The 121,411-nt window shown below is 38.3% G+C and overlaps 6 protein-coding genes and 2 pseudogenes across 13 annotated transcripts; 3 read left to right on the forward strand and 5 right to left on the reverse strand.

Annotated features, from left to right (window-relative positions):
• Positions 1 to 221: 221 nt before the first annotated feature.
• On the reverse strand, positions 222 to 3,864 carry LOC102218571 (natterin-3-like). 2 transcript variants are annotated; one of them, XM_023343083.1, is made up of 4 exons: positions 3,790 to 3,864; positions 3,563 to 3,615; positions 1,804 to 1,885; positions 222 to 1,622 (listed from the first exon to the last, which is right to left on the reverse strand). In XM_023343083.1, the coding sequence occupies exons 2-4, from the start codon at positions 3,563 to 3,565 to the stop codon at positions 478 to 480; spliced, it is 1,230 nt and encodes a 409-aa protein (XP_023198851.1). In that variant the 5' UTR covers positions 3,566 to 3,615; positions 3,790 to 3,864; the 3' UTR covers positions 222 to 477. The 2 variants fall into 2 exon arrangements, with proteins under 2 accessions (XP_023198851.1, XP_023198850.1); XM_023343082.1 differs by lacking the exons at positions 3,563 to 3,615; positions 3,790 to 3,864 and having other exon boundaries at positions 1,804 to 1,971.
• Positions 3,865 to 8,230: 4,366 nt separating this feature from the next.
• ptrh1 (peptidyl-tRNA hydrolase 1 homolog) lies at positions 8,231 to 13,410 on the forward strand. Its single transcript, XM_023343084.1, has 5 exons — positions 8,231 to 8,652; positions 10,301 to 10,520; positions 10,859 to 10,958; positions 12,124 to 12,169; positions 12,900 to 13,410. The coding sequence occupies exons 1-5, from the start codon at positions 8,464 to 8,466 to the stop codon at positions 13,140 to 13,142; spliced, it is 798 nt and encodes a 265-aa protein (XP_023198852.1). The 5' UTR covers positions 8,231 to 8,463; the 3' UTR covers positions 13,143 to 13,410.
• Positions 13,411 to 27,174: 13,764 nt separating this feature from the next.
• tor2a (torsin family 2 member A) lies at positions 27,175 to 57,030 on the reverse strand. Of its 2 annotated transcripts, none has more exons than XM_023343363.1 (6): positions 56,601 to 57,030; positions 33,733 to 33,862; positions 32,355 to 32,620; positions 32,019 to 32,194; positions 30,993 to 31,120; positions 27,175 to 29,909 (listed from the first exon to the last, which is right to left on the reverse strand). In XM_023343363.1, exons 2-6 carry the CDS (start codon positions 33,860 to 33,862, stop codon positions 29,665 to 29,667), a joined length of 945 nt encoding a protein of 314 aa, XP_023199131.1. In that variant the 5' UTR covers positions 56,601 to 57,030; the 3' UTR covers positions 27,175 to 29,664. The 2 variants fall into 2 exon arrangements, with proteins under 2 accessions (XP_023199131.1, XP_023199130.1); XM_023343362.1 differs by having other exon boundaries at positions 32,019 to 32,233; positions 56,601 to 57,023.
• On the forward strand, positions 39,032 to 43,386 carry LOC102219090 (annotated as a pseudogene).
• On the reverse strand, positions 43,477 to 48,344 carry LOC106700443 (annotated as a pseudogene).
• A 9,622-nt stretch (positions 57,031 to 66,652) lies between the features above and the next one.
• Positions 66,653 to 104,316, reverse strand: LOC106700065 (SH2 domain-containing protein 3C). 3 transcript variants are annotated; one of them, XM_023343355.1, is made up of 12 exons: positions 104,230 to 104,316; positions 99,878 to 100,469; positions 91,988 to 92,027; positions 90,274 to 90,402; positions 87,944 to 88,311; positions 87,008 to 87,096; positions 71,217 to 71,644; positions 70,830 to 70,945; positions 69,949 to 70,120; positions 68,712 to 68,823; positions 68,322 to 68,528; positions 66,653 to 67,384 (listed from the first exon to the last, which is right to left on the reverse strand). In XM_023343355.1, the coding sequence occupies exons 1-12, from the start codon at positions 104,246 to 104,248 to the stop codon at positions 67,215 to 67,217; spliced, it is 2,442 nt and encodes an 813-aa protein (XP_023199123.1). In that variant the 5' UTR covers positions 104,249 to 104,316; the 3' UTR covers positions 66,653 to 67,214. The 3 variants fall into 3 exon arrangements, with proteins under 3 accessions (XP_023199123.1, XP_023199125.1, XP_023199124.1); XM_023343356.1 differs by having other exon boundaries at positions 67,296 to 67,384; positions 68,705 to 68,823; XM_023343357.1 differs by lacking the exons at positions 99,878 to 100,469; positions 104,230 to 104,316 and adding an exon at positions 98,644 to 98,796.
• LOC102219349 (UDP-glucuronosyltransferase 2B31-like) lies at positions 73,034 to 86,399 on the forward strand. 4 transcript variants are annotated; one of them, XM_023343360.1, is made up of 2 exons: positions 73,034 to 73,334; positions 84,165 to 86,399. In XM_023343360.1, exon 2 carries the CDS (start codon positions 84,167 to 84,169, stop codon positions 85,745 to 85,747), a length of 1,581 nt encoding a protein of 526 aa, XP_023199128.1. In that variant the 5' UTR covers positions 73,034 to 73,334; positions 84,165 to 84,166; the 3' UTR covers positions 85,748 to 86,399. The 4 variants fall into 4 exon arrangements, with proteins under 4 accessions (XP_023199128.1, XP_023199129.1, XP_023199126.1 ...); XM_023343361.1 differs by lacking the exon at positions 84,165 to 86,399 and adding an exon at positions 80,083 to 82,942 and having other exon boundaries at positions 73,053 to 73,334; XM_023343358.1 differs by lacking the exon at positions 73,034 to 73,334 and adding an exon at positions 77,471 to 77,598.
• A 9,838-nt stretch (positions 104,317 to 114,154) lies between the features above and the next one.
• LOC102224626 (nuclear factor 7, brain-like) lies at positions 114,155 to 116,706 on the reverse strand. Its single transcript, XM_014475352.2, has 2 exons — positions 116,120 to 116,706; positions 114,155 to 115,745 (listed from the first exon to the last, which is right to left on the reverse strand). The coding sequence occupies exons 1-2, from the start codon at positions 116,591 to 116,593 to the stop codon at positions 114,801 to 114,803; spliced, it is 1,419 nt and encodes a 472-aa protein (XP_014330838.2). The 5' UTR covers positions 116,594 to 116,706; the 3' UTR covers positions 114,155 to 114,800.
• Between the last annotated feature and the right edge of the window lie 4,705 nt (positions 116,707 to 121,411).

Below are 121,411 nucleotides of genomic sequence, written 5' to 3' on the forward strand. Positions count from 1 at the left end.
AAATGTTCTCTGTTTGCTCTCTGATCTGTTTAAGCCTCTGAAAAATAAGCGTAATGAGCTGCTAACAAATGAAACCAATAGTTAAATGTGTTTTTAAAAATATTCTTTTTATTTCATAAGAAGTGAAAATGGACAAACCTTATTTTTAAACACTGATTTTATACATTTTGAAAAGGAGTTCATGTTATAATTGATGATCAATAATTAAAACACCAAATTCATTTTCATTGCTTATAAGCTTTATTAATGCCAAATAAATTGCATAGAATAGCTCACAGGGTACATTCATAAACTTTATAGCTTGTCTCTTTCTAGATCAACTTTAAATGAGATGATAGTTAATAAAAATGTTGTGGGTTTTTATCAGAATTGCATATAAAGTCACTCCTTTGACTAACCGCATGGTTACAGTTTCAAAGAGTATGAATAAAAAAGCATAAATGAAGCTGAAGCTCTGCTGGTAAAGTCATGCTAACTTTACTTCAGGAGGTTTTCACTCTCCAAATATCCTACATCATGTTGTTGTAGGATGAAGCGTTTGGAGTTGGACAAAGGTTTACATTTTTCAACTTCAGCCTCAATGTCTCCAACTTGGACTCCGTGATAATTTCCAGAGATGGTAACTGATCTGGTCTCTCCGTCTTCATAGGTTCGCTTGAGGACGGCGGTGAAGGGAACGTCCATCTTGTACTGATAACCAACCATCTTTACTGTGCAGCTGTGGTTTGGTGGTACGGTAAGCTGTAAAGACACAGAGTGGGAGATCTGCTCTGTCCAGGAATTTCCACGTGAGAAACTATGAGTCGTCTCTGCATTGATTTCAATTTCTCCATCCACAATGAAGGGAATTCCTGTTTTGATGGAAGTTTTTACACCGACTGTGAAGGAATTGCTGGAGTCCCACCGTCTCTCATCAGTGGTGGTCTTCGTCAGTGAAACCGTCTTCGTCACATTCATGCGAGAAAGGTTTTTAACAGTAGAGCTTCGCAAGGTTTTTGGAGGTTCTTTGAAAATTTGAGCAGTTTTGATGTGATATTTGACATCAGAGATGAGATCTTCTTCAGCCTTCATGTGGGTCAGAACCTCATAGTACCGGTACCAATGCTCACTTCCCTCCCAGGGGAGATAAAAACATTGATCCTGTTGATCAACCTTCCCCAGTCCGTACTTGTTCTTCCCTACATACATTTCCTCACTGGAGCAGGTTCTAATTGCATTCTGTGGAACAGAACCATAAGAACCTTCCTTCCACTCCAGGATCTGAAAATTATCTTCATTCACAAGGATTTGAAAGCTGGAGGAATGATGCTCTTCTTTTTTATTTGGGTAGTGGCAGTAAGAGCCTTTGCTGGGGTTATAAAACCCAGAATGACATCCGACTTTGCAGATGTAGTCGATTCGATCAGCGTAGCTGTTGTAAATAGAAATGGCTCCATTAGGAGGGGAACCCTGCCATTTTTCCCATCGCAGTTTTCCTGTATTACCAAACTCTGGGAGCGTCGAGTTAACTGGGCTTTTCTGTCTGAACGGAGCCGGAGGCAGAACACGTCGGACGGTTGAGTAGTACAACTTAGCTTTGATTTTAGCAACATCATCTGCAGGATCTGGATTTACAGAGGAGACTGTGAAGAAGAAGAGTATTTATTTTTTTACTTTATTTCTTGAGCTTTTGCCACATTTCGCTGTTTAATTCTAAGTTGAATGAAGTTCTTTGTTGTTTCTTTGCCAGAGGTGACATGCTAACTCCAACATCATCCCTCCAATAATCAAACATCAATTCTCATGAGGGCTCAACCATCTTACCCGTTTCATCCAGCGGTCGGTTCCTGTCTGGGTCCAGAGGACTGGCTGAGGACAGAACCAGCAGCAGCAGCAGCAACTGCAGCTGAAAGGAGCAGAAATCAAAGTTATTATCAGTTATAAACAGGATAAAATGTGACCCTGAAGAAAACAGCATCTTAACTCAATGAACCGTTTGGACAAGAATACACATAAATAAACAGGGCGGGGTTATTCTTGTACTTCCTTTAAAATTGATATACTGCATTAATATAAGGAACTTACAGGCGCTTCAAAGATTAGTTCCTCAAAAATGCATGAATTTCTCTCTTTCCATACACACACACACACCCACACCCCCCACACCCCCACCCCCGCCCCACACACACACACACACACACGTTTGCGCAGCTATCTTTGCGGGAACTTTGCATTGACTTCCATTCATTTCTACAGCCTAAACCTTACTCTTACCTTTATCCTAACCCCATCCATTACATACCTAACCCTAACCGTAACCAAAACTCAATTCACACCTTAGTCCTAAATCTGACCTCTGACCCAAAAACAGCGTTTCCCCTTGTGGGGACCAGGCTTCGGTCCCCACAAGGAGCAGTGGGTCCCCACAACGTAGTATGTCAGGAAAATGGTCCCCACAAGGTATTAGAAACAAACGCGCACACACACACACCCACACACACACACAGTGTATTTCAAGATATTAAATGCAATAATTTCATATGTTGTTATGGAGCAACAGTCAGTGGATTTTATCACTGGAGACAAAATTAAATTTATTCATCTGCTTGATGTGTGATGGCACGATGTGGATTCTGTGTTCAGCTGTTTGGATATTAATTAAAATAAATACAAATTAAATGTGATTATTATTACATTTTATTTTAATCTAAAAATATATGAGAAAATTATCACCAGATATTTTTGACGCCATCAGTCAAAATGACAGACAACAAAGATTTTGATTTATGTATTATTTATATGCTTTCAGACCTACACATGACCAGGTTTTGCTCATTGACATAAACAGCAGATGTACATAAATTCTCAGTTAGTGGTTAAAAACCCACAGAGTTTAACCGTTTGGATGTACAACGCTTAAATGATGTTGGTAGAAAAAGCTGGACTGTGACGGCGCAGCAGAGAAAAATGGTTGAGAAACTTTAGACATTTGACTCAAACGTGTTTAGATAGAAAGTTATCAAAATCATCCTTTTCTCAGCTAATCTGACAGGAAACATCACATTTTCATTGCATTCATGGATAAGAAATATAAATATTTTTAAAGCTGATGGCCATACAGCCCCGGTGTCAGTAATCTATTTATGGATTACATTTTTTCAGAAGACTATTCACTATCAAAAGAATTAGCTTAGGTGTTTGGCTTGATTACTCATTTATTATTAATAAAATTTGTTGGGATACCATCATTCACACATTCATCTTATGAAGAAATTAATTTAATGCTACCAGACGACAAATAATGCAAATCCATAACAAAAAAAGCAGCTCCATCATTTTTTTGTAAATTATATTTTGTGTCTATAAAGTCTAATTTTGTCATCTTTGGATTTTCTAATTTGAACAATTTGAATTTGAATTTTCAAATAATAAAAACATAATTCCAGATTTTTAATCAGTGAACCTAAAGCATACCTAGTTGTTTTTACATGTTTAAAACTTATTAAGCTATTATTTTTAATTTAATTTAATTATTATTTAAATTTTGTGGTTAAAAGGACCCCTGGTTGTTAGTTTATTTTACCATTTCTGTTCTCTGAGTTCTTCCTCACAGCGGTGGGACGACGGTGGTGGTAACTGTAAATAACAGACACAAATCAGTTTCAGGTTCCATTCTAAAATATTACCAAATTAATCAACCAGTTATTGACCAAACCTAGATGGGTATTTGTTTTATCTAATACCAGATCCAGTTTAAAATCAAAATTATGGACTAATGTGTTATTTGAGTTAAGAAGGTGAACATCTTACCTGATTTAGAGGACTGATCAGCTGACAAGTTCTCAGGTCCTCATTTTTTCAGTCAGTGAAATAAACCTGCAGGTTTGTTTTAGATGTAGAAATGGTTTCATCTCAGCCTGACGCTTCTTTAATATCTGATTATCTGAAGGAGGATTTTTTTAAAGAGCCTATCAGAGCTTAATTCAACTCACAGAACACCAAATAAAGACACGACTCTTGCAGACACTCAGGATTGGTTGTTAGGGATTACCAGTTCCCTCCGAGTCCTTATAGTAATTATTCTGCATTTTATCTGAATATTGAAGCAGATAATTGCATGAACTCATCACCTTTATCTCTATACAACATTAAATCAGAATAAACTTTACTATAACATTAAATCAGACCTGAAAGACAGTTTCAGGTCATTTAGAGAGTTTTCTAAATATTCCTCAGATTCATAAGTTTCCATTTCCTGTTGGATTCAGTAGAATTTCCTTTAAACTGTGTGAATTTGGTCAAACATGTTGGGTTTTATTCCATGTGTCTTACATTAGTTTGTTATTGCTTTGTAGGCTCACACACATCATTTTAACATTTTAAATATTCACTTTTTTGCCTTTAACGTAGACTTTATCTAATTTAGTGGTATGTTTTGAGTTATTATCCTCTTGGAAAAAAACATCTCTGCTGTTTTTCAACCTCCTGTCTTCAGAAGTTGCTCCAACATTTCCACATCAACGTCTCTCCTTCTGATGCTAATTTATTAGATGCACCAGGCGCCTCATGCAGCAAATCACCCCTCATTCTACCACATCCGTACCACTAAGTAGTGATGTTCTCTGAAGCTTCCCCATTTTTCTCTAAACGTGTTGGTGATCATGAAGCTCTTCTTCACTGGTCTGAGCAACAGATCATAGATTATCACAAACCGCTTCTGGGCAGCAAGCTGACTTCACACGTGAGGTGTGAAGTCAGTTCACATTCATTTTAATTACTAAAGTTTATCTGAAACCAATCATTTAAAAAAAATACTTTACCTTATTAAAACAGAATCAGAAAGCAGTGAATCATATTAAACATTTTTTATGTCCTTTATCTCAGACTTTGCATTTCTAAATTCTTGACTCCTAAGACAAAAATTAAAACGTAGAACCTGTGGATGCAATGTTTGTAACACTTGGCCTGTCACATGAAATAAATAAAATATTAATCTTTAAATAACTGAAAAACATAGCTTTACTTATGGCAATGCTTTTTTATAGATATGCTCTTTCAATTTTAGGCCTGATTGAGGAATTATTTTGAAAACTGATTAAAATACGTCAGTGACGGCGTTACACCGATCAGGAAAACATCTCAGGGAATTTGCAGAATGTTTGGTCCAATCAGGTTCTGTTCTTGGATTGAGTCCTGTTCCATAAATGGATATGTATAAACAAAAAATATTAATAAGGTTTAATAAACTCCAATTTAAATGGGATTTAAAATAAAGGTTGCTTTGTACTTGTTTGGCTGAAACATGTTGCTAGTCAACTCTACAATTAGGCAATATGAACCATTAGCTTGATGTGCTATACACTATGACTACTTTGGTAAGCAGGTCACATGTGGGGTACCTCAGGGCTGTATTCTTGAGCCATTTTTATTCAATATTTTTATGATCCCTTTAGCTCAGAATATCATACTGATAACAAAAAACCTTGATCATACTTAACTACAGTCCCTCATTTGGTTTGTCCAAAATATCCATAAGCAGATTGGTTACTTCTGCCTTTTCAGTTAATACAGAAAAGACATAAGTTCTTGTTTCAGCCTAAAATATGTCATGGATTCTGACCTGAATTTTATCAACCAAACAAAGTCTTTCAATAATTCAGCAGCTGTTTCCTTAAACACATTCCCAGAATAAAGAGTTTTCTATTTAATCAGGACAAAGAAAAACTGCTGCAGGTTTTTATTTTCACCAGGTTAACCAGCAGCTGCTGCTGTCTGAGTCCTGACCAACACCAGGAACATGGATTACATTACAGCAGCTCTTGAATCGCTGCAGTGGTTCCCTGTGTGTAACAGCTCTGTTCCTCCATAACTGACCTGTTCAAACCAGCTGAAAAATGAGATCATTTCAGTCTATTTCTGTTTAATCTGTTCAAACCTCTGAAAAAAGGATAGTTTATAAATTAACCCAACAGCTAACTGATGACTCTGTTTTAAAATCTAGTGCTTAGTGAAGAATGGGGTTTGTACTGACATGGAACAGATGCCTCATTTCGAAACTTTTGTCATTTTACACAACAATAAATTAAGAGAGAGGAGTTCATGTTGGTTTGGCACAAAAACTATTTTATTTTCAGTGATTTTAAGCTTTATTAATGCCAAAGAAATTGCATAGAATAGCTCACAGGGTACACTGATAAGACTGTATTTTTACAGGACTCAGTCATCTTTAAATAAGATGATTTTAACAAAAATACTTTTGTCTGAATTTCATAAAAAGCCACTCTTTTGAGTATTCACAATTATAGATTTTTGGATGATATCTTTAGAAATATAATCTTTTCCCTGCTCATAATAATTTCAATATTTATTAACTTGTATGTAGTGGTAATAAAATAGCAAATCATGGGTAAGTGAGTTTTAACATCACAGTTTGATATGTTTTTAATACATTTAAATAAAAATAACTAAAAAAGAATGATTTACTCTGTAGTGGCCAACGGATGGTAAGATTCCTTGTCAGTAATGTTTTTTATTTATTGTTACCATTTTAAAAAGTTGGTCCTATATAAGTGACTAAGTTTGATCCCATCATTTAATATAAGCATTAAACAATAATAAAACCTGGGAAATGGTTGAAATTGTTGTTGAGGAAGATTTTCAGATAACTTTCCCCAAATCTGATTTTAAATGTTTGGAGATGTTTTGAGGGTTCAAAAGACTCTTCCTTTACTTTCCATCCACAGCCACGCTGCCACTGTAAAACAATTCAGTTAACAAAAGGAAACCTGGAGGTGTAGGTATTATTCATCTTAATCTGATCAATCAAAAGGCTTGTACTGGAAATATCCTGTATGACTAAATACACCGTTACATCCCTACTAAGGTATTTCCACCTGAGAACTTATAAGTCGTCTCTGCACTGATTTCAATATTTCCACTCACAATGCTGGGAATTCCTGCACTGATGGTCGTTCTTACACCGAAGCCAATGGAGGAGCTGATGTCCCACCGTCTCTCATCTGTGGTTGTCTTAGTCAAAGAAACTATTTTCTTCACAGGATTGCAGCCTCTGTTGGTAGTGGTAGAGCGTTGGATGGTTGTGGGAAGCTCTTTTCTAAATGCTCGGCTGTAAACAGGATTCAGTCTGAATCAAAGCAGGACTGCAGGCCAGACGGGTTGAGGTCACACAGGTCGTTTTGCTGCTCTTGTTGCACGCCTCGTCTTTTCACACATGCAGATGCAAACACAGCCTTTACATAGAGCAGATGCAGATATGTTTTTTTTTTTTTTACCTCACTGTTGTTTTCCCGCCTTCATCGCAGACCGAGACCAGACTAAAGAGTTTAAATGAATCCAGGTTCTGGATGCAGAATTCATCTTCCTTTCCCCTGCTGCTGCATTTTGCCCCAACATGCCACCATAAGATGCCAGATCAACTTCTTCCTGCAAGCAGAAAACATTTGAGCTTTTCAGGAAGTTGAGTGATTGCAGTTTAGGGAACCGAATCCTTTCAGACGTCTTGTGGTTGAAACAAGTCATGAGAACTTTGTAAAGAAAAAAGTACAAAATAAATGAATTGAATACACAAAATAACTTTAGTTATTGTTTTTTTTTTTTTTACAATTCTGTATCTTTTTAGTCAGGTAATGAAAGATGAAAACTAAATCCTGCTTATAGAGCATTTAAAAAGCACAATGTTTCTGATTATCCCCCTAAATGCTAAATTATTGAATCAATGAGTTCAACAACAAAAATATTTATTGTTTTTAATCTGTTTTTCTGGTTATTCAACCATCAAGTTGGTGAAAAGTACTAAGTGTTTCAGGAACTTCTGATCATTCCTGGAACTCCTTTGGAAATGTAGATTCTGATATTAGCACCAGTGTCTGTGCTATTGCTACATGTTTAGCATTGAGATGCTATTTTAGGCTTGAATAGCTTCACTGAAAGCCTAAATCCTTTTAGCACAACTGGAACACAACCAGTTAAATTAAACATACTTTATTGATCCCAAAGGGAAATGAAATATTTTAAACAATTCCATAGGCCCCGACACATTTAGATATGTATTATTTTCACGTAATTATCACATATCAAATATTTATTTGATACTTTATTTCTTTATTCATTGGAATGTATGACCTTTGGCCTATATTCTCCACCTGCCCAATATAAGGAGGAAATGCACGTTGTCTGCCGCGACGCTAGACGGCGCTGAAGCTCCACACAGAAAAATAAATTCATTGCGTGGTCTTGTTTTCTTCTCCTTGACTAGTTTGAGTAAAAGGTCATGAATGATTGAGACAATGATTAAAGAGGGGTTTTGTTTTAAAAATTAAAGATTTAATTGGACATTTTGCAGGTTTTACAGTTTTCTTAGGATGTTGTGAACGTAGGTACATCTGTTCAGGATGTTGCGTTCCTGTTAAGTTACCTCATGAACTGACTGATTATTAAGACGAACCGCCTGAACATCCGAGCCGAATGAAAAACCGTTCGTTTTTAACTAAAGTCTGTCCGTTTTTATCGCACTTCTTTAAGAAGCTGCTGAACTTTGTCACGATGAGAAGACTTTTAACGAGAATCATAAACCGAGTTTTGCTGGGAGAGCAGTTTAAAGCAACGATGATAGGAGCTGAAGCGGAGATTCACACAGAGGGTCGGAGAAAGTTGGTGAGTTTAGTCCTTCATCCTCTATTCAGAGGGTATTCACTCTTAAACTGTTTAAATTAGCTGCTATTTAAATAAGTTATTGTTCCGATGACCGTAACCAGCCGATCTAACCAAATCTCATTCAAGAATCTACAAATTAAGTATTTTTGGAGGTTTTCTTCAAGTTATTTATAAGATCTCCTGAAATAAACACAAAACTCATAAACATTTATACGACGTTAACTGTTCGGCATAGGTTTCTGTCCTTTAATAACTATTTTTTGTACGGTATCCACGTTCTAATAGCTGTTTCCGATCACCTTAACAAGCAGCATGTGACGTGGATACTCGTATGAGACCAAAATATTAATGTATTAGATGCTATAAAACGAATGCTGAACATCCCCAGGAGCACACAGTCCCAGCATTCAACATGAAGGTGGCAGCATCATGCTGTGGGGATGTTTGCCTTTAGCAGGGATAGAGGAAGAGGTCAGAGTTGATGGAAGATGGGTGGAGCTAAATAAGGGCAACACTGGAGAAAAACCTGTTGGACTCTGAAGACTTGAGACTGAGTGGAGGTTCATCTTCCAGCAGGGCAACAAACCTAAACTTAGATCAAAACACAAATCTATATGTTAGAATGGCCCAGTCATTTGAGAATCAGTTGAAGACTTGAAAATTAATATTCACAGAAACTCTCCGTCTTTTTAAGCTCAACTACAATTAATATTTATAGTTTGGGATTTTTATAAGTGTAGAAAACCATCACACAACATGTTTTATTGCTAGTATTTTTTTAAATGTGTTAAAAGTAATTTCTCTATCTAGTGGAATAAAAAGTTTTCATTTTTTCTTACGGAAAATAGAAAATTTATTTTGGTTTTATAAATACCCATCCATCCATCATCTGCTTCTCAGCCCTTTCTGCTTCTGCAAATTGTACTTATTTTTGTGCAGTTTTGGTTATTTACTCCTCTAAAGTGTTTTTTTCTTACAGCAGTTATTCTTTATTAGTTTTGTATACTCCAGTTAATGACTGGAGTATACAATAATGAATGACTATTATTTCAATAATCATTCATCTTGATAAATCAGATAAATCAGTTCTGCCCTACTAGGAGTAATTGTTTTGAATCAAAAATGATTTTTGAATCATATTCTGCACCCGAATGTCCAAATTGAATTGAATCAGGAGATGATAAAAAATTCCAATTACTAGTAGTAGCACTGGTTAATTGAGAGGCCGGACCACTGTCTTGGATTATAATATTATAAAAAATGTGTACATAGGAAATACTTCTGGTCAGATAAACCAAAAATATTTATTTGATTCAAACCACAAGTAATAAAGACCAAACAAAACAATCATAGTTTTAGTTTTTAGGTGATTATTGCATAACTGATCAATAATCACCTAAAAACCTGATTGGATCAGAGTTCAGATCAGTTTCTCTATCTCTATGTATTTGCTTGGGGGGGGGGGGAGGGGTAATTTTTTTTTTACAATTTCTATGTTCACCTGATGAAGGAAAAGGTTTGTCCCCATAAACACCCCAAAAATCATAATCTCCTAAACCACAAATGCGTGTGTGTGTGTGTGTGTGTGTGTGTGTGTGTGTGTGTGTGTGTGTGTGTGTGTGTGTGTGTGTGTGTGTGTGTGTGTCAGGTGGTGGGGCTCGGGAACTCGGGGATGGAGGGTACCAGACACAGCGTTGGGATGGCGGTGCTGGGAGCGCTGGCTGCCAGGCTCGGTGTGGCCAATCGTTGGCACGGCGATCGTCATGTATCCGGTGAGGTCATCCTGACGGAGGTCCAGCAGGCCCGCGTGGTTCTGCTCCGTCCCCGGCTGCTGATGAACGTCAGCGGGGTGTCAGTGGCCAGAGCGGGTGAGGTCATCGGCGGCTCGGTGAATGGGCTCATTCAGGACCTGTTTGTTGTTCACGGTTCTGTTTGACTCAACAATCATGGTTTTATTATTTCATATTTAAACATCAGATGACTTTAGTTTCTCAGAGTTTTAATCCCACTCCAGATTATGATGAGATTAGCCTCTGAGAACCGGAACATCTGATTAGTTCTTCTAGAAGAATCGCATCAATTTTCATGTTTCTTTTACTAGAAGATTATTATTTTTTTGTTCTTCTTATTTCAGCAGTGGTTTTCTGAATCAAACCAGAAACACATAAGGTCACTTTGAAATAATTTTATTGACATTCTTTTCCAGCTGGAAAATATGGAGTCAAGCCTGAGGACATCCTGCTGGTCCACGATGAGCTGGACAAACCTTTGGGGAAAATTGCCATCAAACATGGAGGAAGCGCCAGGTGGGTTTATATGACCTGGAACATATTCCTTTATTTAATCAGGTAAACCCCGTTGAGATCTAGATCTCATTTTCAACAGTGGCTGTTGAAGGAAGCAGGAAGTGTTTGTTGGTGATGAGTTTTTAAACACATTTGTGGAGTTGACCAGCTGCTCAGAAATTGGACAAAAACTTAAAATCTGAAAGAGGTAATCAACATTTTACCTGTATTCTTCTGATGGCCAGCAGGGGGCAGTTGAGAGCCGCTTGTGAAGGACAGCATCTCAACATGTAGTCATGGAGAAAAGAGTGTTTGGTGTGAAAAGCTTGAGGTTCTGTTAGTGTCCTCATGTGTGGCTGACTGATGCAAATACGCAGCAAAGACACGAATGATGTAAACTCTGAAACATATAACACAAAGAACAGATGCAACAGAAACATGCTGCAAACAGAAAATAGAAGCAAAAACTCACTTTAGAGTGAATCTACCCCAGATTCCTCCAGACCACTAGGGGGAGTCTGGAGTAGAAGCTGTTAAATACGTAAATATGCTATTTTTCTGTAATGTGGTAAAAGTATAACACACATTTTATCTCTTCAACTGTTTTCTGGAGATCCCATCGTTTTGAGGGTCTCGTCCCATATGATTTGGTGGTCAACTCCCCCTAGTGGTCTGGAGGACTTCTGTTTGGTGGAGTGAATTTGCAGCATTTTGATACTTTTGTCTTTGCTACTTGCAGCATTTTCTAACAGCTGCATTATGATGCATTTTTTGTTTTGGTTTTGTTGATTGTGGATAAAAATCCTGCAGGATACAGAAGAAGTGAAACTTCTGTTTCCTGCGTCTGCAGCGTCTTATTGTGTTTGTGTTTCAGAGATTACATGCTCGTTTGCACTTGTCTCCCACTGGAGCAGTTGATTGTGGAGCCAATATTAGAGTCTGTGGTTCTGTACCAGAACAATGTGGGCCGCTCTCTCTGGGTCGGTCTCTGCCAGAACCAGAGGAGTTCCAGAACCACTGCTGATGATGCATCCAACATGGATGCATTATGTCCAAACTAACGAGAACATAGTGGAGCCACTGCTCTTTCACTTTGACCTCTGACCTCTGCTTTCAGTGGGCACCAGCAAGGAGACAGTTTGAGCTTTGAGAACCATGAAGTTTATCTCAGTTTTCTTCTTCCTAGGGGTCACAACGGAGTTCGATCGTGTGTCGACTGTCTCCAGACCGATGTAAGAAATTCCCAGTAGGACTTTATTTCCACTGAACGAACACACACTCACACACACGCACGCACCACACACACTCACACACATTAAACCTGCACATTCTTCAGAGAGTTGCTGTAGTGCTTCCTTTTGAACCATATGAAGGAAAAAAGCATATTATACACATTAATAGGTAAAAAAACGGAACAAAGACAACATAATACATTCACATATACACAAATATTTATAATAAATATACATGTATTCAGAACCAGCAGTGACCTCTCGGTCTGACATCCAGTTCATGTTATATAATAATTCTGTATTTATACAAAAACAAAAACACACTGCCTATTGGAACAGAGACCAGAAATGTTTGAGAAATTTAGTCTTTACTTGATTCAGGGTCTGAAAACGTCAACAGTTTGGGGGAAGAAATTCAAAATTTAAGGCCTTAAGTCTTAGAAATGTCCAGGTGCTAAAGGCAACGATCTCAGATGTATGTAGGATGAGTTTGTATGTAAACATGTAATAGTGTTGAGTTGGGGAGATTACTGCTGATTATTTAATACTGAAATAATTTATCATTTATTTATTAACAAGCCTGATTGTTCATTGATAACTAACCTGATAACAATAAAAGGTTTCTTTGTTAAACATTATTTTGAATGTTTCTGGTAATGTGTTGGTCTTACGTTTTTCTTACTGAAACCTGCTGAGCCAGCAGTGACCTCTCGGTGACCTTTCCCCCCAGGTGATGCCCAGACTCCGGGTCGGGATCGGCCGGCCGTCCGGGAAAACCTCAGTGGAGCGCCACGTTCTGAGTCGGTTCACGGCGGAGGAGCAGAAGGTTCTGGAAGCGGTTCTGGTCCAGAGCGTTGATCTGCTCATCTCCCAGCTGTCCCAGCAGGACGCGCAGTCTGCCTCCTCACCAGCAGGGGGCAGACGAGCAGCGCAGCACAGGAAGCAGAAGGAGGACTCTACAGTTGTTATCTGAACTTTCTGTGATGCAGCCAGTAAAGATGGCCGCCTGATTACAGGAGGAGAAAATCCATGAAGTCTGAACTTCAGAACAAAGAGGAGAAACATCTGTTGAACATCTGTTCCCTCTGATCAATTCATACAAACGTTGTCTCTTGCTTTTATAAAAAATGTAACTGCTGCAGATGTTTCCTCTTATTTGGTGACTTCTGCTGCAGAAAGTCTGTCTGTGGCCTTAGGTTGCTTTCTGCCTTCATGCTCAGTTAAAAAAAAAAAAAGATTTATTTATTTTTTTTGTGGTCGTGTTTTTGCCAACCACCATAAAAAGAAGAGAAGAAGAAGAAGTGCTCAGTGTTTGCGCGTATCCAGACGCAGAATGGTGACGTTTGTCGAGTATCGATGACGCTCAGGTCTGATGAACTGGCCGAAAAGATCCGGGTCACATTTGAAAAGATCCGATACGTATCAAGTTTAGGAAATGGTTTCGGAGCGGATCGCATTCTAAAAAATCTGAGGCTCAGGAAAAGATCAGGTTCAGGTCACATTAAGGCAAAAACTGGATTTGGGTCCATTCAGCCTTAGAGGCTGGAAAACAAAAACAAGGTGCTGTGAATTTATATATTTTTCTGTTTTCATCAAGATCCTCAGGGAAAATTAATGGGGAAAAAATCTAATCAATCAAAATATAAAGAAACTAATTTATATAATAAATATAATTTGGTAGCAGGAGGAAGAAACTCCGGCCCTCTGGCTCAGACCTACTTTACATCAGAAACATTCAGAGTTTAAACCAGTTAAAAGTTTAACATAGTTAAACTTTAAAAGGAGGTGTTATGCAAAAACAATTTTCATATGATGCTATAATATCACTGAATTGATTTGTTTGTAAATGAAGTTGCTATTTGTTGTGAATTGGGGTCATATAAACAAACTGAACTGAACATTGCAATGAAACCACCTGAGCATCTATAATCAAACAACAGAGTCTTCAGTCAGAAGTCACTGTTGGATTACAGACTGCTACAGGAGATGCTTCCTGCATTCGAATCTTCGAGGAAACGTAGATAATTTGATTTACAACATTAATTTTCCCTTTGGGTTCAGTAAAGTATTTGAAGTTGAATTGAACTGAGAGGTTTTCTGTCTGCTTCGGCTCAAATTCCCCAGACTGCAGAGTCCAAACCTGAATTTAATTCACTCCCAGTAAATCTCAGCTTTAAGTGTTTCTATAAAACCGAAGAGTGTCTTTAACTATTCATGTCTCAAAATGAAACTGCAGCATAACGATGTGGCACCAGAAGGTTCTGCTGCTCTCTGGTCCAGGAGTTCATACACAACTTATAGTTTTTAGTCTTTAGCTGCATTTCCGTTATAAATGTGAACAAAATCATTCCAACGGCCACAAATGGCCCCGGGGCCACAGATTGAACACCCTGACCTGAGGAAGGAGGCTGGCTGCCATGTAAAGTAAAAGTAAAAACGCCAAGAACTCAGGTAAGAGTAAAAAGGTATTTGGTAAAAGTAACTGATCCAATTATCAATCGTTTAATATTTAAAAATTAAATCAGATGGACCAAAATATAAAGTTGAGTGGACATTTTTGTATTTTTAGAACCAAAATGACAATAATTCATATAAGTAACACAAAATAACAAAATCAGGCAAAATATTTTTTTTATTTTAAGCTCATATTAGTTTTTCAATAAAATTCTGAAACTGTAATAAAAACTGCAGGTTTGTGTTTGTGTGTGGTGAGTTTTTGGTTATAACATGTTAAATTTTACTCCAGTAAGAGAGAAAATACTTCATAATAAAATGAATCAAGTAAAAGTTAAAAGTAACAATAAAAATAATCCTGGAAGTTTTTTTTTTTGTTGTTTATTCTGAAATTCAAGGTGTGAGAAAACACAACAAAGCATTAACTTAATTTCTTTAAAGCTCCAGAACTGTTTCTTGTTTGTTCCTAATTTTCCAGGGTTTTTGAAAATCTTTCAGTTTTTATTTGAATATTTTTCTGCGTTTTCTTTCATTTCCAGTCCAGAACCAGAACATTTTCACAGAAAGCTGTTTGGCTTGTTAAGCCACTTAACTCAACAGTTTGTCATCTGGGTGACGAGAGTTTTAATAGACTCAACAAAAACCTGTTGACTCGGAGCTCAGCTCTTCTGTTGGAGGTGACAGCGATGCAAACATCCGCCGCTCCGTTTTGTCCTGCCTGATGTGATTCTCCTGACTTCCAGCGTATTGATTTCCCTTTTCCGATTGTCACTCTAATTACATTCTCAATCAATTAGTTGTCTTTAATGAGCAGCATCGCTCCAAGAGGTTCTCACACTGCGGCGGATGCCAGCAGAGGGGCGACGGCTGCAGCGGGGGAGGTGCGGCGCGGAAAGAGCATAAAAACGGGCAGAAAGAGGCTGAATGAGGGAAATCGATACAAAGGAGGCGCAGCATCGCGATGGAGCAGAAGAAGAAAGGCCGGCGAGAAACAAAAGGCAGAAAACATTGTTAGTGTGAGGCCTTCTGTCCTGCTGCAGCTCAGAGTCACAATAGCTGCAGGAACACACTTATGGATCTGGGGGGCAGGGGCAGCGGGGGGGCATAGAGCTGCCCCTTCTGCCCCCCACCCTCTGAAAACTCCCGTCTTTCTGTGCTGTGACCCCGGTGAGCCGCCCTTCGCCTCCATCAGGCCACTTTCCCAGCCTCTCCTCTGCTTCAGGAGGCCTCAATAACTTTTCTTCTGCCGGGGTCAAAGGTCAGCAGCAGGCTGGACACCAGGGCCTTTAGAGGAGACCCCAAATTTATTCAGAGATGGAGAAATCCCCCCTCTGCTCTCCGGCCAGGAGAGGCTGCCTGGTGGGGGGTCTCTGCACACACACACACACACACACACACACACACACGCACACACACACACACACACACACACACACACACACACACACACACACACACACACACTGACTCCAGCTACTTCACAGGATCGGCACTGACCTTTGTTTACACCACTGTGCAAAAGTTTCAGGTCGCCCTTAGTTCTTCCTGTTACCTCCAAGCGTCTTCATCACTAAATATCACAGATTTCTGAAGGAACTTTAAAATTCATTTGAATCATTTCAGTTCCTCATTTACTGCATGCCGAGTTTCAACCAGAGAAATAAATTCTCATGTTGGTGCAGAAATCATATTAGATTCAGCAAATTCAGGTAAAATCTGCTGTTTGGTAAATTTAGCCGAATATCATCAGCAAAACAACAAACATTTATCTCATGTCAAATAATCTCACCAAGTGGAAGCATATGTAGATTTTTATTTGACCCATTAGACGCCTTCAGGTTTTTAAAAACATGGATACATTTTCATTTCTAACATTTAAACTTGCATCTTTTACATTTTTCTTACAGTTCATCTGATTTTCTTCTCTCCCGGCGGTTTGCAGGTCCTGGATAAAAAGACTGAATCACATCTTCAGCCTGCAGTTTTACATTCTGGCTAATGACCGAATTATTGGCAGAGGAGAGCAGTGACAAAATAAATTTACTTAGTTCTGTTTTTAAATCTACAGTATGTCATTTTGATTTTTATTATTTAAACTGTTTGTTGAAACTGTGACCATGTTGTAACAGTTTGTTATGAGACAGATAAACTGAACAAAATCAGTCTACTCTGCCTTCTCCCTGTGCTAGCTGCACTGGGAGCTAGCATAGCATGCTGTGAACGCTAACGCTAGTTAGCATAGAATCCAATAATGGCGGATAAATGATTTTTCCTGTAACTGTGAATTGTTTCTCTGCCATTAATACATTTATCAGCGAGTACATGAGGATGATTGACAGCGCTAAGCCCCGCCTCCTGGCTCTGATTGGTTGTTTTGGTGCATTTCTTCAGCCAGTAGCAGCTCAGGGAGGAGATCAAAGTTTTCACAGATTATCTGTCTCATAACAAACTGTCACAACATGGCAACAGTTTTAACAAATATGTAAAAATCATTTGTTTTTTAATAAAAGTCACGTGTTGCAGCTTTAAGTAGGTTTTTTTTTTCCATTTTGAGAATAAAAATCATACTTTTTACTCCACTACATTTCTGTAAAGACTTTCATTACTTTTTGTAGTTAAGATGCTCATGTGAGTCGTTTCCACATGAAAACCAGATTTAAGTCTTTTAAACATCTCAAACGTTTGTCCTTCATTTTCCATATTTTCCTACATGTTGAACATCTCCAGATTTTTCCTTCGTTCTTCATCAGGCCTGTTTTTCCTCCCGTGTCTCTGAATGAGTCGGTTCTGGTGTCAGCTCCAGTTAAGGATCCGTTTCTCTTCCTTCTGTCTGACCATCAAGCATTAATGACTTGTCCTTTTCCCTTTCAAAGCAATAATCTCCAGTGATCTCAGGCCTCCAGCTCTAAATTATTCTTACAGGGCCATGAAAAGGCAGCAGCGGGGCCCTGCAGGAGACAAATGAGCGCCCAACGTTCAGGGACGTTCCCAGCAACGGAAATGTTCCCTCACTGCAGGAAAGGGGAGCCGGTGAGATGAAGGGTTCAGGAGGAGCTGCGGGTGATTTATCCTCCAGCTTCTCCTCCAACGGTTCTTCTGTTGGGACGCTCACCGCTCCTCTGGTTCGAACTTAAAAAGGAATCAAGTACAGATACTCATTCCTCTCACAGTCGACCTTTTCTGTTCTCATGTTTAAATAAGTAGCTTAATTTAAGGAGGGCTGTGTGGAGTAGCTCTGAGGAGTCACTATCTTACCTGAGGTTGACGGCAGTCAGAATGATCTCAGTTTGGAGAATCAGAGAGAAATGATCGTGGAGGAAGCTAGCAACATTTTAAAATAACTCACATTTAAAGCCATCCTAAAATGATTCTCCATCTTAACTCCTCAATGTGACGCATTAAACTGATGAAGATACTTTTAAATGCTACATCGCGGTTGAAATAGTGTTTTTGTTAATTTATTATTTTTTGAGTTTATGCTCCAGATCGGACTGCAGCTGCAGTCTGACTGTTTACCTTAGCATCTGTAGCTTTAGCTTGACTGGATTTGTTCAGAAAAGAAGCTAACTGCTACCCGCAGTTTGATTGGTGGAATAAATGATGTTGATTTTTGCGGTGGAGTCAAACTTTCAGTGAATCGTCTTCACAGATTTCCAGTCTAACCATTTCAGCCATAATCTACATGTCAGAAGTTCCAGTTCACCAAACCGGATCTGAAGAATTACATCTGATTTTCAGCTGAAAATAAATAAATCTGCTTGTACCTGATTAAATTAAACTGCACTGAACTGAAGTTGGTTCTGATGTAATGAAGAAACAGCAGGTTTACATTTCAAATTGATTTAAATGGAATTGAATGAAATTAATTTAGAAATCAAACATAAATATATTGATTAGACTTCATGCACCTGATTAAACCTGCACTATGTTCCATTAAACTGGATTATATATTAAATAAATTGATGATTTTGATGTATTTTTACTCTGTTGAATTAAACTGGATTAAATGGGAATAAATAATCCATATCGATCTGATTGAAATGAATAATTTTTCAAACCTGGATTGAGTTTGATTTCAGTTTAACGTAGAAACTGAATTCTGTTTCTAATTTAAACTGAATCTAAATTCGTTTAAAGTTCATTTAAAAATGTTGTTTTATCTAAAAAATGAAAAATTGGAAAATTAAATTCAAACCAAGTCGATGTTTTTACAGGTCACAGGTTCTGTTGGATTTACTGGAACAAATTTTTAAATTAAGCAGATAATATTTCGATTGAATAAATTTTTCTGTCTCTATCTGGAATCCAAAAGTCTGAATAAATCGATCTGTATTGAATGTAAATGGATTTAATTGATCTAATTGAACCATATCGACTGGAACAAAACTGAGCTGATATCTGTTAAATAAATACTTTATTGAATTAAAGTTGACTTTTATCAAATGAATGAACTTTCAGTATTTTACTAGATTAAATTGTTTTTCATTAAACTGGATCTGATTTGTGTTTAATTTGGATTGAAATGATCAGGATGTTTTTAATAATATGTTATTGGCAATAAACTGTTTAACTTTAACGAGAAAAATTTTAAACAAACAGAAATATTAATAATAATGAATAAACTTACCTTTAATTTATGCTTCTTTATATTGAGAGAAATTATTACAAACGAAATACAGATTTAAATATAAATGCAAATCTTTAACAATCATTTAATAAATATTCTCCCATTTAATATTCTTATTAATTATTCTAAATCTGCTCAGTATTGATGTTTATTCAAAGTTTGATCTCATTTTGAAAAATAATCGAAAATGCTGAGTTTTGCTCCATTAAACGGAGTTTTGGGTTTGAAGCTTTTCTGCTGCAGTGACGTAAAGAGCCTGATGCTGTTTGTTGTTTGTTGTTGTTTATTGTTTATTGTTGTTGTTCTGCATCAGAGGGGAAGTCTCCACGAGCTCCAGCTGAGTAAGGGCGACGTCATTCACACAGCTGTGTGTGTGTGAGTGTTACAGTAGAGTGTGTGTGTGTGTGTGTGTGTGTGTGTGTGTGTGTGTGTGTGTGTGTGTGTGTGTGTGTGTGTGTGTGTGTGTGTGTGTGTGTGTGTGTGTGTGTGTGTGTGAGCAGCGGGTTCACAGTGTTTCGGTTCAGAAATGAAGAAAAGGAGAAAATGAGCGTCTTGTTCCTTTAAGAGCTCCGCTCCTCGCTCCCTCTCTCCCTCAGTGCAGATTCATTACTTCTCCTCCTCCTCCTTCTCCTCTCCTCTTCCTCCTCCTCCTCCTCCTCCGGGCACAATGGGCATTTATCATCACCCCCGCGGTGCGTGTGTATGTGTTTATTCAAATCTCAGTACCAGGAGCGGAGCGGCCCCACTCCGGATCTTTCTCTCTCGGTGACACGGACACTTATTGTCAGCGGAGCCCCAGAAAAGGGCCACCACACCGGGGAGGAGGAGGGACAGCAGCGGCCAGCCTTCCGCTCGCACCCCGTCCTCCGTGCGTGCAGCCCGGCCAGCATCACGCCTCTGCCCGGCTCCTCCTCACTCTGCAGCGGGACTGTTGGTGCTGGGAAAAGGCGCAGCTGGAAAAGAAGCGCAGCTGCATCTTTTTGGAGCTTTTTTTCCAGAGGGAGGAGGGGAAGATGGATAGAAGGATGGAAGGATGGAAGAGAGAAATGCGTCGTAACAGGTGCAGATATGGCGGTCAGGAGTTTTAGGCTGCTGGTTTTTCCTGACGAACAGAAAGCGCCTTTAATTAGCAGCTGGACCTGGATGAGAGCGAACACACACACACACACACACACACACACACACACACACACACACACACACACACACACACACACACACACACACACACACACACACACACGCTGCTGCTGCTCACTCTGAGCTGCACATCAGGAGCTCACTTTTACTTTTAATCCTTCCATTTCTAGTGAAACTTGTTTTTTAGTGTTTTATGTTTTTGAGCTCTAGCTGCTGATTGTCCAAACGCAATTCTTGTAAAATTCAAAAATCCAAGCCGAGAATTGTGCCTGGACATCTGTTGCTGGAAGCTCCTGAACTCCTGGTGTTTGTTCCCAGCGGGATGTTGAGCTGCTGCTCTGCCTCCATCCATCACCACCAAGATCATCAGGGTTTTATTTTCCAAACAATCCTTTATGTATCAGATTTTCTCTAATTTCGTTTGATTTTTTTATATTATTTTGCACATGTAGAACTTTCTGTTTAAGGCCTTTTCCAGATTTAATTCAATCCTTTTTCTTCTTCACCTTTTTGTTAAATTGGCTCCGTTGCATGTTTCGGGGTTTCCCCCGCAGGAAGCAGCTGAGTTATCAGAGCCGTGATGAGATTTGGTCCAACTGGCCGGAGTGAAGCTGCGGGTTGTGAGGCGGGTCGGATCGGGTCGGGTCGGGCCGGGCCGGGTCGGGTCGGGTCTGGTCGGGTCTGGTCGGGTCGGGCCCAGATCCTGGAAAAGGTTTATTGTCGCTCCACTGCTGAGCTTTTGTTGCCGCCTTTTGTTGCCGTTTTGGGGATTATAATTTGCATAATTCTGCAGGAATGTATCATTTTAATTTTCTTTAACAAACCGTGACCTTTTCCAAGCCTTTTATCCTTTTTGATAAAAGGCGCCATTACAAGCCAATAAAGGCGGAACTCGTTTGTTCATTTTGCTCTTAATGAATAATAAAAATTTATTAACTAAATGAAGAAACTGATTTTTTTTATTGTTGCATGTTTTTCAGTTTTTGTTTCTGTTTTTCCTCATTTTTTCGATGCATCATTCAAATGTATTTTTTTATCATTTGGATTTAATTTGTTATAATTAAACATGAGATAAAAGCTGAAAAGAAAAATACAGAATGAATAAGACTTAAATCAAAGAAGGCCGGATTTTTTTATGTTTCATTGAAACATATTTAATTTATCCTACAGAGAAATTGGATCAATCAGTCAGAATTAAGAATAATTTAAAATATGTTATATATAATAAAATGTACAATTTAGAAATTAAATCGTTTAACAAAAAAATCTGTTCAATAAATGTAACAACTAACATTTCACACAGGTTATTTTCAGGAAACAGGTTTTTTACATTTTTATCTAGATGCTATTTAATTTCCATTTCAGTGCAGAACCGGGCAGCAGCAGAACAAACCAAAGGCTCCTGTTGGGTTTTTCCTCCTCCAGGTTTGGGTTGGAGGTCTGAGGGTTCGTTTGATTTTCCCACCACAGCGTCTGACCAGGTTTTAATCCTCTGAGGAGCTGAGCGGCTCCAGGCGGATTAAAAACCTCAGGGAGGAGTTCGCTCACCTCCCAAACACAAGATAAAACATGAAAAATATAAGTTCAAAGTTCAGATCTTGTTATTGCAGCTGCAAAAAACTTCATCTGACTAAAAAGAAAAAGATCTTAGAGCTGCTGGAGTTCAGCTGATCCACTAAAACCAACGACTCAGGAACAAATGAGGAGTTTTATTTAAAACATTATCAAGTTTCTGACTAAAATATTCTTATCTATGCACCAGTTACTGTTTAAACGTTCACACATATTTTACAACCTGGGTTTGTTTTGCAGGTATAAATGTTCAATAGTGTGTAAGAAAACTAGAAACTCTAAAGAAAACAGTTGAACTTGTGTTGGTTCAGATCCAGAGTTTACATGAAGGTTCTGAAACCTGGTCTAGATCCACATTACATAGATCCAGAACTGATCTATTTAAATGGATCTAAATCCGTCAGAAGTGCTGATGGAGCTTTTCTGTTCCGGCTGGGAGAGTCGCTTCACCTGCAATGAGGAATTGATCCGAATCGACAGCCTTATTGATGGGAAGGATATCCTGAAGAAACAATTAGGAGAGCAGAGAAATGATCAGAGAAAAATCACTGCAGCTATTTAACCTCTCTGTCATCTGCTGACGCTATGAACTCCTTCCTGCTTAGAGTCAGAACATCTGAAGGGCTTTAAATGTTTGAGCTCAAAGAGTCAAACGCAGAAAATCTGACTTTAAATCAGAAAGAGAAGCATTTCTACATGACCTTCTTCATTTCTGCAAATCTGAATGTGAGGACTGGACGAGCGTTTACTGAACATTAAGATGTGTGTGAGGACTGGACGAGCGTTTACTGAACATTAAGATGTGTGTGAGGACTGGATGAGTGTTTACTGAACATTAAGATGTGTGTGAGGACTGGACGAGCGTTTACTGAACATTAAGATGTGTGTGAACGTTGACATCACGTTGAAACGATCAGAAAACTCTTCCCTTCCGGTTCGGGCCTCCATGTTGGATGGCGCTGAGCAGGTGATTTCTGCTCCAGGTCACTTTCTCCTCCTCTTTTCCCAACATCAGCACCACCTCCACAGTCACATGACCTGGGCTGTGTCATCGCTGAACACACACACACACACACACACACACAGCTGTAGAGTAACCGGGTGGCGGTGAAGGGAGGGGAGCGGAGGTGGGCGGAGGAGCATCACAGGGTGACGTCACGTCACGACCTCCTTCCCAGCATCCCTCTCTGCCTTGGTCCTTCCCATAACACACACACACACACACACACACACACACACACACACACACACACACACAGTTACAACATCAGCTGGTACTGTGTGTGGGTGTGTGTGCTTTTTCACAATCTGCAGCATCATTTTTAAAGAAAGTGGCTGCTGAGCGTCACAGAGGCTCTGATAGGTTCATGTTTGGGGGCGAGAGGGGACCCCATGAACCCCCCGCCCACTCCCACACACACACACACACACACCCCTACACACCTTCCCACACACACACATGCCCACATTCATAAACACACCAGCTCCAATATCACCACCATCACTGAAACCCAGTTCCCCTCTCTTCCATTGAAAGCTTGTATGAAACATGGCGGCCATTTTGGGGCCAAACTGTTAGCCTGTTAGCTTCATGTCCGCACACAGTTTCTTTTACATGCGTGTGAATTTAGACATGCTCCTATGTTAGCTCCTCCCTGATAGCCCCTGACCGCTGGCCCCTGACCGCCACCACAGGAAAACAAACTGCGCCACTGCCCCCCCCAGCCCCCACCTCCACCCTCAGCTGCAGAGGCGCTGTGACATCACCGCGTCCTCACAGCCAATCATTTGCTGCTTTTATTTTAGGCAACACCAGTTGGATAGTGGCAGGAAGACATGTTGGGATTTCTTTCAGACAAATCGTTGGTAAAATGAAAATGAATTTTCTCAACAGTTCCTTTTTTACAGTGTCGGTCCGGTTTGTGTCCGATACTCACTGACAGAACTTTCTGCTTTCTTTCTCCTCCCAGGCGTGAAATCATGAAATCAATTCTCTCTTCCTCAAATGATTAGCATCATGAAACTGTTTAGTTCTACCAAAAAAAGAAGAAAGATTCTGTTTGCAAACAATAAAACATTCAAAAAACGTTTTTGGTTTTAAAATCCAGATGGGAAACTTTAAAAGGAATGTCTTCCTCATGTGTTGAATAGTTGTGCCATGGGAAAATGTGAAGAATGTGGATTTTCGTCACTTTGCCCTGGAAAAGATGGTCTTAAGACAACATCTGTTGCTCTGAAATCTTTGCCAAAGACGCTGATAAAACTCAGACCATGACAGCCAAATACCTCAATACAACACCTGGATACACCTGGATACACCTGGATACACCTGGATACTATAATGGAACAATATTCCATGGAAAAATGATACAACTGAACCATATCAGCACCGGGTTTAAAGGACTTTCTGCTCCATTTCTGCAGTACAAGATCTAGAATCTGTCTGATCACAATCGCAGTCTGACTGTGTGATGATGTGAAGAAAATCCACTGGACGCTGCATCTGAGCAAGTTTCAGAAGTACTGTACTCCTCTGTCCACTGAGTCCAGTCCAGGAAACATGAAAACCACTTCCACCGTTTCTTTGAGAATCGTTACTTCATTACATGTTGAGACATCTTCCTCTGATTCATCTCTTGGTCCCAGTTTTCTGAATTACGTCCAGATCTGGATTTCCACATTAGATCGGACTTTTGTCTGTTTCTTAAAACATTTTTTTATTTGCATCTTCCGTAGAAAGAACAACTCCTGTTGTGTTTGGTCAGAAATGTTGTAACCAAAATCTAAACACTAGTTAAGACTTTTAGAGGCGTGTAAGAAGTGGGAATAAAGTCCCATCTGCTGTGAAGAGTAAACATTTCTGTGGGATCAGGGAGCCGCAGGCGGCAGCTGCAGACTCTCAGCTCCTCCATCGGCGATATTACCATAATTTGTGGTGGGAAAGGAATCGCTCATCAATCAGAAGCTTTGGGAAAATGACCATGTCAAAGAGCCGAGGCCCGATGTTTGAGCAGCGGCCTCGCCGGGGTCACCTCGCTCCCTCTGTGTGTGTGTGTGTGTGTATTTTGTCATTAATCACTGCAGGTTTGAAGAGATTGAGGGACGTCACAGCCTTTATCCCTCCACGCTCTTCATCCTCCTCGTCTGCCTTCCCGGCCGGTGGCCTTCGCACCCCATCTGACCATCGCTCTGAGGCCAAGGTCAAGCTCCCTGCAGCCCCTCCCCCCCGGGTCCACATTGTTCACCTGTTGTCCTGGAGACCCAACTGTCACTGCCACCACCCTTCTGCTGTGTGAATCTGTGACGGAGGTCAGCAGAGACTAAAGCAGCAGATAAGACGGCAGAACACAGATACAGCCTCTGATCTCGTCACGTTTTCCAGAGAAAATCAAAGCTTCTAATTCAAAATTGATCTTTAAAGGTTACTGTTACCTTCAGTTATAAAATGCTTAATACATCATATGACTACAAAAAAATATGACATTGTAATTTAACTCCATGAATTTGGGCCTCTGTCTCTTTAAGAAGCTTCTGCTCTTTCAGAAGCTCCACCTTCAGGAAGTCACCCCAACATGGCTCTTCTATCAACCCTTTAACTACATGTTTACCAGAGTTGCTTTGAGAAGCAACACTGAGCTATAATAAGCTCAGCAGTTCAACCAGCTGTTTGCTAATTGCTGCTGGCTAGTCTGAAGGAGCTGAGTGGGGGAGGAGCTGCGCCTCGAAGGCGGAGCCAGGTCCACCCAGGTGTTTTGCACAGCTGAATGGCTGCCATGGAGATTAAAGAATCAAAACAACTCTCCAGCTTTGTTTTAGATGACTAACATTATAACAAGATGAAAAGCTGAAAAAGTTGATTTTAGACGTTACTGGCCCTTTAAATCTGTCAGATGTTGCTAGTGTTGACACATAGTGTGATGTTGGGATCCGTGAAGAAGCGAAGGATGACCTGCACATGATCTTTGATCACTTCCTGTTTAGCTTCCACTCTGACTGTCCTTCCTCCTCCATCCTGCCCCGTTCCTCTGCATCTTACCCTGAGGGTGGAGTGGGGGTAGATTTGGGGGTATCGGGAGCCCTGGGGGGCGGCCGGCCGGCTGCTGGAATTTGAAGTGAGAGCTTGGGTCGTCCCAAATGACTGCACGCACAAAAAAAGGATTTAACTCTTTGTCACAATTGCCCTGCTAGAAAAAACAGCACAAGACCCTGAAACAGCCCCCCCCCCTCCATACCACCCCCAACCATGACCCACTCACCCCCCGTTCCTGCCCCCCCACCACCACCTCCCCTCTGGCCCCTACCTTCCTCCTGACCCGGACCGCCTGCACAAAAGACCCATCAGAAGTATCGCTGGCCACATTTACAAGTGAAAGAGCCCCAATAATGGAGCGGTTAGCGAGAAGAATGAAGAGACAGAGGGGCACTCACAGATGTGAAGGTGGGTGTAGCGGGGGAGGACGGAGCAGCGTCCCATTGTCCCCCCCACCCAACACTCCCAACACTCCCAGCACCTCTGATGGAAGACAGGAAGCGAATTAAAGATGGAACCGGGTTGAAAATGTTATTTTTCTGTCCAGGTTGAGAAAAGGAAGAGCGATGAAAGGATGAGGAGAAACTTCCAGAAGCAGGTCGACTCTTCAGCTGAGAGCGTGTGAAAATCAACCAGAGGTCACTGAGGTGTGTGTGTGTGTGTGTGTGCGTGGGGCGGCCATCCTATCATCAGCTGTGTGTGTGTTTTATTGTTGTGAACTGAGATGGCGACACATAGCAACAGCAGCTGGGGTGAGGAGACCTCAGAGCTGACCTTTGAACCCCTCCTCTTCCTCGCACCGCCCTGTGTGACGGCGGCGGGCGGAGGCTGATGAAGTCATCACCGCAGGTTGGAGGGGCCATGTGGCATATATAGGAGGCAGCAGTGACTTCCTGTAGGAAGGAGGACTATGACTCCGAAATGTCCACTGGGATGGAAAACCGGGGTCGGTTCGCTGGTGAGTCTGGCGCCCCCCGGTGGCCACAAAGCACCGGAGTCCAAACTCTGATGCCAAGTTGAAACAAACGTTTTAGTATTTTTCTTTCTAATTATATTATTTTAATGAAATCAGTCGGATTTCTGTAGCCAAGGAGTGTGTAAATAATTTCTCCAGATACATTTTTTCAGGTTGATCATTTTTTTCTAGATTCGTTTTATGACTTTTCAGAAACCAGAACAGGATATGGCTCAATTTTGCTTTATTTTGCAAAGTTCAAAATGTCTTTTGCATTTTAGCAAAGATGCTTTTGGGTCTCTATGATTAATAAATTAAATTAAACTGAAAGTAAAACCTGAATGAATCCTTTGTGTTGCACCTTACATTTCAAATCAAGGGCCGCCCAAAAACGGCCCCTGGGCCGCACTTTGGAAACATTCTGTTCTCAAACGATGATTTCCTCTGACAGTTTATTTAACATACTGAAGAATCATTTCTTCCACACTCAGTTCTTAGCTGTAAACACTTTTTAAGCTGTAAACGGTTCAATCAGAAGGAAACAACTGAGATTTTAGTGAATCCAGATCCATTCTGATCAGAAGCAGATCCGTTTCAATCTGCAGCCGCAGTGTTTCTCACACACACACACACACACACACACACACACACACACACACACACACACACACACACACACACACACACACACACACACACACACACACACTCTACTGATCAGAACGGATAAACATATGAACAAATATAACTAACAGGTGAACTCTTTCTCGCCTCATCTTCCACTTTTGGCACAAAAAAGTCTTTGCTGCCCCCTGCTGGCAGGAGTAGAGATGAGCTCCTAAACATTTGAATCCTACTTAAGGTATTCTATGGAAGGCCAAAAGGGACAAAATTAAATAAATAAACAGATCATAGTTTATGTAGTAGACAATTAAATATTAAATTAAATAATTAAAATGTAAACTCATGATAGCCGCAATACATTTTTAAAAATGTATTTAATTATTTCTTGGTTCTGTTCCTGCAGCATCACCATGAAATAATTATTATAAGTTTGCATTTTTATTGATTTAACTACATTTAAATTGTTTCTAAAAAAGATTTAAATATTGAATTACATTTATTTCATGGTCATTTAATTAATTGTTTATTTATTTAGTTAGTTTTGTCCCTTTAATCTGTGACAGAATATTAGAGTCATTGAACATAAGAAAAAGCTATAAAAATAATAAAACTTCCCATTATCATAAAAAACATGGTAACTCTGATGTCAGAAATTCATAAATCTCAACTAAGAAATGGTCAATTTTCCATGATTAAAGACATAAATTTTAATTTTAATTTAACATAAGGTGGATATTTTCTGACTTTGGAAAGTTAGACATCTGTAAAAGAAAAATCATAAAATTAGAAAAAAATCTTTTCAATCAAAACCTTTGTCATTTTCTGTCAGAAATGTCTGATTTTATAAACTCAGACAACATCTTCACTTTTACATTGTAAATTTATGATTTTAATAATGGAAAATTGTTATTTTTTCAAACTTATTACTTTGCGACATGAGACAATTTCCAAGTTTTTTCTTGTTAGTATGAGAAACTAATCTAAACAATGTTTGTTGGAATGTACTCCTTCATGGGCAATTATTATTATTATTATTATTTTTATCTACGACGGCCCTAATACTCCGTTTCACTTCATCAGCTTTGGCATTTCTTCATCTGGATATATTCAGCTCACTAGTTTCCCTCCATCTTAATACAATATTTCACTTCACATCAGTGAAAATCTGAGCTGAAAAACCGTTTTATGGTTTAAACATCTTGAAATTAAAACAGTTTCATTAAAATCTCTGATCCCTTTCCGTTAAATAATAACTTATAAACTAAAGTCAGAGTCTTTGTTCCTGCAAAGAAATCAAAAATCTTCACTGAACCCTGTGAGGCGTCTGAAAACTGACGGATGATTTTCCAGAGCAAAAATAATTTAAAGAAAATAAGTTGATGACCTGAAGCAGCTGCAGCCTTTTTTTAAAAGCTGTAGGTTTTAAAAGTCGTCTAAGGTTTGGTCCATGGTAGAAGTAAGATTTAGGGAAAAAAAGAAGAGTAAATTTCTGCCAAAAATTCAGACTTTTTGACATTAATTTTAAACATTTTCTAGAAGATTCTGAGCTTGAAAAGTAAAAAATGTTTGACCTTTGACACTCAGAAATGTCCAAGTTTCTTATAAATAATCTGAGATCTCAACATTTCAGATGTTTTTCTAGCAAATGTTTGACTTTTGGAGTTCAGAAATTTCAGTTTTTCTCTAGAAGATTTCAGAGATTAATCTAAACATTTTTTCCAACAAATTCCTGACTTTTCAAAGTGAGAAATTTTATAGATGTTCTATAGAAAATTTATGAGATCAATGTTAAAATTTCAGATTTTTGAATTTTTCACTTTTGGAGCTCAGAAATTTCTTGGATTAATCTGTAAACTTCAGAGTTTTTCTGTCTGTCATCTCCATCTTAGACAGGATTCCTGGTTCAGACCCAGAAGAGGCAGCAGCCACCAAACTCTGCTGCTGCGGTTTGTTTCCTCCTGCTGCTTTCTGCCTTCACAGAGCTTTTCCCTCCGGTTACCCATGAGCATCGGGTCGTCGGTTCAAATCCTGCGTCCTGAAAGCGGATCGGAGGCGTTTTCCTCCCAGTGGAACCAGAACCGTCCGGCTGGGGCTCACAGGAAGAAGCTGATCTTCGCAGCGACCGCCTTGCATCCCGTGGTGGAGAAGTAGTGTCCCTCTGCGGGGTCATAGGTCATGTCTCCTCCCACCGCCTCCACCACGTCGTCACGGTTACAGCTGCCGCGCTGGCAGAGCTGGGCACGGACGCAGCGCTCCACGTGGGTCCGGGTCAGTGGCAGGAAGGGGACGAAGCGAGTGATGAGATTCTGCTGGACGATGCTGGACAGGTAGAGCCCATCTGGGGAGAGAGAGAGAGACGGGTTCAGGACTGGATTCACTGCAGAGACGATCAGTCAGGAAGAATCCTGAGTCATTCTGATATCAGAAAAAACCAACACAGACATGTTGATATGAACATGTTCAGCTCTGCACAGCCATTAATCGTCATGACTTCAGTGAGGAAGCTGCCTGTTAAAGTGTTGTATCAAAATATATTGATGGAAAGTTTAGTGGAAGGAAAAAGGTGCAGAAGGCGTGGATCAACCCTTGGCCCTGATCCCTCTGAAATTTCAAATACATAAACAAAATACAGTATATTTATTAAAATAGAGGTGAGTAAAAACAACTCCAGGTTGGCTCCGTTCACACAGCAGACAAATTATTAGTCAGATGAAATACATCTGACTTTTTCATGGCAGTCTGAGCATCTCAATTATGATGAACCAAAAAAGACCAAATCCAGTTTGTGCCACTTCCATATGTGGAACTAAGTCATATTGGACAGTTTTCAGAGAGTCTGCAGTGTGAATGTCACATGTGGTTGATATGAGACATTATGGGTCATAATTCTGCAGCAGAAGAAGCCAAATGGTAAATCTAATAACTGGAACATTCAAATCTCTGTTGGTAATAACTTATGAATTATCCATGTTCAGTAATGCACCAGTTTCCCAGTTTGATTTAACTTTCAGTAGTAAAAACCGAATTTTGTGAAATCATAAAAAAAGCAGAAAATCTGGTTTCTGCTGCTGGTTTCCATAGAGATGATCACAATATCAGAACAATACGGCTTAAAAATAACATCTGTGAATTTTTTATACTAAATTTAATTTCCAATTTAATATTTTTTTCCCTCTCTAGCTTTCTTTTCTTAAAAGGAAATTACAAATGACAGAAAATATTATCAGAAACTTTTTCCTTCTGTAAGTTGGCCTGAATTCAAAGTCCAAATAAACAGAAGCTGTAAAACAAGATGGCCGCCGTGGGAGTGATGACATCACTCTGGACTTTGGAAACCCAGAGAGAGGATTGGTGGAAAAACAATACAGATTTTCCTAAACTAAATCTTCAGAAACCAGTGATCTGATGGGCCGTCTCTTACTGGTTTTGTTGCTGTAAACCGATTGCTGGACGACTTCCTGCAGGTCGGACGGTTTGATCTCGTCTCTGTCCCGTCCAGCCCGCCGGTTCTCCAGAATCAGCCGGTGTATCGCCTCCTGTCCCGCGGTGCTGCAGACAAACAGAAACCAGGAGACAGAGGTTTACAGCAGCTGCGTTTCCATGACGACAGTAACATGAACCCAAAGGAAAGAACCGGCCAGCTGTCAACAGAGGCAGAAATCAGGAGGAGAGACGGCGCTGGGTCGGACACACACTAAACAAACGGCTGAACAACGACAGACTCTCAGGTGGAATCATCAAGGAAAAGGTGACAAACAGCTGGAGACGAGAAGGTCAGGAAGACGGCCACACCGGGAACCAACAATACCACGGAGTATCGGGCCGCCGCAGGTAGAAAAAAAGGAGAAATTTTCCACCAAAAGACTCGAGGAACAAGGACTTTTCTGTCTTTTCTAGCACATTTTTGACTTCAAACAGAAATTTCCACGTTTTTTCTTACAAATCTCTGGGATTAATCTTGTTTTATTGGCAGAAATTTCCTGTTTTTCTATCTATGATGGAAAACATCATAGATGTACTTTACCCTGGGATGGTGAAAGGCAAACCAAGAAGAAAAAGAAACAAAACTTCATCAATATTCTGCCAACATTAAAAAAAACCACTATACCGCAATTGTTGTCTTTCTATTACATAGAAGCATATTTACGTTTCTGTTATAGAAACGTAAATAACATCAAATGAATACGTTTGTTCATGTGATAAGTCATAAAAAAAAACATGAAGCACCATCATCCTTTAACTACTTCCTGTCTTCTCCTTCATAGTTTCCACCAGTAGTAACATCTGGTTGTTGTGAAAAATCACCTCATCCTAGCAGCAAAACTTATTAATCGAAAAACTCAAGTTTTTTTAAAAATGGGCGTGATTCCATTAGGCTCATTTATTTTCATGATTCCAATTTGTGTAATTTTTAGATGAGTGGTCGTGTGTCTGGTGTCCAGGCTACCTTATGAAGACGTAGATGGCCTTCCTGTAGTTGGTGCGAAACACAACGTGGGACGGACCCAGGAACGGCTCCAGGACGTCGATCAGGCCTGCAGGCATCTTCTCCATCTCATCAAAAATGAAGACGGAGCGCGAGCAGGCCGTCAGGTTTCCCTTCACCCAGTTCTTCAGCTCCGCCTGCCAACCAGAGCAACACAGCTTCAAAACCAGCAGATTCTGGAATAAAACTAACTGAATTAGACAAACACAAAGTCACAACGGAATAAAACTAAACTATAATGAAAAACCCAGAGCGGTTCTGACGGCGGTTCTGCAGCCTTGGTTCAGAGCGACTCACCTGGTACTGAGCGACGCGCTCGGCTGAAGGGAAGTGGAGCGCGGGGACGAACTGGTGGACGAAGGGGCTGCTCATGGCCGAGCCGTACAGGTGGTTCCCCAGCATGGTGCTGACCAGCGTCTTCCCGGTCCCAGAGGAGCCGTGGAAGGACAGAACCAGGGGCCGATCCGGGCTCTTATTGAGGAGGAACCTGGAAACCTCTTCTGCGACCAGGTCCTGGGCCAGGTGCTGACCGAAGACATTCTTGTACAGGTCCCACTCCAAGTCTTTTCATCACAACACAAACAAGTTAATGCTTAAAGCTGGTATTTATTATTATTTAACCTTTATTTTACCAGGATAAAAAAATGACATTCAAATAAAAAAAACGTTTTTTAAAGGAGTCCTGATTGAGAGGCAGCATCAAATACATAAAAACTTATCAGCCTGAATTGTGTTATTTTGATACAAATTAAGCCACAGCTTTTTATTTAGGAACGACATGAAACGTTAATATTTTAAACTACTAGATAGGCCTGTCACGATTACAAATGTTATTTAATGATAAATTATACCATAAGTTATCGCGATAAATAATAATAATAATAATAATGTTGTTTTGAGACCATTTGCACGAGAAAACCTTGAGGCGGTTTCCCTCAGTCCAGACGTTTTGTGGGTCACCCAGGAGCCCAGGATCCTTTTACACTGACAAAAGTCACATTTTTCTCAAAGTTTAACCTTCTGTGCTGTTAAAAACTGACGTTCAATGATAAACTGCTGCTGAAGTTTTAGACTGACTAAACCCAAAGAAAACTAGACATTTTTTGCATAAACCAAATATAGTTCATGTTTTCAAGTAAAACATGAGATATTCATGAGAATATAAGATATTCAAACAGGTCTCAGAAGAATCTGACATCAATCTTTCCTCTGTAAAGGAGGAAAACACTCAGAACAACAATCCAAGCAAGTTCACCCTGAGAGCAGACCAGAAGATGATAAAAGAAGTTTTCAAACATTGTATGCTAGATCAGAAACAGAAAATGTTAAACTATTGTTTTCTAAGATCTGGACTTCTGGAATATGAAAATATTTGGACACCAGAACGGAGCACAAGTTTGACATGAAACAAATTCTGGACCTAAGAGCCTCATACTAAATGTGAAGCATAGAGGTGGAAGTGTTATGGTGTGGGGATGATTTCCTGCAGCAGGACCAGCATAGCTGATCGTTACAGAATCCGGAAAATGTGAGACCGTCAGAAAAAGACATTTAAGCTGAAGCAGAACATGACGGCGACCCAAAACATACCGGTAAGTCTTTCTGAGCTGAATGTTATCCTGTTAGCCGCCTGCTAGCATGTAGCATTAGCTGTAAACAACATGACCAAACTCACCTCTGATGTTGGGCTTGAAGTCGCAGTCGCAGCTGTCTGAGAAGCTGCAGTAAAGCTTCTGGAAGACGCCGCAGGCCGACCTGGAGCTGAGCAGCAGCAGCAGCAGCAGCGCCGGCAGGACGGCCAGCATTTTGGTTCCCAACCGGAAAACCTCCGCTGTTTTCCTCAGAGCACCGCCGGGCCGCTTGTAGTTCTTTAAGGAAACCGGAAGTGATGCAGACGTACCGAACGTGGTCACTAAAGGGACTACAAATCCCAGAACGACGCGAAGCAGGACACGTTGGAGGATCACAGTCCAGCTGATTTTTCACAGAAAACTGTGAAGGTATTTCTGGGCCATTATAGACAGAAAACGGGGCTGGAGCGGTGATTTAAATAAAGACATTTTCAGATTAATCTCAGAAATCTTATAGTAAAAATAGGCAATTTATGAGTTTAAGAAGTCAAAAATATGAGATTAATTAAAAAGAAAGAGGAAGTTTCAGAAGATTTCCTAAAGTTGAAAAAAAAAAAACTGGAATATTTTTTAGATTGAATTCAAAATGTCGTTCTCTTTCTAGTACATTTTCAACTTTTGAAACTCATAAATTTCAACATTTTTTTCTAGCTAATTTCTTATATTTTGAGTTTTTTGGCAGAAATATGCTTCTTTTTTCCTTTCTACATGGCACTGATACGCCATCGTACGTTTCTTCTTTCCAATAATCCAAACTTTAATTCCACCTTTAAGCTCATTGGAAGTAAAGCAGAAGAGCTGCTCATGGTTTTGGTTGTATTTGTTTAGTTTTTTGCTACAACTCAGCCCATCAATAAAATCTACACACTAAACCTTGTAGAGATTTTTCTTTGCTTTTCGGTTTTTTATTTTGATCATTTTAATAGAAATATTAAGAGTTTTGTGTGACTTAATCAGCAAACATTCCTGGGAACTTTCTCCCAATTGACCAAGAAACTGGGATTAATAACATCTTAACACATCGCAAGATGTTTCATGTTTTGTCAGAGAGTAACATGAAAAATAATTAAGAGAATAAATGGAAATATCCTTGATTGTTTGCATCCCATGAAAAAAACATCGCCACATAAATAAAACAATAAGAAAGTTAATATTCTGACTCCAAACCTTTGTTTAAAAGTAAAAGCAGCCATAACTTCTGCCTGTAGCAATGATTTATTTGTTAAATTTATATCTAAAAAATGTAAACACTAAATAAATCCTTGTTACAAATCGTATTACTGTATTGTATAAAAATAAAAGACAGAATGTGATAGAAAATGTATTTTTGAACAGCAGATGGCGCTATTTTCAAACTAGTGAACTTTATTTTTTGAATTCCTGCAAAAGCAAACAAGACAAAGATTTTCATCTTTTTGTAAACTGGCAGCAGCATTTTAGAGCAACACACTAAAAATAATCCAGTGATCTTCGGAGTAAGTTTATTAAAACCTTTAACATCCATAATAAAGTTGGAGAAAAAATAACACAGGAAACTGTTTTAATAAAGTCAATTTTCAGAGGAAAATGTTATTTATTCACAGTTATAACACTATACAGATAAATATTAACTGTAGGATTAAATAGGTTCTCTGAACATTTGAATTATTGCTGTCAGAAGTTGTTCCCTCAAACTGATTCTACTTCAATCGACTCACCATTTATTAATAAAATTAATAGTGAAGATGGAGAGACATTGTTTGGTCCAATATGTAATGAAGGTCCAGCCTTCAGGCAGACAAAAGCATTTCTACACTGCAGACAAAGGTTCAGCATTAGTTTCCTGTAGTCCCAACAGAACCGGGAACTGGACCTCCTTTATTCTGCAGTTCTACACATTTCACACAAACATTGTGTTTACAGGCTGCTGCACAGTCTGAAGTCCTGGACTCTTATTATCTGGTACCGGTGGATGATAAAAGGATAAAAGAACAGTTTCACCTCACAAATGACAGGATTAAGTGTCTTAGTTGGAGTTTTTCAACGTTGAAACCCAAATATATGTTAGAAAACACACAAAAAACAAAACTTATATCACATTTCCTTTCAATAAAAATGTAAATTTAAAGATAATTTGTGTTGTAAACCTTAATAAACTTTTATCATGCATTAATTCTCCTTCCTTCATGTTTACGTCAGTGAGACTCGGATAAAAATGCTTCCATGCAGCAACTGTATAATCTGTCACATTTAAAGTGTATTTAACCCCAAAACAAGTTTTTTGCTGATAAACTCTCTAAATAAATTCTTAAGGTTTCTATGTAAAGTTTCTCTGCGGACTTAAAGATGTTTCTGGATAAATTTGTTCAGTTCTGCAATGTTTGCAGAGCTAAACTGGCACAGCGCTGCCCCCTTTGGATGAACTGTGGTCACTGCAGTTTAATTTTCTGATTGGTTACAACGATGAATTTTGGTTTAACATTTATATTTTTGATTTAATTCATTAATTTTGATTTTTCAGATTTATTCAATAAATTACAAAGATATATCATCCTTCCATGCATCCATCCATCCATCCATCCATCCATCCATCCATCCATCCATCCATCCATCCATCTTCTTCCGCTTATCAGAGTTCGGGTCGCGGGGGTAGCAGCTTCAGAAGTGAGGCCCAGACTTCCCTCCCCGGCCACTTCTTCTAGGTCTTCCGGGGGAATCCCAAGGCGTTCCCAGGCCAGCCGAGAGACATTGTCCCTCCAGCGTGTCCTGGGTCTTGTGGAAATCCAATTTTTTTTTGCATGGTTGTTCATTCTAAAATTAATTGCAACTGAAATCAGACTTCTGTGTGAAAAAATGGCTGCCGCTGTCTAAGGATACATTTTAAAGTTATTTGGAGCCGACAGCATCGAAACCAGATGAAGGAAGCTGATAAAAAGGAAACCCAGCGAACAGCAACGGGTCGTTGACTGCAGCTGCTGTAGTGAAGTCCGATTGGATGTGGAGTCGGACCAGGAGTGCTGGGGTTGGGATGTGATGCGTTCACTGACAGACTGCATTCACAATCTCATTATTCTAATTTTCAGCCGTTGCTTACATCCAGTTTTATTGCCTGGCTTATTCTGGTGCAGAATTATGACACATGCCTCGTGGCAATGATGTAAAAGTCGGGTAAAATGCGACATGACGGTTCAGACTGCAGACGCTTTGAAAACACCAGATATGACTCAGTTCCATTATTTGGAACTGAGTCATATCCAGTCCTGTTATTGGATATAACTCAGTAATATCCAGTAACGGAACTGGATATGACTGAGTCATATCCAGTAATATCATATTGGGAATGGAAAATACCAATAAATTGGGATTTTCTTGCATGAAAAAAAAAATCAGCTGCTGAGTGAATTTGGCCTCACAGGAAAAAAAGCAGCAGTTTGATGGATTCATGGTGGAAAATTGATCACCTTCTGCTCTCCTCTCTTCCTGCTGCTTTAACAACAAAGATGCTGTGTTTAGTTTTAAAATGTATCTTCATTTTTGGCAAGAAAGAGTCAAATTAAGGATCACATGTGGCACATTTACACTATTGTCTGTCTTTCCAAACTAAAGCTCCAACTTTGACATAAATAACAGCAGCTAGTTTAATTATAACAGCAATCTTTGTACCTTTACAACCAGAGATAACCAGGTCAGAGTTCAGCTCATTGTGTTTTATTCTCTGTGTGTAAGAGGTAAACACTCCACAGCTCCATCCATCCCAACTGTCCATCAGTAAAGGTTAGCAAACCGCAGCATTAATGCTGATCCGGCCCGTTCCTCTCACCTGCGGCAGCTCCAGCGCTCTCATGACGGCGGCGAAGCCGAACATGTCGCCTGTGGTGGTCTTCAGCTCGGCTGCGATCTGGATGACTTTGTGCAGCAGGGCGGCCCGCTCCTCCGTCGTTCCCGTGCATCCCAACACGTTGACGGCCAACATGGTGGCCATGGTCTGAAACCTGCAGCAACACCAGACACCTGATCAGAACTGGGAAGTAACTGAAACGGTTATGCAAAGGAAAATCTTTATTCCTCTGGATTCTTCATAATTCTCAAATATGGAAAAATATTCACAAAGTATAAGAAGTTTTAGGATTTAGAAGGTTTTTAAGTTTTTTAAACCCACAATGACAATGTTGATCAAAATGGACGACTGGATGGATGGATGGTTGTTTGGTTTGTTGGATGTCTGGTTGGATGTCTGGTTGGATGCTGGCCTCTCCAGCAGGTCCAGTCTCAGCTGCTGTCCATGCAGCAGCTGCAGCTGCTTTCAGCTCTAGTTATGTTTAGTATCCTGCTGATTGAGTAGTTTTATTATTATAACAGATTACATTTACAGCACAGTAAGTTAGCTAAGTTAGTCTGAAGCAGACAATGTTCCTTCAGACAGATGTTTGTTCTTATTAAACCATAAAGTCCTTTAGTTTCATCTAAATACTGTCAGCACTATTTATTAGGACAAAGAGGACTTCTGTTTATGCCTTGGCAGCGCGTGGCACACACACACACACACACACACACACACACACACACAACACACACACACACACACACACACACACACACACACACCCACACACACACACACACACACACACACACACACACACACACACACACACACACACACACACACACACACACACACACCGTCTCATTCATTATTGATTATGAATTTGCTCACCATTAAGAGTCACTGCTGATCAGATTTTTTTCTCCACTGTTACGTTAACACATATCTTCAACAGGCCCAGACAAGCATCTTCACACAGAGCTTCACCTGAATTTTTGCTTCCACCGTCTTTTATTTGCTGCACTGAGTGTCTGTGAGGTTGTGCTGCGTCTTTAATCCCACACAAGTAAAATGTTTTTTATGAATCCTGCAAATATGTAATCCTAGAAACGAAACATGTTTGTGCTAAAGTTTAGATTTAATCATCTAAGTTCAGCCACCAGAAATTGTTTTAATATGAGTAAAAGCTGGAGTTAAAATATTTACTGTCTGACGTCTCCAATGAGACTCAATGAGTAGAAAAACGTAAGAGAAGAAACAAAAGAAGAAGACATCTGTAACGCCAGTTCTCAAGTGCTGCTAGTTATGTTTCTATTAACTATATAATTGCACAATTTGACGTTTCAAAAATAAATTTACTTAATTCAAACATGTCAATTTTGAAAAACTCCCTTAATAAAAGGTTTTGGTGCTAGAATGAGCTGCTTTTGTGTTTTTTTTACATTAGGGGAATATTAAAAAACATTTATGATGGAAACACAACAACTGCAGCTTTCCTGCTCCAACACCTGCATGAAAAGTCTTTATTATGTCTTACTTTCATGTCAGCAGCTCTCCGTTTGATTCATGTGCTTTGGAGCAAGGATGCGTTCAAAAGCTGCAGGGCAGTAGGAATCTGGAGTTGCTGATCCCTGTTTTATGGTGTTTTCCAGTAACTTTGTGCCACCTGAATCCTCACCCACAGGGCTTCCTGCTCTTCATTAGAACAGGAAGTGCTCTTGTGCAAACCTCAGCTTGTGGTTGAGATTGTGTAAACCTTTCATAAGCTGAACGTCAAACCCGTTAGCTCAGTCCAGACATCAATCAACCTCCTCCAACTCCAGACAGCGAGTCCAGGTTGGTTCAAGAAACATCTGCTGGCTGCTTCGCTCCCGGTGAGTTTTTCCATGAAAGTGAGAGAAATCCCTGAAAGATGATGCTTCAGTGCAGATGCTTTGTGTTTTCTTGTGATTCTTTGTAAATAAGCTCAGAGTAGATGTGGTCTCACTCAGTCAGATCGGTGATTTCCAGATGTTTTCTGCATGAAACAGCAAGATTGAGCATGAAGTGTTGCGTAAGCTCATTGTAAAGAACATTTCAGTTAGAAAATGTTTCTGCACAGATTCCTGAGTGAAATCAGGTTCTGGTTTGCAGAATGTTCAGCCATATGATCCTGTTGTTTACTTCATGCTGTGAAGCTTCCTAAACCTTAATCTCTGCATGATTTATACAATATTTGTTGTTTGTTTGTGGTTTTTAGTTGATCGCCTGTTCGGTTATTTTACCTTTGTTTCCCTTTGCTGTGGCTCATTACAGCCGCTGTAGTTTCTAAACGTTGGACTAATTACCTCGTTCCTTTGTGAGTTTACGTCATTCACAACAAACTCAAATAGAACAAATATATTTCATAACATTTTAACAAACAAATGGCTTCTCAGTTTTAAGCAGAAACCTTGTTAATGTGTTTCCAAATATTTCTAACCACTGTATCCAAAAATGACAAATAAAACCTGTAAATGTTGTTTTATAGTGTGTGATTAATCAATTAGACTGATGAGGGTTTTTTTAAACAATGTCCATCAAAAACTAATAATAATACATATTTATATTTTGGGGAACATCATGTGGGATGTTCATATTAAGCCGACTTCACTGTTAGACCTGAGTAACTATAAAGTTGGTGCTTGAATTCATATTCAAGTGTTTATACATTCATCACATCTAAACCTCAAATTTACAGATTTGTGTAAGTGTACAAGTGTTGCCCGAATATTAATGCAGATTATATAGAATGAAAGAAAGATGTTAAATGGCTTCTCTATGAAATAATCAACTTTGAGTTAATTTTAAGCTTGATTTGATACTCATCAAGTTGCCATGTTTAAATACGGAGGTCCATCAGAAGCAACAAACTGCATATAGTATTACTTAGATGAAAACTGGTGGATATCTTTATATCTTGAAAATGGATCTACAGAACAGTTTCCTATGTGTATCCCAAATAATTTATGTAGTTTTTAAGGTTTTAATACTATATGTGATGTTTGCCTATTATAGTTTAATTTAATATAAACTTAAATTAACTCCCATAAATCTGAAATTTAAGTCTTCTTAAATATTAACATTCCCCATAATGCTTCAAAAGCTCTACAAGGATTGTGACAATACATTTAAATAAATAGCCAAGTGAAGAGAATCATTTCTAAAATTTTGTCACTTTTTGTTATTTTATTCCTTGGTTCTTGTTTTCTTCTCTTTTTTGAGTAAATAGAATTACCTGTGCCCACCGGATGTTGACATTTTCATCTGAAACCAAATTTAAGCAACACAGACCTCTGGAGTATACACCGACCCAAAAGACTCACCAGAAACTCTGGTTAGTTATGGATGTAGGAAGACTGCTTGTTACTGCATACGTCCATTAGCTTAATGTGGAGAACACTGTCTCTTGTGTTTTAATCATAACTTTTATCATAAGTCCTTTGTTAGGAGGGTCCTATCTAATGTCTCTGTGTCTCCCATCAGAAACTATTTCTGAGATGTACCTACTGACCCTGCTGACCTTGGCAGTGTTGCCATTCGTGGTACATGGAGGGAAAGTTTTGGTCTTCCCTTGGGATGGAAGTCACTGGATCAACATGAACATCATCGTAGAAGAGCTTCACGCCAGAGGCCATGAGGTCACCGTTTTGCGACCATCAGATGCCTGGTACATCAAGCCAGACTCCCCTCACTATAAATCCATTACAATTAACACTGCAGGTTTTGAGAAAGAAAACGTTCAGCTATATGTAACAAGAACTCTAAACATGAGGCGCCAAGGTGCTTCCTTCTGGACTCGGATATGTCTAGAGTATGATGTCATGATAATGTTTTACGAGCTGCATAAGCAAGGACTTCAGATGGTTGAAGATGTTTTTGAAAATAACCAACTTATGCAGAGTCTCCGTGATGCCAAATATGACCTGGTTCTAACTGACCCTGCAAGTGGTGGAGGTGTTCTTCTGGGTCACCGTTTGGGTCTCCCTCTTGTTTTTAACGTCAGATGGACAATTCAGGGTGAAGGGCATTACGCAATTGCACCTTCCCCACTGTCTTATATTCCGATACCTGGGTCAGAACTATCTGATAGAATGACATTCATCCAAAGGGTCCAAAATGTATTCTATTATTTCTTCTCACGCCTCCAAATTTGGTACATCGCAGATTCAAACTACAAACCCTTTGTCCATCGTCACTTTGGCAGTGACATATATTACATGGAGCTGTTTCAATCAGCCGACATCTGGCTGATGAGAAACGACTTCACCTTTGAGTTTCCACGACCAACAATGCCAAACATCATCTACATGTCAGGATTCCAGTGCAAACCCTCCAAACCTCTCCCCAAACAACTGGAGGAGTTTGTACAGAGTTCTGGAGAACATGGTGTCATTGTGATGACATTGGGGACATTGGTAGAAAATCTCCCTGAGGACATGGCTGAAGACATTGCTGCTGCTTTTGCTGAGCTTCCCCAGAAGGTGATCTGGAGGCACAAAGGAAAGAAACCATCCACCCTTGGCAACAATACCCTAATCTTGGACTGGTTACCCCAAAATGACCTCCTTGGCCATCCCAAAACCAAAGTGTTTGTGGCTCATGGAGGCACCAATGGATTGCAAGAGGCCATCTATCATGGCGTTCCCTTGGTTGGCTTGCCCCTCATGTTTGATCAGCCAGACAACTTCTTCAAGATGGCATCAAGAGGGGTGGCCAAAGTCCTGGACATTGCAGAACTAAATAAAGATGTCTTCTTGGAGGCTCTGAAGGAGGTTCTCTATGAGCCTTCATACAGAGAGAAGATGAAGGAGCTGTCCAGCCTCCACAGGGATCAGCCCATGAAACCTCTGGATCGAGCCATGTTCTGGATCGAGTTTGTCATGAGGCATAAAGGAGCGGCCCATCTGAGGACTGAGTCCTACAAGATGTCCATGATCCAGTACCACTCTGTTGATGTTTTGGCATTTCTGTTGGCAATTATTCTGCTGCTCTTAACTGTTTTTATTTCTGTAGTCAAATTTCTCTGGAAGAGAGTGTTTTATAGCAGTAAAGCTAAAAAAGAATAATGAAAATGTTTTCAAACTGAAGCAAATGTATTTCATACAGTGCAGTTGGTTACCATGCATGTTAGATTTCAGTGTCTTGAAGTACAAAATTTCCAGTAATATATTTATCAACTTACTGATGAAATTAAGAAACGTCAAAAAATCATGCCATGTATTTCCTCAGTCTTTTTGTCACATGCCATCTTAAGTACATCTACAACTGTATATAATTAAAAAAATTTGGTGAGCTCCATGTTTTTGAATAGGGAAAATTTTTATTTCTGAATGTTGTTGAAGGTGTTTTGCCTGTTTATGATTATTCTAAACCACTGATTTAAATATGTGAAAATGAGAAATGATTTTTCATTTTCACTGTAAGTCAATTAAACAAATGGATAAACATTCTGATATGTTTATCCCTATATACATATGAATGAACTGTTGCTGTTGCATTAAAGTTACATTTCTATTGTAGAAAACACAGTGTCGACTGACTGCTTAGACGCGTGAATTTCCAGAATATCTGGAAGCCACAAAATCTAAAATCTTTTCTAAAAACACATTTTCGACTTTTGAAACTCATAAATTTCAACATTTTTTTCTAGCTAATTTCTTATATTTTGAGTTTTTTGGCAGAAATATGCTTCTTTTTTCCTTTCTACATGGCACTGATACGCCATCGTACGTTTCTTCTTTCCAATAATCCAAACTTTAATTCCACCTTTCAGCTCATTGGAAGTAAAGCAGAAGAGCTGCTCATGGTTTTGGTTGTATTTGTTTAGTTTGTTTGCTACAACTCAGCCCATCAATAAAATCTACACACTAAACCTTGTAGAGATTTTTCTTTGCTTTTCGGTTTTTTATTTTGATCATTTTAATAGAAATATTAAGAGTTTTGTGTGACTTAATCAGCAAACATTCCTGGGAACTTTCTCCCAATTGACCAAGAAACTGGGATTAATAACATCTCAACACATCGCAAGATGTTTCATGTTTTGTCAGAGAGTAACATGAAAAATAATTAAGAGAATAAATGGAAATATCCTTGATTGTTTGCACCCCATGAACAAAAACATCGCCACATAAATAAAACAATAAGAAAGTTAATATTCTGACTCCAAACCTTTGTTTAAAAGTAAAAGCAGCCATAACTTGTGCCTGTAGCAATGATTTATTTGTTAAATTTATATCTAAAAAATGTAAACACTAAATAAATCCTTGTTACAAATGGTATTATTGTATTAAACTAAACACACCTCCCAACCCCAGCACGCCTGGTCCGACTCCACATCCAATCGGACTTCTCTACAGAAGCTGCAGTCAACGCCCCTTTTGTCAAATTAGTTAGAAAGAAAACGTTGAAATTTATGAGTTTCAAAAGTTGAAAATGTACTAGAAAGAGAACGACATTTTGAATTCAATCTAAAAAATATTCCAGTTTTTTTTTTTTCAACTTTAGGAAATCTTCTGAAACTTCCTCTTTCTTTTTAATTAATCTCATATTTTTGACTTCTTAAACTCATAAATTGCCTATTTTTACTATAAGATTTCTGAGATTAATCTGAAAATGTCTTTATTTAAATCACCGCTCCAGCCCCGTTTTCTGTCTATAATGGCCCAGAAATACCTTCACAGTTTTCTGTGAAAAATCAGCTGGACTGTGATCCTCCAACGTGTCCTGCTTCGCGTCGTTCTGGGATTTGTAGTCCCTTTAGTGACCACGTTCGGTACATCTGCATCACTTCCGGTTTCCTTAAAGAACTAGAGCCGTGTTTTTAGAAAAGATTTTAGATTTTGTGGCTTCCAGATATTCTGGAAATTCACGCGTCTAAGCAGTCAGTCGACACTGTGTTTTCTACAATAGAAATGTAACTTTAATGCAACAGCAACAGTTCATTCATATGTATATAGGGATAAACATATCAGAATGTTTATCCATTTGTTTAATTGACTTACAGTGAAAAATCATTTCTCATTTTCACATATTTAAATCAGTGGTTTAGAATAATCATAAACAGGCAAAACACCTTCAACAACATTCAGAAATAAAAATTTTCCCTATTCAAAAACATGGAGCTCACCAAATTTTTTTAATTATATACAGTTGTAGATGTACTTAAGATGGCATGTGACAAAAAGACTGAGGAAATACATGGCATGATTTTTTGACGTTTCTTAATTTCATCAGTAAGTTGATAAATATATTACTGGAAATTTTGTACTTCAAGACACTGAAATCTAACATGCATGGTAACCAACTGCACTGTATGAAATACATTTGCTTCAGTTTGAAAACATTTTCATTATTCTTTTTTAGCTTTACTGCTATAAAACACTCTCTTCCAGAGAAATTTGACTACAGAAATAAAAACAGTTAAGAGCAGCAGAATAATTGCCAACAGAAATGCCAAAACATCAACAGAGTGGTACTGGATCATGGACATCTTGTAGGACTCAGTCCTCAGATGGGCCGCTCCTTTATGCCTCATGACAAACTCGATCCAGAACATGGCTCGATCCAGAGGTTTCATGGGCTGATCCCTGTGGAGGCTGGACAGCTCCTTCATCTTCTCTCTGTATGAAGGCTCATAGAGAACCTCCTTCAGAGCCTCCAAGAAGACATCTTTATTTAGTTCTGCAATGTCCAGGACTTTGGCCACCCCTCTTGATGCCATCTTGAAGACGTTGTCTGGCTGATCAAACATGAGGGGCAAGCCAACCAAGGGAACGCCATGATAGATGGCCTCTTGCAATCCATTGGTGCCTCCATGAGCCACAAACACTTTGGTTTTGGGATGGCCAAGGAGGTCATTTTGGGGTAACCAGTCCAAGATTAGGGTATTGTTGCCAAGGGTGGATGGTTTCTTTCCTTTGTGCCTCCAGATCACCTTCTGGGGAAGCTCAGCAAAAGCAGCAGCAATGTCCTCAGCCATGTCCTCAGGGAGATTTTCTACCAATGTCCCCAATGTCATCACAATGACACCATGTTCTCCAGAACTCTGTACAAACTCCTCCAGTTGTTTGGGGAGAGGTTTGGAGGGTTTGCACTGGAATCCTGACATGTAGATGACGTTTGGCATTGTTGGTCGTGGAAACTCAAAGGTGAAGTCGTTCCTCATCAGCCAGATGTCGGCTGATTGTAACAGCTCCATGTAATGTACATCTTTGCCAAAGTGACGATAGACAAAGGGTTTGTAGTTTGAATCTGCGACGTACCAACTGTAGAGGCGTGTTAAGAAATAATAGAATACATTTTGGACCCTTTGGATGAATGTCATTCTATCAGGTAGTTCTGACCAAGGTACCGGGATATAAGACAGTGGGGAAGGTGCAATTGCGTAATGCCCTTCACCCTGAATTGTCCATCTGACGTTAAAAACAAGAGGGAGACCCAAACGGTGACCCAGAAGAACACCTCCACCACTTGCAGGGTCAGTTAGAACCAGGTCATATTTGGCATCACGGAGACTCTGCATAAGTTGGTTATTTTCAAAAACATCTTCAACCATCTGAAGTCCTTGCTTATGCAGCTCGTAAAACATTATCATGACATCATACTCTAGAGATATCCGAGTCCAGAAGGAAGCACCTTGGCGCCTCATGTTTAGAGTTCTTGTTATATATAGCTGAAAGTTTTCCTTCTCATAACCTCCAGAAGTGTTAATGGTAATGGATTTATAGTGAGGAGAGTCTGGCTTGATGTACCAGGCAGTTGATGGTCGCAAAACGGTGACCTCATGGCCTCTGGCGTGAAGCTCTTCTACGATGATGTTCATGTTGATCCAGTGACTTCCATCCCAAGGGAAGACCAAAACTTTCCCTCCATGTACCACGAATGGCAACACTGCCAAGGTCAGCAGGGTCAGTAGGTACATCTCAGAAATAGTTTCTGATGGGAGACACAGAGACATTAGATAGGACCCTCCTAACAAAGGACTTATGATAAAAGTTATGATTAAAACACAAGAGACAGTGTTCTCCACATTAAGCTAATGGACGTATGCAGTAACAAGCAGTCTTCCTACATCCAGAACTAACCAGAGTTTCTGGTGAGTCTTTTGGGTCGGTGTATACTCCAGAGGTCTGTGTTGCTTAAATTTGGTTTCAGATGAAAATGTCAACATCCGGTGGGCACAGGTAATTCTATTTACTCAAAAAAGAGAAGAAAACAAGAACCAAGGAATAAAATAACAAAAAGTGACAAAATTTTAGAAATGATTCTCTTCACTTGGCTATTTATTTAAATGTATTGTCACAATCCTTGTAGAGCTTTTGAAGCATTATGGGGAATGTTAATATTTAAGAAGACTTAAATTTCAGATTTATGGGAGTTAATTTAAGTTTATATTAAATTAAACTATAATAGGCAAACATCACATATAGTATTAAAACCTTAAAAACTACATAAATTATTTGGGATACACATAGGAAACTGTTCTGTAGATCCATTTTCAAGATATAAAGATATCCACCAGTTTTCATCTAAGTAATACTATATGCAGTTTGTTGCTTCTGATGGACCTCCGTATTTAAACATGGCAACTTGATGAGTATCAAATCAAGCTTAAAATTAACTCAAAGTTGATTATTTCATAGAGAAGCCATTTAACATCTTTCTTTCATTCTATATAATCTGCATTAATATTCGGGCAACACTTGTACACTTACACAAATCTGTAAATTTGAGGTTTAGATGTGATGAATGTATAAACACTTGAATATGAATTCAAGCACCAACTTTATAGTTACTCAGGTCTAACAGTGAAGTCGGCTTAATATGAACATCCCACATGATGTTCCCCAAAATATAAATATGTATTATTATTAGTTTTTGATGGACATTGTTTAAAAAAACCCTCATCAGTCTAATTGATTAATCACACACTATAAAACAACATTTACAGGTTTTATTTGTCATTTTTGGATACAGTGGTTAGAAATATTTGGAAACACATTAACAAGGTTTCTGCTTAAAACTGAGAAGCCATTTGTTTGTTAAAATGTTATGAAATATATTTGTTCTATTTGAGTTTGTTGTGAATGACGTAAACTCACAAAGGAACGAGGTAATTAGTCCAACGTTTAGAAACTACAGCGGCTGTAATGAGCCACAGCAAAGGGAAACAAAGGTAAAATAACCGAACAGGTGATCAACTAAAAACCACAAACAAACAACAAATATTGTATAAATCATGCAGAGATTAAGGTTTAGGAAGCTTCACAGCATGAAGTAAACAACAGGATCATATGGCTGAACATTCTGCAAACCAGAACCTGATTTCACTCAGGAATCTGTGCAGAAACATTTTCTAACTGAAATGTTCTTTACAATGAGCTTACGCAACACTTCATGCTCAATCTTGCTGTTTCATGCAGAAAACATCTGGAAATCACCGATCTGACTGAGTGAGACCACATCTACTCTGAGCTTATTTACAAAGAATCACAAGAAAACACAGAGCATCTGCACTGAAGCATCATCTTTCAGGGATTTCTCTCACTTTCATGGAAAAACTCACCGGGAGCGAAGCAGCCAGCAGATGTTTCTTGAACCAACCTGGACTCGCTGTCTGGAGTTGGAGGAGGTTGATTGATGTCTGGACTGAGCTAACGGGTTTGACGTTCAACTTATGAAAGGTTTACACAATCTCAACCACAAGCTGAGGTTTGCACAAGAGCACTTCCTGTTCTAATGAAGAGCAGGAAGCCCTGTGGGTGAGGATTCAGGCGGCACAAAGTTACTGGAAAACACCATAAAACATTCTTCTTCTTCTTCTTCTTCTTCTTCTTTTCTATTATGGCGGATCACAAGCAACTTTAAGGTGCATACCGCCACCTACTGTACATGAGTGTGTAGAAGCATTACTTCACATCTATTAAATTCTATTTTTTAATTTTGTATTCTTAAGATAAATAAACAATGCTTTCCTTAATTTGTGAATATCTGTTATGTTTCCTTCATTTCCTAATATACCTTTAAGATTCCATTCATGCCCTATATTTCTAACTATTCTCTTTAATTCTTCCCTTTCGAGTTCATTTGACTTACATTTCATCAAGATGTGTTCTACATTTTCTTTCTCTCCACATCTCTCACATTTATCATTATTTTTCCTCCCTATTGTATAAAGCATGTCATTTAAGTAGGTATGACCTACTCTTAATCTACTAATTATTATTTCTTCTCTTCTGTTTCTTTCATTAATGCTTCGAATTCGAACTGACTTTTGTACTTCATATAATCTTCTTCCTTTCTTATCTTCATTCCACATTTCTTGCCATTTCTCCATTTCTTTACTTTTAATAAGTGATTTCCCTTCCCCTTTCCCAAAAGGAATTGAAATTGTTATTTCCCCCTCTAAATCCCTTTTAGCTAATTTATCTGCCTTTTCATTGCCTTTTACTCCTTCATGTGCTGGCACCCAACAAAACCAAACATCAATGCCACCCCTATATAATCTAAATAAAATATGATGAATTTCTAATACTAAATCTTTTCTATCGTTTCCTTCTCCTTTAATAATACTTTCTACTACTGCTTTGGAATCTGTGCACACCACCACCCTGTCTGGTCGGACCTCCTCCACCCATTGCAAGCTTAATATAACTGCCAACATTTCTGCTGTAAAAACCGACAATTGATCTGATATTCTTTTAGAAATAAATGTTTTAAACTCTGATATATATATTCCTATTCCCACATATCCTTTTAGATTCTTAGAACCATCTGTATAAATTTTAAGATAATTGTTATATGTATTTCTTAAATAAATATCAGTCTTGATCCCTATTTCATTTAAATTCCAATCATTTTTCATTGTAATAATTTTCAAATCTACATTAACCTCTGGTATTAACCATGGAGGAATAACGCTAATTGGATTAAAATGAGCTATTTCCTTGTCCTCTAATCCATACATTTTAATCCATTTCCTAACCATCCATCCAAATCCATTACTTTGGAACTTCAAATATTCCCAACAATTCTGTAAAATAATTGAATTTTACAATTATCATCTTTATTACTTTTAATTTTCATCCAGTATGCTAAAGCTAATTTAATTCTCCTCATTTCCAGTGGAGTTTCCCCAGTTTCAATTAAAAGAGCATTAATAGGTGTTGTTTTTACTGCTCCTGTACATATACGTAAAGCCCTACACTGTAATCTGTCTATTTTTTGTAATGATGTTTTAGCTGCTGCTCCATATATTATACTGCCATAATCTATTATTGATCTCATGAGAGCCCTGTATATGTTTAATAATGACTGTCTATCTGAACCCCAATTATTTCCAGCCACAGCCTTTAATAGATTAATAACTTTTTTACACTTGGTTTCTAAGTTATCTAAATGTGTTTTCCATGAATAAGAACTATCCAACCATAAACCTAGATATTTATATTCTGTTACTCTTTCTAACGTTTGTCCATATAATGTTATTGTTTCTATATTAATATTTCTCTTCTTTGTGACAACCATATAACAAGACTTGCTTGCTGATAATTTAAAACCCCATTCATAAGACAATTTTTCTACTTTACTAATTGCTTTTTTAATATTTCCTACCACATATTTAATATTTTTCCCCTTCATCCATATGACCCCATCATCTGCATATAGTGCAGATTTTATACATTTATCAGTATCATAGAAAATATCATTGATCATAATATTAAATAAAATTGGACTAATTACACTACCTTGAGGTATTCCATTTTCAACATTAAATTCTTTTGAATAATCATTCCCAATTTGCTATCCAATTATACATTCTCCCACCTATTCCCATCTGTTTCATTTTTATAAGTAATCCTTCTTTCCATAGTGAGTCATACGCTTTTTCTATATCAAAAAATACTATAATCATTAGTTCCTTCATTTTTAAAGCTTTCTCTATTTCATTACTGACTCTAGTTAGAGCATCCATTGTTGATCTTCCTGTTCTGAATCCACATTGATATCCATTAATTAGATTATTCTTCTCAAGAAAGTATCCAAGTCTATTTACTATTATTTTCTCCATCCATTTACTGAAATGAGAAGTTAGAGCAATTGGTCTGTAATTATTTGGACAGGTAGGATCTTTACCTGGCTTATTAAATGGTAATATTATTGCCCTTTTCCAACTATTTGGTATCGATCCTTCTTTCCATATTTTATTAAATAATTTTAATATTAATTTCAGTGTTACTTCCGGCATCTGTCGAAACATAGCATAACATAATTGATCCTCCCCTGGAGCTGAATATCCTGTCCCTTTCAATACAGTTTTTATTTCTTTCATGGTTATATTCATATCTAATGTTGACATATATTTTTAATATTTTTCTAGTGAATTTTTATGATTTCCAATTTTTTGAATCATCTGCCTTCTATGAGTATCTGTCAACTGATCACCACTATGAACTGCCGCAAATGTCTCACCTAACAACTCTGCCTTATCTTTATTTAAAACCAATACCTCCTGTCCTCTAACTAATGATGGAATATTAACATTATTCTTTTTCCCCATCATTTTTCTAAACATTAACCAAACATTCTGTAATTTTATTTCTGAACCTATTGATGAACAATAATCTCTCCATGTTTTCTTTTTTGCATCCTTTATAGTTTTCCGAGCCTTTGCTCTTTTCCTTTTATAATCAATAAGGCTTTCAATTGTTACATTTTTCTGTAATATTTTAAAAGCTTCATTACGATCTTTAATTGTTTTACTACATTCATTATTCCACCAAGGAACTACTTTCTTCTGACCTTTCACTTTTATTTTTGGTATACTATAATTTGCAGCATTTAAGATATGTTCTGTTATTTGATTTGTACATTCTTCAATATTACCTTTTAATGTTACTACATGACTTGTTTCTTCACATTTTGTTTTAAATTTAAACCAATTAGCTTTATTAAAGCACCATCTTATTAATGTTAACTCTTCTTGTCTATTTATATTGTCATCAATTATTGTACTTACTGGAAAATGATCACTCCCTATTGTAGACTCCCAATTAACATCCCATTCACATGCATTAACAAGACAATCTGATATTAATGTAATATCCAGACATGAAACTGTATTTTTATGTATATTTACTCTTGTACCTTTTCCATTATTAAGACAAACTAATGACCTTTCATCCATTAATTCTTCCACTATTTCACCATTATGATCTGTCTTCTTGCTACCCCATAGACTATTGTGAGCATTAAAATCTCCACACCAAACTTCTCTTCTATGTATTTTCCCTATTTCCTTAAATATTTCACTATCAAGATTTTTACATGGATTATAATAATTTATAATTTTAATATTTCCATATTTCCTTAAATGAAATATTTCTATATTAACACATTCTAAATTTTTATTTAATGAGTTGTTCTTATAAGCAATTCCTTCCTTAATTAAGGTGGCACATCCTCCTCCACTACCATTACTTCTATCCTGTCTTTCTATGTTATATCCAGGAATTTTAAATCTAAATTTGAATTTAACCATGTTTCTTGTATGCATATTATATCTGGTATTATTTCTAATTCATAAACATACTTTTTAAATTCTTGTCCATTGGCTATTAAACTTCTGGCATTCCATTGAAGAATATGAAGAACCATCTTGTATCCTAATCCGGACCATTTTCTGTTGGTTCAGTGGCTCTCAAAATGTTATGAATCTGATCTGCTTGAATTTCTTTCATATCTAGGAACCTCCCTGCTGCTGTTACTATTGCTTTTATTTTATCACTTTTCTTCTTCATTTGAACTGTAACATTAATAATATGACATATAAATGCTATAAAGTTTTCTTTTTTCACCATCATTGTATTTTCCTCTACTTTACATTTATGCACACATGTATTATGCGTATTTGTTGTTGGCATTAGTATTTGTCTCTGATCGTTCTGTCCTTCATTTTTATTCCGAGAAGTGTAACTTTGTTCTGTTTCTCCCAGCCTCATTCCTCTTGTACTATCTTTCTTTACTCTTTTTAATGCTTCTGCATATGAAACTTTTTCTGTTATCTTGATTTTCTGGGCTTCTTTAGCTTCCCTTTGAACTATACATCCACCATAGGCTGCACTGTGATCACCTCCACAGTTACAGCATTTGATTTTAGCATCTTTGTCACACTTTCCAAATTTATGTGGACCTCCACATCTTGCACATCTAATTTTTCCCTTACATTCTTTTGCAATGTGTCCCATTCTTTGACAGGTAAAACATCTGAGCGGTTTCGGGATGTACTCTCTAACTTTATAGTTCATGAATCCTAGCTGAATATTTTCTGACATTTTGTTTTCAAACTGTAATATCACAGCCATAGTATCTTTGAGTTCCCCTTCTCTTCTACTTTTAATCCTGATGGCATTTGTTATTTTCCCTCCTTTGATTTCATTCTTCACCTCCTCCATTGTCATTTCAAGTGAAACTCCTGAAATTACTCCTCTCAACCTTGCCATATAACCTGGTATATATGATTTAATTCTTTCTCCCATCAGAGTTTTCATTTTGATTATCTTCTGTTGTTGTGCCTCACTGATAGCTTGAATTATCACTTTTCTGTTGTTCATGATTCTGGCCGTTTTAATTTTCCCTATCTCTTCCTCTATTGCTTTGGTTATCTTTATCGGATGAATATAACCCCTTTCTTGCTGAAATTCTACCACAACTTTGTATTCCACTTCTGATTTACTGTTATCTTGTTCCCGTGAACTCACTCTTTGATTTATTTTTGTCCTTTTACTTCCTTCCGCTCCTGGCTCACTTTCATCCGACCAACTTCTTGCCCTTTCATGTCTCTTTCTGATTGCTCTTTTCATTTTTGCTGACCTCGATATCATCCACTCCATTTCCTTTCCACTATTTCCTCCTGATGTAGAAGCCATGCTACTACAGTCAATGCACAGCTTATGTGATCCACCAAATCAGCTCCTACCGCCTTCTTTGTTTGATGTGTTCAATTGTCCGCTTTTCACACCCAACCAACTTCCGCGTTTGCTCTCACCGCCGGACCTCAGCCGTCCCCCATAAAACAGGGATCAGCAACTCCAGATTCCTACTGCCCTGCAGCTTTTGAACGCATCCCTGCTCCAAAGCACATGAATCAAACGGAGAGCTGCTGACATGAAAGTAAGACATAATAAAGACTTTTCATGCAGGTGTTGGAGCAGGAAAGCTGCAGTTTTTGTGTTTCCATCATAAATGTTTTGTTAATATTCCCCTAATGTAAAAAAAACACAAGTTTGCAGTTGCTGTGTTTTCATAACAGAATAAACTCCAATGAAATCACATGTGAACAAGTTTGTTCATACAATAAGTTATTAAAAAAACATGCTACACCATCATCCTCCTACTACTTCCTATCAGTTTCTTCATAGTTTATGCTGGTTGTTGATCACATGACTCATGCAGTGACAAAAAAAATGTTTCCATTCCAGTTTTGGAAATGAACTAATTTTGATGCGGCCAGAAAAAGCAGCTCATTCTAGCACCAAAACTTTTTATTAAAAAACGGGAGTTTTTTCAAAATTGACGTGTTTGAATTAAGTAAATTTATTTTTGAAACGTCAAATTGTGCAATTATATAGTTAATAGAAACATAACTAGCAGCACTTGAGAACTGGCATTACAGATGTCTTCTTCTTTTGTTTCTTTTACGTTTTTCTACTCATTGAGTCTCATTGGAGACGTCAAACAGTATGTGTGTGTGTGTGTGTGTGTGTGCCACGCGCTGCCAAGGCATAAACAGAAGTCCTCTTTGTCCTAATAAATAGTGCTGACAGTATTTAGATGAAACTAAAGGACTTTATGGTTTAATAAGAACAAACATCTGTCTGAAGGAAGATTGTCTGCTTCAGACTAACTTAGCTAACTTATTGTGCTGTAAATGTAATCTGTTATAATAATAAAACTACTCAATCAGCAGGATACTAAACATAACTAGAGCTGAAAGCAGCTGCAGCTGCTGCATGGACAGCAGCTGAGACTGGACCTGCTGGAGAGGCCAGCATCCAACCAGACATCCAACCAGACATCCAACAAACCAAACAAACATCCAACAGAATCCAACCATCCAAACAAACAAACATCCAACCAGACATCCAACAAACCAAACAAACATCCAACAGAATCCAACAGTTTGCAGGTGGTGACGAGGGGAAATAAACTTAAAAACAAAACGAGTCGCATTAACACCTAAATTAACTAGTGACAGTCTAACGGGGTCCTCAACGCAGATGTTTGTAAAAAAAAAAAAAATTAGGTGTCTGTGTCGTTTCCTGATCAAAACGCAACAAACATAAATAAACAGATTAGAAAATGCCTCTTTCTCTATGATCTCTTCAAAACAATAATAATTCTTTGTATGTGAAGGAATATTCAAGAATATATTGAAATATCACCAAAATATACCACATTTCAAGAGGAGACTGTGCTAAACTGTAAGAATTTGTACCCAGCATTGTTAGAGTACTGACGATTATTTTACATCTTCTCGGTCTGATATTGACTGACATGTTCTGCAAAGATGTCAATAAATGTAAACAGTTCTGATATCATGAAAACTAATTTCTTGCTCATTTAATGGAAGTCACATTATTTCATTTGCACCTTAACTGGGCTGCAGACACAAAGCTTTGCAATTTAGTAATTTCACAATATCCTTACAGTTAAAAGTTTGCCTGGCAAACCTGTTAAACGATGTTACGTCCAAAACGTTGGCAACAAGTGAATTTTATTATTTTTAGACAATAAAATAAACTGATCCAATAAGTAAATCTGACAACATCTGTAACTGAACTCCAAGAGCGCCGATTTATCCACTAAACTACATCGGCCGACGGAAGTCCAATGATCCAACCTGTCATTGATTCTGATCTAACGGACACATCGCGCTTTAACAGGCAAACCTGGATTAACTGGTGACACTTTAACAATCTCAGTTTGAGTGAAGATTTTAACCCGTTTCTCATGTAAAAGTATATAAGACAATTGTTTTTTCAGAATGTCTCTTATAGTTGAGTATTAGGGTCACTTGATGAAAAGAATAAAGATGTTTAGTTAAATTACGAGAAAAATATCAACAATAAAGACGAAATGACACTTTCACATAGATCTGCGGTTGCCATGTCTTCTGTAAGTGAACTAGGAACTCAACTCTATAATTATAAATAAATTATAGCATGTTACAAAAACAGTGTTTAAAAAGATTTTGCTATAGTTATCTAATTGAAATATGATACAATATGAGGGAGATGTGAAAAACAACATAGCCAGTCGATCTTTTTAAACATTTTATTTATGGCTCCTCAACACTTATGTTGGCTTTCAGGGTTAATCTTTGCTTTGAGATCTGTTTATGGCATCTTTCGATCGTCCTTTGACGGGTTTCAACCTCTGAAGCATCACAGAAATCAGGACAAGTTCTGCGTAATTTACCTGTTTGGTAATTTTGCAGATTAATGTAAAAAAAAAAAAACAACTTGGGGGACGGGGGGGCAACATACCATGTTAGACCAATAAAAGTGTTTCTAATTATTTATTCCCGAGATCTTAATGGATGTCTCAGGGATTCGGATAGTATTTTTGCAAAAAGTTGTAGTTTTTTAAGCTTATCGCATTGTTTACTTCCTGGTTCGGTAAAGGGGTCCTAAAAAGCCACGCCCACAGAAACATCTGCGTCTTCCAGATGCCACCACCAGTTAATTTAGCCACCAGTTAATCTATAACACCTGCAGCAGGACCAGCATAGCTGATCGTTACAGAATCCGGAAAATGTGAGACCGTCAGAAAAAGACATTAAAGCTGAAGCAGAACATGACGGCGACCCAAAACATACCGGTAAGTCTTTCTGAGCTGAATGTTATCCTGTTAGCCGCCTGCTAGCATGTAGCATTAGCTGTAAACAACATGACCAAACTCACCTCTGATGTTGGGCTTGAAGTCGCAGCTGTCTGAGAAGCTGCAGTAAAGCTTCTGGAAGACGCCGCAGGCCGACCTGGAGCTGAGCAGCAGCAGCAGCAGCAGCGCCGGCAGGACGGCCAGCATTTTGGTTCCTCATGGTTTTGGTTGTATTTGTTTAGTTTTTTTGCTACAACTCAGCCCATCAATAAAATCTACACACTAAACCTTCTAGAGATTTTTCTTTGCTTTTCGGTTTTTTATTTTGATCATTTTAATAGAAATATTAAGAGTTTTGTGTGACTTAATCAGCAAACATTCCTGGGAACTTTCTCCCAATTGACCAAGAAACTGGGATTAATAAGATCTCAACACATCGCAAGATGTTTCATGTTTTGTCAGAGAGTAACATGAAAAATAATTAAGAGAATAAATGGAAATATCCTTGATTGTTTGCACCCCATGAACAAAAACATCGCCACATAAATAAAACAATAAGAAAGTTAATATTCTGACTCCAAACCTTTGTTTAAAAGTAAAAGCAGCCATAACTTCTGCCTGTAGCAATGATTTATTTGTTAAATTTATATCTAAAAAATGTAAACACTAAATAAATCCTTGTTACAAATCGTATTACTATATTGTATAAAAATAAAAGACAGAATGTGATAGAAAATGTATTTTTGAACAGTAGAGGGCGCTATTTTCAAACTAGTGAACTTTATTTTTTGAATTCCTTCAAAAGCAAACAAGACAAAGATTTTCATCTTTTTGTAAACTGGCAGCAGCATTTTAGAGCAACACACTAAAAATAATCCAGTGATCTTCGGAGTAAGTTTATTAAAACCTTTAACATCCATAATAAAGTTGGAGAAAAAATAACACAGGAAACTGTTTTAATAAAGTCAATTTTCAGAGGAAAATGTTATTTATTCACAGTTATAACACTATACAGATAAATATTAACTGTAGGATTAAATAGGTTCTCTGAACATTTGAATTATTGCTGTCAGAAGTTGTTCCCTCAAACTGATTCTACTTCAATCGACTCACCATTTATTAATAAAATTAATAGTGAAGATGGAGAGACATTGTTTGGTCCAATATGTAATGAAGGTCCAGCCTTCAGGCAGACAAAAGCATTTCTACACTGCAGACAAAGGTTCAGCATTAGCTTCCTGTAGTCCCAACAGAACCGGGAACTGGACCTCCTTTATTCTGCAGTTCTACACATTTCACACAAACATTGTGTTTACAGGCTGCTGCACAGTCTGAAGTCCTGGACTCTTATTATCTGGTACCGGTGGATGATAAAAGGATAAAAGAACAGTTTCACCTCACAAATGACAGGATTAAGTGTCTTAGTTGGAGTTTTTCAACGTTAAAACCCAAATATATGTTAGAAAACACAAAAAAAAAAAAAACTTATATCACATTTCCTTTCAATAAAAATGTAAATTTAAAGATAATTTGTGTTGTAAACCTTAATAAACTTTTATCATGCATTCATTCTCCTTCCTTCATGTTTACGTCAGTGAGGCTCAGATAAAAATGCTTCCATGCAGCAACTGTATAATCTGTCACATTTAAAGTGTATTTAACCCCAAAACAAGTTTTTTGCTGATAAACTCTCTAAATAAATTCTTAAGGTTTCTATGTAAAGTTTCTCTGCGGACTTAAAGATGTTTCTGGATAAATTGGGGCCTGCCATGCAAAGCAATGGCAGGAACCTATTGCTATTCTCCCAAGAAAAGTTTCTTTATTATTATTGGGGCCTGCCATGCAAAGCAATGGCAGGAACCTATTACTCTACACCCAACAAAGTGTCTCTTTATTATAATTCTTTATTTTTCTTCCGTCACCGTTAATGCGGCTCATACCGCTGGGTGCACACCTACAAATGAGGTATCAAAACGTGCAGAAAATTCACGCCATTGGAGCTATTACTTGTGGTGGGATTTGGGCTTAACGTGGCGACATAATTCGCAAAAAACTACGAAAAAAACCCCATTATAACTCAATGGGAAAAATCCTAGAAATACCCTATTTTTGAGGATTTGCTGTGTCGTCACAAATTCACCTAGAAATGCCATTCAAATTTCATTTTGTAGATACGTCTGTGATCTCTTCGAAAGTGAAGACGGCTCGTCGATACCAGTTACGGTTTGTCCACAATTTGCCTCTAAGCGACCCAAAGTTTCTCATTTTTCCTAAAGTTAGAGTGCTTCTCTCGCTGATTAGAGTGAGAGATCAAGACAACTTTTTCAACCCAAATCATTTTTGAAATCGCCATCACGCCCACAAATATCGCACGATTAGTATCAAAATCGCTCCTGACATTGATACGCCTGTCTGCTCCGGTAAAATGTTTTCGAAATTTATCTAGACCGTACGGTTTTCTGTCACGGTGCTTCAGAGCAAAGTGATGCGACAGGATTTTCTGAGGCTCTCAGGCTCTGTCAGTAACAGTTCACACCTTGGTGTGAAACTTATTTAACATAGCAACGGATCTCAAGAGGCTATTGGCTGCTGATTTGGACTACAAAAACGCATCATTGTAGTTCTATCTATCCTCAGTTGAAACAGATCAGGACTGAGAACTGGCCTTTACAACTAATTGCTGCTTTGGGCTGTATATAACTGATTTAACTCAGTAACTGTTACACATGGGATTAGTTTGGAACTTTAAAATTAAGCATATTGAAAATTTCAAAATAAAAGCCCTGAATATTTTTACATGACGTAATTGCTCTTTTTGGCTTTATTTGACTTTTTCATCCAAAGCACTGTTACACATGGGATTACTTTGGAACTTTAAAATGGAGCATAATAATAATTTCAAAATAAAAGCCTTGAATATTTTTACATCATGTAATTGCTCTTTTTGGCCGTATATGACTTTTTCATCCAAAGCAATGTTACACATGGGATTAGTTCGGAACTTTAAAATGGAGAATAATAATAATTTCAAAATAAAAGCCTTGAATGTTGTTACATCAGGTAATTGCTGTTTTTGGCTTTATGTGACTTTTTCATCCAAAGCAATGTTACACATGGGATTAGTTCGGAACTTTAAAATGGAGCATAATAATAATTTCAAAATAAAAGCCTTGAATGTTGTTACATCAGGTAATTGCTGTTTTTGGCTTTATGTGACTTTTTCATCCAAAGCACTGTTACACATGGTATTAGTTCGGAACTTTAAAATGGAGCATAATAATAATTACAAAATAAAAGCCTTGAATATTTTTACATCATGCAATTGCTCTTTTTTGGCTTTATGTGACTTTTTCATCCAAAGCACTGTTACACATGGTATTAGTTTGGCCCTTTAAAATGAAGCTTAACAAAAATTTCAAAATAAAAGCCTTGAATATTTTTACATGACGTAATTGCTCTTTTTGGCCGTATATGACTTTTTCATCCAAAGCACTGTTACACATGGGATTAGTTCGGAACTTTAAAATGGAGCATAATAATAATTTCAAAATAAAAGCCTTGAATATTTTACATGACGTAATTGCTCTTTTTGGCTGTATATGACTTTTTCATCCAAAGCACTGTTACACATGGGATTACTTTGGAACTTTAAAATGGAGCATAATAATAATTTCAAAATAAAAGCCTTGAATATTTTTACATCATGTAATTGCTCTTTTTGGCCGTATATGACTTTTTCATCCAAAGCAATGTTACACATGGGATTAGTTCGGAACTTTAAAATGGAGAATAATAATAATTTCAAAATAAAAGCCTTGAATGTTGTTACATCAGGTAATTGCTGTTTTTGGCTTTATGTGACTTTTTCATCCAAAGCAATGTTACACATGGGATTAGTTCGGAACTTTAAAATGGAGCATAATAATAATTTCAAAATAAAAGCCTTGAATGTTGTTACATCAGGTAATTGCTGTTTTTGGCTTTATGTGACTTTTTCATCCAAAGCACTGTTACACATGGTATTAGTTCGGAACTTTAAAATGGAGCATAATAATAATTACAAAATAAAAGCCTTGAATATTTTTACATCATGCAATTGCTCTTTTTTGGCTTTATGTGACTTTTTCATCCAAAGCACTGTTACACATGGTATTAGTTTGGCCCTTTAAAATGAAGCTTAACAAAAATTTCAAAATAAAAGCCTTGAATATTTTTACATGACGTAATTGCTCTTTTTGGCCGTATATGACTTTTTCATCCAAAGCACTGTTACACATGGGATTAGTTCGGAACTTTAAAATGGAGCATAATAATAATTTCAAAATAAAAGCCTTGAATATTTTACATGACGTAATTGCTCTTTTTGGCTGTATATGACTTTTTCATCCAAAGCAATGTTACACATGGGATTAGTTTGGAACTTTAAAATTAAGCATATTGAAAATTTCAAAATAAAAGCCTTGAATATTTTTACATGACGTAATTGCTCTTTTTGGCTTTATTTGACTTTTTCATCCAAAGCACTGTTACACATGGTATTAGTTTGGCCCTTTAAAATGAAGCTTAACAAAAATTTCAAAATAAAAGCCTTGAATATTTTTACATGACGTAATTGCTCTTTTTGGCCGTATATGACTTTTTCATCCAAAGCACTGTTACACATGGGATTAGTTTGGAACTTTAAAATGGAGCATAATAATAATTTCAAAATAAAAGCCTTGAATACTTTTACATCATGTAATTGCTCTTTTTGGCTTTATTTGACTTTTTCATCCAAAGCACTGTTACACATGGTATTAGTTTGGCCCTTTGAAATGAAGCATACTGAAAATTTCAAAATAAAAGCCTTGAATATTTTTACATGACGTAATTGCTCTTTTTGGCTTTATTTGACTCTTTCATCCAAAGCACTGTTACACGTGGTATTAGTTTGGCCCTTTGAAATGAAGCATACTGAAAATTTCAAAATAAAAGCCTTGAATATTTTTACATCAACTACTTGTGTTTTGCGCATTATATAACTATTTTAACCCAATGACTATTACGCAGGGGATTAGTTTGGCACTTTGAAATGAAGTTTAACAAAAATTCCAAAATAAAAGCCTTGAATATTTTTACATCAACTACTTGTGTTTTGAGCATTATATAACTGATTTTATCCAATGACTGTTATTCATGGGATTAGGTTGGCCCTTTGAAATGAAGCATACTGAAAATTTCAAAATAAAAGCCTTGAATATTTTTACATCAACTACTTGTGTTTTGAGCATTATATAACTGATTTTATCCAATGACTGTTATTCATGGGATTAGGTTGGCCCTTTGAAATGAAGCATACTGAAAATTTCAAAATAAAAGCCTTGAATATTTTTACATCATGTAATTGCTTTTTTTGGCTTTATTTGACTTTTTCATCCAAAGCACTGTTACACATGGTATTAGTTTGGCCCTTTGAAATGAAGCATACTGAAAATTTCAAAATAAAAGCCTTGCATACTTTTTACATGACGTAATTGCTCTTTTTGGCTTTATTTGACTTTTTCATCCAAAGCACTCTTACACGTGGTATTAGTTCGGAACTTTAAAATGAAGCATACTGAAAATTTCAAAATGAAAGCCTTGAATATTTTTACATCAGCTACTTGCGTTTTGAGCATTATATAACTATTTTAACCCAATGACTATTACGCATGGGATTAGTTTGGCCCTTTGAAATGAAGTTTAACAAAACTTCCAAAATAAAAGCCTTGACAACATTTTAAATCGTACCGAATGGTGCGCGTCCGCCTCGCTTGACGTTCTTGCGGTTCTCCGCGTGCCACTGATTACGTCGCGGCGTTCTTTAGCGTCCGTGCCGATTTGTGGCGAGACGACGCCGGGCCCGAACCCCCCGGCCGCGCCTCGGCAGGCCCCGGCTAAATTTCTTCCGAAATTTTCTAGTTGGGGCCTGCCATGCAAAGCAATGGCAGGAACCTATTGCTATTCTCCCAAGAAAAGTTTCTTTATTATTATTATTATAATTCTTTATTTTTCATCCGTAACCGTTAATGCGGCTCATACCGCTGCGTGCACACCTACAAAAGAGGTATCAAAACCTGCAGAAAATTCACGCCATTCCAGCTATTACTTTTGGTGGGATTCGGGATGAACATGGCGACATAATTCGCAAAAAACTACGAAAAAAACCCCATTATAATTCAATGGGGAAAATCCATTGAAAACCCTAATACCCTACTGGCTAAAACAGAGAATTGTCTCCCCCAGCTGGCTCAAATGAAGTATTGTAAGTCTGAAAAGCGAAAAGAGCAAGTATGAAAAAAAAAAGATTGTGCCTTGGATATACTGGATTAAACAAAACTTTAAATTTGATTGGTAAACATCCAACAGGTAGATGTGAGTGTGGTATGGATATGGAAACAGTAGAACATGTAATAATTAATTGTGGAAAATATAAAGCAAGTACAATAAATTAGGAAATATGATATAGAGACATTTAAACTTAATAAGATATTAATTAAACACAAAATAAATAAAGCGGTTATTACATGTTTGAAGGTAACAGGATTATATGTAAGACTTTAGATTGGGGAGCGGTTAACTGAAACGTGGGGCGTGCTAACCCCCTGCGCCACCACAGCACGCCCCATGAATATTTATGTTATTTCATAAAATTTCTTAAGAAAACTAAACTGATAGAAAGGATTTAGTGTTTTTTTTTTTAAGTTGCGCCCTGATCCACACTCCATACCAGTAGGTGGCGGTAATGCACACCATTAAGTTGCTTGCCAACCGCCATTAAAAACAAAAAGAAGAAGAAGAGCTTTCTGCTTCCGACTGTTTGGTTAAGGTAAGAAGTGTTTGTGTTATGTCCATAAAATATACTATTTAATTTCATTACTATATTATTAGAACTGCTTACAGTTGTTAAATGTAATGTGTTCTTTAAGAAATGTGATCGATTTTAAAAGTTTGACTGCTGTGGGATATTTTGTTGTGGCTCTGATAGCGTAGCTGCTAGCTTGATGGAACCACAATTTGTTCACATGTTAGCACTTTGCTAACTGGCTTTCGTGAAACCAGTTAGGCTACAAAATCTCTGTTAACATCAATCTGATCAGCTGAAATAAGGCAATTTTGTTTTACCTCAACCTAGAGCTATTGTGACTTGCAGAAATTGCCACAAATAACCGGAACTAGCATATTAAGCTACTTCACTGAATCAGTTGCTTCGGATACAGATACTCTCAGCTGCCGTCTTGTGCCGACAGTGAAAAACAGCAGAACTACATAATATTAGCTTGGTATGATGTAAATTATAATTTTTGTTTGAATTACATAAAATAACTTCATGATCTGAGTTTTTTTTCATTATGCTTGGCCTATCAATAATTTCAAATAATAAAACATAAAATATCTGGGTTTATTTTGTTCATCCGAACCAGAACCTCCAGGTTCTCCGTTGTAGAGTTTTACTGAAAATCAGCGGAGAAATATCTGTAGCGCAGCAGCTGCGGTACAGTCTGCCCACTAGAGTAGAACTGAACCGAACCAAACATGAACGTATTTCATCGCCTAACGAAAGACAAGGAAGCAAAGAGATTTCGGCTAAAGAAATCTGAACTTGATTACATTGCAGCATCCTTTAGCGTCGATGCCAATTTGTAGCGTGACGACGCCGGGCACAAACCAGACGGGCGCGCCTTGGCAGGCCCCGGCTAAATTTCTTCAGAAATTTTGTTTTTCTAGTTATTCTTTATTTTTCATCCGTAACCGTTAATGCGGCTCATACCGCTGCGTGCACACCTACAAAAGAGGTATCAAAACGTGCAGAAAATTCACGCCATTCCAGCTATTACTTTTGGTGGGATTCGGGATTAACATGGCGACATAATTCGCAAAAAACTACGAAAAAAACCCCATTATAACTCAATGGGAAAAATCCTAGAAATACCCTATTTTTGAGGATTTGCTGTGTCGTCACAAATTCACCTAGAAATGCCATTCAAATTTCATTTTGTAGATACGTCTGTGATCTCTTCGAAAGTGAAGACGGCTCGTCGATACCAGTTATGGTTTGTCCACAATTTGCCTCTAAGCGACCCAAAGTTTCTCATTTTTGCTCATATTAGAGTGACAGCCGACCTCGGTTCATATCTGGGCACAACATTTCTTTCTCTCATCACTGTAAATGCTCTGAGTGAGGTACAGATATGAATCTCGGGACTATCGCAGAAGACACATTGAACTGTCATACGCTTAAAACGCTTTTCGAATATGTATTACGGTTCCCGAACAAGAAGGATTTGTTTCCAATGCTTTTTTTCAGTAAAGTGTGTTTGCTCAAACACACTTGTGTGTTTGAGAGCTCACAGCTCAGAGCTCACACCTGCTGAGACCATTATTTGCCATAGCAACGGAACTCAAGAGGCTATTGGCTGCTGGTTAGGACTACGAATACGCATCGTTGTAGTTCTATCTATCCTCAGTTGAAACAGATCAGGACTGAGAACTGGCCTTTACAACTACTTGCTGCTTTGGGCTGTATATAACTGATTTAACTCAGTAACTGTTACACATGGGATTAGTTTTACACTTTAAAATTAAGCATATTGAAAATTTCACAATAAAAGCCCTGAATATTTTTACATGACGTAATTGCTCTTTTTTGGCTTTATTTGACTTTTTCATCCAAAGCACTGTTACACATGGTATTAGTTTGGCCCTTTAAAATGAAGCTTAACAAAAATTTCAAAATAAAAGCCTTGAATATTTTTACATCAGCTACTTGTGTTTTGAGCATTATATAACTATTTTAACCGAAGGACTATTACGCATGGGATTAGTTTGGCCCTTTGAAATGAAGCATCCTGCAAATTTCAAAATAAAAGCCTTGAATATTTTTACATGACGTAATTGCTCTTTTTGGCTTTATTTGACTTTTTCATCCAAAGCACTGTTACACATGGTATTAGTTTGGCCCTTTGAAATGAATATTAACAAAAATTTCAAAATTAAAGCCTTGAATATTTTTACATCATGTAATTGCTCTTTTTGGCTTTATTTGACTTTTTCATCCAAAGCACTGTTACACGTGGTATTAGTTTGGCCCTTTGAAATGAAGCTTAACAAAAGTTTCAAAATAAAAGCCTTGAATATTTTTACATGACGTAATTGCTCTTTTTGGCTTTATTTGACTTTTTCATCCAAAGCACTCTTACACGTGGTATTAGTTCAGAACTTTAAAATGAAGCATACTGAAAATTTCAAAATAAAAGCCTTGAATATTTTACATGAAGTAATTGCTCTTTTTGGCCGTATATGACTTTTTCATCCAAAGCAATGTTACACATGGGATTAGTTCGGAACTTTAAAATGGAGCATAATAATAATTTCAAAATAAAAGCCTTGAATATTTTTACATCAGGTAATTGCTGTTTTTGGCTTTATTTGACGTTTTCATCCAAAGCACTGTTACACATGGGATTACTTTGGAACTTTAAAATGGAGAATAATAATAATTTCAAAATAAAAGCCTTGAATATGTTTACATCAGGTAATTGCTGTTTTTGGCTTTATATGACTTTTCATCCAAAGCACTGTTACACATGGGATTAGTTTGGAACTTTAAAATGGAGCATAATAATAATTTCAAAATAAAAGCCTTGAATATTTTTACATCAGGTAATTGCTCTTTTTGGCTTTATTTGACTTTTTCATCCAAAGCACTGTTACACGTGGTATTAGTTTGGCCCTTTGAAATGAAGCATTCTGAAAATTTCAAAATAAAAGCCTTGAATAATTTTACATGACGTAATTGCTCTTTTTGGCTTTATTTGACTTTTTCATCCAAAGCACTGTTACACGTGGTATTAGTTTGGCCCTTTGAAATGAAGCATACTGAAAATTTCAAAATAAAAGCCTTGAATATTTTTACATCAGCTACTTGTGTTTTGAGCATTATATAACTATTTTAACCCAAGGACTATTACGCATGGGATTAGTTTGGCCCTTTGAAATGAAGGTTAACAAAACTTCCAAAATAAAAGCCTCGACAACATTTTAAATCGTACCGAACGGTGCACGTCCGCCTCGCTTAACGTTCTTGCGGTTCTCCGCGTGCCACTGATCACGTCGCGGCGTCCTTTGGCGTCGACGCCGATTTGTGGCGCGACGACGCCGGGCCCATGCCCGACGGGCGCGCCTTGGCAGGCCCCGGCTAAATTTCTTCCGAAATTTTCTAGTTTGTTCAGTTCTGCAATGTTTGCAGAGCTAAACTGGCACAGCGCTGCCCCCTCTGGATGAACTGTGGTCACTGCAGTTTAATTTTCTGATTGGTTACAACGATGAATTTTGGTTTAACATTTATATTTTTGATTTAATTCATTCATTTTGATTTTTCAGATTTATTCAATAAATTACAAAGATATATCAATACAACAAAAATAATACAAAAAAAATCCATTTTGGTTACTGAAGTAACATAAAACTGATATAAGTAGTTAAAAACAAAAAAGATATTTAAAAACAGCATTTAAAAAAATAATGTTTCTAAAATAAATTGTACCGTTAACTTCTTGTTTTCTTCTTGGACTTTTTAAAGCAGTCACCTCAGATGATTTCTGTAAGTTTCTGAAATGTTTTTGTTGCTGGAACTAGCCAATCAAATTTGCTCTTTAGAAATGCCCACATCGAAACCCTCTTGAAGTTTTCTACAGTTGTCAGGGAGCGTGTTTATGATTTCACAGAGGGTTAGTTACACTTTAAAGTGATTTGAACGGATGTCAGAGAATCCACCAGCTGATCAGTTAAACGTCTCTGGGATCAGTGCCGTCTGATCGGCGGTTCCAGCCGGTTGGACAAGGCGGTCAGCACCTGGTCGAACTTGGAGTATCTGAGGACCTGGTTCTCCTCGGCTCCTCTGCTCCCCCACAGCAGCCTCATCTGGAAGTCGGTGAGGAAGATCTCCCTGACCTCGGCCTGCTCCTGGAAACCTGGAACGTCACAGTTCACCATCAGCTCACGTCGGTTACAACCGTCTGGTTTCACTTTGACACTTTGAGATGCTGCTGCCACTGAGGGTAACTCAGGGTTTCTATATTTTATGCTAAAAAGAATTCAGATTTTTTTTTGTCTTTTGTTATGCTTGAGCAGACATGGACAATACAAAAACAATAAAGAAAAGAATTTGCAGCAATACTAATTTTTGCCCCGACTACACTATTATATTTTAAATGGATATTTTTTTGTTCTGATTTTGAAGAAAATATGCATCTAAAGGTGCATTCCCATCGGCCAGGTTTAGTCCGCTTTAATCCACCTCTAGTTTGTTTGCCTTGAAAGTCCAGTTTGTTTTTGGAGGTGTGAATGCGTAATAGGATAAAACAATCAAATTCTGGTCCGCCTACAAACCTCGGTCGGGATTCGGTTGAAGTAAATTCTGGTTCAGTTAAAATGCATATGTGAACATCAAGCGCTAAAATATGACATTACTCCATTTTTGTTTGCATTTTGTGAAGAAGGAAGTTGTGCTCTGTGTCTTTGTCAGTGGTCCTTGGTGCAGCGCCCCCACAGGCCAGGAGGGGAACAGGCAGGTTGCTCAAAGGGTTTGGTTGGTTTGACTCAGAGCAGTGAGAAAGAACCACAGCAGCTGGAAATGGAACAAACTTTGGTCCTCAGTTGCACCAAGTCCATCAGATTATCAGGTGTGAAAATAGCCTAAATTGCTTTTGGGATTCCCATTAAATCCTGTAATACTTATTCCATGCCAGCAGGTGGCAGTGAGGTCCACATTACATACATCAACAGAAGGAGACAATGAGCATGGCTAAAGCAGAGCTAGGCTGAAGGTTTGCTTAGGCTGCTGCCTCTGTGACCTGACCCGACCCAAGCCAATGGAGGTAGCAGGACCAGAACTCTGCAGGTTCTTACCCTTTAATTTGCTCTTAGCGTTGGAGTGATAGATCCCGCCCAGCTGAGCGATAGTTCTCGCCGCCGTCAGGTGGAGCATGACCACCTCCACGCCGACCTCCGCCGTCTCCCACCGCTCCGTCCCCTCGCCCACCGCAGAGCTCTTCTCCAGCAGGGTGAGGAGGGGCAGGACGTGGGGGAAGGTGGTGCTGGACAGCGGACAGCTTTCTGCAGGACAGACACAGCCAGAGCGTCAATGGCTAATTCTAACTTTACTTCACAGAGTAAAAGTAAGAAAAGAAAAAAAAAAAAAAAAAAAAAAAAAAATATATATATATATATATATATATATATATATATATATATATATATATATATATATATATATATATATATATACACACATTTTACCTCGTCCATCATTCAGGCTCCTCAGAAACGGCCGCAGCGTTTTCTCGTAGAGAATGGCGCCCTCTGTGTGTCGCTGCCGTAACGTCGTCCAAGTCTGCTCTAGACGAGACACCTGAGGAACGAAGGAGCGTCAAAAACCGCACAAACAGAAAAAGATGGTTATGTAACTTGATGCTCAATTTTGAGTTTTTGTGGAAATCCAATTTTTTTTGCATGGTTGTTCATTCTAAAATTAATTGCAACTGAAATCAGACTTCTGTGTGAAAAAATGGCTGCCGCTGTCTAAGGATACATTTTAAAGTTATTTGGAGCCGACAGCATCGAAACCAGATGAAGGAAGCTGATAAAAAGGAAACCCAGCGAACAGCAACGGGTCGTTGACTGCAGCTGCTGTAGTGAAGTCCGATTGGATGTGGAGTCGGACCAGGAGTGCTGGGGTTGGGATGTGATGCGTTCACTGACAGACTGCATTCACAATCTCATTATTCTAATTTTCAGCCGTTGCTTACATCCAGTTTTATTGCCTGGCTTATTCTGGTGCAGAATTATGACACATGCCTCGTGGCAATGATGTAAAAGTCGGGTAAAATGCGACATGACGGTTCAGACTGCAGACGCTTTGAAAACACCAGATATGACTCAGTTCCAAATAATGGAACTGAGTCATATCCAGTCCTGTTATTGGATATAACTCAGTAATATCCAATAACGGAACTGGATATGACTGAGTCATATCCAGTAATATCATATTGGGAATGGAAAATACCAATAAATTGGGATTTTCTTGCATGAAAAAAAAAATCAGCTGCTGAGTGAATTTGGCCTCAGACAGGAAAAAAAGCAGCAGTTTGATGGATTCATGGTGGAAAATTGATCACCTTCTGCTCTCCTCTCTTCCTGCTGCTTTAACAACAAAGATGCTGTGTTTAGTTTTAAAATGTATCTTCATTTTTGGCAAGAAAGAGTCAAATTAAGGATCACATGTGGCACATTTACACTATTGTCTGTCTTTCCAAACTAAAGCTCCAACTTTGACATAAATAACAGCAGCTAGTTTAATTATAATAGCAATCTTTGTGCCTTTACAACCAGAGATAACCAGGTCAGAGTTCAGCTCATTGTGTTTTATTCTCTGTGTGTAAGAGGTAAACACTCCACAGCTCCATCCATCCCAGCTGTCCATCAGTAAAGGTTAGCAAACCGCAGCATTAATGCTGATCCGGCCCGTTCCTCTCACCTGCGGCAGCTCCAGCGCTCTCATGACGGCAGCGAAGCCGAACATGTCGCCTGTGGTGGTCTTCAGCTCGGCTGCGATCTGGATGACTTTGTGCAGCAGGGCGGCCCGCTCCTCCGTCGTTCCCGTGCATCCCAACACGTTGACGGCCAACATGGTGGCCATGGTCTGAAACCTGCAGCAACACCAGACACCTGATCAGAACTGGGAAGTAACTGAAACGGTTATGCAAAGGAAAATCTTTATTCCTCTGGATTCTTCATAATTCTCAAATATGGAAAAATATTCACAAAGTATAAGAAGTTTTAGGATTTAGAAGGTTTTTAAGTTTTTTAAACCCACAATGACAATGTTGATCAAAATGGACGACTGGATGTTTGGTTGTTTGTTTGTTTGTTTATTTGATTTGTTGGATGTTTGGTTGGATGTTTGTCTGGTTGGATGTTTGTTTGATTTGTTGGATTCTGGTTGGATGTCTGGTTGTATGTCTGGTTGGACTCTGGTTGTATGTCTGGTTGGACTCTGGTTGGATGTCTGGTTGGACTCTGGTTGTATGTCTGGTTGGACTCTGGTTGGATGTCTGGCTGGATTCTGTTGTATGTCTGGTTGGACCCTGGTTGGATGTCTGGTTGGATGTCTGGTTGGACTCTGGTTGGATGTCTGGTTGGATGTCTGGTTGGACTCTGGTTGGATGTCTGGTTGTATGTCTGGTTGGACTCTGGTTGGATGTCTGGCTGGATTCTGTTGTATGTCTGGTTGGACTCTGGTTGGATGTCTGGTTGTATGTCTGGTTGGACTCTGGTTGGATGTCTGGTTGTATGTCTGGTTGGACTCTGGTTGGATGTCTGGTTGGATGTCTGTTGGATGTCTGGTTGGATGCTCGCCTCTCCAGCAGGTCCAGTCTCAGCTGCTGTCCATGCGGCAGCGTCAGCAGCTCCATCCCTGAACTCACTCCCATCTTTCTTTTCATCTCTGGACTCACCTCCAAAATTCTCGCCACCTAGAGACCAAAACATGTCGGATCGCAGAAAAGCATAAAAATATTAGAAATGTAACATAGTAAAGAATATAACTGAGACATGTTCATAGTTAAACCCTTCACACAGTTTACGTTGCCTTTAGTTACTAGTATAAATATCCAGGCAAAAAGAATCTGATTTCAGCAGAAAACTAGAATTAACCAACAAGCCGTGCTGTGAGAAGGCAGCCCATGTAAAACTGAAACATTGTTGTTATTTCATGGCCGTTGGGTAGCATGGCGTCAGCGTTACCGTGCAGTCGGTCCTGGTGATGTGTCTGGCCGCCGTCCTGGGGTCGACCTCGGCCAGCAGCTCCTTCACCCTGCGCAGGATGCCCACCTCCAGGGGCTTGTTCTCCTGGGGCATCAGCGCTGAGTGGTACCTGCCAGGTCTGAAACAGGAAGCCGTCTCCACTACCGGAGAGAAGTACACGTCCCCATCCTCCGAACCCAGAGAGTCGGCAGTGGGCGGGGCTTCCTCGGCCTGCAGCCGCTCCACGTAGCTCTGAGGCTGCAGCTCCCAGGAGCCGTCTCTGTCGCAGGAGGCCGAGTCCTGCGGCGGGTCAGAGCGGGGAACGTGGAGCCGCTGTCCCAGCAGGGTGGAGTCTGATGGGGTTGATAGGGATGGAGACGATGTGACACCGGGGGCCCGGCTACAACTGAGGCTCCTGGATGGAGAGCCTGGAGGGAGGAGAGTAAAACAATACAACTTTTAAGGTATTGTGCTTTCATGTTCATAGGTCTATGGCCTATACAAAACATGATCATTAGATTGTTTTTGCACAAAATAAATCATGGTCTGTCTTTAACTAATGAAAATTATTCATATTTTAGAACCCATATACAGACAAATTAAACATGGCTGCATATCATGGCATGCTAAAGCCACAGCTGGATTGACTGGAGGTGGCTTGGAGCCTTTAATAACTGCTTTCAGCTCTAGTTATGTTTAGTATCCTGCTGATTGAGTAGTTTTATTATTATAACAGATTACATTTACAGCACAGTAAGTTAGCTAAGTTAGTCTGAAGCAGACAATCTTCCTTCAGACAGATGTTTGTTCTTATTAAACCATAAAGTCCTTTAGTTTCATCTAAATACTGTCAGCACTATTTATTAGGACAAAGAGGACTTCTGTTTATGCCTTGGCAGCGCGTGGCACACACACACACACACACACACACACACACACACACACACACACACACACACACACACACACACACACACACACACACACACACACACACACACACACACACACACACACACACACACACACACACACACACCGTCTCATTCATTATTGATTATGAATTTGCTCACCATAAGAGTCACTGCTGATCAGATTTTTTTCTCCACTGTTACGTTAACACATATCTTCAACAGGCCCAGACAAGCATCTTCACACAGAGCTTCACCTGAATTTTTGCTTCCACCGTCTTTTATTTGCTGCACTGAGTGTCTGTGAGGTTGTGCTGCGTCTTTAATCCCACACAAGTAAAATGTTTTTTATGAATCCTGCAAATATGTAATCCTAGAAACGAAACATGTTTGTGCTAAAGTTTAGATTTAATCATCTAAGTTCAGCCACCAGAAATTGTTTTAATATGAGTAAAAGCTGGAGTTAAAATATTTACTGTCTGACGTCTCCAATGAGACTCAATGAGTAGAAAAACGTAAGAGAAGAAACAAAAGAAGAAGACATCTGTAACGCCAGTTCTCAAGTGCTGCTAGTTATGTTTCTATTAAAACATCAAATTGCACAATTTGATGTTTCAAAAATAAATTTACTTAATTCAAACACGTCAATTTTGAAAAAACTCCCATTTTGTAATAAAAGGTTTTGGTGCTAGAATGAGCTGCTTTTGTGTTTTTTTTACATTAGGGGAATATTAACAAAACATTTATGATGGAAACACAACAACTGCAGCTTTCCTGCTCCAACACCTGCATGAAAAGTCTTTATTATGTCTTACTTTCATGTCAGCAGCTCTCCGTTTGATTCATGTGCTTTGGAGCAGGGATGCGTTCAAAAGCTGCAGGGCAGTAGGAATCTGGAGTTGCTGATCCCTGTTTTATGGTGTTTTCCAGTAACTTTGTGCCGCCTGAACCCTCACTCACAGGGCGATGGTTCATTACTACATTTAATTCAGCAGAGCACTTCCTGCTCTGCTGAAGAGCACCTCTGCTTGTGTATGAGGTTGTGTAAACCTTTCATAAGCTGAACTTCAGCCCCGTTAGACATCCACCAACCTCCTCCGCCTGTCGGAGCTGGCAGTCATTCCAGCCTTCGCTGTGAGGGAGACTGGAAGCACAGACAGCGAGTCCAGGTTGGTTCAAGAAACATCTGCTGGCTGCTTCGCTCCCGGTGAGTTTTTCCATGAAAGTGAGAGAAATTCCTGAAAGATGATGCTTCAGTGCAGATGCTTTGTGTTTTCTTGTGATTCTTTGTAAATAAGCTCAGAGTAGATGTGGTCTCACTCAGTCAGATCGGTGATTTCCAGATGTTTTCTGCATGAAACAGCAAGATTGAGCATGAAGTGTTGCGTAAGCTCATTGTAAAGAACATTTCAGTTAGAAAATGTTTCTGCACAGATTCCTGAGTGAAATCAGGTTCTGGTTTGTAGAATGTTCAGCCATATGATCCTGTTGTTTACTTCATGCTGTGAAGCTTCCTAAACCTTAATCTCTGCATGATTTATACAATATTTTGTTTTTATGATTTTCCATGAAAAAAATTCAAGTCGCTTATGAAAACTGAAACAATCCTAACCCATTCTGACGCAAAAACAAGCAGCTGTGCTTCTGAATAATACAACCTAAACCTTTCAAACTTTGTCCTTTTTAACACAAAAGGTGACTTTGTAATCCTTTCCATGGGTTTATTTCTCGGGTTTAATTATCGGGCAACACCTGCACACAAACACAGAGCTGAGAAACCTGAGAGAAACTTCTGTAACTAAATAACTGTAAACCCCCTGAGACCTTGAGGAATTTCACCATTGTTGCTGTGTACTCAGGAAACTATTACTGCACATGATCTGGGAGTTATGTAAAGTTTGGAAAACGGCCACAGCCTTCTGAAAACCTTCAACAACAACAAAAAAGCTTTGCAGTCAGTTTTTATGTTCTCTGAATCGTTGGTTCTGGGCATGCTTTCTCAAAATATTTGTCCTGGTGAAGACGTTGTTAAACTGCACGTTCAAAGGTCCAAATCAGGACAAAACATATGAAACTAGAAATGAGCAAACAATCTTTGATGAACATAAACAGAACATTGTGTTCATCCAATTGTTAAATTGTTGGTATTGAATATTGATCACATATTTTATCTAAATACAGATTGTTACATGTTTGCTAACTTAGACAGCAGCTCTTTAATGAAACAAGCAAAAATATAATATCTACTTATTGCGTAATTTAAAGTTGCAGTTTATAAAAACTGTTTTTTTTTCCATATTTGAAACTGTCACCATGATTAAACAGATTGTTATGAGACAGATAATCAGTGAAAAGATTAATCTCCTCCACCTCCTCTTTATGCTACAGTCTGAAGAAATGCACCAAACACAACAAATCAGAGCCAGGAGGTGGGGCTTAGCGCTGTCAATCATCTTCATGTGCTCGCTAATAAATGTGCTAATGGCGGATTAACAACTTACAGTCACAGGAAAACCGTTTCTCCACCATCACTGGTGACCATGATAACCAGGCTTAGCATTCCTGGCAGACTCTGCTGACAGGGAGAAGCTGTATCGTAGCAAAGAGCAAGAGGGCAGGGAGTGGCGTGCACGCCGGCATGATTGACAGCGCTAAGACTAGACTCCCGGCTCTGATTGGTTGTTTCTAGTTAGAACTGGGAAAAGGCAGGGCAGCACCACTTTGTCACAGATTTCTGTCTCATACTATACTGTCTTGACATAGTGACAGTTTCAACAAATATGTGATTTTTCTTTCCTATAAAAGTTATCTCCTTCAGCTTTAAGCAATAAATTATATTTTTCTTTCCTGTATCTCAGTGTCTTGTGGTGTTAAAGCTGTTGTAACACCTGATAGTCTGATAGACTCTGTTTGATTAGGGTCCAAAGTTGCAACATTCGTTCCATTTTCAGCTGCTGTGATTCTCTTTCTCACTAGTCTGAGTCAAACCAACCAAACCCTTTGAACAACCTGCTCCCCTCCTCGCCTGTGGGGGCGCTGCACCACAAACCAGTGAAGGAAACGACATAAAAACCACTGAGTGCAACTTCCTGCTTCACATAATGGAAACACTAGTGGAGTGGCGTCAGACTTTAGCGGTTGGAGGATTTATCTTTTTTTTCTTTTTGTGGTAAAAGAACACAAGCCGTTTCCCCAGCTAATGCGAGACTCACGTTTGTTTTGGCTGTATTTACCCAGAATGCCTAGTGCTTTAGTCCACTTCCTGCTCTTGGTGTAGGCTCCGGTCCGCTTGGCGTTCATGTATTCAAACCAAGCCAGAGTTCACTTCAAACAAACCAAGACGGAGGTTTGTAGATGGACCAGAGTTTGATTTTTTGGTCCACATCAGAGTTTGATTACGCATTCACACCTTCCCAAACGAACCGGACTTTCTAGACAAATGGACTGGAGTTGGATTAAAGTGGACCCAACATTGACGGTGGGAAAGAACCCTAACATTACACGAGATGCCAAGTTGAATTTCTAGCTCCTAATCACTTCTATATTTCTGCTTTAAATAATAATTATTAATTAATGTATTGCAAGAATCTCAAATTGTTCTTATACTTTTGCTTTAAATGGGTTAAATGACCATAATCAAGGGAAACACACCACAGCACTTTGTCAGTTTTAAAGTTCTGTGCAATGTAACAGGGAACCTTGTTAACTAACATTTAATGCAATGCAATTCACTGGAGAAAAAACTATTACAGAAATCAGAATAAAAGTCATTCTTTAAGCTAAGCTAATTATTTTTGACAAAGTTATGTTGAAGGCTCCATTAGTAAAGTTAATCAACCTTTAGTCAGATTAGCTGTCATACAGCAATAAGCTAGGTCAAAGTAGCATTAGCAAGATTTAACTCCTGTTTTTACTAAAACATTAGTTATTATTATATGCGTGAAAATTATACAAATTTCATGCAACCACTAAAGTCAAGTTTAGACAACACTTTTGTAACCATGTAGTGCAAAATCATTAACTCACTAGATGTAAGTTTTAATAAAACTTAAGCCTGATTTATAAATGTTTTATGGATAATTTGTCACTGCATTCCCCAAACAGCAGTAAAATCCCTACATTATTTTAAAGATGTTACTGTAGCAGGGGTCTCAAACTCCAGGCCCGAGGGCCGCAGTCCTGCAACTTTTAGATGTGCCTCTGCTGCACCACACCTGAATAGATTAATTAGGTCATTAGCAAGGCTTTGGACAACTGATCTACACAAGAAGGAGGCAATTAAGCCATTTCATTCTAGTGTTTGTACCTGTGGTACATTTAAACCTACAGGACTGCGGCCCTCGAGGCCTGGAGTTTGAGACCCCTGCTGTAAAGGGTCCAACAAACTTGAGGCAGACTCAAAGCAAACATCCACCAAACATATTCATGCAAAGGTCAGTTTTAACGTGGGTTGGGCAATAAGTCAATTAATCAGATGTTCTATTTTGGAATATTTAATTTTTGGAAAATCTGGATTTCTTGGGTTTCCAGAGATGTTATTCCACCCAAGAACTACAATCTTGTTTGACAAGTGTGTTTTAGAGCTTATGCTTATTTCAACTCTGAACTCAAGTCAACTCACAGAAGGAATTCCTCTTGTCTTTAATGTCAGATGGACAATTCAGGGAGAGTTATGAGGCTATTGCACCTTCCCCACTTTCTTATATCCCCACAACAGGGTCAATACTGACTGATAGAAAAACATTTACGTATAGGGTCAGGAACATCATTATTTATATCTTAACATGTATCCATATTTGGTTTATGATAGAACCAAACTACAAACCCTTTGTCCATCGTCACTTTGGCAAAGATGTACATTACATGGAGCTGTTTCAATCAGCCGACATCTGGCTGATGAGAAACGACTTCACCTTTGAGTTTCCACAACCAACAATGCCAAACATCATCTACATGTCAGGATTCCAGTGCAAACCCTCCAAACCTCTCCCCAAACAACTGGAGGAGTTTGTACAGAGTTCTGGAGAACATGGTGTCATTGTGATGACATTGGGGACATTGGTAAATGCTGAAACCAAATTTAAGCAACACAGACCTCTGGAGTATACATGGTACCGAAAGACTCACCAGAAACTCTGGTTAGTTCTGGATGTAGGAAGACTGCTTGTTACTGCATACGTCCATTAGCTTAATGTGGAGAACACTGTCTCTTGTGTTTTAATCATAACTTTTATCATAAGTCCTTTGTTAGGAGGGTCCTATCTAATGTCTCTGTGTCTCCCATCAGAAACTATTTCTGAGATGTACCTACTGACCCTGCTGACCTTGGCAGTGTTGCCATTCGTGGTAAATGGAGGGAAAGTTTTGGTCTTCCCTTTGGATGGAAGTCACTGGATCAACATGAACATCATCGTAGAAGAGCTTCACGCCAGAGGCCATGAGGTCACCATTTTGCGACCATCAGATGCCTGGTACATCAAGCCAGACTCTCCTCACTATAAATCCATTACCATTAACACTTCTGGAGGTTTTGAGAAAGAAAGCTTTCAGCTATATGTAACAAGAACTCTAAACATGAGGCGCCAAGGTGCTTCCTTCTGGACTCGGATATCTCTAGAGTATGATGTCATGATAATGTTTTACGAGCTGCATAAGCAAGGACTTCAGATGGTTGAAGATGTTTTTGAAAATAACCAACTTATGCAGAGTCTCCGTGATGCCAAATATGACCTGGTTCTAACTGACCCTGCAAGTGGTGCAGGTGTTCTTCTGGGTCACCGTTTGGGTCTCCCTCTTGTTTTTAACGTCAGATGGACAATTCAGGGTGAAGGGCATTACGCAATTGCACCTTCCCCACTGTCTTATATCCCGGTACCTTGGTCAGAACTATCTGATAGAATGACATTCATCCAAAGGGTCCAAAATGTATTCTATTATTTCTTCTCACGCCTCCAAATTTGGTACATCGCAGATTCAAACTACAAACCCTTTGTCCATCGTCACTTTGGCAGTGACATATATTACATGGAGCTGTTTCAATCAGCCGACATCTGGCTGATGAGAAACGACTTCACCTTTGAGTTTCCACGACCAACAATGCCAAACATCATCTACATGTCAGGATTCCAGTGCAAACCCTCCAAACCTCTCCCCAAACAACTGGAGGAGTTTGTACAGAGTTCTGGAGAACATGGTGTCATTGTGATGACATTGGGGACATTGGTAGAAAATCTCCCTGAGGACATGGCTGAGGACATTGCTGCTGCTTTTGCTGAGCTTCCCCAGAAGGTGGTCTGGAGGCACAAAGGAAAGAAACCATCCACCCTTGGCAACAATACCCTAATCTTGGACTGGTTACCCCAAAATGACCTCCTTGGCCATCCCAAAACCAAAGTGTTTGTGGCTCATGGAGGCACCAATGGATTGCAAGAGGCCATCTATCATGGCGTTCCCTTGGTTGGCTTGCCCCTCATGTTTGATCAGCCAGACAACTTCTTCAAGATGGCATCAAGAGGGGTGGCCAAAGTCCTGGACATTGCAGAACTAAATAAAGATGTCTTCTTGGAGGCTCTGAAGGAGGTTCTCTATGAGCCTTCATACAGAGAGAAGATGAAGGAGCTGTCCAGCCTCCACAGGGATCAGCCCATGAAACCTCTGGATCGAGCCATGTTCTGGATCGAGTTTGTCATGAGGCATAAAGGAGCGGCCCATCTGAGGACTGAGTCCTACAAGATGTCCATGATCCAGGACCACTCTGTTGATGTTTTGGCATTTCTGTTGGCAATTATTCTGCTGCTCTTAACTGTTTTTATTTCTGTAGTCAAATTTCTCTGGAAGAGAGTGTTTTATAGCAGTAAAGCTAAAAAAGAATAATGAAAATGTTTTCAAACTGAAGCAAATGTATTTCATACAGTGCAGTTGGTTACCATGGATGTTAGATTTCAGTGTCTTGAAGTACAAAATTTCCAGTAATATATTTATCAACTTACTAATGAAATTAAGAAACGTCAAAAAATCATGCCATGTATTTCCCCAGTCTTTTTGTCACATGCCATCTTGATAAGGAAAATTTTTATTTCTGAATGTTGTTGAAGGTGTTTTGCCTGTGTATGATTATTCTAAACCACTGATTTAAATATGTGAAAATGAGAAATGGTTTTTCACTGTAAGTCAATTAAACAAATGGATAAACATTCTGATATGTTTATCCATATAAACATATGAATGAACTGTTTCTGTTGCATTAAAGTTACATTTCTATTGTAGAAAACACAGTGTCGACTGACCACTTAAACGCGTGAATTTCCAGAATATCTGGAAGCCACAAAATCTAAAATCTTTTCTAAACACACGGCTGCCAATTTGCTAAAATATACATAAAAACAAAAAACTCTCATTTGTTCATTCCTATGTTAATGCAAGTTGTCTCCAAAAACTTTATTATATGGTTACTGAGCTCTACAGATCAACATCAATTCAAAATATGACTTGTAGACATAAACATGAAATGCTCCTTTAAAAGCTGAAGTGCCCCAGTAGTCATCATTGCCTCATAAATGTCAAACTAAAATCTCTAAAATCTTAATATCTCACACGTAATTGTTGATATTATTGACTTTGGTTCCCATCTGCCAATTAACAAAAACAAACAGTTGCAAACAGTTACTGTGGACAGTTGTACCTATAGATTAGTTGCCAACTCTTGTTAGTGTGGAAGTAAATGAATCCATGTTCCAGGAACCAGAATAAATTGCTCTGACCTCATTGTTTTTATAGGTACGGATTTTGTTCCTCACCTCAAATTAGGACTGCCCATAATTAAAAAAATGACAGTATCCAACATCAAAATGTTTTACGTCCAAACATTTGCATGCTGATTGGTTTATCTAACATCAGTGCTTGATTAGTAGGGTCAGGTCTAACATCTCTGTATCTCCCATCGGGATCTCTTTCAGAGATGTACCGACTGACCCTGCTGACCCTGGCAGTCTTGCTCTGCTCGTCATCCCTGGTAAATGGAGGAAAAGTCTTGGTGTTTCCAGTTGATGGAAGCCACTGGGTCAACATGAACATCATCATTGAACAGCTTCACGCCAGAGGCCATGAAGTCACAGTGCTGCGACCTTTTGACTCTTGGCACATCAAACCGGACTCCCTTCACTACAAGGCCATTACTGTAAATTCCTCATCTGGTTTTAGTGAACAAAGCTTTGGGTTATTTGTGAACAGAACACTGGAGTTACGGCGAGAGGGACCTTCATTTAGGACTCACATTTCTATAGTTTGCAACCTACTGTCACAGTCATACCTCATGCATGAGCAGGTTCTTCAAATGACAGAGGTGATTTTTGAAGATAAAGTACTAATGCAAAGCCTCCATGATGAAAAATTTGATCTGGTTCTTACTGATCCTGCATTTGGAGGGGGTGTTTTTTTGGGTCACCATTTGGGTCTTCCTCTTGTCTTTAATGTCAGGTGGACTATTCAGGTTGAGGGGCATTTTACAATTGCACCCTCTCCACTCTCATACATCCCTGTACCAGGATCAGAGTTGACCGACAGGATGACATTCATTCAAAGGGTCAATAACTTCCTCATTTATATTGTGACATGTATCCAATTTTGGTACGTTGTGGAACCACTCTACCCAGAATTTGTACATCGTCACTTTGGCAAAGACGTAGATTACATAGAGCTGTTTCAATCAGCCGACATCTGGCTGATGAGAAACGACTTCACCTTTGAGTTTTCACGACCAACAATGCCAAACATCATCTACATGTCAGGATTCCAGTGCAAACCCTCCAAACCTCTCCCCAAACAACTGGAGGAGTTTGTACAGAGTTCTGGAGAACATGGTGTCATTGTGATGACATTGGGGACATTGGTAGAAAAACTCCCTGAGGACATCACTGAAGGGATTGCTGCTGCTTTTGCTGAGCTTCCCCAGAAGGTGATCTGGAGGCACAAAGGAAAGAAACCATCCACCCTTGGCAACAATACCCTAATCTTGGACTGGTTACCCCAAAATGACCTCCTTGGCCATCCCAAAACCAAAGTGTTTGTGGCTCATGGAGGCACCAATGGATTGCAAGAGGCCATCTATCATGGCGTTCCCTTGGTTGGCTTGCCCCTCATGTTTGATCAGCCAGACAACGTCTTCAAGATGGCATCAAGAGGGGTGGCCAAAGTCCTGGACTATGGAACTGTAAATAAAGATGTCTTCTTGGAGGCTCTGAAAGAGGTTCTCTATGAGCCTTCATACAGAGAGAAGATGAAGGAGCTGTCCAGTCTCCACAGGGATCAGCCCATGAAACCTCTGGATCGAGCCATGTTCTGGATCGAGTTTGTCATGAGGCATAAAGGAGCGGCCCATCTGAGGACTGAGTCCTACAAGATGTCCATGATCCAGTACCACTCTGTTGATGTTTTGGCATTTCTGTTGGCAATTATTCTGCTGCTCTTAACTATTTTTATTTCTGTAGTGAAGTGTTTATGGAGGAGAGTAATCAACAGAGTCAAGGCCAAAAACGAATAATTTCTCTGACATTACACATTCATACTTGTTGCTTATCTTATCCAACTGACTGCCTTGTGTTTTAAAAAACTTTAATAGAGCTATCAAGTTAAATGCACGTCTAATGTCCATCATTAAACTGCTTTTTTCTAGGAATGTCATTATCCTCTATTGTTTATGGTTATTTACCTCACTTTGCAGAATTATTTAGTTGTTTGGTCAAGTTTGGTGAAATGGATCTTTTTGTATGAAACATGTTTATGTTTTCATCTTAAAACTTAGTATTTGTGAGTATGATATTGTTGCATTCTCTTTTATAAACCAATGTGTAACATGTAAATCAGTTGAAATTGTTGATATAATTTCAGTAACTAAACTAAGCTGGAGCACTCTTTTATAAGCTGTTGCACATTCAGATTCTCTGAAGTATGTTAACAGTTCTCTGTAACTCCTTTTTATCTTTTACCTTTAAACTGAACTCAAATCTTTGGGATTTTATTGTCTCATGTTCAAAAATGTGTGTAAATACTTGTATCATCAAAAATAAAGGTACAAAACAAAAATTGCATGATGGCTGAAGAAAGGGATATAATCCTTGTTTCATACATGTTAACATTTTAGTTTGATAACAAGCTTTAGTCAGCATTACTCTTCAGTGTATCAAAGCAAAATGCAATAAAAACCTCTATTAAGATGCAGAGGTGAGTCTTCTAGCCAAAGATTTTATTGAAGTAAAAGCAATGGAGTAAACGTAATTCAACACTACACGCCTCTAATTAGATGGGTTTTTTTATTTTTATATTGCTTCTAATCCCCAAAAAGTCACATGCAGTATAACAAACCTCAATGAATACTTATTTCCAGTTCCAACAACAACTCGTTCTTCTAGGTTTTTTCTGTTTGTGTCACATTTATATTTACTCAGATTATTTCTATTAGTTAGATCAGAGATATTTACAATACCTTCAAATGACGATTTCATTTCTAAAGGAGAAAAAACCAATGTAAACCAACCTGACCATGTGTAAAAATGTAATTGACCCTGATCCTAATTGGTTTTTCCACTCTGGTACTCTGGAGCCCTAAAGTCTCCAGAGAACCTGATAGACTCAGTTCAAGTGGGGCCCAAAATTGCAACATGTGTTACATTTAAGCTGCAGTGGTTCACGTTCACTTTGCACCTTGTCAAACAAACCAGACCCTTTGAGCTACCTGTTCACCCTCTCAACAGGAGGGGAGCTCCACCAAAAAACACTGAAGGAAATAACATGAAAACCTCTGAAGGAAACACTGAGCACATCTTTCTTCTTCACAAAATGTGAACAAAAATGGAGTGGTGTCAGATTTTAGCAGGTGTAGGATTTTTATTTTGTCTATGGTAAAAGACTATGAGGCATTTCTCTGGTTAGCACTGGCCTCATGTGTATATTTTGGTTGTATTTACCCAGAATGCCCTGTGCTATAGTCTACTTCCTGCTTTTGGAGCAGGCTCCGGTCCACTTCTTGTTCACATATGCATTCAAAGTGCACCAGAGTTCACTTAAACCGAACCAAGACCAAGGTTTGTAGACGAGCCAGAATTCACTTTTTAGGTACGCATCAGAGTTCAGTTATGAATTCACACTTCCACAAGTGAACCAAACTTTCTAGGCAAACAAAGCTGGATTAAAGTGAACTAAACAAAGCTGGTGTGAACATACCCTGTACCCTTAGAAATAACTTTGTAACCATTTCCAGACTGATAGATGTCAATGACCATTTTCTCATCTACTCTTGAATTTCTTCTGCTCTTGGCACAATGTGATGTTATTTGAACTCTCTTTGCCCACCTCATGTCAGACATGTTCTATTGAAGCGTTTCCAAGATTCTGCAAAAATAGCAGTAATCAGGTGAAGCTAAAATTAACAATCAATTTAGTCACAATTAATTCATTATTTGGCAATAAGGGAAATTCAATTTTTCCACACAGGCAGGTTGGTTTGAGTAGCTTTTTCCATAATAAATATAATTATAAATGGTATTTGATGATCACAAACATTTAACAGAAGAAATTGTTGAGGTGGTAAATACTTTTTCATAGCACCACATAGGGTTAAGAATTCTGCAACATGCAAGCTACTTTCATAATCAAAAGAGTACAAATCATTCCAGCATCAAGTAAAAATAGTACATCGTGTGAAGTTCGGAAAGCATTTAAAGGAACTTACACACCTCAGAAAACAATGAAACTAGCTGTAGTTTAAATTACATGACACCATCTTTGCAGTTTGGATGTTTTGTGTTAGTTGCAAAAGGGTTAAAATTCATGGGAGCAAATAAAAAGAATCACATTATTTAGACTACAGCTGTAGACTCTAATCCATTACAAGTCATTCATATCTCAGAAGGTTGCTTATACTTACAAAGTCGATATTAGACAACTCAGTTCCTCATTCACAAGTGTCCTCATGTTGATGGAAGTCCTTTGTTATGACGGTCAATGCTAACACCTCTGTATCTCCCACCGGGATCTCTTTCAGAGATGTACCAACTGACCCTGTTGACCCTGGCAGTGTTGCTCTGCTCGTCATCCCCGGTAAATGGAGGGAAAGTCTTGGTGTTCCCAGTGGATGGAAGCCACTGGATCAACATGAACGTCATCATCGAAGAGCTTCACGCCAGAGGCCATAAAGTCACAGTGCTGCGACCTTCAGACACCTGGTACATCAAGCCTGACTCCCCTCACTACAAGGCCATTACCATAAATTTGTCAGCTGGATTCGACAGGCAGAACTTTGGGTCATATGTCATGAAAACAATAAACATGAGGCGTCATGGTTCTTCAGTTTGGTCTCGCATTTCCCTGGAATACGATCTATTGCAAACCTTTTATCAAATGGGTAAGCAAGTGCTTCAAATGGTGGAAGGTATTTTTGAGGATAAAGCACTAATGCAGAGTCTCCGTGATGCCAAATATGATTTGGTTCTTACTGATCCAGCAATTGGTGGAGGAGTTCTTCTGGGTCACCGTTTAGGTCTTCCGCTTGTCTTTAATGTCAGATGGACGATTCAGGGAGAGGGGCATCAAGCTATTACACCTTCCCCTCTCTCCTACATCCCTGTACCAGGATCAGAGGTGACTGATAAGATGACCTTTATGCAGAGGGTCAAGAACTTCCTCTACTACATCTTTACATGTTTCCAAATTTGGTACGTTGTGGAACCAAGCTACAAACCTTTTGTCCATCGTCACTTTGGCAGTGACATATATTACATGGAGCTGTTTCAATCAGCCGACATCTGGCTGATGAGAAACGACTTCACCTTTGAGTTTCCACGACCAACAATGCCAAACATCATCTACATGTCAGGATTCCAGTGCAAACCCTCCAAACCTCTCCCCAAACAACTGGAGGAGTTTGTACAGAGTTCTGGAGAACATGGTGTCATTGTGATGACATTGGGGACATTAGTAGAAAAACTCCCTGAGGACATGGCTGAGGACATTGCTGCTGCTTTTGCTGAGCTTCCCCAGAAGGTGATCTGGAGGCACAAAGGAAAGAAACCATCCACCCTTGGCAACAATACCCTAATCTTGGACTGGTTACCCCAAAATGACCTCCTTGGCCATCCCAAAACCAAAGTGTTTGTGGCTCATGGAGGCACCAATGGATTGCAAGAGGCCATCTATCATGGCGTTCCCTTGGTTGGCTTGCCCCTCATGTTTGATCAACAAGACAACTTCTTCAGGATGGCATCCAAAGGAATTGCCAAAGTCCTGGACATTGCAGAACTAAATAAAGATGTCTTCTTGGAGGCTCTGAAGGAGGTTCTCTATGAGCCTTCATACAGAGAGAAGATGAAGGAGCTGTCCAGCCTCCACAGGGATCAGCCCATGAAACCTCTGGATCGAGCCATGTTCTGGATCGAGTTTGTCATGAGGCATAAAGGAGCGGCCCATCTGAGGACTGAGTCCTACAAGATGTCCATGATCCAGTACCACTCTGTTGATGTTTTGGCATTTCTGTTGGCAATTATTCTGCTGCTCTTAACTGTTTTTATTTCTGTAGTGAAGTGTTTATGGAGGAGAGTATTTCATCAAAGCAAAGCCAAAAAGGAATAATTATCATGACCATAAACATCTTTACATGCACTTCAAGCATATCACAACAAAAAGATTGTAATACATGAAAACAAATAGGATTGTGTAACTGAATGGGCTGACCTAAATTTGTTTAATCATTATTTTAGGACAATTAAAGCATAGGTTAGAAATCTATCTACCTTTCTTCAGTCACAGAAAGGAATGATGGTAAAAACACAGATTTCTGTTGATGATACTTTTCTCTAAAGTCTACCTATAAAAATTCTGTTTCTGTGTTTATAATATTTATAATTTATATTCTAATTGCTATTTCTGAGAAGCGTGAAGCTCTTCATCAGATCTCATTTTGATATATAAATTTGTATAACTAAGTAAACCATGGTAATTTTGCATAACAGGAATAATCAAAGGTTTCATTGGAAGATGGTGTTGTAATTATAATTTATTGGTTCAATAGGGGAAAAATGCCTAAAGTTTGCAGCATTGATAATTAAGTGACAGGTTTAGGTTAATTATGAATGTTTTTGAATAAATTTTCTTATTCTATAGAAACTGCATGATGAAATGAGCCTGAAATGTTTTTTATTCTCAGCAGTAACAAAATGCTCCTGTTAATGTATAAATTAATGAAGTATGAGTTTGATTTAATAAAGTTTAAAAGAAAAATTAATCATAACATTTGTCATTAAAGCAAACATCTTGCTTTATAAATATTAAACCTCACCGGGGCAATCGCTTTTATGGCATATGGCAACAAATATATTTATTGATATTTGAACAAACTGCTTGACAGCAGCAGAAGAGCTCAGCTTTAAACACCAAACCAAGTATTACAATCTGGATTAAACTGCTTCACTAGTGACACCTGCAGGCAACAGAGCAAACAACACTTTAGTGATCAATTTTCTGAATTATCAGTGTTCTTTGTAATCTTCGTGACATGTCCAGGTTTATTATTAAGTCACTAAATAAATAAATAAAATAGCTATTTTAAACCAGGCTTAGAGTTACAGACTTAACATTAGTGAATTAAATTAGTGGTGTCCAAGTCCAGTTATGGAGAGAATGAATTTACTTCTTATAGTTTCAATTTTAATCAGTAGAAAGTGTAAATAACAGTTCAAAGAATAATAAAAGAAAGAGAAAACTATCAAAATATGACCATTTTTTAAATCTTTTTGTTGTTGAAAAAAACCTCCCTTTCCTTTTTCAGAGGGAACATGTAATAAATACGACATCAGAGGATACAAAAAACAAAAAGAAAATGTTGGAACTCACTGTGACTGTGAGGAGAATGTGCAGCAGGATTCTGCGCCCGGCTGTCCTGTTTCCAGTCAGATCCAGTACCGGGCTGAACGGAGGATGGGCTGTGAGGAGACAGGATGACGGGGATCAAACAGCAGGAAACAGGGAAGAGAAAACAGTTTGTGTTTCTTATGGTTCTTAATTTTCCTTATTAATCAAAGTGAGATTAAATGAACCTAAAACAAATAATGGCTCTGCTCATACTTCAGACATGACCATGCACCCCGACTCATTCAGAGGACAGCTCTGATCACAATCATTCATGAGCCTGCTAACTAAATATTTAGCCTCAAACTAAGCATTTACGTAAGCTAAATATCATCTGAAACTAAATATCTAGTTACCAAGTTAAATAATAAGCTTGCTAACAAAATATTTAGCTTCAAACAATATTTAATTAGCCAAGTAAGTATTTAATTTGAAGTTAAACATTTAAGTAACGAGTTAAATCTTTTCTTTGTAAGCTAAATATTTAGCTTGCTATTTCAATTAAATTTAGATTTAAGCAATGCCATTTCAAAATAAATTAATCAAATGAATTCCCATTTGCTTTCTCTCATGTCAGGCTAAATAAAACAAATTACTGCAGTAAATGTTTGCCAGTGTAACTTTACAAATGGTACTCCATACGTTTTATGGAGCATTAAAATCAGACCTTAATCATCAGATCTTAATACATCCAACATAGGCTTGTCACACATCAGCGCAGCTCAGACTTATCTGAGATACACAATTCTGTATTCTTGATGAACTTATTGTTACCTACAGGCCAGATTTTGAGCTCCAGCTTTTCACTTCTACAGGTTTTGTAATTTCTCACTTCAAGTCACTTCCATGGAAGTCACATAAATCTGCATAAATGCAGAAACAGAACAGAAACTCAAAGAATAAAACAGAGTAATCCTCCACCTGATCGGACAGACCCGCTCCTCTCCCTTCAGGTCTCTCTGGTTGGACGATGCGCTGAAGGCCGTTTCCAGGAAGCTGAGCGGCAGCGTCCTGTTCACCGGCTGGTTAATCTGAGCTCTGCTCCACAGCGTCAGAGCCGCCTGGCTGCCCACGTAGTAGTGAACGAGGGCCGGGACCGAGTCAAAGGCCTCTTTTTCCAGGCTGTACTGGGCCCGGCTGTACGACTCCCCGGACTGGACCTCCATCTTCCTGATGGGGAAGTGAAGGGCTTCCTGTTCCCAGCGGCAGGTGAGGACGAAGCCGCCCTGACTGGACTGGGAGTCTCTGAGGAGGAAATCACCTTTGTTCACCACCAAGCTCTCCGACACCTGCAGAGAGATTTAATCCGTCCAAAGCAGAGAATCGGTGGAGGTTTCTAATGTTTTGTCTCATCAGATATAAAATTATAACAAGCCTTGCTAAAGTAAAGTACTTTCTGAGGTGGTTTTTCTGCTCACTCTTGGAAGATCATTCTTTAATTCTCCTGTTTGCTAAGCAGGTGTTACAGCATATTCTGTGACCACCACATATAGTGACCAAAGGAGGCGCAGTTGTGTTTTAACACTAAGCTACGTCAAAAATGTAAGGTTTGCAGGGGGAAAACAAACGCAGAGGAAAACTAAGGAAAAAGTTTTCCTTTTTCTTGTGATGTTCTTTGTTTGTCTAAAGAAAAAGACAAACAAAGAACATCACATAATATTATGACTGTTATGGAAATATAGACGGTCACACAATATGACTGTTCTTATCAGATATTGTGACCACACTGTGCAACTCTACTCAAGTATTTAATATTTTTATATAAGTTACAGTGTGATAACATATAGAATTTTTTTTCACTTTTTCTATAAGTGGTACATAAAAACAAAGGCTGTACAAATACATACAAGTTTTTGACGCACAATAGTATTAAGAAGCAACAGCGCCCCCGATGGTCACAGTATACGGTGGTAACAGAACATGGTGTACCACCGTAAACATGTTCTTCTATTCATTGTTGGAAAAATTTCCGTTTGAACTGAGCAGAGCTCTCCCTGAAGTCACTGAACAGCACTCCATCATGGAGCAAATTAAATTATATTGGAGGACTTTGAGTAAAAAACGAAGATGTTTCCTTTACAATTAAAATAAAGATTCCATTTCCTGCGTCAAAAACAGCAAATCAGATTTATTATTATTATTATTATTATAAGACCATTTTAAGGCTTACAGAGAGTTTTGACTCTTAACTTTGATTTAGATATGGACAGTTCCATAACAGGTACCAAAGATGTTTGCTAACAAATATAGAGCCATGTGAAATTATCTGAACCCTTTTTCAGTTTCAACATGTATGTTTATACGGCACCAAAAACTAAACACCTCTGCAGGTCTAGTAACTGTTATGCATGGTGGTGGAGGTGTGATGATTTGGGTCAAAAGAAAATCCTTTAAAAGGATGAAGCAAAAGTGGAGATGTTTTCCAACAATGGACAGCAGCAAGTGTGGAGAAAACCAAACCAAAAATATATCAGGATAAAAATCCCAAATACAAATCTACAACAGAACGGCTGAAGAAAAAAGAAGTTGTTGACATGACCTAGTTAAAGTCCTAACGTGAATATAGTCAAAACAAAATGTGGTGGGATCTTAAGAGATTTGAGCAAGAGGAAATTTCCGATGTGACAGAGATAAAGTCAGAGAGTAAATGACTATAAAGAGTTGCGATGTTAAAGGTGATCTATAAGATTGCCTACATGTTGGTTTAGTTTAGTAGAAATTGTGTTTTCCTGTCTCTGGAAGATTATAAGCACCACATTTTTTGTGATGTGGGTGTTTTTATTTATTTTCAATAGTTTTTCACAACAAAAACAGGAAGAAAGTATTTCCCTTCTTTAAAAACAAACATCTACACTGCAAAAACACAACATTTTACCAAATAATTTTGGTGGAGTTCCAAGTACATATATCTTTGGATACTTGAAATACGACAAAACTAGCTTATAAGTAATTTTTCAGCAAGAAATAGGAGCTTGTTTTAAGTCAATAATTCCTTAATTTTGATGAAAAGTAAAATAATCTGCCAGTAGAACCAGTGCTTTTAATAAATATGAATTACTGACTTAAAATAAGCTCTTATTTCTCACTGCAAAGTTGTAAGTTAGTTTCGTCTTATTTCAAGTGCACTAAGATTCTTCCATTAGAAACTAGATGAAAAATCCTTCCAATGTGGCCTTTAGTTCTCATTTTAAAGATAAAACATTCTCTATGTAACGGTTAAATGTAAATATTTTCATGCAGTCAGAACAAACCTCCCAGGGTATTGGGCCGTGGTACCAGGCGTGGCTCTTCAGGTAGGTGCCGCTCAGCCTCAGTTCCTCCTCCAGCTGCTTCCTCAGTTTTTCCGATGGCGGCTCCAACCAGAACTTCTCCTTGGAGAACTTGAAAGGCATCACAGTTGCAGAATTAGACACAACTCCAGAACTCAGACCAAAACCCAAAAGATGAGAAGCTGAGCTGTGAGAAGAATCGCTGGTTTGCAGCATCTCCTCTGCAGTCTAACGGCTGCCTTCCCTGCTTTCATTTCTTTTACTATAGAACGGACAGTTGAGCAGGAAAGAGGGAGGAAGGACAGACATCTCTGGCATTCCCACACTGACATCCACAGTAGTGGCACCAAAGCAAGACTAGGGACATTGGAGTCTTGGCCTCGTCGCCCTGGCAACGGCATTGTGAAAGGGTCATCACTCAGCAGCTTTTGTCCGTTGTGTCTTTATACAAACGAAAGGCGCTAAAGAAGCTACTGTATATGAGGAGTTTATGGTGAGGATGAGTTGGGAATGGTTCAGCCTGACACGTCCCACCCCTCGGCCTGGACCCAGTGGTTCCTCCCTCTGAACCGGGAGTCAGACGCTGGGAACCAGGCCAGGACCGCTACAAAACAAAACACAAGCATGTGTGTTTGGGGCTTTGTATTTACTGCAGTGAAAGGACCATTTTTCTGACAAATTCTTTGTTGTGAGGACAAACATAAGAGGAGGTGTTGGTTTTGGGTCAGAGGTTACGTATAGGAATAAGATGTGAACTGATTTATAGGTTTAGAATTAGACATTCTCTGTATTAGGCTATAGAAATGAATGGAACTCACTGTGTGTGTGTGTGTGTGTGTGTGTGTGTATTCTTGTTTATGTTGTTATTCAGGATCTCTGACGATTGATAGGACTTATGGGGACCCAGCCCTGCTCTAACGTGGCAGACCCTCATTTTTTGAGTTAGGCATAAATCCAGTATCTACAATGAAAGAAAATTAACAGAAAGTCTTAATATGGGTAGGAATACCCCATATTAATTGTGTGTGTTTAACAATGTGTGTTTAACTTGCAACTCCACTTAAAATATCATCCTATTTTAAGTTTGAGTGTCTGTTAAGGGGGCAGTAATATGTGTTTCCCAGGTACATGTGTCATTTTATAGCACAACCAAATAACTTTACAAATTGACACTTTGAAATTGGGATTCTGTCTCTTTAAGAAGCTCCTGCTCTTTCAGGCGCTCCACTTTCAGCACGTCATCACAACAATGCTCATCAATGATGTTGTTTAAAACTGTTCTTAGGAGTGTTGCAATAAGCTGACTCACAGTTCAACCAGGTGTGAATCAAGAGTTTACCCCTCAGCCCGGACCTGGTGGTTCCTCCCTCTGAGTGGGGAGTCAGATACTGGGAACCAGGCCAGGACCACTTCAAAACAAAACAAGAGCACATGTGTGCTGCTGCTAGTGGCACAAACATGCCACTGTTAGTGGCAGCAGCAGACTAATTGCTGCTGTCACTAGTCTGGAGGAGCTGAGTGGGGATGGCTGCTCTGTGAGGTTTGAACTGCATTATGTTCTCTAATTATTTTTTCTTTAACAGAGAAAGCTTACATGACAGAAAAAGGGAAGTCTTATAAAAGCAGAAGTTGGCAAAAAAAAAGAAGAATGAAAGAAGTTCTGAAAGAGGAGAAAAACTATTTCAAAGAAACTCACTTTCACATATTCTCCATTGCAATCTGTCACCTTTTTTAACCTGAAAAACAGAAAGAAACAACAATTATTTCCCTGCAATGTGAAATAATTTGAACTGGATGAAACTGGGTTATTATTATTGGTGAATGCTAAACAATATGTACACTCACAGATTAACACTCAGAAGGAATGAAGACACAAACTAGACACGATTTGGTTCCCAGTTTGGCATCAATCGAACTCTGTCGACGAATTCTTTTTGACTAAATGCTGGATGCAGTATTTACCAAACAATGTGAATATCAGAGAAATCAAACAAAATTCACTTGTCTGAAAATATTTCCAGAAAAATCCCAAAATTTCTGCTAAATGGCAAATTAGACTGCTTTCTCTCTTTCTCTTTCTTTGTTTACCCTGAAGAGACAGGAGTTTTTCTCTTATTTTTGTCCTTCAGCTCAAGTTGACACTCTAACCTGTTTTTGACACCAGTTTAATAAAAGCAAACAGGAAGTTCAGTTTAAGGTTGTATACATCGCACTAACTTGCAAAACAGATTGCCTCAACACTGTTGGCAGAAAAACTAGTCCAACTTATCTGAGAAGCACAGGCCCAAAGACTTTTTTAATTAATGTATGTTTTGATTTGCACTTTATATAAAACACATAGGCCCTTCTAAGATGAATTTTGGGATTTTTATAAATATAAACAATATTAAAGTATTAATTATATTAAGTAATAGTAATTTTGGGAGGAAAACATGGAGCTACAGGTCAGGGCACAAATTAATCCTACCATGTATAAATTCATGCATATGACTACCTGGTAATGTTCTGTAATTTGCATTAACTGAAGAAATTTTCTGTGCTGGTTAGATTACCAAAACTGGCTGCAGCCTTGTGGTCCACATCCTTGCAAATGTTGGTAAAAATATTCCAATTAATGTCATTTAACTGGATCCAGCTCATTCTAATGGACAGGCAGCAGAGGAACAATGTATGATAAAAGTCTAACTCAAGAAGCAACATTTTCAATTCAAAAATCTTTTTTGCTGCTAGATTATAGCACAAATAGACATATGAAATTAACAACAAATGTATTTATTGCTTTTAATTTGTTATTTAGGTTAATTGGATTAATGCAAAGTCATTCAATAAATTAGAATATCTGTTCCAATGAAGCTCATTTGTCAAACTAAAAGTACCTTAAGCAGGTATTAAATACTTTCGATTAAAGCACAGTTTCTGCCTTAATTTTTTTCTTTATTGGTCTGATGTAATATTCTAATTTTAAAGGACATGTTTTATTAGCTAGAAGTGAAAACTCATCATAGGTAAAGTCTGTAAAACATTGATCTGTGTGTAATTAACCAATATGTGACTCAGTTAGTGGTTGTGGTTGGAAAGTTTTACTATACAGCATGAGTTTATTAAGCTGATGATCATGTTCATGTCTTTATTCTAAATGCTTATGAACTCTCACCAGATGAAAATGCCTGGTTCGCACACCAAGGTCAGATGTTGTTTACTGCAGCATTATTGAGATGTGATTTAACCAGAATTGATTGATTCATTCAACTCCATGGTAACGAAAGCAAATAGCTAACTCCAATATTACAGCATGATTGAGTTGGATCAGTGCTAGAATCAGACATGTCTTCCTGTCTCCTGTCTGTCCTCTTGCACAACTTCCTACCAGCAGTAGTGAGTTCATTCGACAACACCCAGCAACAACTTGCAACACAGCAAACTTCTCCAAGGAGGAGAGGGAATTTCTCAAACTCATGCATCTACAAACTGTCTGCAGAAGGAACATATTTCTTCCATCCACTTTTCACATCCGCTGGCTCATCACCAGGGCTGACAGGAGTCACAATGCTCAGCTTTACAAAGGAGTGAGAAACAAAGTGTAACATCTTTATCCTGACAGCAGTGACGTGTTGAGTCAGTGAAACAATGCGAGCCGACAGAGAGAAACGTCTTCTCTTTCTGTCGCTCTGTTCTTCCTCAGCACGCTGCATACTTCAGCGAGTCAGGGGAGGCGACCTTTTGTTCCCAAACACAAACTCTGAGTGCAGACAGTGCAGATGTGAGCTCAGCATGAGAAACTCCACAGAGTTTGATCCAAAGGCTGGATCTCCAGCCTGTGTTGCTCCAGTTTGCTGCACAGTTACGTAACTTTTGTAGTAAGCGAAGCTCTCCAGACAGAACAGGCATGTATGGAGGAGAGGCTTAATTAAGAGAGAATATCTCAGTCGTTTAAGATGAGCTACGGTGGACAAACATCTGAAGCCATGAGATCATTTTACTTCTGATTAGGAATGCACTGATCCACTTTATTCACTTCCAGTACCAATATCAATATCTGAGGTTTAGTATTGGCCGATACAGACTTGATGCTGAAAAACAGCTGAATCGACTTAAAACATTTCTTTTTTTAAATACAGACATAAATGTACTGACTAATCAATCAATTTGATAACCTTTCACCAGTAGAGAACACTTAAACGCACCAATAGCTACACACGCCTGGTCAGACATGAAAAAACATATTTAATCTGTTCAGTAAGCACAATTACTGGTAGAGCAGCCAATGCAAAACAAATAATAAAGAAACTAAAGCTGACAAAAACAAAAGGTTGACTACCTTCGTCAAATATGTACAAACGGCAACAAACTTTCCTTCAAATGGTTCAGAAAGTGAAGTTAGAAATTCTAAATATAATGTAAAATAAATAAGAAAACATAGAATTAGACTGAATAGATCTGCCTTTATGGATTGGGCATGTTGTCACCAATACCTGATCTAGAAATGTTTTCAATATCGGTAACGATACAAATTATTAGTATTGAATTGGTGCATCTCTACTTCTGACCGGAGGACATACAAGCTTTTTGGAGCGACCCAGGCAAAGCCTCGACTTTAATCTGATGAAGAATCTGGGGAGGGAGATGAAGATTAGGGTGATGGAAAGAAGGCCTTCCACCCTCAAAGACTTGGAGCTGATCGCTGATTATAAATCTTTAAAGCACCAGGAGAAACGTGCAAAAATCTGCTCAGCAATTAACGCCAACAAAACATTTTTCATTGATTACTGAGAAGGGTATTGATATGCATCCAATGTCCCCTTTCAAATAATCTGTAATGTCAAAAAACTCAATCAATTAAAATATTTAACTGCAGTTAATCGCATGATGTCCGCAGTGAACTCAGACTTGCACAGCTAGTTATGCATTTTCCAGTGATTGTTAAAAGTATTCACATCCTTTTCCTTTCTGCTGCTTTTATCATGTTTCAACTGTAAATTTCAATACATTTTATTGTGATTTTTTGTGAAACACCAACACAGAGCTGAGCATATAATGAAGTAGAAGGATTTTATTTTTTTTTAACCAAGAATAAAAGTTGTGATGTGTACTTTGTTTTTTTTTTGCTAAGTAGGTGACTTCTAAAGGCAGTGGGATACATTGGATTTTATTTAGGGGAATCGAAATAAGAGGTTAAGTCAGCTCAGATTTTTCTTTCTGAAAACAAATAAATATGTAGCATTTCTCTCCACGTCACAGTTATGTGCTACTCTATGTGGTCATGCAAAACACACAAAAAATATAAAGGTGTGAATCCTGAAATGTTCATGTAAATGAAAAAATTCCGTTTGTTCCTCAAATATATCAGAAAAGTGAAACAGAAAACCACCAACACTTACCACTGTAAGTGGTTTTCTAAGAAAAACAGTTTCATGTTTTAAGGAACAAAACTGTTTAGACGGTTCCTCTCCTACTGCTGGTGTTAAACTGAAGCTTAAAAAAGATTCTGACACTCAACATGTTAAAATTGAAAAACAACTCAGTTAAGTTACCTGTTAGTTTGCTAAAAAGAAAATCAGAAATTTTGAGATTAATTTCAGAAATATCTGAGAAAAACTCGGACATTTTCTCTCAAATATTTCTGAGTTTCATAAGTTGAAAATTTGCAACTTCTGAAACTCAGAAAGTTTTTCTCCAGAAAATGTTCTGACTTTTCAAACTCAGAAATGTCTTTGTTTTTTCTAGAATATTTCTGAGATTTTTTTTTGACTCCTAATATTAAGAAAGAATCAGAAGTTTTTGTGAACATGTAGCTGACAGTCATTGCTGATGTTTTTCCTTAATCCGTTCTGCTGCTAGAACTCCAGCTTTAATAGAGCGGGACTCACTTACTGATGATCAGTTCATCGCTGCATTTAAACGACACGGTCTTTAGTCTGACACTATTAGGTTTTATGGAATCCATTTCCATTTGGATATTTTCTTCTCCAGTAAACATAACAGCTGAATCATTTAAATAACCACATAAAGATTTTCTCTTAGAATTGTACAAATGACAACTGATCCAAGTTTAAATCAGAAACTTCCTTTTATCATTCAATAACCTTTCTAAGAAATTATAGCAACAGTTTCATCTGTATTGCAGTATTGTAGAGGTCCAGAGGAAGTTAAAGTCCCTCTCTGCCTCAGGGCTTCATTCCCCAAACCGTTTCCTGCTCCTGAAACCAGCAGCAGCTTTCAGACAGAGACACGCGCTGCGGCTCGCAGCTTCCCATTACAACCTCGCGCTGCCGCGTTTCCTGAAGCTGCTGACAAAAAGCTCAGAAAGAGGAAAAACAAGCAGTTACAACAAAAGTCAGGATGGCCTCAATAATCACTTCTGCTGAGACTGGTTGGTGAAGTGGAAACAGAAATGCCTTCAGCGTCGCGTCATTAACCTCAGCAGCTCTTAATCTGGAGCTGTGACTAAAACTACAGTTACTCTGACTGTAACAGAGCTCCATAGTATCTATCCTGGTATTACTACAGAGCAGCTGCTTATTAGTTTATTTAAGGGATTTATTGATTTTGCAGGTTTGGCAATATCAAGCCTGCCAGACCTGGAGAGGCATTAAGCAAAGACATGTGGTAATTCACATTTCATTTATGGTGCAATAAAGAGGATTATTACTTTTAACATCAGACCAAGGTGGCTTGGATAGCTATTAGTCTGTTAATAAGAGTAAAGGCAACAATACTTACATTATTGTCTTCTAATATTATTTCCCTACTATAAACATTGATTGTTCATATTGGCTCAGTTTTACTCACAGAACTGATCAGCCGATAGCGATGCTACTGCAGAAATATCACTAGTACAGTGGATCCCCGTCTAATCGCACTTCAGTTTTCAGATGTTTCTCTTTAACGTGAATATAAATTATTCGCAGGAAATCCAACTACTCATGGATTTATTTTTCACAGAGCATGTAAAGTATTGAAGAAAAAGTTCAGCTTGAAAAGCTGAGATTCCTCTGCACAATATGTTTCCATCCAAATTTGAGCAAACTTTTAAAATGTTGCAAGAAAAAAGGTAAAGAAGCAAAGTTTTTATCTGTGCGCAACATCAATCAGTCCCTCCACTTTCTCCTGCTTCCACAATCGTGGAAATTCAAGCAAAATCAACAGATCGCTGCACGTTTTCACACTAATGTGTAATTGTGAGGTCTTTGCAAATTTTCTGCAAAATTTTCAAAAACGTTGGCTTTAAATGACACACTCCCACCAGCAGGTGGCAGTATTTCTTTTTACTTTTCTGCCTCCGCCGAAATAACAAAAAGTATTTCACTGTAATATCGCGTTAAGCAAAATAACTCAAAATTTCTTATATTTCTAAATTAACACCACAATATCAATGATTTTGATTGCAAAAAAAAAAAAAAATAATAATAATAATAATAATAATAATAATCACAAAAACTGTCACAAAATCCTGCAGGGCCTGGTCAATTTGAAAAAAAAAATCATATTTAATTTTAAGTACATGTCGACTGCAGACACGGCTATTTAATCATATTTGAACAGTTTATAATGGGTTTTATCAATATATTCTGGACAACCGGCTCTTTGAGAACATTCATGATCTGTGGCCCAAAATGAAAATGAGTCTGTAGATTTTCTGTGAAGGTTTCCAGAGTTTATTAATATTTGGTGTTTGAAATGTTAACCCAGGCAGCTCTGGGCGTTTTTAGAGGGTGTTTGCTATCGTGGCTGTAGTCCCTAATTCCAACCAGGGATCCGCTGTATCATTATGATTATACGGCTGTAGTCACATCACGTGTCAGGATAATAAAACGCATTAAGCCATTTTTTGCAGCAGCATCTATACATCCATCAGTCTTTTGCTGTGTTACACTAAACACTGAGGAATAAACTTTGTATTTTTCTTTAGTCAAAGTTTCAACTCATTTATGATAGAAAGTTTCGCACAGTGAAGCAGCCTGCCGGGTCCTGCAGACTCAGTCAGGTATTCAGTCTCTTGTTTCTGTTTCTGTCAGTTTTTGGACTGGAGGATCAGATTCCTCCTCTTATGTAAGGCAAAGCCTGCAGCCTGATCCACTCCGCTCCCTCTCCCGGACTGTAAACCCACTCTGGAGGTAAATATCCAGCTTTCACCTTTTATTTATGGCACCAAACTAATCAAACACGCGTGGCCAGTTTCCACTGGGACACCAGAACTCCATCAGCAGCGATAACCACTAAAAGTTCTGACGTTAAAACCTGAAAGCTGGTGATTAAACCTGAGCAACTTTCCTCCTCCAGCTGCGACTCTCGTGGTTTCGCTTTTAAAACTCGGCTCTAACGCGCTGAGCCCGCAGAGAGGCGGCTGCTCACCTTCCCCGGGCCTCCTCCTCCCTGCAGCGGACTGACACACGGCGACCGTCCCGGACCTGGCTCATGTTTCCCCGCAGACTCTGATTCACGCAGCGGACAGCTGACAGAGCAGGCGGAGGGTCACTGCGCATGTCCGCTTCTGTACCAGCTCAATGCATTAGTGATAAACTTCACCAGGTCGCTCATTCTACTGCTGTTCAGATTTAAACAACCAGTTCATTTTTGTGCTGTTTAATTTCATTCTTCTAGTTTCCAAATTTGGGGTCGGGGGGCCAAGAGTGGCTCATGAAATTCTAAATGTGGGCCCTAAAAAAATGAGCAGAAATAAAATATAATTTTAAAGTGAGGATTCATGGCATAAATTCAACACAACTGTTACAAAAATAAACTCAGTATCCAGGAGTGGTGAGAAATAATCAGAATAATGTGTCATATACTCCTTATAAGATGAACTAAAAATATATCAGTTTAACAAAGAAAGCCAGAAAACTACATTTACCAATTATAAGATTGCTGCAGATTGAATAATATATATTAATTAAATATCTAGAAAATTCACTGTGTGCACTGTTATTGGCCAAGTCTTATTTTTGAGGATTATTTTTTATCAGTCACCAACTACAGACTCTCAGTTAATATAAACTGTTAATAAACCTTAACATGAATGGTCAAGAAAGCAAAAGTGAGGTTTTGGTTTTCTTAGGAAAATCTAATAATAGTTGCACAATTATTGCGCAACAAAATGAAAAACACTTTTCCCATTTAAGTGAAAATTATACTCAAAACTTTACAACTTATCAAAACACATGAGAGGTTTTATTTTCTGAAATTGCCGTGTTTCCATTCAGCAAATTTATTTTCGTAATTTCAATTTGTGCAATTTTATGGTTAATGGAAACACAATTATTGTCCGAAAAAGGAAAAAACAAACCATCTTCCTCCAACCACTTCCTGTTACCTCCATCGTTTCTGTCAGTAGTAACATCCCGCTGTTGATCATGTGACTTGTGTGACAGTTTTGCAGTCGAAATAAATCTATTTCTTTAGGCTGGTAAAATAATTTCATCCTAACTCAGAAACAAAATAAATTAAATGAATTTATTTTCATAATTTTAATTTGCGCACCTTTATGGGTAAAGGAAACATCCCACCTGGGTAAATTCAGATGTAAGGTATGCAGGTTTATAAAAACATGCATTTTTCCCTCTGTAGGTAAAATCGATCAGCCTCTCACCTGCCGCCAGCCTCCACTTCCTGTGGCGCCTCGGTGGTTTCCTGTGGGTCGCCGTGGCTGCGCGCTCTTTCAGAAATCGGGTCCATTGGAACATAAACGTCCTGCTTTGAAGCCATGTTGAAATGCTGCGCCTCGCGCTGAGTAACGGGGTCATCTGACGGGCAGCCGGCGGGTGCTGGGGTCAAAGGTGAAACCCGGCAGGGCGCGGCGGGCCGAACCTGCTCCAGGTTTGTCAGGCTGAGGCTGGACAGAGCGCCGAGCAGCGGGGAGTCTCGGACATTCTCCCCCGGGTTCAGGCTCCCGCCCTCCGGGCTCTCCGCAGCCTTCCGGCCCCGGAGGCTCTTCTTCTGCTTCTCGCCGCGGGGAACCGTCCCCACATGGGTGTACATGTCGCTGGAGCGGGCGTAGCCGGGGCTGCGGAGGCCGGACTGCATGTCCTCCAGTGACTGCGTCTCCTCCAGCACTGCCGCTGCTGCCGCCGGCTGCCTGGATCCGCAGAGACTCGCACCAGACTGAGAGGCTGCTTTGTTGTTGCTTTTCTCCGGGGAGCGGCGGGAGGAGAGGCTGCTGAGGCTCCCCAACCATTTCAAACCTGCAGAGGAGGACGCAGCTCATTAGGCTTCAAAGAAACGTCCGTTTTATTAGCATTTCTCTGCATTCACACACCAGACACACTTCTGACTCATTCTGACACTTTTTATGGACCTCAGACTTCAGACAACCTGAAGTAGTAAATGAGTAAACTTCATTTATTTTGCACCTTTCAGAGATGAAATTACAAATTACAAGAAAAGCAAGTTAAAACAAATTTAAAAAGAACAATAAGAGGTGCATTTAACTAAAAGCTTGTCTGAATAAAAGTGTCTTAATCTGCTTTTTAAAGGATTTAACAAAGACAACAGAAGAGATTAAAGTGGAAACCTGAGACATGGTTGATTAGATGATTCTACTGTGTGTTTAGATGGGTGGACAGCAGCTACCACTCAATCAGTTAGTATATTTCAGCAACAAGGCAGTTCAAAGTGCTTTACATCATAAAAACAAAAACATTAAGTCATAAAAACATCATATAGTCACCAAATAAGGACCCAGCAACAGACTGCCGAGTTCCATCACCAAAATCATCAATATACAAAAAATATGTTTAATTTTTATCGTTCAAAAGTAACTAAACATCTGGGCTCTTAGCCTGGATTTAAAGGAACTCAGTGTTTCACCTGTTCTGCAGTTTTCTGGGCGTTTGTTCCAGATTAGTGGTGCATAGAAGCTGAAAGCTGCGTCTACATGAAAAAACTAAGTTGAGTTTTGTAGTCCTGATTCCAAACATCGCTGTAAAGCAGCAGCTGAGTTTGCATCACTGATAACATTCATATTTTCAACAAACCCACTAACATCATTATAATTTCATGTTTTAAAGCCAAAAGTGGAATCGTCCAATCAGTGATGTCCTGGTTTCTCACTGGGAGCTACCGTTTTGCTAATGTTTTGTTTTTAAATTTGTAGTTGTGTTTAGTGATTTGTTGATGTGTTTATATTTGCTAATATTCATGATATGACTTATTCAGATTGTAACATACACCGGCGAAGCAAGCAGGAAGTAAAATAAAAGTGATCCAGATGCAGTCATGAGGCGAGGTGTGAGCTAGCTAGCTAGCGCCGATGACCTGCTGCTTCCCTCCTGCTGCTCTCTGAACCGTCAGCCTGTTAATGACTCGTATAACTGGAGACCTTCAGTCTGTTTCCTTGTCACACTTGCTATAAAAAATGAAGAATCTGTGTTCAGTAACCAGAAACAACACATCCAGAGTAATACGTGCATCAAAAAGGTCATAGCTGCATTTTGGAGTGACTTGTTTTAACGCAATAACAGTTTTGACATGCAGGAAATGACTTGCAAGGAAGAACATTTGGTAAAAAGGGAAACAAAACATCTGTGTGCTTTTATCACAAATGTAGAGATGACAAGTCTTTAATATTTCTTCAGTTTAAATTCCTCTGAATCTTTTGATCCGCTGGTGAAATGAGGTGAAGCCAGATGTTATATAAAAAAGAGAAGTTTAATCTGGCCTCTGATATTTTATCTTTCATCTGATGTTGCAGGAGAATCAAAATGTTTTCATGTCATCTGAGGAACGTTCTAATATACAAGATCTCAGCAGACCCAGTTTCAGCCTCAGGGGCCAGTTAGGCTCTAAAAGCCTGACAGATATTTATCTGCTCCATGTAGAACTGCAGAAAAACTCCCGATTTAACTCACTAACTGGATGTGAGCTGGGCGCTGCAGATAAAACGTTTTCCTCTGAAGTTATGATGCTTGTGAAACATGTTTGTCGGTGAAGTCAGAAGGCCACAGATATTATCTGAAAATATTACCAAAAGCATAAAAAAATGAGTCACTGATTCTGTTTTTATTCCCTCTGGCCTTGAAAACCTGCAGCAGAGGAAGAGTTCATCACTTAATAAAAACAGAATCAACAGGATCTCATGTTCAGATCATAACTTTATTCTCTCAGTCAATATGAAACTGTAACAAACCACCAAACTCTGTTACTCATTACCATTTGCAAAGCTACACAGTTAAAAATTAACAGCAATATTTTGGGTTATTTGGTCATGACACAAAGAAATGGAGGTTAATCTTTCAAAATCATATTTTCTCCATGTTATTCATTCACAGTTTCATACTAAATATTTAATCAGCAAGCTAAATATTTAATTTACAAGTAAAGTTTAGTTAGCAAGTTAGCAAAATATTCAGTTAACAAGCTAAATATTTAGCTTCAAACTTTAGCTCTGAGCTAAGTATTTAGCTATTAGCTAAACACTTATTATGCCAACTGAATATTTATTTTTCACGCTAATATTTAACTCGCTAACTAAATATTTTGTTTCCTAGCTAAATATTCAGTTTGAAGTTAACAAGTGAACCTACTGGCTAAATATTTACTACATATTTAGCTTAAGCTAAACATTTAGTGAGCAAGTAACATTTGTAGCTTCAAATTAAATATAGAGCTAGTAAATTAAATATTTATTTTCCAAACAAGCTAAATATTTAGCTTCAAACCAAATGATGGACACAGTTACTAACACGACGCTGTTTGTTCTGTGTGAAGGATTTATGGGTCATGATGCTGATTGGGGAAACTTACAGACTAAATAAACAACCTGCAACTTCAACATGGCTAACGTTAAGCTTCAGACTGTGAAGCTAACACACAGTGAAGTGTTGTCCCGTCCAGCAGACATGAACTGTCTTCTCTTTGCTCAGCTGAGCCTCAGTCCCTTCAAGACGCACAAAGAAGACCCTGTGCTTCTTTTACAATGGTCCGAAAAGATGTTTGTAAGAGAAACAGCGGACAAAGAAACAGTAGATACAGCAGACAAACGTCAATTCATCACATTCTGTCAGGATTACATGAATCCTCACATCAGCCCCGTTTCTCCGACCATCAGATACGACTTCTCTGTTCGACTGTGTGACTGATGTGTTTCCATTAAATGGGACTGGACTGCTGTGTTACTGGGATTATACTGCTATAATTATAAGTACTGTATAAAAACATCTGATGGAAATATTTAAATTTAATTTAAGCACCGGTTTACCAGACAGAGAAAGATCATTTTAAAAATGTAAAAGTTAAAACTGTGTGATTTCCTTTTTCATTTTCACAGGAGGTTCAAGTGTTTGTTTTAAATAATAGAAACTCTCAACTATTCAAGGCTCAATAAGAAAAAACATTGACTTAAAAAATTCAACAGTAAAACATTAAAGTTTTATATTCCTACTATTAAATGGTAAAACACAAAAATATTTCCAGCAGATCTTTACTTTCTTTCAGATTATAAAACATTAGGAAGAGTTAATCAGTTCTATTTTCACAAACTAACATCAAGTCCTGAAGGTCACCATTTAAGTTGCTGTGAAAAAGTTTTTCAGATGTTTATTAACCTTCTGCAGGAAAATAAAAAGAGTTGAGTGAGTTTTTTCTGTAAAGTCGAACTTTTTTGATTTTCTTTTAGGGATTTGCATCAACGAAGTGAAAACAGCAAGTTTTATTCTAGCAGCAGTTTATAGAATGAGTCGTTCACTTCCTATTTCCATATTTATTTCATTGTATTTTTATTATCAAACACAGAAAAATACAGAATTATTATTTAGGGCGCCGACATGACAGCGGACCTGGATAAAATCTAAATGTTTTGCCTTTAGATTTAAGACTTCATTATGAGTTGAACATAACTGCATCAAGCAACAGAAAACATGTTTCTCCTGATTTTACATTTTTAAAGTGATAGTATCACTTTTTGTGTAAAATGTTTTTCCAACTAAGAACAGGAGGAACCCTTACCCTTTTTTATTTTGCTCATGGCGTCGGGTTGAGGACGTGTGTGAGGAAAGGTGTGTCAGGAATCCGGCGTCTCCACTTGTTCTGCAGTTTGATGCTGAGCCGCACGCGCTTCACTCCACAGAGACAATCTACTTCCTGTCTTCAACGCAGCGGAAACGTTGAAGGGCTGAAATTCACACTGGGTTTCACATTATGTTGATGTAATCAGAGAGAAAAGTCACCGACTTCACTCTGTGTGTGTGTGTGTGGGTGCGCATGTGTGTGTGTTACTAAAACAGAAATCTGCTGTGGTGTACACACAGATTTTACAAATAGAAATGAAGGGAAGGAAGGTGTCAGACTTTTTCTGTCTCTTCATGTCTAATGAAATGATGTCTCATCTCACCCTGAGCTCATGTGAAATGAACAAACGGTTTTCATCTATGAAACAAAGATGAAGTCAAAAATGGAACCTGGTTGGAGAAACTAAGAGCTTGCTTGTTGCACCGATCAGTTTTAAGTGATCCAATGATTATCAGAGTGAAACTGTTGTGGTTTATGGGTGTTTGAAGTTTGAGCTTTAGATCATTTCTTTGTCGCTGCATTACTAGATCTGATCATTTTAAGTTTCTCCTTTGTGTTTCAGTGTTTTTCTACTTGAGAGTTCGGTAACTCAGTTTATTGGGGACCAATGTTGTAAAACTGTTCCATTTCCAGCTGCTGTGGTTTTCTTTCTCACTGAACTAAGCTAAACAAACTAAACCCTTTGAGCAACCAGTTCCCCTCCTCGCCTGTGGGGGCGCTGCACCAAGAACCACTGAAGGAGACACTGAGCACCACTTCCTTCTTCACAAAAATGGAGTGGTGTCAGATTTTAGCAGTTGGAGGATTTCTCTTTGGAGACATTTCTTGAGCTGGCACTGGGTTTATTTACCCAGAATGCCCTGGGCAGAATGCCACTTCCTGCTTTTGGAGCGGTCTCTGGTCCACTTGGTGTTCACATCTGCTTTCGTACCAGACCTGAGTTCAGTTTTTTTGTTTTAATTACCTCCTGTGGTTCCCCAGTCATTTTCCACTCAGTGTTTAGACAGTTTTTGGTTCTTTTTCTCCAGATGTTCTTTCCATGATTCTCTGTTGTTCTGTGTCTTTTAGAGTTCTGTAAGTTTTCTTATTTTTCATTAAACATGTATTCTACGAGGTTCCTGAGCTCTTAAACATCACCTGATGCCAAGGCAGAAAGATGTTAGCAATGACCTCAGAGTAACAACTGTTGTGATTTCCAGACAAACTGAAGTCCTTCACTCTTCCTCCTTCATAGAGGAAGAGTGATGAGAAAAATCAGCTGCCGTTCCTTCCAGGAATCAACATCCCAGCAAATTTACCCCAAAGGTGAAGCGTCCAAACTAAACCAAACCAAACTAAACTAAACTAAACTAAACCAAACTAAACTAAACTAAACCAAACCAAACTAAACTAAACTAAACTAAACTAAACTAAACTAAACTAAACCAAACTAAACTAAACTAAACTAAACTAAACTAAACTAAACTAAACTAAACTAAACTAAACTAAACCAAACCAAGCCAAACTAAACTAAACTAAACTAAACTAAACCAAACCAAACCAAACCAACCCAAACTAAACTAAACTAAACTAAACTAAACTAAACTAAACCAAACCAAACCAAACCAACCCAAACTAAACTAAACTAAACTAAACTAAACTAAACTAAACTAAACTAAACTAAACTAAACTAAACCAAACCAAACCAAACCAACCCAAACTAAACTAAACTAAACTAAACTAAACTAAACTAAACTAAACTAAACCAAACCAAACCAAACCAACCCAAACTAAACTAAACTAAACTAAACTAAACTAAACTAAACCAAACCAAACCAAACCAAACCAACCCAAACTAAACTAAACTAAACCAAACTAAACTAAACTAAACTAAACTAAACTAAACTAAACTAAACCAAACCAAACTAAACTAAACTAAACTAAACTAAACTAAACTAAACCAAACCAAGCCAAACTAAACTAAACTAAACTAAACCAAACCAAACCAAACCAACCCAAACTAAACTAAACTAAACTAAACTAAACTAAACTAAACTAAACTAAACTAAACTAAACTAAACTAAACCAAACCAAACCAAACCAACCCAAACTAAACTAAACTAAACTAAACTAAACCAAACCAAACCAAACCAACCCAAACTAAACTAAACTAAACTAAACTAAACTAAACTAAACTAAACCAAACCAAACCAAACTAAACTAAACTAAACTAAACCAAACTAAACTAAACTAAACTAAACTAAACTAAACTAAACTAAACCAAACTAAACTAAACTAAACTAAACTAAACTAAACTAAACTAAACCAAACCAAACCAAACCAACCCAAACTAAACTAAACTAAACTAAACTAAACTAAACTAAACTAAACTAAACTAAACTAAACTAAACTAAACTAAACCAAACTAAACTAAACTAAACTAAACTAAACTAAACTAAACTAAACTAAACCAAACCAAACCAAACCAACCCAAACTAAACTAAACTAAACTAAACTAAACTAAACCAAACCAAACCAAACCAACCCAAACTAAACTAAACTAAACTAAACTAAACTAAACTAAACTAAACTAAACTAAACTAAACTAAACTAAACCAAACCGATCCATAGATCTCCACCTGAGACTCTAACAACATCAGTTAGCAGGTCAAAGGTTAAAGTTCATGTCTGGATGGTTAGAAAAACAATGAAGAAGAAAAAATGACTGTTTGAAGGAGGAAACTTGGTTCTTCTCCGTTTAAGATGTTTGGAGGAAACCAAACATATGAAGGCTGTTTGTTTGGGTTTGTTCAGCAGCTCAGCCTGTTTCTGCATGAAGCTGAAAATAACGTGACGATTTTCTCTCGTTTAATCAGAGATTAAGAAAAAGGGGATTTTCTTGAGTTCCTTCAGCAGGTGAGCAAACGGTGCAATTTAAAACTTCACATCAGAATCTGAAAGATTCTCAGTTTATTTGTTCATTTAGCAAATTAAAAACTCAAACCTCAGTGAATGAAGCAGCAATAGAAACAACAGACCTGACAATCTAACACCACTGAGGATTGTTCCTGGTTAACAAACATCCACATTTTACCAGATTGGATATTTTACTTTAAACAGAGTTAATCTGTTAATGTGGTCAGGTTTCTTCCTTTACTTTTTATTTTTCCCATGTTGTTTTTGTCTGATATTACATATATATATATTATATTATATTATTTGCCAGTGAAACAGAAAAACAGGAACTCTGTGGGGCGGTTCTGTAAATGTGACACATCTCCCTCCCTTTTCTCCAGAACTGGACCCGTCAGTCTGGCTCACTTCTTCCAGACTCACTTTTTATTTCCAGAGGTAAAGGTTCCAGCTGTCGGACTGTTGCTTCCCCAGCAAGAAAAACAGAATATTCAGATTCTTTGAAATTTGTTGAAGCAGAACCACTTACAGATATTTTGCACATGAAAACCTCCTGCCCCGTTTCACACTGACTGGTTTGTTACTGGTTTTCCTGCTGACTCTGTTCTGTGTTCAGCCACCAGCAGCTGCAGCGTCGCCTGAAAGAGGCGTTAGCAGAGAAACACTGTTACTGAATGTAGCACAAACTCTGAGCAGCTTCCCGGCATCCAGGAAACATTTCAGCTTAAAGAGGCAAAGAGTCGAGTCAGGATGAGAAAAACACACACAGGCAGAAAGTCACTGAAAAGGATTTACACTGCTGGGACTTTTATTCAGGATCTTCTCATTGCGGCCACTAGATGGCAGCAGAACCAACCTTAAAGAAAAGCCTGTAGAAGAGGTTGGATTTTAGCCTTGATTTAAAGGAACTCAGTGTTTCGGCTGTTTTGCAGTTTTCTGGATCAGCTGGAGGGTTGATTGTTTATGCAGATCTGTGAAGATGCTGCTGCAGTAATTAATGTGACTAAAGATAAATACATGATGAGTTTCTCTAATGCTGAGACATTAGTCCTCTGATCCTGGAAATGTTCTTTAGGTGATAGAAGGCCGACTTTGGAACCGTCTTTATCTGAAGGTTCAGGTCAAAGTTCATCCTGATCTCTGGTTTCCAGCTGTAATAACTGAAGCTGTGTTGACTCTGGATCTTTAAATTCAAACTAACATGACATCAATGCCCATAAAGACAGAATATAATTTTTTTTTTTTTTACCACAACTGTAAAAATGATCCAGTTTACAGGATTTGGCTATAAACTGTTAAGAGAAAGTTAAGTTGTCCATTAACTTTCTCTCATGTTGGGGTTAACATCTGGTAAGCAATGAAGACTCCAGACTTTTCTTATTGTCCTTTATCGCCTCTGTTCAAGCATCAGGACTCTAGTAATAAATGATCTCACAGGGAGTTTAGTTCATAAAGGAAAATGTGATTATTTCACTGTGAGGTTCAACAAAATCCCAACGATCCATCAGTTCATATAATGAACATGCTAATGCTAACATAACTAGACTGGATCCGTCTCACTATAAAGATAATGAATTATAGACGTTTGAGGAAGAGTTTGATTTCTGAAACATGCTGGACTCGGTTCTGTTTACGTCTGTCAGACTGAACCAGGATCAGTTTGGTGTTTTAACAATCAGATTAGTTTCTGCATAACAGGAAAAAAATAATAATCTGAATGTTTAATCTCCTTCAAACCAGTCAAACCTCGTATGTCTTCAGACAGGAGCTGACTGTGCTCTGGGATCAGAACCTTTCTAAAGTCCATAGATGTAGACAGGTTCTGATCCCAATTCACTTCTCGGAGCAGAGGCTCGCTTTTAATAATGCAAGATAAATTTCAGCTGCAGAGCAGAAACCCTCGTTACGGTGAAACCAGACTGAATCACAGGAGCGTCTCCGTCTGCCTGAGACTCCAAACCGTCAAGGTTTCTTTAGCACAACGAGACGGGAAGAACAGGAGGACATCTGGTTGATCAAATTAAAAACGTGTTTCTGTCAGCAGCTCCATCTGGCTCAGTCAGCTACAGCTCATTTATGATGCTTTATATTTTTATTCTCCAGAGTTTTAATCAAGAAACGCCAAATCGCTGCACGTTAATTAAACACACATCACTTCCTGTGGCAGAAAGTTACAGGCTGAGATGATCGTCAATCAGTGGAAAGTAAAATCTGCCTTCTGGAAAACAGCCGGTCTGTTCCAGGAATGTGATTTATGGCGAATCCCAGGAGAATACGACGTAAACTCTGCTGAAGATCTGCTGAGGGACCCTGCAGGTTCCCAGAAAACAGACTGCAAGTTATTAAAGCAACCAATGAATTACAAAAAATATATAGTAAACTGTAAGTTTCATGAAAGTTTTTAAAGAACCAAAAATGACCCATTAAGTCCCAGGAAAGTAACTGGTATGTTTGCTGCCTAACATTACTTTTATTTAGTTGATCTCACTGTAAAATGGTCACTGGATGCTGTGCATAACCACAAAATGATGCAAACTAAACTTTTATTTTATCGTAAACCTTTTGAAGACGGCATGGATAGAATCCGTCAGTCAGAAGGACCAACCAGCTGTTGGTCTGTGTGCAGATTCACAGCAAACCATTTGTACAAGTAAGAACCTTAACATACTTCTCATGTAAATAAAATTAGTAATATGCAATCAAATATTGAATTATGGAGAAGGTGCGTGTTTAATCATTGGTAACCATGGAGAAAATGCCTCACCATCATGTAGCCTAGCATGTACGATAAAATCTGGCATCAGCTGACTTGTGAAGCTATAAGAATTTATTTTTTATTTTTTTGTAAAAAGTCATTTCCTGTGATGAACCCAGACTGGATGTGTGATGCTGAGACAGATCAGATCAGCACCTGAGCTGAGGATGAATCCAGCAGCAGCAGAAACTGCTTGTTCAGCCTGTTGGAGGTTTTCTGACATTTATTTCATGTTTAACGCTCAGAATCGACCCGCTGAGCTTCACTTCGCCTCTCCTTTCATAGCAGCATCATTTTCAACGCTGTCTCTGTCAGACCAGAGGTTCATCTTCAGCATCCAACATCTCCTGTCTTGTTTTCTGGAGCCGAACTGAAAACCATCAGTCTGGCAGCATTTAAAGTCGTATAAAATCCAATTTATTTTTTCCCCAAAATTCACCTTTTCTGTTTCAGTTTTCCTGAATTCCACGTTTCTCATTTTGATCATATTTATTAACCAAAAGTGTGTAATTATGACATGAATAGAAGAAAAGAACATATCAACAGCCAATCGTCAACATTTCCAGTTATTATGTATCTCAAATGAAACAAACTGTTGTGGTTTAATAGAAGTTTGGTTTAAAAAGGAGTTAAAATGTATTTCCTCATTTTTAAAGAACTCAAACATGTGAAACATTAGAATCTCGTTTTTAACATAAGAGAAAATCTCTCTTCTAAAAACACTTTAGAGTTAAACTGAACAACAAAATATTTATCACATAAAAACCCTGTACACAGTAAAAGTGTTTATACTTCTATAATAACCAGTTTGGTTTAATTTCTTCGTTCTAATCTCCACTGATGTGACGACTGTCGGCGTTTTGGTTGATTTCACCTGCACAGATCAACATGATTCACTTTTTATTGATAAATGGGTTTTGGTTTTTTTGTTAATTGGTGTGTTTCCATTAAACAAATTTATTTTTCAATTTTAGCAAATTTCATGTTTAATGGAAACCAGGCCTGTGTTGCGTAACCAGGCAACAGCGGGTACGGAAGCTGCAGTGGCCAAAACTCTACAGAAACCTGAAAGTCTTTCTTTTCCCCAGCTGTCAGGTAATTCTGTGAAATTCCACTTTTTATTGTAGATTCCATTTTGTTTATTAAATTCTGTATTTTCTGCATCGTGGAAATCGTCGGGGCCTAAACATGTGGCGCTGGACCCAAACTGGGTCCTGGAATGAGTCCCGCCGGGTCCGGACCTTCTGACCAGATTAATTCTCGCTGTTCTTTCCTCTCTCTGTCCTCCACTGAAACGTTCCAGCTTTCATCCTTCAGACCTGCTGGTTTCATCCCTGCAGCTTTAATGAACAACTCAGATCTCGTATGAATAATGACAGAAAGTCTGCATGGAGCCTCTGGCCTCCCTTTGTTGCTGAATGCTCTAAAATATAGATGAGGTTCTCCTTTCTGCCGCTGTAGATGTTTGTCTCTGACTGATGAAGGTTGAACTGAAGCTGCAGAGCAGGCCCAGCTTTTTAAACCAAACACTGAAGTAAATGCAAAGCAGCTTCTTCCATGCAGAGCTTCGTTAGTCCTGGTCCTTGTTTTCTACCTTCTGGAGGATTTTATTTTGTCTTTTCTCTTTCTCACTCTGTAGTTTGTTTGCAGAACAAATCTCTCCGGCTGTGATTTATCTGCCTCTGCGGCTTCCTGCTTATTCCCAGGTGAGGCTACCTGACTTAATGGCTGCCAGAAATAAAAAACTCGTCATTTGGAAGCAGCTTGAGGAGGATTTGTGATTTTTTTTTTCTTCTGTTTTCAATCACATGTGAAGCTCTAGAACCTGGTTGAGCTGATTTTCACTTTACTGACACGTTTCTCTACCAGCAGAAAGGAGATTCTGCTCAATTAGTGACCAAATTAAAACCAATGACAGTTTATATATAAGAAGATTCCTGTGGATTAGAACAAATTCACTAACAGGCTTTGGAAGCTTCTCATGTCTGATGGATACGATAAGTGAGACATAAACTGAGATATTCTATAAAGGAATATATCTGCATATATTGAGTGTGTTTAGCTATGATGTCAGATAAAGAACAAAGTTATGTCATTTAACATTCGGTTAGACTTCGAATTAAAAAAATTATACATTATGTTAGCATGTGAAATCCAACCTGTGTACTTTAAATCTCGGATCATTATCTGAGTTTTCATTACAAATGTGTACAAAACTTTGTCTATATTCTGCTAATGTTGAAAAAACACAATTTTGCAATTGCAGTGTTGCTATTAAAAGAGAAACTAAATTAAAATCACATGTGAATAAGCTTGTTCATGCAGAAAGTTATTAAAAATCAAGGCAGCGATGGATGTAAACAGTTATATGAATATCAAAAAATGTGAGTTTTCTTGAAACTGGCTTGTTTCCATTTAGGAAATTTATTTTTGTAATTTAAATTTGTGTAATTTTATGTTTAATGGAAACGCAGCTCCATGAGCACAAACTGAGGGATAAATCAGACGTAAACTTTACATTTATCTGTGTGAATGATAAATTTTATCGGTCAGAAATGTGACAGGATTCCCTTTTGCTAAGTTTCTGTGTGTGGAAACACTGGAAGGAGGAACTGCAGAGCGCTCTCACCTTGGACGCCCTTGGATCTGCAGGAAACAAGCAGCAGCTCATCAAATATTTACGTCTAATTCAGGATCAGATGAGTCTTTGCTGCTTCAGTCCCGGCTGCAGGCTGCAGGAAACGCGCTGAAGCTCCAGGTCCAGAGGCGCTCACCTCAGAAACCAACAAACATTTACTGTCCAACCTTCAGCTCAGATCCAACATTTATAAACCAAATATGTTTATATGGCCAACATTTATATACTAAAACAGAAATCTGCTTATGGAAAATTGTGTTTTTTTCTTTTAATAAGCACATAGATGGGAAAACCTTATGTATGAGAAATGCACATTAATTCTTTCACTTTTTGTCAAAACGTTTTGCTTTTGCTGGATATTTTTATTTTTATTTTTAAACACTGTGGTATTCTATTATTTACACTGTGTTGCATATCGTATATTATATCTCATCATATCACATTGAGTCTTGTCATGTTAGATTAGATTATGTTATGTTATACGTTATGATTTGTTGTAATGGTTGCTATAGTGGCCTAATAGCAACCATTTCTCAGCAACCTGCTGAGACAACAGCCCACAGCATCACTCCTCCCCTCTTTTCTTTAAAGAAGCAGATAAATATAAATCCAGATTGATTCCTCTAACAGTCACTGTGTGGAAACAGGAAACTGCATCAGGAAATCTATTGAACCATCAGTGGCAGAATCTGCTGATGGATTTATGTGTTTTTATAAATCTGTAACGTTTCAAGTGGAGGATTAACCAAATTAAACACTCAAAAAGACTTCAGAGTTGACCTGTTGACCTATTGACCTGCTGACCTGATACAGATCAGATCAGCTGGGAAAGAAAAGCAAAGCAGAGACTGTCAGAGCAGCTGTAGCATAAAGTCAACCAGATGTTCACTGGATGCTCCAGATGTTCCAGACAGTCACTGGTTTGCTGGTTTAGTGTTCAGTAAAATGTTTTTCTGCTTTTCAGAAGCAAAAAAAAATAAAGCAATAAAAAAAGAAAATAATTTGAGAAGTTAAACCAAGACAAGGGGCTTTATCTCTAAATCTAAGACCATGACCTCTGACCTTTTTATCAACTTCATTCCCAGTTCAGAAGGTAAATATCTTATTGACTGTATGAGGCTCAGGATCCTTGTGGGATCAGAACCAGCAGAGCAGAGCAGGTAATAATGACAGAAAACTGAAATACAGAACATGAGAAAGTCCTAAAAACCCAAGACAGAAAACCAAGATGATCAAACCCAGAGTACAAATCATCATTTCATCAGATGTTTATGACACATGGCTGTAATAAACAGGAAGTGGAGGCTGAAAATTATCTTCTGGGAAAATGGAGGAAGGTTTTCAGGAATGTGATGCAATGGGTTGTTATTGTTCTGTCACATAAACTACTGGTGATGTCACCTTCTGTCCTCACAAACAGAAACAGTTCATCAGTCCGGTGAGTCAAATCTTCACTACATCAGAACTTATTCAGCAAATATGTTTCATTCTCCACTTCAGCACTTTAACTCATTTCTGGAAGAAACAAAAACCACCTCAGCATAAAGACTTGTTTTTTATTGAGAAAGTTCCTTCAATTTTACAGTTTAATATTATGTGAATAAATTGTGTATTGAGGAAATTAAAAAAATCATCATATTAATGAGCCAAAAACAATCATTAAGAAACGGAATCTGAAAATGTATTATATTTAGTTTTTCTGCTAACATGAATTATTACAATTAAAAACAACGGCAACAAGAAAACCCAGTTAAGAATCTGAGCTCTTTATGTTCTTTCTGAAATTCAGTAAATAGTTTTTACAAAACAGAGTTAGAAAAAGAACATTTTAAAATAATAGAATGTGAAGAAATGTCCAATGGTGGTGAGAAAGATAATTGAATGAAGATTAATAAAACAATATTTTCTCCAGTTTGACAAACATTTCCCCAAATATTTTCTACATTTTCTGCTATATTAGAAACTGAGATCAAAACTTTCAAAAATTAACATGTTTTTATACAAAGCTGACAAAATTAACAGAAGATACATTCACTGATGTTTTAATTCTGAATATAGTTTTTTAGTAGCACATTTAGATTCTTATTTTCAAAAAAGTTTAAAACGCTTCAATAATCAAAGATGTTTATTAATAATTTCATAAGAATATTGATCGGACTGCAGATAGAAACTGAGCTAAAAGTGTAAAATTTTTCAGATATAAAAAATACATAACTTTGAACTTTAAAAAGAAATCTCAGTTTCACAGATTTTGATCTCAGAAGTTTTAGCATTCTCAGAAATATAAACAGCTAAATAAGCAAAGAGTTTCTCAGTGAAAGTTTCTCTGTGAGTGTAGATGTGACTCTTGTCTTCAGAGTCGTAGAAGGAAACCTCCCCTCTGTCATAGTCCAGCTGGACTCTGATCCTCTGGAGACTTTTATTCACTGTCAGAGTCTTATTAAAATCATTAGTGTATTTTCCATCACGATGCCATAAACACCAGAATCCATATTTTGGTGAAGCAAATGTCTCTCCCTTCCTGTCAACAGATTCTTTAGCCAAACCAATGACCCAGTCAGGATGATCTCCCACCTTTACCTCCCAGCTGTGTTTCCCTGAGCTGAAGCCCTCAGAACCAAAAACATTGGGGTACTCAGTGTTTCTCTCTGGATTATCAGGAAGCTGCTGCCATTTGCCTCCATGTCTCACCCTGGTCAGATCATCAGACAGATGGATCCATGGACTTGCAGTGTTTGGGTCCAGAATGACGGGACTGAACTTCACCTTGCCCTTCATCTTCTCCCAGACTCTGAAGGACAGGTTGCCCAGGTGTTGGGCCACATCTATCAGAGCTCCTGACACCAGCTGTGGATCTGGCAGTGACCTCTGACCTCTGGCTCTGCTCTGAGTGGCTTTATAACTGCTGAGGAACGACAGGTTGTCTTTCTGCAGCTCTTCTTCAACAGCAGAGATACTGTCTGACAGAGAGGAGATCTGCTCCTCAATCCTCTTCATCTCTCTGCTGATAGTCTTCCTCTTCTGCTCCTCTTCCTCCCTCAGAGCTGCCAGTCTGGACTCCTCTTCCTCTCTCAGGAACTGGTGGAGCTTGTTGAACTCTGCTCTGATCTGTCTCTCTGTGGACAGCAGCTGCTTCTTGGAGTGTTGAATCACATCATCATATATTTTCTGCACTTGTGTCATGAATTGTGGAGGTGCAGTAGTAGGTGGTGAGACTGACGCCGAGGACCCAGGTTGAAAGATTAAAATATTATTTTAATGTAGATTCCAGAAAAACAAAAGTCTGATAATCCAGGTAGCACAGCTTGAGAGCGGAAGGCTACGGCTCTATACTGGTAGCCACTGGTCAGAAAACACAGCTGACGGCAGACTGGAATGACAGCTTGACAAGTACCTGACAAAGACACAGAAACACAGGTGACACAGGAGGTAATCAGGGAATGAGACACACCTGGGAACAATCAAGGGGAAGACAGGACAACACAGAGACTCAGAAGACACAGAAACTTAAAATAAACACAAAGAAAAACTCAAATCATTACATCTTCTTTGTGTTTGTTCCTTTTGTCCTGCAGAGACTTTAAGTCAGATTTCAGCTGCTCCTTCAGATCTCTGACTGCTTGTTCAATAGGAACCACTTTGTGACTCTGGTGGAGAGAAAAGTCACAGACAGGACACACAGCTCTCTGCTCGTCTTCACAGAACAGTTTAGGATCTTGGTGTTTACTGCAGACCACCATCAGCTGCTTTTCTCCTGTTTCTGTCTCTGATGATCCAGATTTCTGTCTTCCAGTGAAATAATCAGCCAGTTCCTTCAGAGTGAACTTAACATATGGGACATCCTTAGAAGATCTTCTTAAACAGATGGGACAGTTCTTGTTTCCAGTTTGTTCCCAGAATTTCTCCAGGCAGCTTGAACAGAAGCTGTGGTTGCAGCTCAGAGACACAGGATCTCTGAAAGTCTCTGAACAGACATGGCAGCTCAGGAAACGTTCAAGAAGAGCTCTCTCTGCCATTTTCTACAGAAATCCTTTGGTACAAAAACTCACCAAGTCAAAGTTTCTGCAGCTTTTTCTTTAAATTCCAGTGAACATTTGTTTTCAGCTCAGCTCTCCACCCTGTAATGGCATCTCAGCTCTGCTCAACTCAGTAAAAATACTTTCATTTCCTCTGAGTTACACTTTCCAGTCAAACAGGTTCTGTTTTGTAACTCTGCATCTCTTTTACTGCATCATAATTTCCCTATCAGTAAGACCTACTTTACATTTTCAGAATCAAATTGTTTTTAAATCTAAAGCTCCAGAAGGAACACAAATATTTTGATGAAACAATAGAAACAATAAATACAGAGATTAAAGCCATCAGGTTTTCTATTGAATCCTTTTGATCATAAATGTGATTTTTGCCTCCTGCTTGTTACAGGGAGGAGTACCCAGCGAGCAGCTCTGCATGCGCAGGGAGAACATGTAAACTCCATACCAGACTTAAGTGTTTGAACTCCTGTAAAATCTGGGATTTGCAACAAGCCTCAGTCTAAATGCCACACATAATCAACTCCAAACACACACTATCCTGAAACATCTGATTAATGGAGCGACACCATTTTCTTTCAGACAAACGTGATTTAAATTCTGCATTTGGATCAGAACCGCCTGCCTGGGTTTATTCTGTGACTCTGATCTTCATGTGTGAATTCAGGGATCACGGCGGCTGTTTGCAGACACCGTTTGTCTCCTGGAGGTGACTGTTGGCTGACTGATGCCTTCCAAGAAGTCATGGCAGGAAAACATTTCCATGCAGAGAGCTGCAGTCATCATCCACCTGATCATCTGCAGACACACTGACAGGCTCACTTCATCCAGGAAATCTGAATAATTCACTTTCCTTGTTCAAAAAGAACTCTGCCATTTTCTACAAAAGTCCTCCAGAACTCATCTAGCTAACTTTATTGAGATTGTTCTTTAAAGTCCAGGAAACATTTTGTTTCAGCTCAGATCTCCTCCCTGTAATAGCATCTCAGCTCTGCTCAACTATGTTAAAAATCCTTTTATTTTCCTCTCAGTGAAATTTCCAGTCAAACAGGTTATTGTGTAACTCTTCTGGGTGAACTCTGCTTTTGTTTTACTGCAGTTTAATTTCCTTGTTCAGTTAGGAAAGAGCTGCCTTACATTTCAGTACACAAATAGTTTTTTAATTTTGAAGATTTTTAAGGAGGACAAATAATTTGCTAAAACAATGGAAACAGTAAATATAGAGATTAGCTCTTGAGTTGTCCATTGAATTAAATTCAGTATAAAACCTTTTTTCTCTTCAACCCTAAGGGAAAGATGATCTTTCATTTTATGAAATTGAACGTGTTTAATTTATATTTTCAACTTTTAGTTCAATTATAAATCTTTTTGTTTTTATTGGTCCTTTTTTGCAGGTTTTTCAATTTTATTCACATCTAGCAAAGTCATCAGGTGATTCTTGCTTCTTTGGTTCTACAGGGAGTCAGTTAAGTTAAATATATGAGTAGGGAAAGATATTTTTATGCTTTTAGGCATTTATTATTTATGAACAGGAAAAACTTAGAGCTGACTTTTAATATCTAGCAAAAAATTAAAGACTGAACATGAGTCTTTTAAAAATGTGAAATCAGTTCATTATTTTATCAGTGAATGAAAAGTTGTCATTATTTAGGTAAGAAAGTAAAGTGAATTTATGTAGCACATTCTACATGTCATAAACCACACAGTCCTTTACAAAATAAGACATAAAAACATAGATGATAAAACAGCAGAAGGACTCAGAAGGACCGAGGGCAGTGATACCCTGAAAGGTTTCAAATCTTCAACAACTGAATGATGAAAAAGCTTTTAATTAATTTTATTCCACAAATTCTGTCAAAACAAATAAGACCTGCTGAGTTTCCCTGCTGCTCTGATGTGAGTCAAACCTACAGGCATGGATTCCTTGCTGAACATTTCCCTCATTCCTCAGCATTCAGCTTCACAAACACACACACACACATATATATATATGTATCCTCACCTGTAATAATGGAAAAATATAATGATAAAATAATTTATATAGCTATTTTCACCTTGTGGTATGTACTGTAAAGTTTATTTTTTATTTAGCTTAACCAATTTTGATTATTTTTTTCTTCAAAATTGCTAAATTTTTGCATTTTCCCATTCAAATGCTCGGAAGCGCAGCAGGTGAGGCAGCAGCGAGCTGAGTCTCACCTTGAGTTGATCAACCTCTGGCTAACTGCACTGACTGCCATTCTATGAGAGCATGCTCCTCCTGTCTGGACGTCGCCAATAAAATGGTTAAAAAATATTTAATATATGAACTGATTTTCCATAATTTAGCTTATCTATATAATGTATAGTGTTTTTGTCACCAACTGTGTGTGTAACGTGATTCTTGTGCTGAGCAACGATCAGAAACCGGAGAACAGATTCGAGGTGAGGCAGGCAGTTCTCTGGCCTCATGGCAGGGGGCGCTCATGATCCCAGACATTGTGACTCCACAACTGCAGAGTAAGAGACAGTACCATCGAGCTAGCAAAGTGCAGCGATATATTTATAGTTTTGAGTTGTATTTCATCACTTTTTCCTTTTGCTGTGGAGCATAGAATAATTAATACCTAAATTTCCGAGTTTCATTGAGTTAACGGAATTATTCTACGCGGCTATAGATGGCATGTCGTTACGCTGCCTGTTATTCCAAGTAAGAAGGAATTTCTTTTGTTTTGAATGGCCTTGAAGGCCAGAGAAACAACCATTTTCATCTTAAATCCAACCATTTCTGGGAATATAGTGAGAATTTCTTTACACAATTGAGTTGAAGAAATCATTTCTATTTTCAAAAATCTGTTTTCTGCTGCTCTGCAGGAGGTTTAAGTGGCTCTGTGCAGCCAAAGGATGATTATAAACCAAACCACAGAAAAGCCCCACATTTCAAATCATAAGTTTGATTTTAAAGAGGCTCATGTTAGAGGGAGAAATAAAACTTTAACAATCTTCACACCTCTGCTGTGAATCTTCACACAGATCTCACTGCCTCTCTGTTGTATTTAAATGAGCTTCACACAACAGGATGCAAGAGGAGAAATCCTCAATCAGAGAAAAAACGTACAAAACAAAGTTCACACCTCAGATCATGTGAATGAGGTCCCAGCTGACTGTCACTGCTGCTAATTCCAGTTTTTAAAGAAACTATAGACTGTTTCAGTTTCTAACTAAAAACCTGTCAGTGATGAAACGGTTCTGCTTCTGCAACAACTGAGCAGCAGAAGCAAATCAAAGCTCAGAAAGGATAATAATTTAATTTTATTTACAAAGCTTTACAAACTATGCATGAGGTCCATGTAATGCAGAATAATTCACACCTGAAGCCTAAAAAGAGTTTCTTTGAGTTGAAAACATGACGTCTACAGAATGAGTTTCAGTTTGTGCAGCTAGAGATCGCTGCTTTGCCTCTGGATCTTAGTTATCATAACCAACTATGCTGTGGGTTTCTACAGGAAAACAGTTCATCTGAAACCAGTCTTTCCCAGACGACCAGTCTCTGACTCATCTCCAGTTATTCTGCTACAGATTTCAGTGTAATGACGACGTTGCTGCGTTCAAATTTAAGGCTATAGATGATTTTGATGGTTGTGGGTCATCAAACTTTTATCTGGAACCACTGGAGACAGTTTTTACTTTATTCCTGATGTAGTTTGGCTAAAGTTAGAATTTCAAAGTGTGTTTGTTGTAGTTTAATGTTAAAAGGTTTAGCAAAAAGCTCCTGTTTCCTTGCTGCTCTTTGTGAAAATCACATTCCACTGAAATCTAGAAATTCTTACTTGTGATGTTCTTTCTTTTGAAAAACAAACATAAATGTAATATATTAACAATACGCACATAGAAAAACATATTAAAATGAGACAATCAAAGTGGTACTATTTTAGTTATTTTATGAATTTATGGGAAAGAAAAGTAGCTGCAAAAGTCACCACCAGGGTCAGCGTAAATGGCAGGAAGAAAGTTTGGCTGCTCTACTGGCTGCTGAAACACTTTAGCAAAAAATTAAACAACTAACCCTGAGATTGGCATATGTTATCATTTGTAGTCATTTTGGTTATTTAAGATGACATGAGCATTTTGTAAATATTTTAAAGAGAAATCACATTTTTGCAGGATCCATTATGCATAGAGACATAATACATATTATTATTCTATTATTTTAAATGATTATTAGCATGGAAGTGTAAACAATGTAAACAAACAGGTTAGTTACCTGGAGCAGAGGTGGTATCACTTCATGTTAATAAAATGTATTCTTTATGACTACAAAATCTAACAGGAATGTGTTGAGAGTGATTATTGAAAGACATTTTGTGGAACATTCAGTTCTGTTAAAACTTTAAAGCATTTTGGATGAATAGTGTGTGTTTACTGGGTCCAAAGGTGTGGATTTAACATTGTTCTGCTGCATCAGTTTCTGATAAGGCTGAATAAAGCGACTGTAAATAAACTTACTTGATAATCTGTTAGCATGCCTTTTTTGCTGCTAATGTGGCTCTGTGTCACTTGTCATTCAGTTATTGCTTAATGTTTATTTTGAGGATTAACTGAAGGATTATTTATTGCTATGTTTGTCTGTTTAATGTGGATTTGTGGAGTATCTCTGGGCTCAAACCAGACTGCACACTGAAACTGAAGGGTGCTGCTTCAGGAGTACCAGGTTGGTTTTATATTCTCACTGTTCTTTAATGTTTGCATAAAACTCTGTCCAATAAAAGGAAAGAAGACAAAAAATATATAATTTCATAGATGTGATGGAGATGAATCGCATCT

This window comes from Xiphophorus maculatus, chromosome 12 (assembly GCF_002775205.1).
Source record: "Xiphophorus maculatus strain JP 163 A chromosome 12, X_maculatus-5.0-male, whole genome shotgun sequence".
In the NCBI taxonomy this organism is placed as follows: Eukaryota; Metazoa; Chordata; class Actinopteri; order Cyprinodontiformes; family Poeciliidae; genus Xiphophorus; species Xiphophorus maculatus.

Coding starts and splice junctions, on each gene's coding strand:
- tor2a (XM_023343362.1), bottom strand. CDS start 33,862: ATGCTGGCCGTCCTGCCGGCGCTGCTGCTGCTGCTGCTGCTCAGCTCC. Junction 32,621..33,732: donor CTTCAAGCCCAACATCAGAG/GTGAGTTTGGTC, acceptor TGTGATGAAAAG/ACTTGGAGTGGGACCTGTAC. Junction 29,910..30,992: donor GGTTTACAGCAACAAAACCA/GTAAGAGACGGC, acceptor CTCTCTCCCCAG/ATGGGCTCTACCTGTCCAGC.
- LOC102219349 (XM_023343358.1), top strand. CDS start 77,565: ATGAGGTCACCATTTTGCGACCATCAGATGCCTG. Junction 77,599..84,164: donor TTGCGACCATCAGATGCCTG/GTACATCAAGCC, acceptor GATCTCTTTCAG/AGATGTACCAACTGACCCTG.
- LOC102224626 (XM_014475352.2), bottom strand. CDS start 116,593: ATGGCAGAGAGAGCTCTTCTTGAACGTTTCCTGAGCTGCCATGTCTGT. Junction 115,746..116,119: donor GGAACAAACACAAAGAAGAT/GTAATGATTTGA, acceptor ACACAAGTGCAG/AAAATATATGATGATGTGAT.
- ptrh1 (XM_023343084.1), top strand. CDS start 8,464: ATGAAAAACCGTTCGTTTTTAACTAAAGTCTGTCCGTTTTTATCGCAC. Junction 8,653..10,300: donor CAGAGGGTCGGAGAAAGTTG/GTGAGTTTAGTC, acceptor TGTGTGTGTCAG/GTGGTGGGGCTCGGGAACTC. Junction 10,959..12,123: donor AAACATGGAGGAAGCGCCAG/GTGGGTTTATAT, acceptor TCTTCTTCCTAG/GGGTCACAACGGAGTTCGAT.
- LOC106700065 (XM_023343355.1), bottom strand. Junction 90,403..91,987: donor GCAATGGAGAATATGTGAAA/GTGAGTTTCTTT, acceptor ATGCCTTTCAAG/TTCTCCAAGGAGAAGTTCTG. Junction 68,824..69,948: donor GAGCGCTGGAGCTGCCGCAG/GTGAGAGGAACG, acceptor TTCGTTCCTCAG/GTGTCTCGTCTAGAGCAGAC.
- LOC102218571 (XM_023343082.1), bottom strand. CDS start 1,957: ATGCTGTTTTCTTCAGGGTCACATTTTATCCTGTTTATAACTGATAAT. Junction 1,623..1,803: donor CCGACCGCTGGATGAAACGG/GTAAGATGGTTG, acceptor TCTTCTTCACAG/TCTCCTCTGTAAATCCAGAT.